The sequence below is a fragment of the Onychomys torridus genome, chromosome 5 (genome assembly GCF_903995425.1).
Source record: "Onychomys torridus chromosome 5, mOncTor1.1, whole genome shotgun sequence".
Lineage (NCBI taxonomy): Eukaryota > Metazoa > Chordata > Mammalia > Rodentia > Cricetidae > Onychomys > Onychomys torridus.
Window position 1 is genome coordinate 60,897,098 of NC_050447.1, and position 144,179 is coordinate 61,041,276.

At 43.2% G+C, this 144,179-nt stretch overlaps 2 protein-coding genes across 4 annotated transcripts; one reads left to right on the top strand and one right to left on the bottom strand.

The window, feature by feature from the left end:
* Positions 1-12,771: 12,771 nt before the first annotated feature.
* LOC118584716 (phosphofructokinase, platelet) lies at positions 12,772-77,632 on the top strand. Of its 2 annotated transcripts, none has more exons than XM_036188963.1 (22): positions 12,772-13,087; positions 25,911-25,984; positions 37,462-37,539; positions 40,587-40,776; positions 42,353-42,518; positions 43,838-43,882; positions 44,107-44,215; positions 48,637-48,732; positions 50,401-50,493; positions 51,060-51,185; positions 52,680-52,744; positions 52,988-53,057; positions 53,293-53,439; positions 54,756-54,826; positions 57,360-57,447; positions 63,126-63,278; positions 68,116-68,280; positions 69,738-69,799; positions 70,634-70,745; positions 72,982-73,081; positions 76,253-76,355; positions 77,169-77,632. In XM_036188963.1, exons 1-22 carry the CDS (start codon positions 12,973-12,975, stop codon positions 77,323-77,325), a joined length of 2,385 nt encoding a protein of 794 aa, XP_036044856.1. In that variant the 5' UTR covers positions 12,772-12,972; the 3' UTR covers positions 77,326-77,632. The 2 variants fall into 2 exon arrangements, with proteins under 2 accessions (XP_036044856.1, XP_036044855.1); XM_036188962.1 differs by lacking the exon at positions 63,126-63,278 and adding an exon at positions 58,175-58,327 and having other exon boundaries at positions 12,787-13,087.
* A 1,947-nt stretch (positions 77,633-79,579) lies between these two features.
* Positions 79,580-110,480, bottom strand: Pitrm1 (pitrilysin metallopeptidase 1). Of its 2 annotated transcripts, none has more exons than XM_036188299.1 (27): positions 110,388-110,480; positions 108,820-108,919; positions 105,897-106,003; positions 105,305-105,456; positions 104,235-104,349; positions 104,041-104,137; positions 102,835-102,995; positions 101,618-101,744; positions 101,298-101,386; positions 99,787-99,915; positions 99,057-99,170; positions 98,618-98,714; positions 97,154-97,288; positions 95,455-95,593; positions 93,900-94,016; positions 91,734-91,866; positions 90,025-90,145; positions 89,835-89,911; positions 89,445-89,610; positions 88,053-88,153; positions 85,776-85,896; positions 84,640-84,711; positions 83,904-84,016; positions 82,121-82,246; positions 81,029-81,174; positions 80,102-80,204; positions 79,580-79,969 (listed from the first exon to the last, which is right to left on the bottom strand). In XM_036188299.1, the coding sequence occupies exons 1-27, from the start codon at positions 110,441-110,443 to the stop codon at positions 79,876-79,878; spliced, it is 3,108 nt and encodes a 1,035-aa protein (XP_036044192.1). In that variant the 5' UTR covers positions 110,444-110,480; the 3' UTR covers positions 79,580-79,875. The 2 variants fall into 2 exon arrangements, with proteins under 2 accessions (XP_036044192.1, XP_036044191.1); XM_036188298.1 differs by having other exon boundaries at positions 108,820-108,922.
* Positions 110,481-144,179: the final 33,699 nt, after the last annotated feature.

Below are 144,179 nucleotides of genomic sequence, written 5' to 3' on the forward strand. Positions count from 1 at the left end.
ACTTCAAACTGTGTGGCGGGGAACGGGGGATGTTTACCTGACTCAGCAACAACAACAAAAACCAGAAACAAAATAGGCAGGTACAGTCATTGCATACTTGGGATTACAGCTCTGAGGAGACAAAGGGAATCCCTGGGGGCTTGCTGGCCATCCAGCCCAGCTGAATTGGAGAACTCTAACTTCAATGAGAGACCCTGCTCAAGAAAGAGGGTGGAGAGTGGTAGAAAAAGACAATGCCAACCTCTGGTCTTCACACTTATGTTGTGGATATTGCTCTATGTAAATAAAGTTCTGATTGGCCAATGGCCAGGCAGGAAGTATAGGCGGGACAAGAGAGAAGAGAATTCTGGGAAATAGAAGACTGGAGAGAGACACCATCAGCTGCCGCCATGAGAAGCAACATGTAAAGACACTGGTAAGCCACGAGCCATATGGCAAAGTATAGACTAACAGAAATGGGTTAATTTAAGATAGAAGAAGTAGATAACAAGAAGCCTGCCACAGCCATACAGTTTCTAAAAATGTAAGTTTCTGTATGCTTTCTTGGTTGGGTCTGAGCGACTGTGGGACTGGCGGGTAAGAGAGATTTGTCCTGACTGGGCCAGGCAGGAAAATTCTAACTACACACTTATGTGTGTACACACATGCTAACAAGTATGTATACATACATGGACACACAAAAACAATAAAGAGAAAAGGAAAGAGATACACAAGAGCAGTACCTGGAAGGCAAAACAGAATAAAGAAACATTAGGATTCTGCCCACTCCACACCTAGCGTCATCTTCATGCCTCCACCCACCCCCTGCAGGAAGCCAGGCCAACAGGCAGCTGCAAACCCCACCTCTGCAGAGCTGGCTTCTATTTCACAGTGCATCTGCCAAGAAGATGGTCGAATTCTGAGTCATGGGGAAGAGGAGCTGGCAGTGGCACGTTGTGGCTCAGATACTGGGTACGGGAGAGTACTGCACGAGGATACCATCCAGAAAATCCCCTTGACACAGGAGAAGACAGACATAGGGTTAATGGACTCTGTGTGGTCAGAAGACATATTCCACAGCAGAGACAAGGTTAGAATGAGAGAGTCCTGAGACACTGGAAGAGGATTTGTCCAAAACACATTTCCAAGTGTAGTTTGAATTAAAGAGAAGGGAGAACGCACCAGTAGACTCAGGAGTATCTTCACACTGTACAGGTCAGGGCACTACTGCCGAACACTTCCACGTGGGGCTCACCAGGCCTGTCGCTGTGAGGTCCTTTCACTAAGATGGCCCCATCATAAAAGCAGACTGACAGAGCTGGGGGGTGGGGGAATGGAGACAGCCAGAGGTGAGACACAAGGAATAGCAGTGGGAGAGAAAGTGAATTCAAACAAACCACAGTGAGATAAAAGTATAGGTCAGAGGTAGAAAGTTTGCCTTCATGTATGAGGTCCTAGATTTAAGGCCCAGCAAGCCCCCCAAATAAGCTTAATAATATATGTGTGTGTGTGTGTGTATGTATATATATACACATGTATATATGTGTGTGTGTATATATATACATCACACAACATATATGTCATTAAATATTTCATACACACACATATATATGAAAATGGCATAATGAAACCCACTACTGATAAGGCGGCGCTCGTAGCAGGTGGCCATGCCGACAGAGCAGAGTGCTGGATGGAAGAATCACGAGCCATGGTTACCTTTCTAGAGATTTATTTGGGGGTGGGCAGAGAGAGAGAGAGAGAGAGAGAGAGAGAGAGAGAGAGAGAGAGCTCACACAGAGGGGGAGTATGGAAGGAGAGAGAGTGCAGAAAAGGGGAGAGCACACAGAGGGTACACCCGCTTTTTAGGCTGGTATGCCATCAAAGGCTGGTGATGTAATTGAGGACAGAATCCTTACAACTACTTTATATGCCATAACTAAAAAAATATTAAAAAAAAAAAAAAACAAAAAAACAGGACTAAGGATGTAGCTCAGTTGGTAGAGTGTTTATCTGGTGTGCATGAAACCCTAGATTCAACCCTCCCCAGCACTACATAAACTAGCTGTGGCAGCACATGGCTATAATCCCTGCACCTGGGTCGGGGGAGACAGAAGGACCTGGCATTCAAGGTTATTTTCCACTGCTCAAAACTCTTGTCTCAAAGGAGGTGACAAGACCTGCCTGTACTGAATCCACCAGGTTTAAATGAATCCCCAGGGGTGCCTTGATCCTGGAGGACATGGGAATGGAGGGGAAGGGCTGGGGGTAGGTGGGAGTGGGGGCGGGAGAGGGGAGGACAGGGGAACCCATGGCTGATGTATAAAATTTAAAACACATAATAATAAAGAAAAAAATTAAAAAAAAAAAAAAAACTCGTCTCAAAAAAGCATGCCTCCTCTCTCTCGGTAGCCACATGGCAACAGGACCTTGCCTTATCTTCCGTATTACAACAAATGGTGGTGATGATGATTTTAGTGATGGTGAAGAACCAAAACAAAATTAATAAAACCCAAATTTTGTAGAAGAAAAGGCTCTGAAATAGCTTTGTTGTTGTTGTTGCTAAAAGCAGGTACTGGCCTATCAAACTGAAATTGCTGACAAAATCTAACACAAGATAATATTAGTAACTGGGAACTCTGGTGTTCTTGCATGTGACTTGATGTGGCGGGGCAGTATCAGGACTCAGGGAACCTTCCAATTCTGTTGCTTGCCTGCTAAAGAACCACCTATCAGTTAGTCCTTCATGTTGACCACGTGAAGTGCGATGGGTTTGCCAGAGTCTAGAAGGACACAGGGCCTTAAGCAGCAGCTTCAGCAGAGCTGTAATGACAACCGTGTTAGGGACAAATAAGAAGCAGGTGTCCGGGATTTGCAGAAGGGAGACACTACATCTCAGAAGCCTTTGGTTGCAGGGGGGAAAGTCTCATATGAGAATAGCTCAAGGTGCTTTCTGTTCAGATTCCTTTCTCCAGACACTCTTAGCAGCACACGTAAGTAAACAGTGGTGGCTTTCTGTTTTAACCTTCCATGAGCAATTCCAAATGACAACAAGGATCTTGTGTGGTGATAAATCTGTTTTCTGGGGAATCATGCAGAACGGAGTGGCTTATTAAGGCCTGGAAAAAAAAAAAAACAAAAAACAAAACCAAAACCAACATGTGCAAAACAGAAAAAAGAACAAGTGTTGAGGGTCTCACCCTACAGGACCAGGAGAAATCAAGATCAATTAGTTATAGTTATAGTTTTCCTTGTTAAGAATTTAGAAAAGAAACTCACTAGAGGTGTAAGTGTATAAATTTGAAAGACGTTATAAGACAGTTCCGTTAGTAATATAAGTTAGGATAGAAAGTGAATCAGGTACATTTTGGACTTACCAAAATAGGATAATGGAATTATTTTCTCTGAATTTGTCAAATGTAAATGGACTAGACATTGTTTAGGTATTTATTGCTTGTATATATGGTATATAATTATTGTACTTTTGTATATAGTTTTTCTTATATTAGTAATAACTCTGTGTTGTTGTGTTTTGTTTTGAGATGGGATCTCATGTAGCCCAGGCTAGCTTTGAACTTGTTATATAGCTAAGGATGACCCTAAGCTTTTGACCTTCTTGCCTTCGTCTTCTGCACCTTTGAGTGTTAGGCTGCAGGTGTGCACATTACTCCCACTTTTTATTCAGTGCTAGAGATCAAAGCCAGAACTTGCTGCATGCAGATCAAGCTTTCTGTCCCAACTAAGCTCCTCCCACAGCTCTCATTCTCCTGCAGCCAACCTCTTACCCATCGTGAGGCTGACCAGCTGCAACACTTCAGTGAGCATCCACATTCCGGAAGCTTTCCCAGGCCCCTTACTGAGCTTTGAGCTGAACTGGGTCTCCAGTGGGTAGGCCCTGGGAAAGAGCCTCCTTGGGACGCCCACTGAGCACTGAAATACAGAAGGCTGCTGCTACTGGCCCTGTGTGTGTTTCCCACATGGCTTTCCTTCCAGAAAGCTCTGAAAGGTGGAAAGTGGGAATTAGTAACCCAGAGTAATAAAAAAGTAATTTGAGAAGAGAGAGAGAGAGAGAGAGAGAGAGAGAGAGAGAGAGACAGAGAGAGAGACAGAGAGAGAGAGACAGAGAGAGACAGAGAGAGAGAGTTTTAACAGGAGTTTATTAAGAAAGCATCATACAATGCTGAAAATCTGAGAAAAGAGTGGAAGCAGGTAGACTGTTTCAGGCTTTTCCATTTTTAGTTGTTTAGCAAATCAACTGATAGCCTTTCAGTGAGACATTTCAGAGAAGTTGGAGTTGAAAAGGTGTGGTTTTTGGAGGTTTGAGAGAGACTATTTGGAAGGAAGAAGAATTAATGACTTCAAAATATTTCTATTGTTAGAAACACAAAAATAGAATGGGAACTTGAGTGGGGAAGCAAATTCTAGGAATTCTGTATATTTGCTTACTCTGTCTTTCTTCCTGTATTTTCCATTTTCCCCCTCTTTCTACTCCACCTTCCCTCCCTTTCTCCCTCTTCTCTCCAGCTACACTATGTACATTTCCTCTGATTTTCAAATAAGCCCAGAAACTGTCTTTCCCAGCAGCTCTTAGTGTGATAAATACACAGTGCTGTATGCGGTGCTCATCCATGGCCAGGGCAAAGGGGATAATTCACCTCCCAAACTGGCCAGGGTGGCCAGGCCATCTCATTGTGACCCTAGTCTGTGACAGAGAAATAGTTTCCAGAAAGGTTATAGGTTCTATGGCAGGTAGATGGAGGACCAATCAGAGAGGTCCCAGAATACATTAAGTGACAAAAATCATCTGCATTTGGTCCCTTGTAGCAGTAGCTCAGGATTTCAGGTGTATAGTGCTGAAGGAGTGGCTCACTGTGGTAGAAAGTTTGAGGTTGGGTGAGGGAGGGACGGATGTGTGTGTGTGTGTGTGTGTGTGTATCAAAATAATAATCTGTCCCCAAGGAGTGTTCAAATTACAACTGCTTAAGCTGAAGTGACCACTTGTCAACTAATACAACTCAAGGGAAAACACAGGGACGAATCAGAGCAAGCCTCTAGGTTTGCCCCCACACTCAGCACCAAGAACCCTGGGTTCTTATCCTGTTGGACAGGCTGCTTTGTCTTTGGGCCAAAAACTCACCACCCCTTGGCTCACTGTCCACCACCTCTGATGTTGCAAGGGCATCCTGGCCACTGAGAGAGAACTGAGACGTCCTCCTCTGACCCCTATTCTGCCCTCACCCATGGCTGCTGGGCTGTGACTCTGTCCAGTTCTAACTTCTCCTTTCTCATTTGACAACCTCTGCAATAGCAGTGGACAAGTGAATAGGAGCTTTTGGGTGGAGGGAGAGGTCTATGGCTTCTCAAAGAATCTCTGAAAGCTTAGACTCAAACATGTTAAAAACTCCAACTGGACTCAGGTATACTGGCATGGACCACTAACAGGAACATGGTTTAAGGTATATGCATTCCTGTAGATTGAAAAGGTCTTTTATGCCGGGCCGTGGCGGTGTACGCCTTTAATCCCAGCACTCAGGAGGCAGAGGCAGGTGGATCTCTATGAGTTCAAGGCCAGCTTGGGATACAGAGTGAGTTCCAGGAAAGGCACAAAGATACACAGAGAAACCCTGTCTTGAAAAACAAAGCAAAACAAAACAAAAACAAAAACAAAAAAGAAAAGGTCTTCTATTACAGTTTTGGTTTATATTAATTTTCCATGAACAATGCTAGTTTTATTAATGAAGTAAGGGATTTTTAACCTGTTTTTGAAATTGCTTTCCACAACAGAAGTTTTGTTAGAAATTTTGCTGGTGGATATGTACACAAAGTGCATTTGATACTAAAAGAAATTTAATGTGAGGTTTCACAGCTTCAGTTTTGAATGCCAATTCTTTGTTTTTTGTTTTTGTTTTGTTTTGTTTTTGTTTTTCAAGACAGGGTTTCTCTGTAGCTTTGGAGCATGTCCTGTGTAGCCCATGCTGGTCTCGAACTCACAGAGATCCATCTGCCTCTGCCTCCCGAGTGCTGGGATTACAGGCATGTGCCACCATGGCCCAGTGAATACCAATGCTTATAGTGTATGGGTTCCTTAAATTTTATGGACTTTGGGTCTAGTTAATTTTGATGTATGATGTATTTGTTTACTAATAAGTTTTTAATAATAAATATTATAAATAAAATAAAATAGCTACTTTTAAAAAAGAACTTGAAAAGGGAGAGAATCGACCAAAACAAACTATGTATGGAAATGTCATAAGGAAGCTAATTTAAAACATAGGAAGTCTTTTTACTGACAAATCAAGATGGCTTTTGTGATGTACTGAAGGTTTGCAGTGTAGACATTAAAAAATAACTGAATCAAGTGATGTGCATCTCGGTCATCTCCCTTGAGTACTACTCTGTGGTGAGAACAGTTAATACCTCTGCCAAGGATTTGCAGGCCTATGATACATGCACGGATTAGTTACCTTTCAGTTGCTGTGACAAAGGATCTGTCAGTTGCAACTTAAGTGGGACATGGTTTGTTTTGGTTCGGAGTTCCAGAGAGTTCAGTCCATCATGACAGGGAGGGTCTGTCTGTCTGTCTGCTAGAGCAGCTTCATGGTGGCAGGAGTGCAGGGTGCAACAGGATGCAGAGAACTAGACTGGAAGAAGGTTAAAGCCTTCCTTATCTTTAAAGGCCTCCCTCTAGGGATCTGCTTCTGCCAGCCAAACTCCATATCCTGAAAGCTCTACAACCTTCAAAATAGAAACCCAAGCTGGGGCCTAGACATTCAAAACACGAGCATACGGAGGCATTCCAGATTCAGCCATAACAATAATCACTGCATTCTACAAGCATTAGAGAAGTCTCTGAAATTTATTCCTGTGACTTAAATGAATCTCTTAAACCCTTCACCTGTCACTCTTCAGTCCCTTCCAGCTTCCAATAACATCATGCTATTCTCTGTTCCTGTTTGCTTGGAGTATGGGTGATTTTGTTATTGTTGCTGTTTGTTTGTTTGCACAAATGAGATCATCCAATGTTTGGTCTTGTACTGTCTTATTTCACGTAGCAGTTTCACTAAGTTGCGAAAATTGACAGAATTTTCTTCTATTTTTAGGGCTGATGAGCATTCCACTGTATGTATTTGTGTATAAGTGTGGGTATGTGTCATTTTTTTCTGCCATTTTCTTTATCCATTCATGTATTCAGGGACACCTAGGCTGCCCTTTGTTTTGGCTATTATGACTATTGCTGCAATGAACAAGAGGTGAAGATGTCTCTTTAACATATTGATCTCATTTCCTTCTGAAATGAACCCAGTAATGAGATTGCTGGGTCATATGGGAGCTGTTTTATTATTCAGGGAACTTCCAGACTGTTTTCCATAATGACTGTACTAATTTCCATTTCCATCAACACTGTACAACTGTTCATTGTACAAGGAAGTTGAAAGAGCTGGTAATTACAAGCTCACACTTGTAAGCAACAACAAATGCCACAGGTCTGTGTTTACGAATACAAAAACACATGAACTTGCAGCATTTCACAGCTGAGGAGGGGACATGTTTATTCTGACTGTAACCCTGACAAAATCACATCTATCTTTTCTCTTTTTTTTTTCTTCTTGGTTTTTTGAGACAGGGTTTCTCTGTAGCTTTGGAGCCTGTCCTGGACTATCTCTGTAGATCAGGTTGGCCTTGAACTCACAGAGCTCCACCTGCCTCTGCCTCCCTAGTGCTGGGCATGCGCCACCACTGCCCTGCTATCTTTTCTCTTTTTAAAGTATTTATTATATAAAATAATGGGTTTTGTTATGACGTTCTCATGCAACACATAGTGTACTTTGGTTTTATGAATGTACTTCCTTAAACTGTGTGTGTGTGTGTGTGTGTGTGTGTGTATACTCTCACACATATCAAGGTCAGAGCACAACTTTCAGGAGTTTATCCTCGAATTCCTCCTTAGTAAAGCAGGATTTCTCTTTTTTCTGCTACTGTGATGTGTACTCCAGGCTAGCTGACCCTCAAGCTTTAGGTGGCTTTTCCTGATTCTGTCTCTCTTCTTCCTGTATGAGTACCAGGATTACAGGTGCATGCCTCATCATCAGTTTTTTTTTATGTGGGTCCCAGGGGTCAAACTTAGCATGTCAAGTTTGAGCAGCTATCACTTTTACCCAGGAATCCACTTTCCCAACTCATTCAGTTTAACTCATCTCTAGACAGGTCTCATGAATGCCAAACTGGCCTCAACTTCAAAGTGCAGCTGATGATGACCTTGAACTTCTGATCCTCTCACCTTTACCTCCTGAGTTCTGGGGTTAAAAGAGTGCAACACCATTCCCTTCTTTTCAGGTAGGGGATGGAACCCAGGGCTTGATACATGCCAGACAATCACTCTGCTGTCTGAACTACATCTCTAGCCTCATGCAATACTCACCTTCTCCTGTCCCGTCTACCCACCTGCTACTGGTCCTCTTCATATTCCCAAATAGTTTCCTCTCTGTTTTCAAATCTTAAGTTAATTAAAGTCCAAAATGATCTCTTTTGCTACCAGGGAAATAAATGTAACTTACTTTTCAATAAATTACCATTCTCCACTTCCTAAGTAACACTACTAATTACCAAAATACCCAGTAGGTAGTCCTGAAAGAGCAACTACATTCTTTCCACTTGAAGACCATGCTTATTGTTGCTTTCTTGTTTCACTGGGTGCTGGAAGCAAAGGTGGTCTCTGTTAATTGACCTAAGTACTAAAGAAAAAAAAAAAAACAAAACTGTTCTTAAAAAGAGCCTTTAGTGCACACCACTGATTCAATGGCCTAGGGACATTAAAATGAATAATGATTTGATACTTTACAAAAGTAATGTGATATCTTGATTTCCTTTCATTCCAGTTTCCAGATATTGTTTCAGTGTATCATCGATCTGCTTCAAACTCTTGAGAAACATCCAAACACTTAGCTTAAAGTTTAACAACTACATAAGATACAGGGGTCTGGAAGGGAATGGGAAGGGAAGGTGTGGGTTGAAGGAAAACATTTCTAAACTAGCACATGGTTTTCTTTTTTCCTAAACTTCCCCATATATAAAGGAACAGGATAAGGACATGAGGAGGAGGGAAGGCATGATGCCAGGGAGGGTGCCTGTATGGCTTTGGCTAAGGAGTCAAAAGTCCACCAGATGGTTGGAAGAGGAGGAACCAGGCCAGCAGGGTGGAGGCACAGTCGGGTTCCTAGGAAGTCTGGACCACTGGTGATGGTGGGGTGGGGGCAGAGCTGGGAGCCAAGGGGGCTCTCCTTAGCAACCCTAGCCTTTGAAAATGCTCATGCTGTTTACCCATGTTTGGTTTCTCTGAACCGAGGCCCACAGGGCAAGTCAAGTGAGGAGGAGGAAGAACGGCGGCGAAGAGGAGGAGGCGGCTTTGGAGTTTTCCCATTCCTGCTCTTTACTTTATTCCACCCTACATCCATTCTAAACTAAAATGATCCCTAAGTAAGAGGATATGGTGGTGTGGAAACAGAAGTGGAAGATTCCAAGGCTGAAAAACATTGTAAAAAGAAAGCCACAAGTATTCCTAAATGTGGGAAGGATCTTTAATAATCCATAAAGGGCCACTGCCTGTGAAATGTGGTTGTCAGAGCCACATGCTGAGAGAATACATTGGTTTCTGCCAGGTGTGTGCCCATCTCTTTCCTCAGCCATGACCACTGTGACATTTATAGGCAGAGCACCATTTCTCCTACTTTCTGTGAGAGATAAATGTGCTCATTTGTTTATTTACTCATTCATTAATTCATTCATTCAGCATGTGCTCATGGATAGCCTGGACCCTGGTGGAAGGTCCAGGGCAGCAGTTATGGCTAACAAAGTCTCCTTTGTTCATAGCACTTGGAGCCCAGCGGAGGACACCTGCAAAAACCCAAGTTCAGTAAGTGCAGTGAACGTGAGGTATATGTGACTTGCTAACTGGTCCTTTGGAGGAAACAGAGAGACCTCTATGTTGAAGCCACCATTTCCAAAACGTCTATCCCAGAAGACCTCACAATGAAGGCGACCTTGATTAAGGCCCCAAGTTAAGGAGGCAAGGTGTGGGAGAGGAGAGCTTTGAGGTGGGAAAGAGCAGGTACAGAGGCTGGGAAGATGTTGTCTGCCTGGGCCTCAGGGAAGAGCAGGGACTGGCGGTCTTAGAAGATGAGTAACCAAGCCAGCCAAGGGAGCAGTGGATGGGGCAGCTGGATGCATTCCACATGGGAAGAAAAGTGTTCACTCTGAGTGACCAGGTGTTACTGGATCAGGGACAAGGCCCTGAACTTATATTAACAAACAAAATAAAACAAACTTTTGCATGTGTATGTGTATGTGTGTGCATTTTCATATATGTGTAGGTTTATGTGTGTGAAGGCTACCTCTACTGTGTCATTCCTTAGGATGTTCTCCACTTTGTTTTGAGACAGCCTCTCTGGCTCAAAGCTCACCCATGTGGCTAGGCTGGCTGGCCAGAAAGCCCCAGGGATCTATCTCTTTCAGGCTCCCAGAACTGGTATAACAAGCCTGTGCCATTATGCCCACCCTTTTACACGGTGCTGGGGCTAGAACTCAGGCCCTCATGTTTGCAAAGCAAGCACTTTACTGAGCTATCACTTTAACCTCTAAAGTACATTTCAATCAATGCATGTTGTTAATCTGTCTTGCAGATGCACAGCAGGATGGTAGAGGAAAGACAAAGTACAGGGACCCGAAAGGAAGCTGTTGCTTAGATTGGGGCACTAACACTTGTACAGCCCATGTGGTAGCAAGGTGTTGAGCACACCAGAACACTCCAGGAGGATGTCCTAAGAAGTCAGGAAGACCTTAGATGTCAGTACTTTACAATTATCCTCTAAGGCTTTGGCCTGTACACAGGAGATGAGGAAGCCTGAAGAGGGTATATACGCTGGGTATGACAAAACATAGGCTTAGGCATGGTCCTCACAGGTGTGAGGAGCCAATACCCAAAACGTGCAGGGAGGATGGTAACAAGAGAAAGAAGCTTTCTCCTGAGGTGTAGCCAGCAGTCATGGGAACCCTTTGGGGGTCAAACATCTCTTTCACAGGGGTCACATATCAAAGATCCTGCAGATCATATATTTACATTATGAATCATAACAGCAGCAAAATTACAGTTATGAAGTAGAAACAAAAGTAGTTTTATGGTTGGGGATCACCACAACCTGAGGAACTGTATTAAAGGGTCGCAGCTTTAGGAAGGTTGAGGACCACTGTGTTAGAGTGTTTGTTGTCTGCTCTAGAAAGGCATGTTTTAAAATTCCTGGAGCTTCACCTTGGGCCCTGAGCTGTTACAGAAACCTCTGTGGGCAGAGGTGCTCGGAGTCTGACATTCCCGGCCTCCAAAACACATCCGCTGCCTCTGGAAGGTCAAAGGTATCCCACTCCATTCGCAAGGCACCCAGTGGTATTCTCCTCTTCTCTTTTAGAATGATGCTCAGGAAAAATCCATTACCAAGCCATTAGATTTGTTGCTGGTGAATTTAGTGCTCATCAAAATAATCTAGAGAACCTGTTAAAATATATATTTCCCGGCTGCGTTCCCAGAAGTTGGAAGGTGGAGGGAGGGACCTGAAGATGGCCAAGTTCTTCTGTTGATCATGGGAGTTTAGGAATTGCTCAATCGATTCTGGAAGGCAGAGATCAGAGCTTATCTATCCATCCGCGTTTACAGCAGATTGTTTTTCCTCTAAATGTTTGATGCTTCGGGGGTGAGTTGGAAGATACAAATTTGTCTGGCTCCATCTTTTTTTTTTTTTTTTTTTAGGGTTGTCCTAAAAGTCAAAAGACTAAGTTATATTACTTGTATTGTTTTTGCTTAGTTTTGTTATTTTGTTTCTCATTTTTCTATGTATTCAACAAATATTTGCACGGGAAGGAGGCTCGGTGCTGCCACCCCTTCTGAGGGTCATCCAGTTTGGCTGCTTTATATATATAGTCTTCTTGGGGTGACTGCTGAAGGAACTTGCATGTCTTTGGAGATTAAGCTCCATGACAGCACAGGAATTAGCATGAAGTGGATCTCCAAAACAACTAGTAATCAACCACAGACTGGATATTCATATTTTAGCATTTGTAATTTCTAATAGAACCTTCAGGGTTCTGGCAAACAAAGCAAGAGCAGGGCTTCCATTGGATGGGAACTGTCTGTCTCCTCACACCTGCCAAATGTTTCTTGTTGCACCTTCTCAGATTTCTTTTGGATTTTCCAGAACCCAGGCCTGCCTCCTGAGGATGTGTCTAAGAATGGCCTTCGGACATTCTTCTACACCCAATTCCTTCTCTACAGTCAGTGACACAACTTAATCTACTGACACATTTTTTTTTTTTTTCCTTCCTAATTTTGGAATGAAGGTGAAACCTGGGGAATCCTGTGGATTCTGGACCCTGAACAAAAAGGCTGGAGCGCCCTACTCTTCCAATTATCAGGCCAGGAAAGAATCTGGCTGAAAGCAAGGCGCGTGAGTCTGCTTTTGCACAGAGCTCTGGGCTTCCTCAACCGCCACCCTAACAGCTAGAGCACGTTGGGTGATGGGCCCACCACGAGCCTCAGCGCCCACGTGGTGGGCCTGCCCGCTTGGCGCCCACTTGCAGAATCATCCCCACAGCTGCGCTGCCATCCACTTATAGCTCCATACCGGGCGATGATCCCTCCATCCCTCTTTAGAGATGGCACCACACATCCGACTCCACCTCTCAGGGCTGGCGGCGTCGCATCTCCAACACTACGCGGTTCCACCCTATCCTCCTCGCCGTCCCTGCAGCTTGTAGGAGTCCTAGACCCGACAGGCCCCGCCCTTGAGAGAGCCCCGCCCCCCGCCCCCGCCCATTGGTCCTCGGGCGGGGCGTGGGCGGCTCCTGCGGGCGCAGGCGGGGCAGCGGTTCCAAGGCTGGCGCGCGTGGGCCAGGTCTTCACTGTTTCCTGAGTACCGGAGCCGGAGCTGTCCGGCATTTCTCGACCTCCTGGCCATGAGCAAAGGAAATGAGCCCTCGAGCTCCAGCGCCTCCCTACCGAGGTACCTGGAGCACCTCTCTGGGGATGGCAAAGCCATCGGTGTCCTGACCAGCGGCGGGGATGCCCAAGGTGCGCTCCTACCGCCTCTCTAGCCTGCCTCTTGGTCCCGGGCTAGAGGGGAGGATAACCGGGGTGGGATGATAGGGAGGGAGAGCTTGGGAGAAACGTTGAGTGATGTGGATCTGGGAGAAATGATGAGAAAAAGAGTGAAAATGACGGATGAGCTGAGGCGAACCGGTGGCCCAGAGCAGGAAGAGCCAGCCCTAAACTAGAAAGGACTAGGGTGTGTGAAAAGCGACCTTAGAAAGTGGAGCCCCATTGCCGGGTGAGGTGTAGAGGATGAGGGATATGGTTGTGGGATCCTTCATTGGCAAAATGAATAATTTTTTTTCTCCTTTTAAGATGAATACTTTTTCCTTCCCCAGGTTTATTGATTGAGCTAGCCATGGGGTCGTCTAGTGTCTGAGTCATATGATAGAGCCAGGCGTTCTTTCCTGAAATTAGGTACAGGGCGACTACTCGGATGCCAAGGAACTCGCCCCACCCCAGTCCCTGGGCATCGTAGAAAAAACATCGGGGTCCCCGCAGCGCCTCCTGTCCAGTCCCGCCTCCCACGCAGCTCAGGCTACGTCCCCGCTGCTGCATTGCGGGAAGCGCGGCTGGGAGCGCGTAGGGGTCTCTCCGGGCGTGGCGTTGACGGTCAGGCAGCCCCTCGTGTTTTCACTAGGGGGATCTTTTAAAAGGTTTTCTGTTGCCTTCTTGCTCGTGACAAAACTGAAAACTAAAATGGGTCACTAGGCCCTCCCCGCCAGTCTCCCCAGGACAGGAAAGACCAGGAAGTCGGGACTCCTGGACGTCACGGCACTCACTCAAGCACCGGCTGCAGTCTTCCCTTTTCTACCAATGGCGAGGTTGATTTTAGATGTTTGGACTGGATAAACTAAGAGAATATTTAAACTGTAAAAGCGATGGGGGTGACCACATCACGCCCCTGGCCCCTCGCCCTGGGTACACGTGGGGGTACTGGGGTTCCCAGATAGTGGTGTTTCCAATGCTAATTCCTTGATTAGAATTAGAAGCTAGACCTACATTTCCATTAGCGTTCATGCTCTTCAAGCCTTGAGGTCTGCCGGCTGCAGACACTTCCCGGAGCTGGGTTTTGCTTTTGCTTTTCCGTTCTTCCCTCTGCCTTAGAGGAGTCCAAATGTCACGTTTTGTTTTCCTTCCTTCTAAGCCAGCACAAGAGGGGTGGCTTAGGGTTGGAGGCCGGTGTCCTAGCCTTCCGCCCACCCTACAGATGACCTTCACTTCGCCCTTGAGCGGGGCGGGGCCGTCTTCGTGCCGCAGGTTGGGGCTTAGGGCAACGCCCCGCCCGGCGTGGGAGCCTACGTGATGCTGGGCCCGTCGCCTCCGGTGTGCTTTAGGTCTCCCGTACCGGCTCGAATTAGTGTAGCATCCAAGGCGAGTCGGGCTCACAGACACCGGAAACAGCGTCTTCCCAGTGAGGGGTCCCCAGTGTTTTCCCTCCCATTATCTTAAAGGCGCCAATGGCAACATCAGACACCCTAGCACTGCAACAGGCCCTCCTTCCTCTCCTGAAAGCAGTACTAGTATTTTAGTAAGGGGATCCTCAGTACAAATGACTTCATGGAGACCTAGTTTCCCAGAGAGAGACTGCAGTGATACACCGGAGGCTGGAAAAACAGCAAAGTGGAATGTGAGATAACATCACCAGAGTTACCCAAATTTAAATGCCTGAAGATACCCAGCTATGGGGCAGTCAGGAGCCTGTACTAGGACACCAAAATGGGAGGACTTCTAAAGTCTTGCATCCTTACACAGAACCATGCTAAGGCAAAGTAGGAAGTATTTTAAGTATTAATAAGGGGCATCCATATTGTCATACCTGAGCTGTTCCTTGGGAAGAAAGTCAAAGCCAGTTGTATGGGCACTCTGCCTGGTTTTTCTTAGAACTTGTGTAAACAGTCATGTTTTGTTGTCATACTATATTGGACCTGTTTGAGGGGTGCATGTTGTTGTGTTTTGGTGTTTTTTTTTTCCCTGCAAAATTCTTTCGAGATGCTTACAGAACCTGGACTTAGCAGTGTTTCTCCTGGGACAGAAGAAAGTGGTTATTATACCCCATTCTTTCACTATTTTGTCTTGATTTCATCAATACCTGATTTTTCCTTGAGAGAGGGGTTTGTTCATAGCCAGAGGTTCATAGCCAAATCTTACACTGATGGAATAATAGTATAGTTTTATGCTGAAATGGCCATATTTAGTATAGTACATATTCTACACATCTTATGCCGAAGTCTTGCAATTATCATCTCTATGCCTAATGACATGACTTCAAGATACTGAGTTCTTCATTTTGGAGGTGGGGAAAAAGACTCACAAGAGATAAGTAACTTAGGCAAGGCCATGAGGCTTATACCTGGTGGTAACAGGATTTAAATGATGCTTTATGAAATCTCATCCCCAAATTCTCCTTACTGAACCTTGTCTTCATGGCATCTTTCTCCGTAAGACTGGTTGAGTTATTGCTCCAAAGTGAATGGAGCCCAGCTTTCTCAAAAGTATACGGATTCTCTTTGGACATCTTTGTTAGCAGAGGAGGTAAACGCCCTTTTTTTTTGTAGTAATAGTAACAGCAAGGTGACTTAAACTGTACAGCATAACACTCAATACAAAGGCAGCAGAAGGCTTTCTTTTTCCAAAGGAATTTATATTGTATCATTATAAAATAAAACTGAAAAGTCACCATTAATTTCACTGTAGCCTAAAATGAACTCCACATTGCTAGACAGGCAAGTTTACTATGACTAAGTACCTTGAGGCAGTATTGCATCCTGTACAAAAATGATTAATGATTTTAGATACACTGTGGTAGGTTGCTGAGATGCCTCAGTGGGTAAACATGCTTTTTACCAAGTCTGGTGAGTTCAATCCTTGATTCTCCCGTGGTGGAAGGAGAAAACGGACTCCTGCAAGTTGTCCTCTGACTTCCTTGTGTGCACCATGGCCCATCACACCCCTCCCCACATACACATATAAATAAATACATTAATATAATAATTTAAAAAATTAGATTGTGGCCTCTGTATATCTGGTGTATGGTGGCATTCAGATTAGTCAGAATCCATGGTACATATTTAGGATAGGCTCAGTTGTTTTATTGTCTATGGAGTCATCAACATTAATACAGTATTTACAAAACACTTACTTAGATTCTATATGACTCTCTCTAGGCTCTGTGGAAATAACTAGCCATTAAAGACTGCTTGTTATGTGGTAGGCTGAATTTACTCTGGATGTCAAGTTACCTCCATCTGATGCATAAGCCAATGAAGTTTAAGATGAACTGGTTTTCTGAAGTTCACAGAACTGAGTGTCAGAGCCAAGACTTATGGCTGTAGATGGATGCAGATGCAATGTGCTGTTGACAGAGTTCCCGTTGGAACTATGGCCACACCATCAGGATTGTCGAGCAGCAAGCATTGTGATATTTGTTGACTGTCTTCCACCTAGAATCACCAGTGAAAGTGACAGGGAGTAAATGTGACTTGTTTTGGGTGAATTAAACCCTCACTAATCAAAATTGCTCTTTCAGCCTTTGAGCAATAGGTACCAACTAATAATTATAAGAACTTTAAAATTACAATTAGAAGCTAGAGGTGCCCACAGACCTGACCCAAGTGCTGATTTGGTTCCTCTATTGTATACATTCACTCTGCCCTCTGTATTTGTGGATTTCACATTTGCAAATGCTGTCAAACATGGCTTCAACATAAAATGTAGCATGTACTAAAGTAATACCTGCGACTATGTTTCATTATCATTACCCCCTAATCAATATAGCATAATAACCATTTGCATTCTATTTGCATTGTACTAGCTGTGATACATTAATGCAGAGATCCTTTAAGGCATTGGGAGAATGTGCAAGGTTGTATAAAACTTTTGTCATTTTTATAGATGTACTTCTGAGTCCTTCAATTGATTTCTGAAAGGATCAATTCCCAGGGGGAAAAAAAAAGCAAGTCTACATTCATTGAACACCCAGATGAGCCCCTTCATTACTCATAGCTGTGTTTGTATGGAATGCCAGTATATGCAACAAAGACTTTGTGAACAATAGACTTGTGTGTGTGTGTGTGTGTGTACACACGTGTACGAGTGTGTGCATGAGCAAAGCACAAAAGCATATGTGCTTACTATCTTAAGAATACCTGTCTGTTCTTTGAGTGCATGTTTCTAGGTTAAAATAATTATTTGAGCAAAAATAAGGACAAGTCCATCACATACACAAAGTAGGGGCTTTGTATGACTGTGTAGTGTCTCTTTGTTTATTTTCTTGGTGCTGGGGATCAAACCAGAGCTTTGCATATGCCAGGTAAGTGGTCTACAATGAAGTTGCTTCCCAAGCCCCAGAGCATCATTTTTTGAGGCAGGTATTTTGTGTGATGTGTGTTCCTATGACTTTTGGAAGCTGTTTTGTTGCCTTTCCAGAGTAAGTAAGTCAAGAAGATGAAAACCTGAGGCATGTTTTCCTCTGCTTACAGTGAACTCAGAGCTTTTGGTTGTGAAGAAGGCTTTTATCCAGGAAACCTGAAGCTGTTTAAGATTTGATCTATTGATTTGCTGTCAAAAGCCATGAGAATTAGAAATACAAAGATAAGGTCACCACATGTTGCAGACAGATGTCAGAATACAAAACTGCATTCTTTTGCTATTACAGTCACCACACGATGTTGAGTGCTCAGGGATGAGGAGCAGGCGGCTGTACTCCGCAAAAAGCTGAGTCACCTTTTCAGTATACTCTTCAACAAGCTTTGGCTAGTCTTAGATTTTTATTTGTTGCCAAGTCCCTCTGTGGAGGCTGGATTCTTCCTCGCAACCGGGCTTTGCCACCTTGTATTTTGTTTGGAATTACAGTACTGTGCCTGTCTAGATGGATGAAACTTTACAACTTGGCAGGACGGTCTTCCTGGACTCAGACTTATCTGTGGGCCCTGTCTTCTCTACTAGAACAGCAACACGAGTGAAGGAGTCAGAATGTCCGATATCTCCACCCCCCCCCCCCCCCCCCCCCCCGTATCCCTGTCCCATTCCTCTTATCTCCTAACATAGTCAGGCAACGGGAGGACACAGAGCCAAAGAGGAAGGGGTGGACTTCTGGGCTTCTAACAGCACTGCCCCCAAAGGACCCATTCACTATCTTGTCCATCCTCACTGTGCTTACAGCCACCTGTAAGGTGTAAAGGTCATTTTATAGAATGGAGAGGCAGAGACCTGGAGTTTAGTGACTCAGAAGAAACAGGAGCAAGTCACACAGATGGAGGCTTGAGGAAGTGGAGCAGGTCATGTGACTGACTGGATGCTACTGTGGACACAGCCTAGGAAGAAACAGAAGGGCTTTTGAGCAGGTGGGGGCACAAGATAGACAAGAGCTCATCTGCCAAAACAATAAAGATGATAAATGAAAAAGGTAGGGGTAGGAAGGCTTGTGAGGATGTATTTTCAATGCTGCTTGTAACAGCAACTAATAAATAAACAAATAGGGAAAAAAAAATAAGTCCGTGAAAAATTATCCATAGGAAGTAGGTCCTATCAGCTCATGGTCTAGAACATTCATCAGTGTTTAATAAGGACCTAGTTATGCAGCAGGCTATGTATAGTATTTCACACATTAATGATTAGATTTTAAGAGCATCTCTGTCCATTAAGAATAAGGTTTGCATTGGCGGCTTGTATTTTACAGGTCATTATTGATATAGTAGCCACATGAATGCAAGTAACAGAAAGAGGTGAAATAATTATATGTGTAATCAGGATTCTGCAACATTATGATCATATTGGCTATACAAGACTTTCTTTTCTGAATTAAAACCGGAATCTGTATGTACTGCTATTATAACACTTAAATTTGGGCAAGACACATGTGACCAGAAGCTACCCTGATGAAGAGTATGGTCAGAGATCCATGATGGTGTGTCATTACCTTCATTTAAAAGAGTCTACCTAGAATTGGGGCACCTGTTCCTCAAGGAAAAGGAGAGACTGTGAAAAATGGAGATGGGAGGGTCATGATGTCATGACGTGGCTGTTGTGCGTGTGCCTGTGACACCAGTGGTGACCTGCACAAGACCTGCCCAGGAGTGGGCCCATCAGTATTCCATCCTCAATGGGAGTGTGACTCAGGAGACTCCCAACTCACAGAGGAGTTCTAGGCAATGAAAGTGTGCAGGGGGCGGGTAGGGGGAATCATATTCCTCAGTGATACAGCCACTTGACCTTACAACCAAGTACCCATCCATCCCTGTTCCTGCAGAGAGCTCTAATTCAGTTTATCACACAATACACAAAGACATGAAAAGTAGGGAAAGGCATTTGGGAAGAGAGGATTTGGTGAGAGAGGGAAGACAAGAGTATAATGGGTGAGGAACTTTGATTTAAGGAAAACATGCATACATGCGCACACACGTGAAATTGGAAAATAATTTATTTTTAAGGAGAACTCTACTTGTATGGAAGCTAGGAGTATAAGCAGGGATCAGATGACAGTGGTCTTGGTGTTTGCTGGGGACTCCTCACTCTCTGAACCCTCTGGTTTCAGGGCCTGCAGTATTTTCCAGCTGTCTGTCTGGCTAACTTTTTCCACTTCAGTTTCTTTGTCACACTGCTCTTCAGTAACCTTCTTGGTTAACCATATAGTGCTTACTGAATCCTCCACACTCCCAGTCTCCCATACTGCTCTGCTTGACTTTTTTTCTCCTTAGTGGTAGTTCGTGTGTGTGTGTGTGTGTGTGTGTGTGTGTGTGTGTGTGTCTTTCTCTGTGTAGGCATTCATGTGTGGGTACCCTTGCTTGCATGGAAACCTGTGGAGGACAAGGATGGACATCAGAGATCTTATCCAATCAGTTCTCCACTTTTTTTTTTTAAACGTTTTTCGAGATAGAGTTTCTCTGTGTAGCTTTGCGCCTTTCCTGGAACTCACTCTGTAGCCCAGGCTGGCCTCGCACTCACAGAGATCCGCCTGCCTCTGCCTCCTGAGTGTTGGGATTAAAGGTGTGCGCCGCCGCTGCCACCACCACCCGGCTCACTCTAAGACACTCTTGTTTCCTATGAACCTGGAGCTCACTGTTGCAGCTAGGCCGGCTAACCCACAAGTGCCCTCCAAGCCACCCCAGGCTCTGTCTGTTTTCATGGGCCACTCCTCCTGGCACTGGCTTTGCGTAGGCATCCATCCTTTATCACAGAGCCATCTTCTCGGCCCCTCATTCATTCCTTTACTCCTATGGCAGGCCAAATTCAGGGTCCCCAGATGGTCCTCCACTAGCTGAATTCCCAGATCCTATTGGTGGGCACCCTTGGTACTTACGTTACTGCTCTTTGCCTTCTTCTGGCTGCACTCAGCTCCAGAGGGCCATGGTCCCCCGCTGTTACATCAGCAAAGTCTCCCAACAGCCCCTGGCAGAGAGCAGACACTCAGTCCACAGATATGGGGTGTATGTGATGGCTAGGCAGATGAAGACATACTTAGAGATTTATCTGCACCCTTCTGATGTTGTTGACTCTTGGACCTGGGGCCAAGGTGGCTCCCAACTTGATAACTGAGGGAGCCAGGCTTTTCCTGGGTTCTGTCCTTTCATCCACACCCCTTCCCTATCAACATCATTTAGAGACAAAGCTTAATGACTAACTACAGTAGCAAGAATAATATAGAGCATGTTTCATCTTTTAAAAAGATCTTTTCTGTTTTCTTTCTGTATATGTGTTTGTCTACGTGAATGAATGCCACGTGTGTGTCCTGCAGAAGCGAGAAGAGGGTGTAGGATTCCCCGAGCTAGAATTACAGGTGGTTGTGAGGCACATTCCATGGGTACTGGGGACTAAACACAGATCTTCTGGAAGAGTGGATTGATGCTTGTTCTTCACCACTGTACCATCTCTCCAGCCACTCACATTCATTTCTTTGACAAACTAGTGGCCCCCTTGAGCCACTTGGCTTTCTTTTTCCCAGAGGAAGTTAGCTGTGGAAATTAATAAGAGAATGGTTGTATATACTGAGGAACAGAAATGTGCTGTCAAAGATTGAGCTAGGAGGTTGGTGCACTCTTCAGATCTCAAAAATGGTGGAAAGATGAACCCAAGTAGTAATAGGATTCTATTAGACAGATGTTTTTCTTATTCTTAATTAATTTTATTAGTTGGTATCTAATATTTGTACTATATGGTACATGAGCTTGTTGCTAGGTACCCATAGATCATGTGCAGCGGCCGAAAGAGGGTGATTAGCTCTTTCATCTAAGTATCTTTCCTATGACTCAAAGTTTAAGTGTTGCCCGAGTAGAATTTCAAAGCCAGCCTTTGCCATGGTGTCGTTTGCCTCACAGCAGCTGGAAAATAAAGATTTACCTAATGTTTCCTTACATGGCTTTTGAATGAAAGACTCTGGCCTCAAAGAAGTGAGCTGGCTGCCATTTCGCCTCCACTGTCCATTAGTGAGAAGCTGTCTGCGACATGGCCGTCCTTCCCATTGCATCTCGGTTCAATACACATTTCCCGTCTAACAGCACCATCGTTGTCTCCATTTTAAATTAGTTTCAGCTCTGTGAGAAGTTGTTCAGGTCAGTGCAGGGCTGACAAACCAGTCTCTACCACCAGTCCTCAATATGTCAATGAAACATGCAAAGTAATAGTGAAAAACAGAAAAAAGGGGATATATTCAGATTGATCACATCCAAGAAGAGAAATGAAGAAGTTCATAGACTGCCCAACCTCACCCCAAGTCTACCTTCCAAGTCCTGAAATCTCCCAGGTTTAGCTTGATTTGAAGACAAGAAGTTTGCATAAGTAGCGTGGTCATGCCCATGAGTGGCTTACCACTGTCTAGCCTACAGTCTGTCCGGCAAGGTGTTTATTTTATTTTACTTTATTTTATTTTTAAAGATTTTTTTTTTTTTTTTGAGACAGGGTTTCTCTGCTGTCCTGGAACTTGTTTTGTAGACCAGGATAGGCTTGAACTCAAACTCACAAAGATCCACCTGCCTGTGCTTCCCATTGCTGAGTCCAAGAACAAGGATGAGACTCTCTGTAGCAGTTGAGTGCCTTACCAAGTATTCTAAGGGGTGGGGTCTTACATGGTTGTTGCCTTACATGTAATTATGAGCTAAAATCAATGATACAAGATTGTTTAGCTACTGTACCAAAGGGGACTACTCATATTGAGTCTATAGCTTCCAAAATATTAAAGGCGTGTACCACTAAGCCCAGCTCCTTGCAAGGTGTTCTGACAATTTAGTAGAAGTATATGCACCTTCTTTTGAGAGAAAGCTCCACTATGGCTGGTGCCAAGTGCCAACCTTTTTTTTCTCCCAGCATGAGACTCCTGGGGAAATTCCAGTTCCTTGGGGTCCATTGTTTTAGTAGTCTGACAGACAATGAGAGGGACGCCAATGTCTCCTTAGATTACCTTTATTCCTGTTCCAAACCTTCAGGGAGGACTGGGCTGCGATTTAGATTTCTTTCCAAAACACTAAGATTATTGCTTAGTAGGAAGATGACATTTCCCCCATGGAAACACTCAAGAAGATTGTTTTGAGCCCCAGGTCAGACTATAAAACCTAAACAAACGAGTGAATGAACACTATGCTGTAACTGTTCTGGGAAAAACAGTAGGTTGAGTGTGAGTGGACACTCTTGAATCTACTCTTTGTCCCAAATGACCAGGTGGCCAAGGACAAGGACAGCTCTAAGCAAAATGATGAAACAGATGTTCACCCAGGAGACTATAAACCCTGAATTGCAAGGATACATGTCTACATATTGGCTTCTTTGTTTCCTCCTCGATCCCTGTTCACCTCTTCCAGAACCTTCCTGGGGTTCATCTCACTCCTTCAAAAGCATTTTGCATTCATTTCAAACGCAGAGCCTAAAACCTCTGTAGCAGTTAGATAGGAATCTGCCCCTGTAGGCAGTTTTAGGAACTTACCTTGCTTAAGTCGCAGTTTCTCATTTAAGTCTGTTACCTCTGCTGGTCAGTACCCTTCAGAGCCCCAGCTTTCTCCTGCCCCGCCGAGAGATATCCAGATTTCTGCAGGCTTTCCTAGGAGATTTCAGTCCTTGTCGGAGCACTTGTACTGTTTGGGGAGTAAAGTGCTGCCTTTAGGGGGTGGACCCCTAGGGTTTAACTGCTAAGGACTAATTTGCAAGTGGGTGTAAGCCTCCAGGACTTAGGGCGGTGCCTCTTAAAGCATTCTGAGCATGGGGGAAATGCGAACTCTGGTTACACCTGGAAGCTCGGGAGGCAGCCTACAGCCTATAGAATTCCCAGTCTTAGGAGCCCACCTTGGGCCTGGGGTCAACTGCTGGAGTGCAATCACGCCTCCTTCCTGGTGAGCTAGAGGTCATCAGTATAATCTCCACACTGGGAAGTGGTTTCACGTTTCTTTCTATTTATCCCTGGAGTATAGCTGACTCCTGTCACCCTCTCTACAGCTCTCTCCTTTGCTTATCACTCTCAGCTTTCGGCACCCCATTCCTTCTGCCTCTTTTTTTTTTTTAAACCTTTCTAGAGCTTTATTGGGAGAGAAAGAGGGAGAAAGAAAGGGAGAGAAACAGAGAGACCCTGACTCTTCTTCTACAAACACAAATTTGAACCCCCAAGGTTGTTCATGAGATGATGTTTCTGCCAAAAAACTTGTGGAAATGAGATCTTAAGACAGGAGAGGAGCAAAAGGGTCCAGGGCATCATCATTCCTTGGGGGGTTGCATCAACCCATTTCCCAGGGTTTGTACAGTTCAGGTACCTACCTAGTCGTTGATTAAGTGATTTCAGCTGGAGCACAGAGCCCAAAAGCACAGCCATTCTGCCGGAGCCACGGAGTGCTGCTTTTATCCACTTTATCCACACAGCTAAAATGTAAGGGCCAACACATAGCTCACCTTTCCCTTGGAGAGATGCCTGCGGCTATAGCACATAGCTGTGAGGTTGTAGCACATAACTGTGAGGCTGTAGCACATAGCTGTGAGGCTGTAGCACATAGCTGTGAGGCTGTAGCACATAGCTGTGAGGCTGTAGCACATAGCTGTGAATACAGAGGGGCAGGCAGCTCTGTCTGGCAGGGAGAGGGGGAGACTGGAGACCCAGAACTAGGAAGCTAAAGAAAGGCTGCTGGGGGCAGAGTATGGGTGGGGATGATGCCGAAGTTCTGGCAGATGTCACACTGTCACCAACCAGAAGGAGAGTCCTCAGGGTCAGTGTCCTCTCCTTCCCCAGGCTAGTTTTGTTTTCCTTCTCATAGGTCCTTTCAGAGGAGGAGCTTGGCATATGTATGTATGTCTGAGCAAAAAAAACAGTCCTTCTCTTGGCAGAAAGCTCTTCAAACATTGTTGAGTCCAAGAACAAGGGTGAGACTCTGTAGGACACAGCAGTTGAGTGCCTTACCAAGTATTCTAAGGGGTGGGGTCTTACATGGTTGTTGCCTTACATGTAATCATGAGCTAAAATCAATGATACGAGATTCTTTAGCTATTATGCCAAAGGGGACTACTCAAATAGAGTTTTTAGCTTCCAAAATATGTTTTCAGTGGAAAGTACAATTGAGACTATGGGTTTACGTGATAAAGGCATGTGTATACCTCTAAGAGATTTACAGAAATGAAAATGAGGAAAATGTGTGCATATTTGTGTGGGCATGCACCTATTTCTATGGAGGCCAGAGGTCAAGTGCCTTCCTTAATTGTTCTCCACCCTGTTTTTGAGACTTGGACAGGATAGCTAGCCCCCAAGTTACAGCAATCCTCCTGTCTGCCCCTCTTCAGGAATACAAGAACACGGCCGTGGTTGGCTTTTTAGGTGGATGGCAGGGATCAGAACTCAGGTCCCCATGCTTATGTAGCAAGCACTTTATGGATGGGCCTTTGCCCCAGCTCCCATTTTATTTTTGTACTTACTTATTTAAGGATGTCACTTGTCATCCAGCATGCCTACTTTTGATATTTGTTTCCCCAAATTTCAAGGTACAAGATGGGAGATTTGGAGAGAATGGCAGCCTGGGAGGAACTTGGCTGAAAGCCCAGTCGCTCTTCATTCTGAGGCTGAGGACCACATCCTCCCTGCCTTTCCTCCTTGTCCTCTCTCTTCTGCTGGGCCTTAGATCCTGAGCTAAGATGGTACAAGATTCTTCAACTGTTATGCCACTGGCAGGCTAAGAAAGCATGCTTTCAGCTTCCAGAAACTGCTGCTCTTACTAGAAGTGTGGAAAATGTCCCTGGTCTATCTTGAGGATGTATGGAGATTCCTACCAGGCTGGCTTGTTTTACCTTCTCTTCTAACAAAAATGCCATGATTTGTTTAAGACTATTGCCTATTTTTCTAATCATGCTAGGTAGGGATGAAATAACTATTCAACTTCTCCTCAAGCTACAGACCCATTGCCCCCTTCACTATTAATTTCTTTGAATTTGGCTATCAATACTTGCCCTCTGTTTTCTTGAGTGATGGTCTGGAGTTGCCTAAACTTTTGTATTGCAGAGCATGCATCTGCCATCCCAGCACTCCGGAGGCTAAGGAGTTGGAAGTTCTACTCAGCCTCAAGCTTGACTCATAAAAAGGAAAATCCACAGCAGGTTGAGCAGTGGTATTCTGAACTGAAAATAGCCTAGGCTCTTTCATAATGTCAACCCATCTTTAGATGAACCCTAGTGTGGTGGGTACCCTGACTCCCAATTGTTTTCTAGATTCACTGTACTCATCCTTGAGGTTTGTGCCATAGTCATGTCTCATGAGGAAACAGAAGCACAGGCAGTTATGCTGTTTACCCAGGTCTTGGTGGACGAGTGGCAAGCTCTCTATTGACAACTGCTCCTGTTCCTTCCACAGGTATGAACGCTGCTGTCCGTGCTGTGGTGCGCATGGGAATATACGTGGGGGCCAAAGTGTACTTTGTATATGAGGTCAGTGCTTGCTTCCCATTTGTGCTTTCTCTGACTCAGGAATTCGGGCTGCCCACTGGCTCGGAGCCCTGAGCTCACAGGTCTCTCTCCTGCTGACTACCCTGGCTGAGCACCAGAAGTGAGGGAGAAAATGAGATAAGACAGCACAAAAGTCATGCTGGTATCAACTTCCTGGTCTTGATTACTGGGTTAATGATCCTGGATGTGTTAACTCTGTGAACTGATGTCAAAGAATAGTGGGAGAAATGGAAAGAGAAGCCACTCTGAGCTTTCTGTCTTCAAGGGAAAGCTGAAGCCACTTCCTGGTGTCTGCTCATGCCTTAACTTCACAGTGAAGAAAATGAGGGTTAAGTGGAATTTTATTAGTGAGTGCACAGATAAAAATGATGTCATGAGTTTGCCTGGAGAGAGAGAGAACTAGAAAGGAGACTGACAGGAAGAAAACATCTAAAGGGGTAGAGGAGGGAGGGCAAAGAAGGCGATACAATGCCCCCCCCCCCCCCCCCCCCGACTTGAAGGCAGAGGGGAGATATTGGGAGGGGGATAGCAAGAGGGGGTAAGAGAATAGGAGGGAGAGGAGGGGAATGAATGAGGAGAAACGTGGATGAAAATGCCATAATGAAATCCACTATCTCCTGTACTAACTTATACTAAAACTAGGTAACACTAAGTAAACTAACTGAAACTGTTCTCCGTCTCGTGTGTTGAGGTCCTGGCAGCCTAGGAAATATGTATTATGTGAAGAAGCAACCAGTATATACTGAGCCACTTTATTTTCAGAAGTACAAGGAAAATCATTTTGTTTTTAAGTTCATAAAATGTAGCTAAAAATGGAAAAGAATTGTTTTTGAAATGATCACTTCAGGGCTGAGGAGATGGTTCTTGGGGTAAGAACTTTCTATGGAAGCATCAGGACCCAACTGAATCCACAGAAGCCTTGTAGAAGCCACTGTGGCCATATGCATCTGTAATTCCATTAGTCCTATGACACGGTTGGAGGCAGAGACGGGAATGGCCCTAGAATCTGGGGGTTAGGGGTGATGTCACATCAAGCTGATGTGTAAGATTCCTATGTCACTGGCCTATTCAGGTTATTCTCCATTTCTTAAACACTACTTCCAGGTCTACATTGCTATTTAAAGTTTTGTGTTTTGAGTCAGATAATGGCACCAATCAGTTAAAAGTCATGACCATTGTGATGGATACCTCTGCCTGAAGAAACATTTTCTGAAAGCCCTCGGACCCTAACTCTCAACCCCAACCACTACAGAGATGGCTACATCAGATCCCTGCAGACAGGTGTCTGAATGCTGCTAGATGGTTGTCTTAGGGTTTCTGTTGCTGTGAAGAGACACCATGATCAAGGCAACTTTTATAAAAGAAAAACATTTAATTAGGGTGGCTTACATTTTCAGGGGTTCATCCATTTTCATCAGCAGGAATGATGCTGGCTATGTCTTGATATGTAGGCAACAGGAAGTAGACTGTGACACTGGGCAGTATCTTGGGTGCTCAAAGCCCACCCCCACAATAACACACTCCCTTCAACAAGGCCAGCTCTACTTCTAGGCCACACCTCCTAATAGTGCTACTCCCTGTGAGATTATGAGGGCCATTTACGGTCAAACTACCATACTGGTACTTACTAAAACATTTTCCCTTTTGTGAAATGGTTGGCCCTGTATTCCCTTGCTCATGTGTTTATCATTTGCTTGGGAAAGGTTTTCCTGATTCTTGTGTTTTAATTTGCTTTTCAGAATCTGTGGTTGTGTGATATTTCCTTATTACATTTGGGCAGTTTGAAAACCATGGTTCTAACCCTTAGTTCGTTCAGAGCATTTTAACATTTACTGTTTGGAGCACATGAAGGTCAAATTCTCCTTGTGAATTTCCATGCCTGGGCTCTGAACCTGACTGCTGCCATCGCTGGCTCTGCTCTGTGAGGTGTAAACGCAGACTAGGATCCATTGCCACACAGAGCATGAACCCTCTTCCTCTTCTCCCTCCCTCCCTTAGAGTTTGCTTTGGTGTGTAAGGGTCTCTGGAAGGAGGCCATTGACTTACCCATTGGGCCACAGAGCTTCCAGTGTCACTGTAACATTTCACCTGGACTTTTGTGTTGTTCTTTTTGCTCTATTTCAGAGCTTGCATGTGAACACAGAGGTAGGTTCTCTCCCCTTCGCCTGACCTTTCTCTGCTGCTCTCTCCTGCCTCAAGCCTTGTGAGAGAACTGTGCATTCTGGCCTGAGAGCAGTTCCTAATTAGCAAATGTGGTGTTCATGAGCTCTTTGGGGTTGGAGCAGTGCCAGATGAGGTTTCCTGTTAAAATTAGCAGTGGTTTCAAATTTGCTAGCGACTTAGAGTCTACAGAATGTCCCCCCAGGAACCCATGTGATTTGCACACAGGCCACAGTGCTAGTGTCCTCTGCTCATGCTGCATGCAGCTGAGCACCTGAGAAAGTAGAAAGTTCCCCATGAGTCACTGCTTTGATCTTTCTGGTGGCTCTGGATGGTGTATGAGGTTAGGACGGAAGTTATGTCGTTATTTCCTAGTCAAACTGAATCCTCCCACAAACGGTTGTTCTCTGTGCCCTTTGCAAGGCCAGAGAGAGCTCAGCCCTGTGACCCCCAAGCCTAGTGGGGGTGACTTAGACCCAAAGACATTTGCCATTGTTTCAAGACATTTTTGATGATCTCATTGTTAAAGAGGGAGGATTGTTCTGGCATCCAGATGGTAACAGCAGGATCCTGCCTGACACCTTTTAAACCAGACAAGGCAGCTCTCAATCTTGAAGAATCAGTGGGCCCCACGTCAGGTCAAACAATGTTGAGAAACACACTATTCCATGGAGTGCCAACTCTGTTTTGAATGTTGTTAGTTGGGGAAGATGTGTTGCCTGTGTGAGGGTTTAACCTTTGCTAGAAACTGGTAAACTGTTCGTGCTTTCCAGATGCTCCGTGTATGCAGTTGCTGAGTCTGGTGTGTCTGTACTTTGTTCTTTTTCATCCTGTCTTGTGATTGCCTGTCTGGGTTCTGCTGATATTTAGCTATCTCCAAACCTGTGTCTACCAGACTCCGCACATTTAAAAATTAAAGAGCTGATAGGGAGAACATTTTAGGGGCCTACAATGAAAAACTTTTGATCTTTCATTTGAGGTTAACCAGATTTATTCTCCACACTGTTGTTTTTAGAGTTCTCTAGAGGAACAGAACCAACAATATGTAATTATTAGACAGGGTTGATTAGATTGGCTCATATACTCATAGGCTCCGTCTGGCTGGTGAGTTGGGGGAAATGAGTAGATGTTCATTCTAAGGAGCTGGAAGCCTCAGTATGAGAGAGAGACCAAAGCTGCTGTAGGACTAGGCACATGTGTAAGATTCTTTCTTCAGAAGCAGTAAGTTACCTGAGTTGAATCAATTGAAAATGTCATCATCTACTCTAGATGTAAAACTTCTGCTTCTGTAATTTTAAAATCCAAAAAGGACCAGGAAATCTGTAAGCTTTTACTTCCCTTGCTTGACAGCAAAGCCCTGATGGCCTGGAATGAGCCTGAGTATAATCCTGGCTCAGTCTACTAGGTGTGAGGGGCTGTACCTTTCTGTGCAGAAACTGATACCTACAGCGATGGCCTCCACTGAGCTCCAAATTACCTCATTTCACATTTACAGTCATATCCACACAGCCTTTGAAAATGCAAAGCTTTAGAATCGTAGCATATCTCTCCCTGTGGTTAGGTATGGGACTGTGGATCTTTAGCAAGTGGCCTGGTGCCTGGGAATGGATGAATAACCCCCTTTTTTTTTTCTTTTTTCTTTTTTTTGCTGGAGCTGAGGACAGAACCCAGGGCCTTGTGCTTGTTAGGCAAGCGCTCTACCACTGAGCTAAATCCCCAACCCCTGGATGAATAACCCTTTGACCTTGTGTCCTCATTTGACCCATGGGAGTAATATTTGTGCTGGGTATGATGGAGTCAGGAAAGCATCAGGAGTTCAGAGTCATCCTTGATTACCTAGTGAGTTCCAGGCCAGCCTGGGCTATACAAGATCATGCTCTAAAAGAAAAAGAATGCGGGGAGTGGGGGCTGGGAGGGGGAGGGGGATGTCAAGAGGAAAAAAATAGAGAGGGAAGGAAGAAAACAGAAATCTTCTGTCTCTCTCCCTCACTGGTGGAAAATGTGTGGAAGAGTTGTGAGTACTAACCGCAAAGGCACTGTTTGCTGGTTGGCTGCAGGATAAGAAGACATGCTCGCCTTTGACTCCATTGGTTTGTGGCCAGGCACAGAACTGAGGCATGTGACTGAACTGATGTACTCCCGGACTTTCTGGGAACCATGAGTTGTCTAATATTGAGCCTTCTTTATTAATCTCACTCAGCACTGCAGTGTTTGGAATAGGATATTAGGGGTGGGGAATGGGTGTCCTGTCCATTACAGAATTTTCAGAAGCATCCTGCCTCCTCCCCATAATCATGGCAGTCAAGACTGTCCCCAGGTGGCACTGTTCCCTGGTGGCACAGTCCCTCTCATTATTCTCAACCTTTTTGATTTAAATTTAAAAGGTGCCTGGCATTATGTTTTTAAGCGTCATTTAGTGATTCATCCTAACACGTTTGTTCTTGTATACTCCAGTTTCTCAGTTTGCCTAGAACTTTCAATGTTACCAGCAGATTAGAACAGTTAAATGGGGATGGTATGAATTAAGTAATGGGTTCTTCTTCCTCCTCCTTTACCATCTTCTCTTCTGTTCCTCCTCTCTTCTACTCCTCCATCTTCATCCTCATCTTCTTGTTCCTCTTTCCCCTTCCCCCCATTTCTTCTGAAAATATGTGAGAACGTATGAACCTGAAAACTCTTGTATTTCTGGCAAAAGTCTGGTGCCTGCTTGGGCTAAGCTGTTTTGTCTAGCTGCTACTTGCAAGCCTGCAGATCTGGGTCAGGCCTACGTGTGATGCATGTGGAGCCCTTGGGCTCCATCCCAGGGGAGATGGGAAGGGTTGGTGGGTTAACCCAGTTTTTTCCTGTGTAATGAGCTGATTGTTCATTACTTTCTTTCCCCCATTTGTTTTAATTGCTCTTAAGCTGGGTTCTTTCCTTAATGGCCCACAGAAGGCCAGAGCTCCTCAGTAGTGATAAGATAAGGCTAAAAAGTACTGTATAGGAAAGATCCTGTACAGAGCAGGCTGCCCTAGATTAAGTGGGTCCAACACAGGATAGGAAAAAATAAAATTAACCTGGGAGCATCATGCCTGAAGAAGACAGGCTTCTCATTGCTTTTAGTTTATTATGTAGGTTTAATATCTTATGGTTGAAGGTTTCCTGCAGATTTTTAAAGAATCATTCTTGGAGATCTTTACCAAAAAGGTAACCTAAATGTCTTTTGTCTTAAATGAAGGATTTAACAGTTTGATAATGTACATGGGAAGCCATTTATAAATGTCCAAGCTCATCTCTCAGTCCATACTGTGAACAATGGCCAGGAGAATTCTTACCTTTTGGGCAGCTAATCTTGGTATTCTAAATTTTTGTTCCAAATTCTAAATGTGTTAGATGTAAAGAAATAAGGTAGAGGAGAGCTGATACTGCCATATCCTCACAGATCTACCCAAATGGTGACCTTTGTCATCTTCCTGGTGGCTCCAGAGGCCTGAGGATCTCTGCTGTCCTTGTCACCTCCAGTTGATGTGTCTATTTATGGTTCACACCAGACTGGCTTCTCATCTTGAACTTGAGTGATTAGCCTGTCATTTTGGCTTCTCTTGTTTCCAGCATTGAGCTCTAGAGACTGATTTACTACCCCAGTGAAGGCAGGGTGGTTTGGGGTTGAGGAATGTGGCATAGGTGGCAGAGTGTGTGAAGCCTTGCCTTTGGTCACCAGCACAGCAAACTTGGAGGAAGAGTTCCTGTGATCCGGGCACTCAGGAGCTGGAGGCAGGAATAGCAGGAGCCTAAGGGCATCCTCTAAGTTCCAGGCCAGTCTAGGCTTCAGGAGACTGTCCCCTAAGGAAAAAGTAAAATAGATATAAGGCAAAGAAATGAAAGGAAAGATTTTATGCCAACTAGTGGATTGTCACCATTTTTTCCTTCCTGGTCCATATTCCTCCCCACTCTTCTTCCCTTTGCTAGAAGAATGTTGACTCTTACTGCCCGAAAGAATGCACTCCCAACTCCTGATGTTTAAAGTGAGAGATGCTAAGCAGTGACAGAAAACCCCATGAAACCCTGGTCTAGTCTCTGCTCTTCTTATTCTGATTGTGAGCCCTTGTCTCATGCTTTATCTGGGTAATATACTTTAAGCTCTTGCAATGCATGGACAACGCCAGCTGGTGAGATTCCTTGGACTTGACAATAGGTCATGGTACCAGCTCTGATGTTTTTCAACTTCTCTGGGTTGTTCATTGTCATTAAATGCCACTCCTCCTATTCTGATGCAGGCTTTCCCTTCCCCCATCAGTGGTTCAAAATTCAAGCAATGCTGTCCACATTTCATTCAAGCATGTCACTAGGATTTTTTATATATCCATTTGTATGCATTTGAACTTCCTTAATACCCAAACTAGTTAAGCACTAAATCTGCCTAAACCTAAGAGCAGTGGTATTTGAGGGTAGAGCTGTATGGCATCACTACATGCTGTCTCCTGTAGGCTGTTCACCAGCACACTCTGTCAGGCCCACCCAGCCCTTGTACTAACAAGCGTGACTCTTAAGTGTACAGGTTAACTTACACTGATTTCTAAAAGGCCAACTCATATGGTCAGTGCCTGCCCTTCTTACTGGAACTGGCTAGGATATGTCTTGGGTAATGAACATAACTGCAGGTGTGAGTACTGTTTTCTGTTCAATGCTAAAACTATGCTAGGTCTTACACTAAATTTATATGCCCCTTCTGACCTGATAATCCCTACAGCCGTCGTTGTCATGACACAGATTTGGACAGTCTAAACACACAACATTGTCAAATTACAACAGAGTGGACTCTGCCCACTGCTTTCATCTTCACTGTCACCATGGTAACCACAGTGAGGCTGAGTGAGTTCCCACTGCCTCCTTCCTGCTGTGGCTGTTAGGGTTACAGTGTTCCTGAAATTGTGCACTGTTAGCTTTGGCTTAAAGAAATCTAATAATGCCAGAGAACTAAATAAATCAAGTCAGTATATTAGCGGTTTGCTCATGCTCCAAGTACAGGACGATACAATGGCTTGCTATGTTCCAACCTACTTTCAAGCTGACCCAGCCTTACCAAGGACAAGTTCTATGACTTCTTCCTCCATAGGAATTTTCCGTGAAGTAACTAAGCCACTGAGAACATTTTTTATGTGATAACTGTGAAGTTCTTCGCTTTAGTTCAGAGCCTTGGAAGAGGGACTATCAGAACCCTCCAGGTCGGGGAAGGAAACACTCTACACTCTCAGGTTCTGCATGGGCCCTTTGTGTGGGCAAAATCAAGCCAAGGGCCTGAATTTGAAAAATCACTGGTGACGCTGGCATGGTGGTTCATGCCTGTAATTCTATTAATCAGGAAGCTGAAACAGGAGGATTCCCATGAATCTGAGGTCAGGAAGCTGAACAGGAGGATTCCCATGAATCCTAAGTCAGGAAGCTGAAACAGGATTCCAGTGAATCCGAGGTCAGGAAGCTCCCTTGAATCCAGGCTAACTTAGCCTCCAGACAAGTCTGCACTGCAGAGTGAGAACTTGTCTAGGGGAAAAAAGAAGGGTGGGGCTAGAGAGATGGCCCAGTACTTGCTTGTATGTATCTGATCTTAGGGCTGACCACATGGTATTAGATAACCAGTTTGGAGGCTCTTCCCTGGGGAAGACTTCTACTCTCAGAATTCCTTGGTTGCCTATAATTCTTTGTGTAGGGTTGAGGCCCTATTAGATTTCTCTCTTTTTTGTTAGCATGTCTATTGAAATCATAAACACACTAGTAGTGTAGAGGCTGAGCAGGTTATATTTATGTATTTAGGAACATATACATTCATAGACATGCACACACATGCACACATACAAATAGAGGGATGCATGGGAAGGGTTGGAGGAAGGAGAAGGAGGAAAATTATAAAATTAAAATTTAATATATATTTAAATAAAAATAACCCATACGGTGCTTGCTACTCTTACAGAGGGCTTCAGTTCAGTTCCTAGCACTTACTTCAGTAGGTTCACAACTGTTTTTAACTCCAGCTGCAGGGGATCTGATGCCCTCTTCTGCTTCTAAGAGTACCTATATACACAACACACACACACACACACACACACACACACAAATAAAAATAGAACAAAATCTTAAAAATAAAGAAAAATGCTGGGTGGTGGTGGCACACACCTTTAATCCCAGCACTTGGGAGGCAGAGGCAGATGGATCTCTGTGAGTTCGAGGCCAGTCTGGTTTACAGAGCTAGTTCTGTGACAGCCAAGACTACACAAAGAAACCCTGTCTTGAAAATCGAAAAGGAAAGAAGGAAGAAAGGCAGCGAAAACCATGGACATAGAGGACTTTTGTAGCCTCTTTTTTTGTGAGCAGCAGCTAGTTTTGATCAATGGTTTTTACTAATATAAATATATGAATATAAAACTAGATAGCCATTCAGAGCCTCTCAACATGCTTGCCCTTAGGCATTTTTTTTTTTTAGCAGAGAAATTTGGGAATTCACATTGAGACAGCACCCTGCAGATGGGTAGAAACTGCCCATAGATCCATCCAACAAGTCTAAGAAAGGAAAAGGCCCATTTTAATATGAGATGGTTATTTTTTCATATGGCCCTTTAATTTTGAAAAAAAAGAAAGAAAGAAGGAAAGAAAGAAAGAAAGAAAGAAAGAAAGAAAGAAAGAAAGAAAGAAAGAGATCACTTTGAAAACTACCTATGAGTGGAATGGATCTTACATTGTTTATAGTGGAGTCAACTAAACATAGTGGTCACCAGGTTGCCTAAATATAGCAGCAGTGCATTCCTTCAGAATCAGTTGATGACCAGTGTGGCGCTGTTCAGTGTAAATCAGAGCCTGTGACCTGTGTTTCCATGGGAGTGAATGCCTGAAAAGAGAAATTCTGGTGGAGGCTGGGTCTGATAGAGCCAGCCAGGGGTCTCTTAGGATTGTCCTCTGCAGGAGAGTTTCTTTGGTTAAGAACTTATTATGATTTTAAAAGGCTCAATGGTTTGCTTTTCTTGGGTGAGTCATAAAACTGGCTTTGAAGGCAGAGGACAAAATGGAATTTTAGGAAATTGTTTGGCTACATTAAAATAAGTTTCTGTTTCAATAGGGGGAAAAAAAGGATCTCACTTTCTACACAATAATAACGTAGAGGAAGCTTAGTTCTCCTAATTTGATAATTTCTTCTTTTTAGTAAAAGCAGCTTAAAGCTGCAGGTGCCAGTTAATTTTTCTGATAGGATGTGAGCACAGTGACTTTGCAAACTAAAGAATGAGTCATTTCCTAGCAAGTTACCACGTGTACAGTGGAGTGGAAGCTTTGAATGCGATAGTAGTTGAGTCATTCTTTTCTCATTTTTTAAAACTGCTTCCTTCATCATACATATCTAGACTATGCCAAATATTTAAATTATTATTGCCAAGTACCTTTAAATGTATTAAGATTTGTAGAGCGTTGTCCTTGTTTTCTAAGTAGCAAAATTCTTTGTAAAAAACAAACAAATTTTAAAGTAGCAACTCAGTATTTAGGGCTGGACTAGCACATAGGAAGCCCTGAATTCAGTCTCAAACTCCAAATAAAACTGGGTGTGTCAGTGCAGTGCATACTTGTAACCAACCCCAGTACTTGGGAGCTGGAGGCAGAAATCATCAGAAGTTCGAGGCCAGTCCCAACTGCTAATAAATTCAAGGCCAAAATCGGACATTTAAATTAAAAGAATAAGAGGAAAGAAAACGTTTCTGTTCACTGTGTGGCATAATTAAATAGTAAAACAGCCTGTAGTGGCTGAGTGGAGAGCAGTCTGTGAGTGTGGATGCTGCAGGAATACTGTGGACAGTGATACTATAAAAGGTTTACCTGAATCCAGCTCTGAGACAATCTCAGGACACTTTTTGTCCTCCACCTATTCCAGGAGAAGCATTACCAAATTCATTTTATGAGGTCACAATTACCCTGATACTCAGACCACACAAAGACTCAACAAAGAAAGAGAATTACAGACCAATTTCCTTATGAACATAGATGCAAAATTTCTTGCAAACCAAATCCAGGAGTGTATCAAAAAGATCATCCACCATGATCAAGAGGGCCTCATCCCATAGATGCAGGGATGGACCAACATGAAAATCAGTCAATGTAATCCACCTTTAAATGTAATCTACCTTATTTCAGTTGAAATAAACTGAAATAAACACACACACACACACACACACACACACACACACACAACACACAACACACACACACAACACACACACACACACACACACACACACACACACACACACACGATCATCGCACAAGATGCTGAAAAAGCCTTTGATAAATTCAACATCCCTTTATGATAAAACTCTTGGAGAGATCAGGGATACAAGGGACATACCTAAACATAATAAAGCCAATATACATCAAGCCTACAGCCAACATCAAATTAAATGGAGAAGCTGGGCTGTGGTGGTGCATGCCTTTAATCTCAGCACTCAGGAGGCAGAGCCAGGCCTATCTCTTGAGTTCAAGGCCAGCCTGGGCTACAGAGTGAGTTCCAGGAAAGGTACAAAGCTACACAGAAACCCTGTCTCGAAAACCACACACACAAACACACACACACACACACACACACACACACACACACACACACACATTAAATGGAGAGACTCAAAACAATTTCACTAAAATTGGGAACAAGACAAGGCTGTCCACTCAGGATGCTTTTTGACCTCCAGCTTGCCCTCTTCCTCAGTGTGCAAGCAATGACCACCTTCTCTCTGTGTACCTCTTATTTCACCCTACCATTGAATGCCAGACCTTATTGCAATGGGCCTTTGTGTGGGAGCTTGGCCCGTCCTTGTCCTCATGTTCCACTGTGTCAAAGTCCAGTGAGTGTGACTCCTTGTCCTTATCTTTTGAGAGTGCTCCTGAGTTGTGGCTGTCACTCTGGCTGCGCCTTTCACTGTTTGCTTTCTGGCTCAGAAGCTTGTGAATTTGGAGGAAGACACTGTCATTCTAGGTTGAATCCATTTCATCATAGTGGGGACTAGGATCTAATACATGGTCCACTCATATCCCCTCCCATGGCCACTGTTCTACTTGCTCATTTCCATCCCTTCCAGGCTTTGTAGAAATGGATTTAGGAAGAAGAGTTTTTCTTTGCTTTTTAATCATGGTTCACTACTCTTAGCCAACACTTGCATTGCACTATCTTTTAAGAGTCACTTGGAAAACTAGATTCATTGCCGTTTGTGTTTCTGGTTTGTATAAGTTGCAGCTCTATTAATGTAAAGTCCAGCACCTTTTTAAATAGGCGTTTATTTTTTCTCGTCCAGGGTTACCAAGGCATGGTGGATGGAGGCTCCAATATTGTGGAAGCCACGTGGGAGAGTGTCTCCAGCATTCTACAAGTGGTAGGTGCCACGTTGCTCTTTGTTTCTCTATATTCAAGTCATTATTTTAGTTTGAAACATTTTGTGCTCAAGCTTCAGAAAGTTCTAAAGTGAGTTTCCATCCCAGCTAGTTTATTGTTTTAAACTAATTATGAGAACAGAAAACACCCATTGCTTACTGTTTTTCTTGTCTCTGACAAATATCTGACTGACTAAAAGTGAGGGAGGATTGACTTGGTTCATGGTTCAGTGGATATAGTCCTCAATGTCAGGAGAGCAAGGTGGTTGAGAAGCCCAGCAGTTTAGTCTGTGGTGGCAGGAAGCTTGTGGCTGAGCTTGTAATTCTTCATGGCTTCTCACACTTTAGCAGCTCAAAAACAGAGAGCTGGGACCAGAAGCTGAGGTGCTTATCACCACTGAAGATCACGCCAACAACCCCCTCGACTTCAGCCCAGTCTCAAAGCAGCCACAATTCTTCCCAAACATCATTACTTGAGGACTAAGGGTTCAACCACAGCTGCCTGTGGGTGTACTTCACATTCAATCTGCAATCTGGGTCACTTACTATTTTTTTTATTTCATGTGTGTATGTGTGAGCCTGTGTGAGTAGATGTGCATATGTGTGCACCTGTGCACAGAAAAGCCAGAAAATGATGTTGGACCTCATGGAGTTGGAGTTTCAGCCATTTGTGGAAGACCCAGCCTGTTACGTGGGGGCTGGAATCTGAACTCTGGTCCTCATAATTACATAGCAAGTAGTCTTAAGCACTGAGTCATCCTCCAGGCCCTTTTATTAAGTCTTAAAAACATCAGCATGACCTTAACTCAAAAAGTAGCTTTCCAATACAGACTTGTATGCCTCAGCCTTAGCTACTGTTCATTGTGCTACTTCTGGCAATTTTTTTTAAGAGCAGAGGAATGTAGAGGTTACTTCAGTTTGCTATGTGCTTATTGGCAAATCTCTGTGCCCACTGAGTTTTTACTTATCCCTTGGCACTGAGCAAAACAAAGCTGGGGAAAGATTCTGCCTGGCAGCCCCTAGGGCTGTGGATTTAACAGGGACACTTCATCCCTGCTCTAGCTTGAAGCAGACACAGCTAATTTCTCTGTTGTGCACAAGGAAGAAGTAATTGCTACTTCAGGCAAAACAGTTGCCTGCTTTGAATTTAAAAGAAATCTGTCCAGAGAACTTACACCTCATCCATTCCTGGAACATTTTGGCTTAAGAAAGGGTCCAAATTAGTTGAGAAATGGAGATGATGTACAAAGAAAAGACTATAAAAAACTCTTTATTTGTGGCTTGAGCTTCTAAAATCTAAGGATTAATCTCTGACTCATCTTGAGTCCTTTGTTTTTGGTTATTTGGGTGCCAGCGTTTCTCTGTGTAGTCTTGACTGTCCTAGAACTTGCTCTGCAGACCAGGCGGTACTAAATCTCAAAAATCCTCCTGCCTCTGCCTCCTGAGTCCTGTGACTGAAGGCATGTGCCACCATTCCTGGCTTGAGTACTTTTTTTGTTTGTTTGTTTTTGAGACGTGGGACTCGCTTTGTAGACCAGGCTGGCCTTGAACTCACAGAGATCTGCCTGCCTCTGCCTTCTGAGTGTTGGGATTAAAGGTGTGTGCCACTACCACTTGGCTTTGAGTACTTTTTAAAATATACATAAACTTGGCAAATTCACTCTGAAGGTGCTAAGGGAGTGTGCATTTTAACAAAGATGCTAAAATTGCACTTGGAATTTTCTTGGCTTTGCTATGTACCTGGAAAGAGAGTGAAGGATATTTTGGCCCATCCATAATTAGGCAGAGTAATGCTTTCAAGAGTAGCTCATTACCAACACAGAACATTCTCACTCTGCTGTTGTGACAGAGACAGCAAAATAGGAAATGCACTTATTGTTGTGAATGGCAGGTTTGCTGAGAGGCACAGATTAACTCTCACTCTTTTTTTTTTTTCTTTCTTTTTTCTTTTTGGTTTTTCGAGACAGGGTTTCCTGCTGGGGATGCCTTTCTGTATGCTGTGAATGTGTTGCTCTGATTGAGTGATAAATAAAATGCTCATTGGCCAGTAGCCAGGCAGGAAGTATAGTATAGGCAGGATAAGCAGAGAGGAGAATTGTGGGAAGTGGAAGGCTGAGTCAGGAGGTGCTGCCAGCCACTGCTGCCGCCATGAGAAGCAAGATACCAGTAAGCCATGAGCCACATGGCAAGGTATAGATTTAAAGAAATGAGTTAATTTAATATGTAAGATCTAGCTAGCAATAAGCCTGACCCATTAGGCCATACAGTTTAGTTAATATAAGCCTCTGTGTGTTTACTTGGGTCCAAGCGGATGCAGGACTGGAAAGTGAGAGAGATTTGTCCTGACCACAGTTCAGGTGGGACACAGGAAAACTTCAGCTACAGTTTCTCTGTGTAGTTTTGGTGCCTGTCCTGGACCTCGCTCTGTAGACCAGGCTGGCCTCAAACTCACAGAGGTCTGCCTGGCCCTGCCTCCTGAGTGTTGGGATTAAAGGAACCACCACTGCCCGGCTCTAATTCTCACTCTTGAATATAGCCCTGACCCTCCAGGGGGACAGCCACTCCAGGACTATAACTTTAAGGGAAATGGTGGAAACCGCACACCTTTCATATTCCTTTGGTTTATTGATCTGACTTGTAGGAAAGCCAGGTCACCATCAGGAGGCAGGACAGGTTTGTTCTTTAGGTAATGACTGATGTCCAGTGGGTTGCTGACACACATCCTTTTTCCTTCTGTGTGTACCTGGTCCAGTTCATACAATGTAGGGACAGCTTTGACCCAAACAAGCTAGGAGACTGTGGTGACCCTGTAGACACTTGCGCTGTCCATTAGCTGAAGGCTGACATTTATTTGTCTATCATGGCCGTCAGGCTAGTGTGTTTCTTCATGGATTTCCAGAGAGGAACGGAAGTGAGAAACTCAGACTTTGACAGTAGACTGATCACAGAGATGAAAATGAGGGAAACACTTGGAACGTTATACACATGTAGTCAATCCATGCCTATGCTGATCCATCATAGCAGTGGACATGGTTTTTGTCCTCTCCAGGGTGGGACAATCATTGGCAGTGCCCGTTGCAAAGCCTTTCACAGCCGGGAAGGACGCCTGAAAGCTGCCTGTAACTTGGTGCGTTTGGGCATCACCAACCTGTGTGTGATCGGTGGGGACGGAAGTCTCACAGGAGCCAACATCTTCCAGAAGGAGTGGAACGGACTTTTGGAAGAGCTGGCTGAGAATGGTGTGTTTCTGTTTCTGTTTCCCCCTCCTATTACTGCTTTTCTCTGAGTTGCCTGCTTCACATTTCCCTGTCTGCTTTTCAGGAGCTTGCGAAGTCATACATTGTACCTTTTTTGAGGGGATGAAAAGGGAGCTATTTTATTTATAATTGGCATGAGCATACATACTTTTGAGCGAACTTTTAAATTTTCACTTAATTTTAGTTTTTGAAATCTTGAAATCTTAGTGACAGCTGCACATGGTACCTGCCTCCTAAGTGCTGGGAGTAAAAGTGTGCATCACCACACCCAGTCCCATTTCATTTTCAGCTAGAGCAAAACTGTCTGTGGTTTTATTTCAGGATTTGGTACACAGGATTTAAATCTGTACCTCAGACAGAAGCAGTAATAACAATAAGCCCCACTGTGTGCTAGGCCTATGGACTCTTTTGAACAGTAATCACATACACCCCCATTTTCTATGCCAAGCTACTATGACAATGGTCTGGGTACATACCGGCCCTTGGATGCCAATGTCTACACTTCCAGCCATCACACTGTATTCCTCCTGCCGTGCTGGAATGTTTCCAAACTTATGTTGTTACAAGAGTTTTATTAGCAGATGTTGATCTGCTTTTACTCATTTTTTTATTTTTAATTTTGAATTGCTTTTGCTGTTATTTAGGAATGGATGTCAGAGAACTCTATATGAATTGCTATCTCTGTCTCTTTAAAGTCTATATTATATAATTTCAATTCTATATCAAGTATAACTAACAAGAGTATGTTGCTCAAACACACGTGATGCAACTTGATGAAAATGGGAAGCTTGTGATAAAGTATATGTCCTCAACACCCCCACCCCCACCACCAAAAAAAAAAAAAAAAAAAAAAAAAAAAAAAAACCTTCAAAAATATGTCTCTGTGAGTCCGAGGCCAGCCTGGTCTACAGAGATAGTCCCAGAACAGCCAAAGCTATACAGAAAAACCCTGTCTCAAAAACAAACAAACTCTAATCAGGAAATAGAGCAGAGAGGCTTTTCTCTATCTTTACATTCACCAGCCCATTGGTGACCATGGGTAAAAGGCTAGAAACACCCTTACCTCACCCCTACACTATTCTAATTTCATCTGTGTACAACTACCTGACAGGTATGTTTATTTTGGTGAGCTAGCTGTATACCTACTAACTAGTTCCATGGGCATCTTTAAGAAATCTATATCAAGGTGACCATAAGTTTCTAAAGTATGATTATTATGTGTCTTTATTAACAGTCATTATTTTCCAAAGCCATTGCTAAGAAAAATTTTAAGTTTTTATCTTAAATTGAAAGCTTTGGATTTTTTTATTTTTTTATAATTCAGGGTTCTTGTTTAATGTCTAGTGCCAATTTATATTTGGTGAAGTTCCTTCTGTCTTCACCTGGTTTCTCTTTCTTTCCTTTAGTATGTTGATTCAGTATGTGTATAGTTCGGAGGAAATTGATAAAAAACAGAGCTTAGGGTATGCCATGGCCTTTGTCTTTCACATCTGGTGGGGCACAAGGAGATGTGGCAGCTCTTCCTGGATATGAAGTATGTTTCTTGTCTCCAATGCAGGTGAGATTGATAAAGATGCAGTGAAGAAGCACTCCTACCTCAATGTTGTGGGCATGGTGGGCTCCATTGACAATGACTTCTGTGGCACAGACATAACCATCGGTACAGATTCAGCTCTGCACCGAATTATTGAAGTTGTTGATGCCATCATGACCACTGCCCAGAGGTAAAAGGACTTACAGAAACTAGGTTTCCATGTTACCTAGTTTACCATGTTGTAGGTTACCATGTTAGTATTATTCTAAATGTGCTTATAGAAACTAGAAAACAGAAACAATAATTATCTAAAGCCCTCCTCTCCCAAGGCTCTTCTCATGGAATAATTTTTTTTAAAAAAGTGAATTTGGCACGCTTGTTAGTGTAGTGAGACATTATAGTGTCGATTTTTGGATTCTAAGGTCCAGAAGGACTGTGAGTAGATCATTAGCCATTCATCTACAGTGTTGTAGACCCACAAGGAGGCATCACCAACAACTTTCTAGAGTATCTCAGAGTTCTTGGAAGCATTTTTCATGAAAGTCATTTGACGTAGTAAATCAGACAAGTGCTTTCTATTTTGTAAGCAGGTTGCTTGAGGCTTGGGCGATTCGAACAAGCATTATTGAGAGAGGCTGGGACCTCATGGATTACTTTATGTGTCTGTGTGGTTCTCAGTTGCCCACTGTCTTCTGAACTCTTTGACACTGGAAAACCACTTCACCTTTTCAGGACAGGAGGGATGGCTCAGAACAATTGGGTTTTTCCATTGAAGGAAAGATGGTCATTATGTGTTAATGGAGCTGGTTTGTAACATTCATGCTCATGTGATATAGCCAGCGTATGACTTTACCAGGTTGGATTTAAACTCCCAACTTCATGGCCTCTCCAGTTCCGAGATTACAGATATGAACCTGGCCAACCCATGGCTTTAAGAAGTATCCAACTTAGTTAATGGTGATGCTTTTTAGAAAAAGGCACATGAGAGCACTTTAAAAGTATAGAGAAGTCTTAGGGAACAAGTGATGGATATAAAGTATGTGACTCGAAGCAGTCCTGAGGATGTGATGTGGTTCATGTAGTGCTTGCCTGGTATGCAGGAAGCCCTAGGTTTGATTTCCAGTACCACACAAGCTGGAGGTCGTGGTATATCCCTGAAGTCCTAGCATCTTGCATGTAGAGACAGAAGGATCAGAAGCTCAATGTTACCCACCCTTGTCTTCACAGAGAGTTCAAGGTCACTGTGAAGAGTGTGTTTCAAAAAACAACCCCTCAAATGCAGTTATAGCAGCCTCATTACTCCTTAGGTCTGAAACACTTGCAGTAGAGCTTGCTTTTTGTAGAAAATGAGTTAGCTTTTGGAAGCGTGGTGCCAGCCATAGTTGAGAATCTCTCTCTCTCTCTCTCTCTCTCTCTCTCTCTCTCTCTCTGTCTCTGTCTCTGTCTCTTAGCTGTAAGTATACTTTTCTTGCTGTGAGTGGTAACACGTACCCTTTACCTCTTTTCCAGCCACCAGAGGACCTTCGTCCTGGAGGTGATGGGGAGACATTGTGGGTAGGTATCTGCAGACACCATCCTGGTAGGTACAAACACTAGCGGCATCTTTGTGAGTGCTCCTCACCATGCATTGAAACAGAGGGCAGTCACAGAGGGAAAAACTCCTGCAGGATGTCAAGGGCTCGAGCTGCCCAAGGTTGTCTCCGAATGTGGGTGGCACACTAGCCTTGCAGCCAGACTTTTTTCCTCCCTGTGTATTAATTATTCTTTTCCCCACATAGTTACTTGGCCTTGGTGAGCGCCTTGGCTTGTGGTGCAGACTGGGTGTTCCTTCCGGAATCTCCACCCGAGGAAGGTTGGGAGGAAAACATGTGCTTCAAGCTCTCAGAGGTAATTGGGAGTCTGGATGTATTGCTTTGAGTAAGGCTCCACAAGGCCTTGTGGGGTAGCCAATTTGGATAACTTCTTTAACACTTGAAAACTTGCTCATAAAATGAGGTCAAGCCCATTGCCAAGGATCTGCTTGCGTAGGCTGTATCCTGTTCTCTTTCCGAAGTTGCCATGGAGAAACAACTGGAACCGTTGATTGTCTTTCATCCAAAGCAGTAGTGTTTCTAGGTGGCTCTCTCACCATGAGATGAAATCATAGTGGTTAAATGAAGTCAGAGTTAACAGAGAAAACTCTTGTTTGCTGTTCAAGATTTCCTCACTGCTGAACTCAGACATGTGTTGGACTCTCTAGTCCTGCCCTCCTCCTCTCCCCGCCCAATACGGGGTGATGTGTCCTGACTTTTCTTTCCTTGGTGTGTGGGGATTTTTAGGTTCTTCTGGTTCCTAACTATTTTGATCCATGTTCCTCTCTCCCCTGTCAAGAGTTTGTTGTACGTTGCCTTTCGAAGTACAGTTGCTTATTAGGAGAGGGCGGATATCCCTGTATGAAGGTCCAATATAAACAGTGTGGGAGGCCTCTTTATTGTCATGCATAACTTTCAGGGCAGAGATATTAACAAGTATGTAACTCTTGTCCCTTATTTTTGAAGCAATCTTATCACTGTTGTACAAGAAAAATTATGTAAGCATTATATCACAGACCAGTTTTATTTATAGTTCAGCAAGCACATAAGTAGTCTTTGGAAAACGCCGTGCATGTGTGGGCAATAAAATGTTGTTTTCGAGTAACAATCTCAAAGGAGGATAATAATTCAAGTCATGAACCAAATAGGTCTTGCTGAAATAAAAATAGTTTATGTGGAATGCTATTTAATAAAGTTATATCATAGTAAGAAAAATCAAGCATCCATAGCTTGAAATAAGCCACCTATAGTGGATGGCCAAAGTGCAGTCATTGCCACTGGGAGGGGATGTTCCTTTGCTTTGGTCGTGTCTGATCTGGGGGACATTAGCAGTATCCTTAGATGCCTAATTAAGACAGGTTATCCATACCTGTCCCTGTGAGCTGAGAGGTATGCCCACTTATTGGCACTTTTGTATGACTCAAAGACTGGATTGCCACCACACAGGACATCACCTCAGTGGTCTCTACCTCCTTAGAAGGCATATCTGGTCTCCTCATGTCTTCTTCCTGACTTGCCTGAAGCCTGATTGCACAGTGAATTGTCACAGGCCACAGATCCACAGGCAATGATTCAGATATAGGGAAGACTGTTGGGGCCTGGCTGACAGGAAGTATGCATTCATTCAGTCTATGTGGTCAGAGTGGTCATTCAGTTTCCAGATATTCACTTTAGATTTAAAGAAAATTTCTTCATGGAATCCTGTCTAAAAACCTGCTTGGATTCTAGACCTCAGACACTTTGCTTTCAAATATGATAAGACCAGGATACATCGCCTTCCATCCCCTAAGTTTTGGTTGAGTTAGGGCAGAAATATTTGATATCTTTGTATCTATCGTTTGTTTTTATGGGTCACCAATATAATACTTTATTTTAGAAGATTACTTAGCCTGAGAAACAATCTCCACAACATGTATTTAAGTGGAAAATATAAAAGAGGTTTTCAGGTTCAGAATCCCTTGGCCTGGCTATTGGCTGTACCATTAATAGGATGGCTTTGATCAAATAAATTCACCTTTCTTTGTCCAAAGGTGCTCCTCCCTTATGTGGAAAATTACATTCCTTAATTAATTCCTAGTGATTTTGTGAAAGTCAGCGGATCAATAAATTCAGTCTAGATACCTAACATAGAGGCACTCATTAAGTTGTAGTGGCATGATGCCTATTTTCCTTCTTGAATATACTGAGGATTCCATTGTTTGTATATGCATTCCTCACACATGTGTGTGCAGGTACACATGTGTATGAAGGTATTGTAGTTTGTTTCTCTATTGTGATAAAACACTGGACCAAAATGAACTTGGAGAAAGAAGGGTTTACTTTAGTTTACAGTCCATCATCTAGAGAAGTTAGGGCAGAAGCTCAAGACAGGAACCTGGAGGCAGGAACGGAAGCAGAGACTTAGAGGTCTCTGGCTTACTGGCTTGCTTCCTCTGGATCATATTCAGCTATGTTTCTTATGTAGGCCAGCCCCACCTGCTCAGGGATATAAGGGATGTCACGGCCCACAGTAGGCCTAGACCTCCTACCTCAAATAGGAATCAAGAAAATGTCTTTTGGGTCTTGTCTTCCTGTTTTCTTTTTAGAGACAATCTCTAATTGGCGAATCCCAGGGATCTACCTTCTGTCTGTACTTCCCCAGCTCTAGAGTTACAAGTTTGTCCCATTATTTCTCCAGCTTTTTGTTTTTTTTTTAACAAAACTAAAAAACATGCTCTGGGAATCAAATTTATGTCCTTGTGCTTTTAAGGGAAGTATTTTACCAAAAGAGCTATTTCTGCAGGCCACAGATTTCATTGTCTTTTAGCCACTTCAGAATATTGTGTTTTGTGGCTGAAGCACACCTATTTCGCCATCTCATATTTATGGGAATTATCCTTCCAATGCTCTTTCAGGCAATGCTAAGGTAATTACCCTGTACTCCTACCTTTATACTTTAAAGAAGGTGTTTCTTATCAGTATGTTGTTCAAAGAATGGCACATTTCATAGCAGTCATAACCAAGAATGAAATCTGTGATGCCACATCCCTCTGATTCACATAGGTGTATTAATTGATGCCCTACCTTTGGGCATGGCCAGAGCTCCACACATCACGACCAGGGCCCCACACATTATCACTGACCTGTTATAAGGAAGCATATTTTGTTTGGCACTTTATAGAAAGCAAACACATTTAGAATGAGCTAACCCACACCATGATATAGTTTCCCAGCACACTTAGGTTTATTTTAGTCTTAAGTAACCTTGTGAGCTAATGTAAGACAAGGTCCCAGAGTGTCAGTACATAAAACAGCATACCAGAGTGTAAGTACATAAGACAGAGTCCTAGAGTGTGAAGATATAAGACAGTGTACCAGAGTGTAAGTACATAAGACAGGGTCCAGAGTATATGAAATGGCAAATAAGGGTAACTGTTTTTCTCAGTATCTGTTAGATTTCTGTTACTGTGGTAAACATCTGAGCTAAAACAACTGTAAAGGGAAACGTTTATTTTGGCTCATGGTCTTGGAGGCATGGGCCCATGATTGGTTGATGCCACATCAACCATGTGATCATATCATGAATCATGACAGGGTTACAGGACAGAAGAGGTCTGTTTACATCATAGTGGCCAAAAGAAAAGAAAGAGGAAAAGGAGTAATACTATCTTAGTTAGGGGTCTATTGCTGTAAAGAGATACCATGACCAAGGCAACTCTTTTTTTGCCAGAGCTGAGAACTGAACCCAGGGGCAAGCACTCTACCACTGAGCTAAATCCCCAACTCCAAAGGCAACTTTTATAAAGGAAAACACTTAATTGGGGTAGCTTACAGTTCAGAGGTTCAGTCCGTTTTCATCATGGTAGGACATGCATCATGGAGGCAGACATGGTGCTGGAGAAGGAGCTGAGAATCCTATGTCTTGATCTGCAGGCAAAAGGAAGTGAACTGAACTAAATGTATCTTGAACATAGACCTCAAACCCCTGCCCCCACAGTGACACACTTCTTCCAATAAGGCTATGCTAACTTCAACAAGGCCACACCTAATAGTACTCCTCCTTATGAGCTTATGGGGTCTAATTACATTCAAACTACCACAAATGGGGATGGGGTCATAATCCACCCCCACATACACACACACACAAACATTCTCTACCAATTACCTGGCCTTCTTCCACTAGGCTCCATCTCTTATATTCTCATCTAATAGTTCCATGAGCAGGGGACAAGCGCTCAATGCACGGGCCTTGGGATATTCCAGTATCCTTTCCTGATTTCTTATCGGTGACCCACCTGTCAGCTCTCCATGCCTGTGTGCAGTATTATCTAACATGATGGAGGAGAATTGTTGGCTTCATAAGAGTAAGTTTAGGACGGTCCATGGGGAGATGGGGAAAGGCTCAAGCATAGAGGGGACAGGAAACATGATTTAGGACAGGGAAAACTGGGAGAGTCCAGCCTGTGTTTGTTGTGGGGATCACTATCAATCAACATGTCCATACATCCCACCTTAACCCAGGGCTAATTGGGGTCAAGTTCTCATGTGTACTTGTAATGTCACCTAGACTACTAACTCCTCCCTCAGCCCTCGCAAAGGAACCTTTCACCTACTCTGGGGGTTACTGAGGAATCCTCAAGTTAGGCAATAGTTTCTACCTGGAAAAAAGCCATTTCCATTTGAGACACATTTCTCTGGGTTTACTACCATGAAAAACAGATTATAAATTTTAGGAGTTCAAATTTTCTGTTTCCTTAGAACCGTGCTCGAAAAAAGAGGCTGAATATCATCATTGTGGCTGAAGGAGCAATTGATATCCAAAATAAACCAATCACCTCTGAGAAAATCAAGGAGGTAAGCTTGTGTGATGCCTCACTTTTGCGCTGCTGTCAGGCTGGACATAAGCATGTCAGCATGATTGATAGGACGTAGATTAAGAATATTAACTCAACTTTCGTAGCATGGGGAGCAGGAAGCTTAAGAGCTCTGGACAGCCAACATTTCTTGTCTCATGTCTCCAGTGCTCCTAATGGTTCCATAACTAACTTCTCTAACAGTAGAGGAGAGACAGTTGAGTGCATAAGCATGTTGGAAAGGATCAGCTGCTAAGCAGACGTTGTACTTACGGTAAGGAGCCTTGACTACTTGGCAGCCAGTACTGTCTGGGGGCTTCTGTATTTGGAACAATAGACAAGGTGCCCGATTTTCTCACCAATCCAACTGCCTAGTTGGCTATGAGTCACTGATTCCTCATGGCCCTGAGGAAGAGCAGGGTCCGGCTGGCTGTGGCTCTGCTACTTCTTCAGGCTGGTGCTCACTTATCTCTACAGGACTTTGACTCCTTCACTAGCCTCTCAGAGTCATGAGGAACCACAAGCTAGGCTATGTTATTCCAGCCTTGAATCAGGGTTCACAGGCATTACTAATCTGGTTTTACAAGTTTTGTTTTCTTTCTTTTTATTTTCTTTTTTAGAAATTCTTGCTAAGTAGCCATGCTAGAGTCAAACTGACCATCCTCCTGCATCTTCTTCCCAAATGTTAGAATTACAGGTGTGACCACCATATTATGACTCACTTGTAGTCTTTTGTGTCAGTGCTGAGAATGGGAACCCAGGAGCTCATGTGCCCAGCAAGTGCTTTACCATTGAGTCACACCCCTAGCCCTGCAAGTTGTTTTTTATCATTGTTAAGTTATGGTTATTCAATGAGCCAAGCCAAGCTCATTTCTCATTGACTCCAGTAACAGATCTGCACCTCAGTACTAAATCATCAACAGGTGCCAGGGAAAGATCTTCAATAGTATTTACTGATGGCTCTCTGTCAAATCAGGGCAGAGGGTCTGTTCCCACTGAAAAGAAATTAAGATGAACTGCAGCACTACTGGACCAAGAAGTGTGAATAGATGGATGTAGGTGGCCCTTCTATATACACAGGGCATAAATAGGTCACCAGCCAGTACTGCTGATGGCATGGGGCTGAACTGCCTGGGCTACTCTCTTCACAGTCGAGCTGTACACTGCCCAGGGAAACACTTGTAATATCAATAATGCTTTAAATACAGCTACTTGGAACAGCGTTTTTGTAGAGAAGTGGGTGTTACTTATTTTATCTGCTTGCTAGGAGATAAAGATTTTAATTTTGGTAGTCTGACTGTGGCGAGTCTTGTCTGTAACCCTCACACTCAGGATGCTGAGGCAGGAGGATTGTGAAGTTCAAGGCCAACCTGGCCCATGTACAGTTTCCAGTAACCCAAACCGAATCAAAACAAACAAACAAACATCAGCAACAACAAAAAGGTTTCCTTTACAGTGAAAGCATTATTTGGAAAAACGAAGTTTAGAATTGTGTATAGCTGTTCCTGCAAGGAGAAATAAAGTAATAAACAGTTTTAGCATTCCTATCTGAAGACCAAGTCGAGCACCCTTGCCTCGGTGCCAGCACCTGGTGATCACACTTAGCTTGATACAGTCCCAGTGAGGCCTGCTTTGCTCTCTGCTTTCTGATGGCCCTCCTGCTCCACAGCTCGTGGTGAAGCAGCTGGGCTTTGACACCCGAGTGACCATTCTTGGGCACGTGCAACGAGGAGGGACCCCTTCTGCATTTGACAGGATTTTGGTAAGTGGGGATGGAAAGTACTGGACATTTTCATGAGGCCTCCTTGAAAGAACTTTAGAAGTACTAGTTTATTAATGTGGAGGCTGACCGCAGCCTCATCCCTTGAGACGGTAGTGGCCCATGTTCTTATTTAAAGGTCCTTTGAGACTTACTGACGTAGGATAATTTCCTGGGCTGAGGTCACAGCTGACGTGGGAAGTCAGTATGCCTACTGAGGGAAGGCATGGGTGCCAGGAGAATAAAACCCACAATGTAGGAATTTGGTGTCCCAAGTGTAAGCTTCCAGAAACTAACCCAAGAAGACAGCAGGCAGCCTGAGTCCAAACCGTAAGTTCTTAGTATTGCCTTGTAGTTCTTGCTGGAATTATAATCTTATTGTTACAGAGATGAATAGAGATAAGCAAGACAGAAACAGGGTAAAGCCCTGACTGAGTCATTGTTTCACAGCATAATAAGCAAGCAGAAAGTGAACCCTGGGGTGGGCTCTGACTGTGCACGTGCACATAGTACCTCTTGAGCATAGGATGAAGGGCTCACTAACTTTAGTTTGTGATTATCATTTGCAGGCCAGCCGATTGGGGGTGGAGGCTGTCTTAGCCTTGCTGGAGGCCACTCCTGAGACCCCGGCCTGTGTGGTGTCACTGAGAGGAAACCATGCAGTGCGCCTGCCTCTGATGGAGTGTGTGCAAATGGTGAGCTCAGGTACTGGGTGGGCGTGGACATTGGATGGGCTACCTACAGGAATAGTGGGTGTTTCAAGCTGGTCTGTTCAGATTCAGTTGAGCACTGGGTCAAGTGGCCTTTGGAGGGCAGGATGATCTGCCCAGTGGATGATGGCAGCCGGCTTCCTCCGTCACTGTGGAGTGTGTAAAAGCTTCTTCATCTCTTGTTCCTTTTCTGTCGCCATGCATGAGGCACCCAGAACTGGTAAAGAGTTGGTGACTGTTGCCACCTGTAGTCACAGATGGTCCAAGTAGCTCCTGCACATGAGCAGTGGGCTGAATGTGGGGAAGTGCTCTTGCCAGGGGTCAGTGCTGTAGGTGTGACATGCCTAAGTTCCTCCAGGTTTGTTTTCTGTCCTTTTGTTCCTGAGGTCCTTCTGATCTGTGACATGACCTTGGGACAGATTCCAAGGAAGTTGAGATAGGGCGACTCTTTCAAGTGTGTCTCCTGATACATGAAAGGAAAAATGGATTGTGCTTTTCAAATCAGTTGTTGAGTAGATGCTATTACTTTTCATTTTTCCAAAATTTTTTCATGAAATGTTATAATATTTAGGCTTTTGAATGACTCTGACATATATGCCTTTTATGATACAGAAACACAGACATACATACATACACACACACACACACACACACACACACACACACACACACACAGAGAGAGAGAGAGAGAGAGAGAGAGAGAGAGAGAGAGAGAGAGAGAGATTGTTGAAACTAACTTTAACTTAACTCCCAGAAGCCAATAGGGATGAAGAAAAACAGTATACATACAAGTGAGTGGTGATGTGTGTCTCTGTGTGTATGTTTGCATATACAAAGATAGATGTGTGTGTGTGTGTGTGTGTGTGTGTGTGTGTGTGTGTTTTCCTATGGATCCTTGGGGATGGAAGGACAAAAGTTTCTGAAACTGAACCATGTGCATTACATTGTTAGATTTCTTTGGAGTTTATTGCTCACCCTGTGTCTGTATTCACTGCGGACAATGAGTTACTTGTAACTCTCCTGATATTCAAATAATCACATGGAAGTTTCATTAATAAACAGCCATAGAGAGCCAGCAGTTAACTGAGGCAGTCCGGATGCTCAGCCCTGAGCTCTCTGTCTCGAGGCTGCCTCTGTCCCTCTGTCCTCCTCAGCCACCTGGGAGCCATCCTGGAGATTTGCAGTCCTCAGTGAGGCCATGAGCTTGCAGTGTTTTTCTTTTCCCTTCACTGAGCTGAACTGAGGATTAATCAGGCCCTCTTTCCATGAACTTTGCCCGTGTGGAACTCAGTCTTTCTGACTCTGTGGCCATGTGTAGCAACAGTCACCTCCTTTTCTTTGGGGCTCTAACCTCATGGATGGGCATTGCCATGTCATCTGTCAATTTGGGGGCCATTAACAATCCAATGGGATTAGACTGTGAAGGTTCAGCCATAGAGTATCAAAAGCCTGATTAATTCTTTATTACCTGTTTTAAAGACCCAGGATGTACAAAAGGCAATGGATGAGAGGAGATTTAAAGAAGCCGTACAACTCCGTGGGAGGTGAGTTATCGTGAATAGAACTGTACTAGAAATTTAGGTCCTTGTTTGGTCATTGAGACTGTTCTTGTTTCAACATAAAATTTTTGAAAGAGTTTGGCCTGAAGAGATGGGTTAGCAGTTTAGGGAACAACCTAAGATCAGGTTTCCAGCTCCAGGGGAATCGGATGCACTCTTCTGATCTCCATGGGCATTCATGTACACAAACCCATATTCAATTAAAACTAAATTATCTTTTTTCTTTAGGAGTTTTGCAGGAAACCTGAAGATCTACAAGCGTCTTGCCATTAAGTTGCCTGATGACAAAATCACCAAGGTAGGTAGTCAGCTTCCAGCAATGACCCCAGTCTTCTGAGTGGCCTAGGAACATTTTTACCCCATAACCCACTTAATGTGGATCCCTGGAAACCTGTCTTCACCTCTCCATTGTGACCTTAATCATAACATGACCACCTCCTGCCAAATGTGGCACAGTATGACCCCTTATAAGTGTGCAGCAAATGGGAGCTTGCATTCATCTGGTAATGCAATATTTTCCTGTTGTTTCTCAGAGCAATTGCAATGTGGCTGTCATCAATGTAGGGGCGCCTGCAGCTGGGATGAACGCAGCAGTGCGCTCTGCTGTTCGAGTTGGGATTGCAGATGGCCACAGGATGTTTGCAATCTATGACGGCTTTGATGGTTTCGCCAAAGGCCATGTGAGTCTCCCAGGAGTCCCTGTGAAAATGAGAATATTATCACACGTGGGGAGCCCAGACTCCCGACAGCACCTACTACTTCAGGATTCTGTGGTGGTGTGACCCTACCAGTAACTGAGCTGAGGGTAAAGTTCTGCTTAGGAATCCTGCCCTAAGTTAGGTTGTAAGCCTTTACATAAAGCTCAGGGTGTCATGTGTTTTTAGAATTTCTCAAAACACACCAAGGCATGATGATACCATGATGCTCAGCTCGCAGGCTGTTAAGTTTGGATGGCATGGGCAAAGTGCATGGTTTATAGCACATACTAGAACTTCTGAGACAAAACCTTCATAAAAACACTTCTAGGCTGGGATGTAGCTGAGCAGCAGAACACTTGCCTAGTACCTATAAGGCTCTGGGTTCAATCCCCATCACGGGGAGAATAACAACCATTAGCTAACAAAGGTCTGGAGTGGCTACTGTTTTCCTCTTGTTGCATGTGATTTGCATATATTAATCCTTCTGACCTTACAATATGTCTAAGGTCTTTGCACCATTTTTCTTATGAGAGAAGCAAGGAATAGAAATATTGACAAACTTGTCTATTTCTCATGATGTAGGATTTGAAACAGGATGGTGAGGCATGGCTCTACTCTGAACCCAGAGCCGCTATAATTGGTACTGCTATATCAGTAGGTTAAAGAGCTGCTACAATTGGTACTATATCAGTAGTAGGTTGGAGATGCCAAGTTGGGAGATGTCTTTAACTTACCTAAAGACCACCAGAATACATGAATAGTAGGAGGTTCACCAAAAATCACATGACTGGAAGCTGGCAGACCTGGAGTACTGGCCCACTGTGTTCTGCTCTGTGACTAACTCATGCCTCACCTAACATGGGAATTGCCCCCAGTTGGTTAAACTTTATCTGCTTGGCCAAACTGTGTTTGTGTTTCTCTCTTTATTTTCTTCCTTGCCTTCAGTGCTAAATTATTTTAACCTTTACCAATTTAAAATCCATGGTATTCATTTTCTTTCAGTAACAGAGTCTGGTCACCTAAGGTGTCCACCTAGGATGCATGCTTAGGGTTGGGGTGTGGATGTCCCCCACCGGCATGGAAGGGATAGTTTCACTGAAGCTCCCGCATTTTGTTTAACCTCAGAAGGACACGTCGTGTCTTGGCTGAGTGAGCAATGCAGTGAGGAAACAGGCTTTACCTGTCTCTATGGGAACTCAGCCTACGAGAGAGTACAGAACCTTGAGCTGTCCTCAGAGCCTTCTATTCCTGCCTTTTCTTCCTCACTTGAGCTGTTTCACTCTGTGTTGGAAATTTAGGTAAAAGAGATCAGCTGGGGAGATGTCGGAGGTTGGACTGGACAAGGAGGGTCCATTCTTGGGACAAAACGGTAATTTCTAAATTTTAACTCTTGGACAAGTTCTGTTATTTTATTTTCATCTTATGTGTATGAGTGTTTTGCCTGTGTGTATGTCTGTGCACCAAGTGAGAGGACATTGGCTCACTTGGAACTGGAATTAAAGATGGTTGTGAGCTGCCATGTGGATTCTAGGAACCAAAACCCAGTCCTCTGCAAGAGCAGCAAGTGTTCTTAACCGTTGAGCCATCCAGTAATTCTTAACAAAGAAGGAAGAAGCACCTCCTAGAGAGAATGGCTAGATGTAGCATAGAGAGTATAGATGCCTCTTGTATTTTCCCTGTAATGAGTTTCCCTGTATTGAAGCAGGGATATCTGTCTGCTTTTGCCCTAGGAACTCAATCATGTTTAGGGAGCTCGGTGCTAGGAAAGGAAGGGCAGATTGGGATGGATATGTACCACACTGGTTAGAGTGGTGGTACTTACCATCCATGAGGCCTTACTCTGAAATGAGAAGTCAAGTACCTGGTAGACCTTTCCATTAATTCCATACTTCCATTTATTTGAAGAGCAAAACAATATGTGAAAAGCTTCTGTCCCACTCTGGTCAAGAGAGTAAGTGATGATTTCAAAGCTGTCATTAACTGTGCTATTATGTGAACAAGCATTTATTTCAGCATTGTGGGAGAAGTGGGGTGTGTCTGGGTATAACAAAGCTGAGCTACACAGTGACTACGGGCTAAGATGCACAACTGAAGAAATTACCTGAGTATTGCTAAAGTAAAATCATGTTTTTCTGACTTACAAAGTCCTTCAGTTATCTATACAGCTGGGATTAAGGTATTTTGGCAAAGTGTATTATGTTAGGTCCAACCCTGTTTTATCTTTGGTTATTTCCAGGATGCAAGTATTAATATCAGCCATTATTGTAACTTATTTTTATTTTGTATGGAAGGAGAGTAGTTTTTAGGTATTGGGCTCTATGTCGTTGTGGCTTACTATAATCTGAGAAGAATCAAGTCAACTTTTTTTTTTTTTTTTTTTTTTCTCTCTTTAAAATCAGGGCTTTTGGTGCCAGCTAGAAAAGTGGGGATTCCACAGGGTGGCTTCTCCAGCCATCTGGGTCCTTTCCTTGGTGCCATGGCATTGGTGCTTTGGCAATTTGTGCTAGACACAAGTAGACTCCCCAGGCCTCTGAGGAGAGGCTGATCCCCTGCAAGCCCAGGTGTGCTTTATGTAAAGCAACCTAGGCATCGCTCTTGAGCAGTGTGGGAGCGAGCTGACAGCCTGAGACATTTGCTGCAGATGCCGAATTTGCTCATTGGGCACACTCACTTGTTTGGTACAGTTTTCCATATTCCATTTCCAATATGTGTGTCCATATTCCAATAGTTTCATCTTAAGCTTACATATGTCTATCAACAGTAGAAATACTTCATTTTAGCCTCTAAGCATGAAAGAAAGATTAGGGGTGGTTGTTAGATAAAATATTAGAATGGGGCATAAATCAGTTTCCTTTGCTTAGTGGTGTCCCTGCTGACTGTGTCCTTTGAAGTAGGTGACAGTATAGAAGAGGAATGTGGTTGGGGATTTAGCTCAGTGGTAGAGCGCTCTAGCAAGCGCGGCTAGCAAGCGCAAGGCCCTGGGTTCGATCCTCAGCTCAAAAAGAAGAAAAAAGAAAAAAAGAAAAGAGGAATGTGGGTGGATGTAGTTTTGAAGGAAATTAAATTGATATAAATGGATATATTTCATATATATATATATATATATATATAAAGAAAATGTGAATGTGTCAGTCAGTTAACATATATAAATATACACATATATAAACATGTTATATTATCTTATTGTATTATTTACATACACATAAAAATACTAAAATATATTAAACAAACTACATACATACACACATCTGTACACATTTATGCACATGTATACAATTTTGAAAATGGAAATTTGTCTGTAAACAATTACTATTAATAATTGTAAGCTAATATATATTTTCTTTTTCCTCATGAGTCAGTGTAATTCCTTTTGGCTTTTTTGAGCCAGGGTCTTATGTAGCTCAGTCTGTTCTGGAATTCACTATGTCACATGCAGCCCAGGCTAGTCTTGAACTCGACAGTCCTCCTGCCTCCACCCTGAGTGTTGAGATTATAAGTGTGTACTGCCACAAGTTGCTGAGGCAGCACAGGTTTTCTGGGGTAGTATTGTTTCTACCTGTCTGTCTGCCTATTTATTTTTGGTGATACGGCTTGAACTTAGCTCTTTACACATGTTAGAAAAATACCACTGAGCTAAGGCTCCTCCTTTTACTCTTCTGGGACCTGAAACTGTGCCACTCCTGCCTTGAGTGATCATTCTCCAGTACTGCTGTCCCACGTGCCGTCATCTTGGGGGGGGGGGGCATCAGAAAGTAGCCCCACTGCCCACTGTATCTTTCATGCCACAGAGTTCAGACATAGGTGGAAGGTGGGAAAAGAGACCCCAATGAGTGGGTAGACAATTTCCAAGAAGTTTGCCAGCTTGTGGGTGTATTCTCACCTCTTGTTCTGTCTGTCTTCAGCACCTTACCTGGAAAGAACTTGGAGAAGATTGCCGAACAGATACGTTCCCACAATATCAACGCGCTTCTGATCATTGGAGGATTTGAGGTATGTTACTGTCTCTCTGTCTCCTCGCCTGTTGGTTTTGGAGGTGCGAATGGTACCTCCATGTTTGCTTCACATATATCTGGTCTTATTGGCTGTTCCTCAGGAACTAGGATTTTAATCTCCAACCCAGTTGCCCTGTAGTGCAGAATAGCAGGATAGTATGATGTAGCACAAGATTGGCCTGATTCTGTTAAAGTCAATTAACCAGGCCAGCACAAGTTTGACCATTCTGCTGGGACTCATATTGAAGTTTTCTGATTTGTTATCAATCTGTAGATAAAATTCCATACTTGGTGTTTGAAATACACTGATGATTAGAAAGGAAGGTGGTTATACGGTTAGTTTTTCTCTTCAGATTTCTAAGAAATATATTGGACTGTAGTCCTTAATTACATCCTATTAATTCAGTGGGGATGAGTCTCACAGAAATCTTGATTTACTTAAAGGAATGTAAGAACTTCACATAATCAAACTCAAATTTATAAGCGTTAGTCTTACTACTACATGCTAAGACCTCATCTCCCATTTGTGCCTGGGAAGCTGTCCTTGTCTGTGCTCTTAACTTGCCTGTGTTGATTTTCTAGTGATGCCTGGCCCCACTCTACCCTGTGCACTGTGGTGACAGTGGCTCCCTGAGACTCTCCTATGCTTGCTCACTCCTGGTCATACACTGCCCGAGTGCCCCTCTCCCTCCCTGGCCCCACAATCACACACACTTATCTGACAGGCCTACCTGGGACTCCTAGAGTTGGCAGCTGCCCGGGAGAAACATGAGGCATTCTGTGTCCCTATGATTATGGTTCCTGCTACTGTCTCCAACAACGTGCCGGGTTCCGATTTCAGCATCGGGGCAGACACAGCTCTGAACACTATCACAGACGTAAGTGCGAGTGTGCCAGCAAAGCAGGTGCAGCTGATGCTAACCCGAGGCCTGGACCCTTTTATCTACCATGTACTAGAAGTAGCCTTTTATCAGCCACCAACTGGATACCTAAGTATTTTTGTTGGTTTCAGGAAAGCACATTTTAGAAGTTCCTTGGATTCTAAAATTCCTTGATCTACTCCCAGCCCAATTTTTCCCAAGAGTCCTCCCCAGCAGCCGCCAGCTGATGCCACTCCATTACTAAGACCTGTGGAGTAACATCCCATCCTAGTGCTAGCTGTACTAGATCACTGTGTTTTTAGCGTTTGTAAGTTTGGGCTGAAGAGAATTTCCTTTCAGCCTGCAGCCTCTTGCTGCACTTCAGTCCTGTGTCCAACGTCCTCTACTTGTTGTTCAAGGGTAGAAATTGAACTAAAGATTTCATAATGCTATTTTCTGAACCAACTGTTGGCACTTCACTGGATTTTTTTGGCTATGGTGGTTATTGTTCTTTTCCCCCCTTTTATAAATTGGCAATCTTAAGTCAAAGATATTGATGCCTTATTTTTCTTTTTGCAAAAAATAAGTAACAAAATGTACACGTACATTATAGTGTTACATTTGTAAATTATACTTGTTAATTCCCGTGGGAGTTTAAGATCGCTAAGTCAGATTTTCAAAATTCTTCGTTAACTCAAGCTATTTTTCCCGGGAGACCTAATTCTGATACATATTTTTGTAGGGGTTTTAATTTTTCTTAAGCTCCCAACACCAAATTCACTTCTAGTACCGGTAAATAAAAGCTCCAAGGCTTTTACAATAAATTGCAGAGTGTTAAGTAACGCTTTGCGCTGATTTCCTGCTTTTCTCAGTGTCAGAAACATTTCCTTCAGTCTGCTTACTGAAGCCACGTGCTTGGTGTCTCCTAGAAGCAATGTCTGATCTATTCAGTTTCGATCACTAACTTCTCCCTTCTCTGTTGCTTGTGCTGTCTGGGGACTGTTGCTATGGCTTTTGCTGTTGCTGTTGATAGATTCGGGCTCTTGATGGATCTTCCTTTGTGAATGGAAAGAAGGATGTCTGTCACAAAATGGATTGGGACCCAGGGCTTTGTGCACCCCAGACTCTGAATTACAGTCTACAGTTTACACAGGAGGAATTTGCAGGGGAAGCTTTTAAAGTTTCTTTTTCCACAAGCTCCTTGTCATCTAATTAAAAGCCCACTTGCAGGTGCATCTGACCAGTAGCCTGTGACTAGCGTGCACCCTAGACCAGCTGTGAGTGTGACCTAGCCTAAAAGGATCTGAAATCAATGAGAATTATTTTTGCCAATTATTTTTTGGAAATTATATCTTGAGTGTGAACTTTGTTGATGGCAATATCCTGTAAAAACGTTGAAGGTTGGACACTCCTGCACACTGTCCTTTGCAGTTAGTGGGAGCCTCTGCAGATGCCAGCCAAGGTGGGTATTATCTCCTTGTGGATATTCAGTGTGCAGCATGAGGCATGAAGGAAAGAGTCTCTCTTTTTATTATAATGTCCCCACAATTATAATTTATGATTCTTAGTCTCCATGCTAGTAATTGTTTTGTCCCAGACTTGAATATATAATATCTACATATTGTTGAACATTTGAAACTCGAAATAGGAGGGAAAAAAGTTACCTATTCCCTCTTCCTTTTACTTCCCTTAAAGGGATTTTGTGATGGTTGTTCTTTAATTTCTTTTCTTATTCATTTGAGTTTCTCAAAGCCAGTGGTAGTTTGTGAGAACAAAATGGAATGGTAAGTAGGTAGCCATTCCTGAGGGCTTCAGGCTTGGTAACGTGTGGTAAGTAGGTGTGTATGTGTGGTCTTTCTCTGTTGCTCATTGCTTCTGAGGTTCCAGGGAGCTGGGTCATCTTGGTTCTGTGATCTCAAGGTGGCTGGCTGAAGCTGGGCCAGTAAAGGTATAGTGAATGCCGCCATTGCTCTGGAGCTGATAGCTGAGTGGGGATGAGAAAACAGCCCAGAGTCCCTTTGTGTATCCTGCAGGTTAAAGGACTAGAATGTGAAAAGGCGTGAAGGAAAAACGAAAGTTAATTCTAGCAGTTGAAAGGTGGAACTGAATTAGGTGAGGCTGGTCGCAAACATGAAAGGAGGTTGACCCTGTGTCTCGGAAAGGAGGACATGAGGAGACTCTACACAGTGCTTCCATTGCCTCCTGTTGCTGCATCTAGGAAACCCCTGTGTAAAGCTGGCAGGGAGTTGAGAGAGTTGCCTAACCTTAAACACTCATCTGTTTCTAGAGGATAATAGCCTCTTACTGGCCCTGGATAATATCTAAGCTTACCATCCAGACTGTCTCCCGGAACCAAGTCTTTCTTTAGGTTTGGAGAGTCAGGCAGTTCTCAGCTTTGGGTGATTATGCATCTAGTGGACAGCTGCAGTGATACAGGAAGGGCATTTCACATCATCAGAGAGAGGAGAGAGGAATCCCTAACATGCAGTCAGTTGGTGGAGGTCATGAATGCTGTTCACTGCTTTACAGTATAGGGGACAGTCCCCACCACGGGGAAATATAAGTGTCAGAATGTCTACTGTCTTGAGGTGCGAAAACCCAAGCTTCTCCAATTTGATTAGAGAAAATCATTGCCTTTATATGGATCATTGTCTTCACTAATCGTTCCCTCCTTGCCAGCATTGATTCTCAGGTGTAAGTGCATCCCTTAAGTGGGCTTCAGTGTCTGCCAGGTAATGGAGAAGTTCTCTGGGCAGCATCTCAAAGCAGGTGCTTCAGAAGTCTGGTGTTGGAGTATTGAGGCTTTTTACTGGGACTTGTTTTTGTTCCTTACCATTGGTACCAAGCTTTGCTCTAGTCAAAAGACACAACCAAGGCAAGCTAAGTGTGAGCTGCCACCAAGTACCATGAAGGTGGCATGATACAGCCCTGAGGATAGGCTCCCTAATTGTGAACACTAAGCTATAGAAAATTGACCTTAGGGCCTTATAACTGTGTCCCATCTCTTTCTGCACTGTGTACAGTCAAAATGTCTAATGTGGCTTTATTGGTGTTTTAAAAATTGCTGTTGCCCCCTGCAGGATCTAGAAGCAAGACTTTTGGAATGGTTTCTTCAGTTTGCTTTTCCTGGGTAGGGCCCACCTGGCGTTTCCCTTTCAGTTCATGGGAGAGGAACAGAACCAAAAGAGGAATGTTGGGAAGAAAGCTCTTGCAGCCATATAATCATCACAGTGAATGTCAGAATGGAGTTAAGGCACTAACCCTCTCCATTGGCACCTGCCCTCCTCATACACCCCTGACCCTACCCCACCCACAGGGAAGACTCTGGTCTGCCAGGCACATTGCCTACATCCCATTCTAGTGGGAGCCTTCTCAATGACTCAGCTTCCTTCTGTATAGTTTGTTCCTAATACATACCTAGCTAATATGATCCTCAGCAAATGAAAGCTCTTCCTTAGAAAGTTCCGAGGAGCCTAGCAAACGTGTGGGGTATTGACCAGTGGGTGTACCCAGATGGCTTTGACATAAGGTGCCATTTTGAGTGCAATCAACCTTAGCAAGAAACAGCTGAGCACCTGGAGAGCAATGAAAAGACTCAGCCACCTGGGGGTGGAGGTGGAGGGTTGGTTGTGTTGCAAATGAGGGAAACCCTGTCACTGGCCAGTGCTGGTGACCCTGTCTGACCTTTAGACTGATCACTCTAAGGACTAATTTACCACAGGTCCATGACCCACTGTCCAAAAATCCTTGGAGTGTACAGCTTTTAAATCTCAGGATGATTTGGTTGCAGAAAGATGGTATAGAACATGCAACATTTATTACAGCTGCCTTATGGGGAGGCGGAGTCCCATGCTGCATTCTAGCAATAATTCTGCAGCAACTTGTATCTATAATTATATACCAAGAAAGACAAATAAGATTTATGGGTCAGACTTGCCACCCACAATGGTCCAAAAATATCCTGCCTTACTCTGGGAGCAGCCTGGATTTAGGAACTGTGGGTGAGTAGACCTGTATGCTACAGCTAACCTGGCTTTAATACCTGAGATAGGCATTTATTTGAAACGGCTGTACCAAAGAGTTATCCTTCTGAAGCAGTGACTGAGGTTCTAAGTGATTTATTATGCTTCATGTCAGCACTGCCAAAGGCCCAGAAAGGCTGCTCCCTCCAGGAGGGAGACAGATTTTTCTAATGGGGAGCAGAGGGACACACAGAAGCTGCTGTGGGTTCTGGTATGGATCTGCAGGTAATGTAAAGTGCATGCCTCTTTTCCTGTCAGCATTTGGCGGTGGTGCAGGGACCCCAGTCTGCATTGGTGATGCCAGTCATTTGATGTTAACCTTGCAGCCATATGCCCCTCCCCACACTCCACCCCTACCTAGAGAAGGGATGGGATTGGCTTTGTGCTTCAACACCCCAACTTCATTTTCCTTCCCCACCTCCGCTGTAATGCTGAGAAAGGAGCAGCTGTTCCATCTAATGACTAACCCACGATGCACCTCTGTCCCCTCGGCCTGGTGCCTGCTTTGCTGCCTGCTTTGCACCGCTTTGACTCTGCTGCTTGTGGCTTCCCACGGGACAAGAAGGACAAGGCTGAGCGATGCACCTAGCAGCCTGTGAATGGTTGCTGCATGCGCTGTGCCTGCTCAGATGTCAATCCAGGCCTCTGATGGCTCTGCTGACCCATGTGGACCAACTTCCTGCTGGTTACTTGGTTCCCTCCCTATCATATCCCTGGAGTTTACTCCCTGTGCTCAGTGACTTGGCAAGTGATGTACTGGCACCTCTCTAACTGCTATGGCCTTGCTGCTTCAGGCTTTCCATGCTGCAGTCATGATGGGTGAGGCTCGAAACAGCCATGAGGAGTTTTGCATCCCAGTATGTGTTTTGCCTGCCAATATTAGTAATGGTGTCCCTGGCACAGAGCTATCTGTCGGTTCTGATACTAGCTTGAATGTGATTGTCCAGGTAAGAGATCTGCTTCTACTCCCATTTTGCTTGCTTTGCCTTAATGATGTTTTTCTTCACTCCTAAACCTGCCTGTCAGCTTCAACTCGCAACTTGTGGGCTTTAACCTATGCCTGTCTGACCTTAATTAGAAATTGAAAAAGAAACCCTTTCAAGGTTTGTTTGTTTGTTTGTTTGTTTTTTTCAGAATGAATAAGTCAAAATATTTGTTAACTTTTTGGCCACACTTTTGATAATAGGATAGTGTTTCCTCATTTCTCATGGTGAGTGCCTTTTCTTTATGAACTCAAGATAAAATGCTCTATGCAGGCCTCTCCACAGGGTTTCTGTACCATCTGAACAGGAAAGCTGTGGACATCACTTCCGGTAAGGTCATTTGCTTGTAGCTGGAGAGTTTCTCTCCAGCTTGCACCAAGCCCTGGGAGGCCTGCAGCCCACTTATAAAATAAACACACAGACGCTTATATTACTTAAACTGTTTGGCCTAATGGCTCAGACTTCTTGCTATCTAGTTCTCATATCTTAACTTAACCCATTTCTATAAATCTATACCTTGCCATGTGGCTCGTGGCTTACCAGTACTTTATATCCTGCTTCTCATGGTGGCGGCTGACAGTGTCTCCCTGCCTCAGCCTTCCACCTCCCAGAAGTTTTCTCCTCCTTGTCCCATCTACCCTATCCATCTGGCTACTGGCCAATCAGTGATTTATTTATCAATCAATCATAGCAACATATTTTTACAGCATACAGGATATCCCACAGCAGTTACTTCTGTCCAAAGTCCCATTGTCAGAGTTGTGATGTCACGGAGGGTTAGAGAATAAGTCTCAGGAGTGAGCACAAAGGATTGGATCTAGATGCCCTGTTAGTAAGTATAAGAGCTCTCAGATTAAGCATCCTCAATCTAACTGCTCAATCCAAGGAAGCCCCAGGCCATTGCTTGGAAAGAGTTCCCAGTAAGATAAGAGGCAATCCAGGAGACAAAGTCACTCTGAGAGGAAAGTGACTCTACCTACCACACTCTGTGTGGGGAGATGGATCAGTAGGCGCTAGTTGTGTTGCGGGTGTCAACATTATAACACTGGTAATGAACTGAACTCACTAGGTGCTTCTGAGACAGGAGGATGTCTTCTAGCTCCAACGTTCTTTGCTGCAGGGAGTGCAGGTTACAACAATAGAAAGGACGATGGTCAAGCATGTGGTGTTAACTCTCACCATGCTCAGCCCCTCCTACCACGACCCAAAGGCAGCAAGCTGACCTTTTACTTAAGATGTTCACATCCAAGTTGGCTCTAGAGTAGTGGTTCTCAACCTGTGGATTGTGGCCCCCACAGGAGTCATATATCATAGATCCTGCAGATCAGATATTTACATTAAGATTCATAATAGTAGCAAAATTACAGTTAATAAAGTAGCAATGGGATAATTTTATGGTTGGGGGTCACAGGATCACAGCATTAGGAAGGTTGGGAGCCAGTGTTCTAGACTTGGCAGTGAGTTTTAACTGTTGGAGAGATTTTTTAGATCCCAAGTGTTCTTCTAAGTTAAATTACATTGCAGGAAAAGGAGAAGGTGCCCAGTTGGGTTAAGCATCTGAATTCTCCACTAAGATCTTAGCCTGGGATTCAAACAGATAGACATACCCTAGGGATCTCCCTCTTAACTTGTCTGTTGGTGTAGCTTATGAGCAATGTGGAAGCTTGCCTGGCCCATACTCAGCCTCCCTGGAGTATAATTTTTATGTGTGTGTTAAATAGAATCACAAACAAGCCTGTAAATTGAACCCTGGTCACTGAATGCCTTAGGGCCCAAGCACAGTCCTAAGCTTTCCTTTCTAAACACCACTCTGGACAGGTGATAATCACAGGCAGAAGCCCTAGATGATCCGGCATGCATTAGCCTTCTGCCCTGGACACTGGATTCACAGACAGGAAAATGAGGATCAGTCATTTCTCTGCCAGCAAATAGTAGGACAGGATTCCCCCCGCCCATTGTCTAGCTCCTTCCCTCTCTGGCTACCTGAGTTCTTCAGTGAATATTCTGAAGAAATACCAGTTATTGCGGTCAGGGGCAAGGTGGGGAGGAAACCTCTTAATATGTAAGACATGATTGCTCCCACATTAAATCCTATAAAGTCTATTGATTAAAAAAATTAGCTCTGTGATGAACTAGGCCTTATTGTCTTACCGTTCATTTCCATTTTGAAAAGACAGTATGTGTAACAGAGTGCCCATGATGAACTATAGCTTGACATTCTTCCTCCAGCAGGATCCCTCCCAGAAGCCTCCTGTAGAGGAATCACCACTCTTGTCTTTGGCGCTCCATGAACTTGGCTAGGAGGCATTTGTTCTAGTGTAAGAAGCAAGAACCCTAAGTGGTTCCTGCTCTCAGCCAGAAGTGAGGGAGGCCCCTCAGCACATGGCAGATGGCATTGGTAGGCTGGTCCTTTCCGTGTCAGTACTACTTTGAGTAATTGAGTGAGACATTGCTGGGATGGGTTACTATTTTTAGAAGAAGCCAACTAAAGTCTTCAGATGCAATCTGGGTAATGAGAGTATTTAGAATGAGTATATGTAAGCTCCAGGCAGAGGCCGACCATTCCAAACCTTTGCCCTTGCTTTTCCAGCCAGTGGCACACAGAAAGCCTGGGCTTTCCCTCCATTTGGATCAGATCTTAGATAGCTATATGAATGGGCCTTGTGTCCAAAGGCTTCTTTCTTAGTAATATTTTTGTATGATCAGGTGACTACAGCAGAGTTCTTTGGATTAGTGGGCAATAGTATGAGCATATGGGGAAAGATTCAATTAGAAAAATAGCCCATGTGGTTTTGCTCCCCTCAGGGGACTGGCCACCTGCCTCAGCACAGCCATGCAGATCTGCAGCTTCACTTCACCTTGAAGGATGGCTCTGTAAAAAAGACCACACAGTGACCCTTTCAGTATTTGAATATCCTAGAAAGAGGTTCCTTTCTTCCTTTGCTTCCCACCCACCAAAGTATATATTGAATACTTTTGGGCAGGGGGATCTGCAAGAGAAATTGTAGATCAGAATGCTTCTCATCAAACCTGTGTTTGTTCTTAAGCATCATCTGTTAAATACAACTCAAAGTGATCATGTAAAAATGTCCGAATAGTTATTGGACTTTGGTGCAAAGACTCATTTTCTGCTCCCCCTAAAGATCTGTGACTGTTACATTCCCTGAGTCCCTTCTCCCATCATGATGGCACTGTCCTCTTAGGTTTAGACTGTTGATGAGTAGGGCAAGTAGCTCATATTCAGTATTAAGCATCTACTGTGTTACAGGCACAGCTGGCTGTGGAGGGTAGTGGAGTGGCGTTAGCCCAGGCCAGCGTTCCTGTCCAGAGAGGAGGAAATACCCAAATCTAATAAGCACAAATTGCAGGAAGACATACTGGGTGAAGAGAGGACACAGAGTCATGAGACTCCCCACTAGAGGGACTATCCAGTCCTAGAGTTCACACAGTGTCTTCCTGAGAAAATGACTTTTTAAGTGGGTCACAGGTCGTAGATAAGACAGCAGAAAAGAGCCAGAGTGAGTTTCCTATAGTTGTTGTAATAAATGGCTGCACACTTGTGTTAATATAATACCCATTTGCTCACAGCTGTCAGGGGCAGAAGTCAGAGAACTAAACTAAAGTCAAGGGTCAAGCTCCAGGAGAGAGAGGCAATCCCCGTGTCTTCTACTTTTCTGACCTGCATCCCTGTCAGGCCATGACCCCTGCCCTCTCTTGCATCCTCTCAGCCAGCATGAAGTTTCTCTCTCCTTTGTATAGTAGCCTGATTCTGTGTCCTGGCTCCCTTTGCCCCCTTTACAATGACACACAGTGGCATTCAAGGTTCTCTTAGATAATCCAGAATAATCCCATCTCAGGATCTTTTACTTATTTGTCTAGGAAAATACACCATTCCAGGGAGTTCAAACAGAATATCTTTGGGGGCTTCTATGTACAGTTCTCCACTGTGCATGGAGTCCACTGTGTGTGAAGGCCCATGAAGGCTTAAAGATAAGCATTATCTCTGAGCTAGGACAGCAGCTAGAGATGGGAGCTAGACAGGGTGGTGGGGATTGGCTGGGCTGTGTGTTCCACAGGAAGTCTTTGATGCATACTTAAAAGTTAAGTGCTGTAGGGTTTTGAAGAGAAGACAGTCCGGTTGGATTGCATCTATGGAGCTCAGTTTCTTGGGGACAGAACAGATGTTGAAAATGAAGTGCAAGGCTTTCACTGGTTTTTGAGAAAATGAATGGCATCTACACAGGTGGGTAGTTTTTCAGTGTGAGACCTGGTGCCGGTGCCCAGAAGATGTCTCTGGATGCTCTTGTCCAAGAAGCTATTCTCTGTGGACAGAGATACCCTGATGAAACACCTAAGGACATACCTAAGATAAACTAACCCTGTATTATCACAAAGAGCTTTTCACAACAAAACATCGGAGAAGTAAAGATAGCATCTAAGAAGCCAGTTAATAAACATTCCTGTGGGAATATAAATTTATACCAGCTAAATACTGGCGTGCAGAAATCCTTTCAGTGAGGCCATATTCAGACAGCAAACCAAGTGAGCTGACTTGGAGGAGTGCTCTCCAGGGTAATGGCCCAGCCAGGCCCCCACCGCAAGTGATCACAGATGCTGACTCACAGGCTGCTTCTCAGCACTTGTGTCTACTGCCCCTCTCTGTACCCAGTGCTTGCTGCTGCATGCTCAGGTTTGGTGGAGGGACATGCAGCTTGTGGGGAGAGCAGGCCCTGGGTTAGTGCACTTGTGGCACTAGCCAAGGTCCTGGATTCAAATGACAGATCTCCTTGTCTCTGACCAGACCTGTGACCGAATCAAACAGTCGGCCAGTGGGACCAAGCGCCGGGTGTTCATCATTGAAACCATGGGCGGATACTGTGGCTATCTGGCCAACATGGGGGGACTTGCAGCTGGAGCCGATGCTGCCTACATCTTTGAAGAGCCATTTGATATCAGAGACTTACAGGTATGTCAATGCATGCATGACTCCGAGAGCACTTCATTTGACCGTGATGAGTAAAGAAACCTTATTTACTAACTGCCCATTGGTTTTTCGCAGGCTGGAAGGTGGTGGTGTAAAACACTGCAAGTTGTTTGCTTTTCAGTTGTCAGCTCCAAATCCAGATGCTTGCACTTGAGTCTTAGGAGGTCTTTGGATGGGTAACCGTGACTAGGGAGGGTTGAGGCTTCTTCTTGTGTGCAAAGATATTGTATACATAAGAGTATTTTGCCAGTATGTGTGTATGTGCACACCTCATGGGCCAGAAGAGGGTGCTAGATCCCTTGGAACTGGAGTTAAGGATGGTTGTGAGCCACCATATGGGTGCTGAGAACAGCAGCTGGGTCTTCTGCAAAACCAAAAATGCTCATAAGGGGGAAAAGACCCCCTTTCTCTCTCTGTTTATGAATGTATATGTATTTTTAAATGATCATTCTTTTGGGAAATATGAGATGCTTTCCCAATGTTTGGTATAAGTCACTTAAAAATACTTCCCTCAGACCCTTTGAAACATTGTCATGGTTTTAGTTTTGTTTCCCATTGATATGACACAATACTCAGGCAAAAGCAACTTAGGGGAGAAAGAGTTTATTTTGCTCATAGTTCCAGGGTATGGTCTATTGTTTTGTTTTGTTTTTAAAGATTTATTTATTATGTGTACATTTTTCTGCCTGCATGTGTCCCTACAGGCCAGAAGAGGGCACCAGATCTCATTACAGGTGCCCATATGGGTGCTGGGAATTGAACTCAGTACCTCTGGAAGAGAAGTCAGTGATCTTAACTGCTGAGCCATCTCTCCTGCTCCTATTGTTACAGGGAAGTCAAAGCGGCTGGAACTTGAAGCTGCTAGTCACGTGCACAGTCAAAAGCCCAGAGAGCAAATGCATGCGTGCTAGCCATCCAGCTTGCTTTCTCTTATATATAGTTCAGAATCCCCTTTCTAGGGAATGGTGCCACCCACAATGAGTGTGAGTCTTCCCTCCTCAATTAACATAAGCAAGATAATCCGTCATAGACCTGCCTTTTGACCCAGCCTGATAGAAAGTACAGAGACTCTTAGGTGGCTGTGGATTGTGACGGGTTGACAGTGAAAATTAACCATCACGTTCATGAACATTTCAAAAAATGTATGTGTTAGGCAAATGTATAAAGTAAGTCCTCATTTACTAATAAACATATTCAGTAGCATAGTGCCACCTCCTTAAACTTTCCATGTTTATCTGATTTACTATCAATACCATCCATCATGTTTCCCATTACCCACTATATTCCTATGTACTGTAATAACTCCCCTCCCCAAAAAATAGTTAAGCTATAAAAGCTGCTGACTATGTTTATACATGGTATTGCATTGTAGCATAAGTGTTACAGTAGGTGCCCAATAAGTGTACTGCCTAATTGGTTAATAAAACACTCTTTTCTAGTCCAATGTAGAGCATTTGACAGAGAAAATGAAGACCACTATCCAGAGGGGCCTTATACTCAGGTAATGGAAAGCGTTTGCATTCTTCCATTAAAAGATGTGGGTTCTTGGGCAGAAGCTGCCATGTGATCTAAACCCCAGAAGTATCTTTCCTTTCCCACTGATTCTATGAATGCTGAAGAAATACAGATACAGACCTGAGTTGTTAAAAAAAAAAAAACAAACAGGTTTTCCTTTAAATAAAAGCAATCTTTTATAGTTTATTTTTGCTCTATAGTCTATAGATTATTTTCAAGACATCTGCCACTCATTTACTTAAGCCCTCCTGGCTTTTAGGAAGAAAGGGAAATATACACAGATTCAGGGTGTTGTGGGATGTTCTCTATACTGTAAATGTATTGCTATGATTGATTGATAAATAAAACACTGATTGGCCAGTAGCCATACAAAAAGTATAAACAAGACTAACAGAAAAGAAAGTTGGGAAAAAAGGCAGAATGGAGGAGATGCTGCCTGCTGCCACAATGAGGTTGTAAAGTACCGGTAAGCCACAAGCCACATGGCAAGGTATAGATTAATAAAAATGGGTTAATTTAAGATATAAAAACAGTTAACAAGAAGCCTGCCACGGCCATACAGTTTATAAGTAATATGAGTCGCTGTGTGTTTACTTGGTTGGGTCTGAGTGGCTGTGGGACTGGCAGGTGAGAGAGATTTGTCCTGACTGTGGGCCAGGCAGGACCAAAAAAACTCCAGCTACATTAGGGTAGGGGCAGAGGTGAAGGAGGCTGATGTGGCAAGTGACTGGGCACCCTGAGCCTTGAGCAGTCTGGCTAGAAAGCCCTCAGCCCCTCTCTATAGCCCTGAGTAAACTTGATTCCTTGCCATTCATTTCAGAAATGAAAGCTGCAGCGTAAATTACACCACTGACTTCATTTACCAGCTCTACTCAGAGGAAGGCAAAGGAGTGTTTGACTGCAGGAAAAATGTGCTGGGCCACATGCAGCAGGTAGGCTGAGGTCTTCTGTGACCTCTGAGCCTCCATGGCTCCCCTTTATAATGGTGCCCTTCTGTGGGAAGTGAGCATAAATAAATCCTGAAATTATTAGAAGTATCCAGAATTATTAAGTCATAGCAAACACCATCATCTTTAGGGTTCCCTGTCTTCTGTAATGTCTGGGGTTTATGGGAAATGCTTAATTGCTTTGCTCATAGCTGTGATCGAATAGCTGGCAAAAAGCACCTTTGTGGAGGAAGGATTTATCCTGGCCGATAATTTAATGGGATAAAGCCATCGTGGTGGGAATAGAGCCAATCATAGTGGGAATAGCATGGGGACGGGCGTGCGAGGCAGCTGGTCACTTTGAATCTGCAGTCTGGAGGCAGAGGGCAGTCAGGAAGTGGGGATGGGCTAAGGGACATCAGCTCTTCCTCAGTGATCTACTTCCTCCACTTAGGCTGTCTCAAGCTCCACCCCCAGTAGGAGACCAAATGTTCTAAGGCATGAATCTATGGGGAGATTCCACACTCAAACCACAGCAGGATTTTTACAGGAAACACTACCAGCTTCCATGTAGACAAGAACACTAGTCACTGGAAATACTCTGATTACTTCTTTGTTGAATTAAATACTAGCATTTAGAAAGATTTAAGGTGGAGTATGAGACCAGTAGTATTTACTTGATACTTTCACCAAATCAAGTTCATTTGGAAATACAGAAGTACTTCTCCACCTCCAGAATAATGGAAGTTTCTTTTCATTTTTTTTTAATACTCTTCATTTATGACAAATGAATGCACGTAGGTGACAAGGCTAGATAGAGGTCAGCATGGGAGTCAGTGGCCCCATTGTTCCTTATTTGCTGACCTGTGTACATTGCTGGCAACTGGACTTCATTCATGTGTGTGTGTGTGTGTGTGTGTGTGTGTGTGTGTGTGTGTGTGTGTGTTGGTCATGTATGTATATGCACTGCACTGATTTGAATAGATATGTCCCCCGTAGACTCATGTGTTTGAATGCTTGGCCTATAGAGAGAATGGCACTATTAGTACGTGAGGCCTTGTTGGAGGACATGTGTCACTGTAGAGGTGGGCTTTGAGGTCTCATAAATGTTCAAGCTATACCCAGAGAGACACTTCACTTCCTGTTGCCTATGGATTTAAGATATAGAACTCTCAGCTCCTTCTCCAGCTCTATGTCTGCCTGCATGCTCCTCTCCATGATAATGGACTAAGCCTCTGAACTGTAAGCTAGCCCCCAATTAAATGTTTTTGTTTATAAGAGTTGCTGTGGTCATGGTTTCTCTTGACAGCAGTAGAACACTGAGGACGACATGCACCCTTTTCCTTCCTTTGGTGTGTATGTACATGTGTGTCCATTGTATGTGGAGGCCTGAGGTTGACAGCAGGAATTAGACATGATTGCTCTCCCACATTATTCACAGAAGAGTCTCATTCAAATTCAGAGATCACTGATGTTGCTATTTGGCTGGTCCATGAAGATGCCCACTTGAGGGAACTTGTAAACTAGGAGCCACGAACTTATTTCAAAAGAGTTCATGAATTCCTGAAGTTAGGATGAGTAGGAATATGTATGCTGCCATTTTTGTGAGTCCACAGATGTTTATCAATAAAGGAAGCTGTGATTCTTCCCGGATATTAGAAATGGCCTGGGAAGGTGGCGGAACGATTGGTAGCCCTTGCTCTGTAAGAATGAGCACCAGGATTTGGATCTCCAGCACCTGTATAATAAGCCAGGCACAGCTCCACATGCCTGTAGCCCCAACATTGGGATGAGAGATAGAGAAAACTAGCTGGCCAAGCAGCCTTGCCTAAATGGGGAGCTTCCACTTGTATGAGAGACCCTGTCTCAAGGCAACTGTTGGAAAGCTACAGAGGTAGACACCTGATCTCTCGCTCTGCCCACTGCATGTGCACATATAGGTGAGCACATCTGCATTCTCACATGCCTGCACCACACAGAGACGGGAAGAATGATAGCTTACTTGTTAAGTTGAGAGTACTACAAGGTTGTGTAGCAGGCTGAGGTGGGGCTCCAAGACATGCAGGCCTGCTTCCTTCTTGTCCTGTATATGCAAAACCAAACCGTGTTTGCCGATTTGCAGTTGTAAACACCACACAGATCTTGTTAAGTTATGGTATTTTTTTATTGGTTTCTTTTTATTTAAAATCTGGAGAAATTGCTGGGTGACTTACTTACATGTCATATAACTTGCCCACCACAGGGGGGAGCACCTTCTCCATTCGATAGGAACTTTGGAACAAAAATCTCTGCCAGAGCTATGGAGTGGATCACCGACAAACTGAAGGGGTCCCAGGGCACAGGTAGGAGTCAGTGGGGAGAATGGACACACAGTGTGAGATGCCCCAGCCCCCTCACTGGAACCGTGTGTTATAAAGCTATGATGTTTTTCCTTGTCCTTTAAATCTGCCATTGAGATGCCTGGCATACCGTCTTATTGCCTGTGAGTACTGAATATCATTTATGACTTCCTAAGGTTATAATTAAACATATTAATAAAAATAAATGTTTTATTTCTGCTGTTAGCAATGGGTGACAAGTAGTTTGGTAGCCAGAAGATTGCCAGGCACACATTGCTTGCCATTAGCAAGACTGTAAAATGTAGCTTTTATTTATTTCTGTGGTGTCATGAAACACATTCAAGATCCTTTTATTTAGGCTATCTAACCGTTGTTCATTGATTTGATTCACAGGCAACTTTAACATAGGGTGGGAAATATGCACAACTGACTAGGAGTTCTCTGTCTTATTTTCTGTTTTCCTTCTTCAAACCCTAAATAGTGTTTTTGTTTGTTTCTTTTTTTTTTTTTTTTAAATTCTCTCATACAGTACTTCCTGATGACAGTTTCCCTGCCCTTCACTCCTCCCTTCCTCCTCTTCCATCTCCCCCAGATCCATTCCTCTTCCATTTCCCTTCAGAAAAGGGCAGGCCTCTCAGGGATATCAACTGAACATGGCACAACAAGGTACAGTAAACTAGGCATAAACCCTCATATCGAGGCTTGGGTGAGGCAACCCAGTGAGAGGAAGAGTCCAAAGAGCAGGCAAAAGAGTCAGAGACACCCCCACTTCCACTGTTAGGAGTCCCACAAAAACACCAAGCTAACAACCGTAACATATATGCAGACCCATGCAGGCTGCTTCAGTCTCTGTGAGCCCATAGGAGCCCTGCATAGTTGATTCTGTGGGCCAGGTTCTGGTGTCCTCAATCCCTCTGGCTCCTGCAATTCTTCCTTCCCCTCTTCTGCAGGATTCCCCAAGTTCTAAGGGAAGGGACCCGATGGAGATTTCCATTTGGGCTCTCTCCACCTAATGTTTGGCTGTGAGTCTTAAATACTGTCTTTCTTCAATATTTTATTGTCTCCTCCACAGGTAACCTTGGGATTCTATGATAACCAATGAAGTGAATACATCTTCAAGGTGTAATTTAGCTCAGTGTTCTAGCTTGTATGAATTAATTGGTTTCTCTGGTCCTGCAAGGCCCCCTGCAGTCCCATGGCCTACTTAATAAAATAATCACTCAGAAGCTTATATTAATTATAACTGCTCGGCCATTAGCTCAGGCTTATTACTGATTAGCTCTTACACTTAAATTAACCTATAATTCTTATCTATGTTTAGCTATGTGGCTTCATACCTTTTCTCAGTTCTGCCTTGTCATCTTGCTTCCTTTGTATCTGGCTGGTGACCCCTGACTCAGCCCTTCCTCTTCCCAGAATTCTCATCTGCTCGCCTGTCTATACTTCCTGCCTGACTATTGGCCAATCAACATTTTATTAAACCAGTGTACAAAAGGATTATTCCACAGCATATGAAGGAAGAGTTTGCTTCTGTACTTTTCTGATAGTCTTGTTCACACATTGATGAAGTTACACAGTGGAACTGCTAACTGCTAAGGCCAATTAACCCTTCAGGTGTCTCTAAGTTTCTTGACTCAATATGCTGTAGTGTCTGGGCTCTCTCCCTCCACCACACTGACCCAGATGTATGCTCAGCACAGGCTCTAAGCCAGACTCAGCAGTCCTTTGTTCACTCACAGGCACACTGGTTTCCTTTGTGTCCACCTGGCCCATGACTGACACCCAGACTTCTTAGATGTTGCAATTCTTTGGGGTAGAACGCTTGTTTTGGTGATGGAAAAGATCTGCCAGCTGTTTCCCCACTGTTGTTTCCATAGGGTCAAGTCTGAAAATGAAGGGTGGAGGGGCTTTCCTCCATAGTCTGTGTAACATGGGAGTTTAGCTTTCAGGATGTTTGGTAGGTCCTTCCTGTGAAACCATCTGTCAAAACCTCCAGTTTCCTTTGTGGAAAGATTTGAGTGCTAAATGGATTTCATTTATGCTTAATGAAACTGCACTTATTTTTTTTTTCTTGGATAACTTTTCTAACATGTTTTCTAGTATAGTTTAAAATCATTTACATTATCAAACATTTGCATGAGGCTTTTCATACTGTTCCCTCTGGAGGCCTGCAGTTCCAGATCCCATTCTCTTTTCATAGTGAGTATTTATACCAGGGTTTCTGGCTCCCTCTCCCCACCTCAGGCTTCTTTATTAGTCCTACTAGGTATGTTTTCATCAGAAGACATCTATACAATGACCAACATGTGCTTATGAACGTGATGGCTCTACAAAAACAGACAGAAAGAGTTCCAACTAACTTCTAGTATTTTCAAAGTCCTGACTCTGGGTTTTTCTTCTCTTCAACATCACTTCATACTCTTGAATTCTATCTGCCTAGATTTCCTTTTCCAGCTTGTCCTTGAGCACTTATTTATTAAAGTGAAATCTTCTTGCAATTTGAGCAGACACTCTTTTTTTTAAAGATTTATTTATTATTATGTATACAGAAGAGGGCACCAGATCCCATTATAGATGGTTGTGAGCCACCATGTGGTTGCTGGGAATTGAACTCAGGACCTCTGGAAGAGCAGCCAATGCTCTTAACCTCTGAGCCATCTCTCCAGCCTCATGCAGACATTCTTATTACACTATTGAGTGAAACACTTGACCAGCACTGTATAAAGGGCTCCCTTCCAGGAACCTGTCCCATGGGTGGCCACTATATAATAAGTATACTTCATGTGGGAGGCAGGTAAAGGGCTCCTCTTTGGGTGTGTGACATAAAGAAGGCCCCAGCAGAATCTAGGCCTCTTTGTATCCATCCTGGAGGAACCTTGAAGATACCTAAGGAGACAGAGCCATGTCAGCACTCTGGGAAAGACCCTGGTCACAGAGATCTCCTCAAGAGACTGCACAGCTGTTGCTCAGGAGTACTCCACACCCCCATTGGGCTTTGCACTGAGCTGACACTCTCTTCAGAAGGCCTCCAAAGAGGGGCAGTTCTTTACTCCATACACAGATATGCTCTCTGCTGGTTTCTCTCCCTTCACTGTCTTATTTTTTACTGTGCTGGTAAATGTGCTCACTCAATATGCTGAGTAATTCTTAGATTTCTTATTCTAACTTTTACAGGGAAAAAATTTGTTAGCGATGATTCCATTTGTGTCCTGGGAATAAGCAAAAGAAACCTCCTGTTTCAACCAGTGACAGAACTGAGGGAAAAAACGGATTTTGAGTAAGTGAATGAAATGAAATGATCCTTACCTGAATCTTATCATGAGATTGTCTGAGAATAGGAACTGTGAGGACAGATCACCAGTCATCAGTGCTACCCTGGCTACTGTATGAGACTCACTTACTGAACTATTTTAGGTAATATATAAGCTTTTCTGAAGCTAGTTGTGTGCGTACGTGCGTACGTGTGTGTGTGTGTGTGTGTGTGTGTGTGTGTGTGTGTATAACTAGGGCAGATGTTTTAGAAAGAAACAGAAGGAATGATTTTAGCTGACTTGTGGAAATTGTTCTGTATAGTGGGGTGTGGTGGAATAGGCCTGTAATCCCAGCAAGGAAGCTGATTTAGGGGAGTCTTGAATTCAAGGTCAGATTCGACAACACGGTGAGACCTTGCTCTAAAACTCTAAATATATAAAGGGCTGAGGACATAGCTTGGTAGTAGAGCACTTACCTAGCTGTATGGGGTAATCTCCAGTGAAATATACATATACACATACACACACACACACACACACACACACACACACACACACACACACACACAGAGGGCATTGTGGTGATACTTGTCATCCTAGCATTCATTTGATAAGCTGAAGGATTGCAAGTTCAAGGCCACTCTGGGCTACATAGTAAGACCTAGTCTTGAAATTAAAAAACAGTTGCGGTGTCTCCCCAGTGCCATATCAGGTGTCTGCACCACAAAGCCCATCTTTTCTGGGAAGGCTATTCAAACAGCCCTCAACAGCCTGTAGCAGTCAGAAGTTGTTTTCGAGGACAAATGTAATACTTGATGGCTGACTTGTCTTCCTGCCAGGCACCGGATCCCCAAGGAGCAGTGGTGGCTGAAATTGCGGCCTCTCATGAAGATCTTGGCCAAGTATGAGGCGAGCTATGACGTATCCGATGCAGGCAAGCTGGAGCCCTTGCGGCACCAGCAGGGCACCTCCCCTGGAGAACCGGCAGCCATCTGATCAAGCATGCTATCTATCGCCTGACCTACACACTTGTCTAGGGAAGCCTATAACGTTCCCCAGGGACCATGCTTTTTGTAACATAGTTATTTATCCGCACTTTATGCAAGTATTGTTGACCAAGCATTGTCAGTAGTAATAATTAGAGAGCGCCACTTGCCATGACCACTGACCCATCCATCAGACCCTGAGAAATGAAACCCAGTCTCGTGTGCTTGATCCGTTGTCAGTTTTCTACTCTATGGGGTACTGTCTTGTGCTTTACCATGTCTGCATCTTGTGGAAGTAAACATTTGGTTACAACTCCCATGGTCGTCAGTTCATTGTTTTAAGTAGGATGCTCTTTACTTGCCACCAAGGGTTTCCTCAGCAGTTTTATGGATGGAGGTTAGCAAAGTCTCCTTAGATACTGCAGGGGCAGGTATAGATGGGGACTGTGCAAATAAAGACTCATGAAAGGAGGGGAAAGAAGGCGCTATGATAAACACCAGCTGTATGCCATTAAGTGAACATGGCACTCTCCTGTGCCCATACTGAAAGGGATGGGTCAGAGGACCTGAGTTTGATCCCCACAAAAGCTGTGGAGCCCCCAACGGGATCAGGCCCTCTGGATAAATGAGACAATTGAATAGTATGAACTGTTTGGGAGGCATCCAGGCAGTGGGACCGGGACCTGTCCTTAGTGCATGAGCTGGCTGTTTGGAACCTTGGGCTTATACAGGGACACTTTGCTCAGCCTGGAAGGAGGGAACTGGACCTGCCTATACTGAATCCACCAGGTTGAATTGAATCCCCAGGGGAGTCTTGGCCCTGGAGGACATGGGAATGGAGGGGAGGGACTGGGGGGAAGGTGGGGGCGGGAGCGGGGGAGGACAGGGGAACCCATGGCTGATGTGTAAAATTAAAACCCAAATATAATAAATAAAAAAAGGAGAGAAAAAAAAAAAGACACTAGATGTAGTGGCATGCACTAGCACAGACAGGCAGAACTCTCTGGTGTGCTGGCCAGTTCCAGCCTGCTTAAAGAGCTCCAGGCCAGGGAGAGACTTTGTGTCAAAATACAGAACACAACAAATCAAAACCTGGTAGATTGATGCTTGATGAAGGACACCACAGGAAGTCTTCTGACCTCCAGCTGCATATAATGCAGATAATCTGTCATAAGCTCTCTCTCTCTCTCACCCTCCCACACCCCCCCACCTCCCCACCCCCACCCCTGCCACACACAGTGCTGGTCTGGGACCTGAGCTTATCTGGCTTTGACACTGATGATCGTATAGGTGGAGAACATTATTAATTCCAGGTTTATGATTTAGCTATTTAGAGGTACATCACTACTCTTAGCTAGATCTTTGAAAATGAGATCAGGTATAGAATTTTTAAATGACAAGTACTGAACCTGTGGTTAAGAATAAGATCTCTCTTATTCTCAATTTCAGCCCTAATTGTACACTAAAGCCACCAAGAGGGTTTGTAGAACAATCTATCAGCGTCTTCAAAAGCAGTGGTGCTGAGTGGAGCTCAGGTTTTCACCCTCTGAAGGATCCTAACTCACTGTTAAGGGTTAATGATGGGGTCCTAGGCAATAGACTCTCCACCCCACGCCATCGTAAATTGATGAGTCCTCTGCAGGGCAAAGCACCCTTGCCTCTTGTCACTATCTAGATGTTCTCACTTCTAAAGCCATCCTCTAGATCTCCACAGCAGTAATGAGGAAAACTACAGAGGAAAGGGGTGATTAAAAGTCAATTGTTTTTGAGGATAAAATATAAAAGACACAGACCCTCAGTTTTCTAATGAGAGAGGGCAAAAGCTTGAGTTAACATGAACACAATTAGTTCTTAAGTGGATGCTCACTGGACAGCCCTGTGGGACTCAAATCAGCACTTCCCTTCAGGCCTATCCATGTAGATCTCTACATTTGTTCTGGTAGGCTTCTGAAAAAAATGAGTTATTCTATGTATAAATAATTGCCTGCATGTATGTCTGCACCAAATGCTTGCAGTGCCCTTAGCATCCAGAAGAGGAAATCAGATCCCCAGAAACAAGTTACAGATGGTTGGGAGATGCTATATGGGTTCTGGGAACCTATCTCTGGTCTACTGCAAGTGCTCATAGCTGCTGAACTATTTCTCCAAATGAATATTCATTCCTTAAACAAACAAAAAACAAAACAAAAAACCCCCAAAAACTGAAGGTCCAAACACTAATTTTAAAGTAGTAAAATATTGTTTAAAATAATGACTAAACCCAGGTAGGTCAGAGATGACTTTTATTTTTAAAATAATTGTTCTAGGCTTAGTAATGCTTCAGAATTTTAATTTGTCCACCTCTATCATTTAATGCATGATAACTTTATGTCTTCGAGTTTTTGCCCAACTTGCGAGTCAATAAACATCTTTGGTCAGATTTTTAATATAACTATGATTTTTTGGAACATCAACAAAACAGCAACACTTGTGATCATTCAAATTAAATTTAGCTCAGGGGCTTAGTTTTTAAGAGCCTCTGATTTCTTACATATACTCAGAATCTCAGAGAGATTCATTATCATCTTATGATCCATGATGGGTCTTTGGCAATTTTTGAGTTCTCTGGTCCGAGTATAGCCAGGCCGTGTGTGCTCTTCCCGATGCCAAGGTACCTGCAAGGTAGATGGCACATTGGAGCATTTTCAATTTAAAGTGTTTTCAGTGGTCAACAGTGGTCAAAGCCTTCACCTTTCTGAGTTTCCCTTCCCACAGCTAACACAGGAAGCCACGGGGCAGATACTCACTTATGGCTCACAGAGGTCAGTTTGTCATGGCTGACAGCAAAGAGCTGTTCCCGGTATGCCTGCTTCATTTCATCAGAGAGGCCATACAAGAAGTGGTCCATTCCTAAAAGTGAAACCACAGATATGGCTGAGGAGATAGATGGCTTGCACAGGGGCCTCTGTGCTCCAAGTATAGTGGGAACACTCATGTCACTTTATGGTATGCTCTTCAATCAAAAAGGTTACACAGGCAAGAGAGATCAAACTTGACATCCACCTCTACAAAATGGTAAGAATCCCATTATAGACTTCCTTTTCAGAGTATGGCTGAAGAGTCAGTATAGGCCACATGGGTAGCAATACTGCAAATAAAAGCAGCATTCAGTAATGATGTGGCCAGTCTCATGCTATGTCAAAATGTCTTCCTTCACCCAAACTAGCTATCAGATCCCCCGGGAGCTAAGTTCCAAATAAGTGTGAACTGCCAGAGTCAGATGCTAAGGCCCAAACCCAGATCCTCACTCTTAGTTGCTGAACCATCTGTCTAGCCCCACCCTCCTTGCTTTTTGAGACAGGGCTTCCCTCACCAGCCTGGAGCTTACCAAGTAGGGTATGCTGACTGGTGAGCCTCAAAGATCTGCCTGTCCTCAACTTCCCAGTGTTGGGATTAAGAAGCACCTACCACCATGCCTGGCTTTTTACATGGATTCAACTCAGGTCTGAATTCTTGCTTAACAAGCACTTTACTGATGAAGTTGTTTTTAAGGTCAATGTTCAGGTGGTCAAGTGTGAAAATCTTAACACACAGGTCAGAGAGATGGAGAAACTGCAAAAACATAGTTGCTACTGTGTTTTCATTCAGGTGAGTCAGGAGACACAGGCCTATGAAAACTGGCTGGAATTCTGGCCCCTGAAACCATGTACCCAGGTTACCAAGACTTAAAATACCTTTATCCGAAGGAGCAACAGGAGAATCCACAGCAGAGAAAACAGAAAGCTTGGCTTCATCAATGTCCTGCTGTGTGAACTTTCCGGATTTAGCCCAGTCTACAGCCTTCCCAAAAGACTGGAGTGTTTCTATGGAGTTTGGATCCCTGGGAACCCAAAAGAGCCAAAACTGAAGCATTATATCAGAGGGGGTAAAATGGATGATAATCATGTGGATTTAACAGCTTTAATTTTTTTTTTTTTTCTTTTTTTCCTGATAGTCTACATTCTACACAGCCCACTGACAGAGCAATGTCCCTGGAGAAATTTCCATCTGACCCAGGAAAGCTCACAACACACTCCCTCTATAATTTAATAGCACAGTTCACCTGCGACTTCATCTAGAGAGGAAGTCACATGGATGGTGGGATGTCAGGAATAGCAAGACATGATAGAAGAGCCAGAGAAGAGACACATTAAATAAGCCCTTACCTCCCCAAGACAGACCTAGAATAATCCAGAAATGAGCTAGAGCTGGGGGGGATTTCTGGAATACTTTCTTGTGTCTAAAGCTTCTCTTAGCTCTTTAGGCTTGCCATCAAGGACCTGTAGCTTTGTCAGTGGGACTCTCCCTGTGTAAAGTGCAGTTCTATGATACCATCAGAACTCGGAGAATGACATCAGTGGCAAGGCCTTGTTCTTAGCAGGTTGGCATACAAGACTTGAGGGAATAGTGCCTGAGAGACTAAACATTCACAGGAAATGGCAATAGTCTCACACCTGTGAAAACCCAACAGAACCATATCTTGCTTAGGTTCCCACAACAGAAGTTCAGAAACCACTCTGATTGCATTCTACAGAAACATGCTGCTTATGAAGCCAGAATTTTGTCTAAGGTAAGCAATTCAACACAACCCTTATACTACTGTGTCTGTTCCTTGGCATAAGAAAGATACAGTCTGGTGGTTAGTTGCTCAAGACAGGGACCAAATAAACAGATGTAACCTTCATTGCACTAATGTTCACATAGAATGGCGACCTTCTGAGTGAATGCAGCCAGTGGATGAAATGTGGGTGCTCTCACATGGGAAACATGACAACTCAGAAACTCACCTGTAAGAGTAAAGCGTGAAAATCCCACTGTGGCTGAGTTTAGCACCTCCACCGTAAGCACCTCCCTTTTCTCGAATTTCTGTATGCAAGAATTTAGCCGTCATTAGACGGGCAAGGATCTTAAGACTGAAATAGAGGGAGCAAAAAACAAGATGGAGTGTGACTCATAGAAAGCATGACATAAAAACCAATGTCAAGAAATGGCGTGGATGAGAAAAGAGTAGGTTGTTAAGGTCAAAGACAGTGGGCCCACTTCCAAGGCACTCTGACTTTCCTATCAGCAAGGGCCTTTCTAAGCTTCGGAGGTAGGGCAGAGCCTGGAGTCTAACCATTCCTCAGAGGAATCTGCAACTGTCCCTCATTCCAGACCTTGCTTTCGGAGATGCATCAGTCTCGGTTGCTGCCACTTCAAGGTTTCAGGGCAGTCTGTCTTTCTCCTTGTGTGGATCTGTCCCTCTGCAGGACAGGTGGGTACTCTATCCATGTACCTTTATCTGCCACTTTCAAAATTTCCCTGCAACTCTCACATGCTGCACACCCTGCTATCTAGATGGCTAATATCGACTGTCAGCTTGAGGGGACACATATGTGAAGGAGTTTCTAGACTGAGTTTACTGAAGTGGGAAGACTGAACCCAAATGTGAGTAGCACCGTCCCATGGGCTGGGGTCCCAGACTGTATAAAAAGGAGAGTGGGAACTGAGCACCAGCATCCACTGCTCTCTGCTTCCTGGCTATGGACACAAGATGAGCTGCTTCAGGGTCCCGCTGCCATGACTTTCTCATGCTGATAAAATGTAGCTTCTAACCATGAACCATAATAAACTCCCTTCTGTAGTAACTAATGCACTTGTTTTTCTTCCTGGTGGCTTTACGCCCTTGTTAACATCCTTGCTGACAGTCTTCAGGGTGATTAGTGGATGTGGATGTGTGTGTGTGTGTGTGTGTGTGTGTGTGTGTGTGTGTGTGTGTAGGTCAGAAGTCAGTGGTGAGAATCTTCCTCGCTCAGTCTCTGTGTTATAAGTCACATCAGTTAACTGTCTTGTCCTACTTGTGTTTGTTGAGAGCTTACTCTGGGGACAGGGTAGGTTCCCTTGTCTCAGACTCGAGAGTGTTTATCTCAAGTGTCCTCTAAGACCAAGTGTCCCGGGGTAGGCTGGTCACCCTGGCCCTGTGACAAAGAGAAAAGAGAACAGTCCAAAGGGCATTAAAAACATTGTGCCCTGAGAACAGCTGGAAGGCAAAGCATTTCCAGAAGCTAAAAGCCGCCCAAAGGGAAAACACTGGCAAGATGTTGAATCTGTACGCTAGCTGACAGCTTTGGCAACACTTATCCAGTCACTTCCGGATATTGTAAGTACAGGGTTTGATATTCTACTGTCAACTGCTTGCTATTTGTTCTTTTACTTCTAATTGCTATATGCTACTTAGTACACTAATTCATTTGTAACTGAAAGTTCAGCTACCATGGCCATTCTTCCAATGGCATGCTCTTTGTTATTGGAGGCAGGATTTCTCACTGAGCCTGGAGTACACTGACTTGGCTAGACTGATTCAATGAGCTCCAGAAGTCTGCCTGTCTCTGCCGTTGTGGCCCGGGGGTTATAGATGCCACCACATCTGGCTTCTCTGTGGGTACTGGGAATCTCAACAGAGGTTTTCACACTCTACCAACAAAGCCATCTCTCCAGCTGGTCCCCTTTCTACCTTCTGTCAGGCTGGACAAACAATTTTATTGAAGTCCAGATGTGAGAGAGGGGATGCACCTCTACCCCTCCTCCTACCTGGCATGATCTGGATCAGCATAGGGGACAGTTCTGACACACTCGCCAACGTAATTCACAGGGAAAGGCAGCACAAAATGTGTCTTCATCTGGCAGGGTTTGAAGGTGGGGTCCTGACGGGCAGAAAGGCCTATGGGTCAGACTAGGCTGCACAACAAAATGTGGTCCACAGTAAACCCAGTGAGCACCTCCCCAGCATCTCCTTCTCCATGGGAGTCACTAGCAAGGCTCTGCTAAAGCCGGCACAATAGAAATGCACATAATAGTACACTTATGAACTAACAAGAAACACTCCACATTTGATAAGGTGCATTAAAATGCAATTACTATTAAATTAAAAGCATTCCAGAGTGAGGCTGATTTTCCAGGAACACATTAAACTGCCATATTCTACAAAGAAGCAGACCAAGAAGTATCATTGTGGAAATCAATGAATACAAGGGCATTGATGCCACTGCCTGACAGGAGGCGGCGGCTGTGATTTAAGCACCATAAGCTACATTAAAATGAGGGTAACTTGAGAAGTGATGAGTGGAGCATTTGGCAGAATAAGTAGAGGCTTCTTAAGAACTATGATTCCCATTCTGGGCTGCCTCAAAAGAAAAGGCACGAGACAGTGAATCTCCAAGTCTGAGGTTGCACAGTGCGGTCCTGGAAAGGGCCCACCAGAAGAATGCTGGTAGGCAGAGCTTGCCCAAGCACACAGCAAGAAGCCCGACAGTCTGTGGTCACTCACTGTTATCAGCTTTCTGACGATCTGGGAGCCGTGAACCTGTGCACCACCACCAGGGCCACTGTGTGTCGGTTTCTGAAAATGAAGAGTGTCCAAGAGTGAAGAGAAACTTATTTGAAATAGTTAAGGAGGTATGGGTGCTATAAAGTTCACAGAGTTCCTTACATGGATTAGCTAAGGCAGACAGGCTTCATGTTCTCAAACAGTGAAATTTTAAGCACATTTTTCAAATAGTCAATGAAGAAAGCTATTTCTAGTCATAAAACTGTCTTTCAGAGCCAGTGAGGTGACTCAACAGATCTGGAAGTGCAAGGTGGAAAGAGACAACCGACTCCTACAAGTTGTCTACAACCTTCCCATGCACACTATGGCACACCCATACACACACACACACACACACACACACACACACACACACACAGAGAGAGAGAGAGAGAGAAATAAAAGTAAAAGCAGCAACAACAAAAACAATGACCAAAGTATCTCTGTGTCTTCCACAGCATGAGGTTAGGGTGAACAGGCGACAGAGGTCCAAAGGAGCAGTGGGTTAGCTCCGTGTGGTTTCCCTTCTCAGGGGGATGAAGAGGACAAAGAGACAGGGACACCAAATGACACAAAAGGAAGAAGGGACATGTAACCACAGCAGAGAAGACACTGAAATAATTCCTGCAAGATCTACTAAGTGTCAACCTTCTGCAGTGACAAGTAAGGCTTCTAGGAATTCAGGCTCAAAAGCAAAACAAACTTTGCAAATCAATTGCACTGATAAGATTATTATTGACAAGTACAGTACCCAAGGATAAAATCCGTGCAGTAATGAGTCACACTGAAAAAGCTTTTACCAACTTGTGTCTGATTCCAAGCCTAACAAAATACAGGGAGCAATTTAAATGGATCAAGGTTTTTGTCTCTTTTTGTATTACTACAACCCAGGACAAAGTCTGCTCTTTATCACCTCAAAGCATGAAAAAAACTACCTGATGTAGGGTTGAAGACCAAATCAAGGGTCTGAATTCACTTAGCTAGGTTGACTAAGCCATTTAATTAATTCTCCCATACACCTATATCTCCAAATATAACCATAAGGAATTAATTTCTATATATCTCATGCACCGAGACTAGGTGACATGGTTTGTTACCTCGACGATATGTGGACGGACGGGTTTCCGTTCCTTTTTGCTGCGGCCAATATTTCTAAGAAAGTTTTCCACCTCTTTCTCTGCCTGAGGCATCTGCTGAGATGTGGCATTGACTGAGCATCTGCAGAAAAGAATTGTGTACATGTAAAACCATCTAACCAAAAAAACCTATTATTTTACTAACATCATATTTTGTATAAATGACACAGAAATGTAAAGTGATTAACATTGTTTTTGTTATAAAATACTAAAACAAAGAAAATCTTTAAAAGAAACAGTATCCAGATGTAGAAATCATGCAGCTGTCTCATTCTCTAGTTTAGCTTTTAACATCAGTTTGGTCCATGTGACATCCATGTCACTCCCTCACAGCTGTTAAAACAAAGGTTTTCTGAAGAGTATAATCAAGAGCATGAATGCTAACAGCTCCCATCAATGCCTCAGATTTATAACAAAAAGAAGAAAACTTAAAATCATGACTATCCACAAAAGAATTCAACAATCTGAAACTATAAACTTGTTGCTAAAACAGAGAATTATAAATAGAAATCATGTACGCATCTTACATGTACTATGTATAGGCACATGTGTGCAGGTGCCCACGGAGGCCAGAAGACATTGGATTTTCTGGAACTCGAGTTACAGGCAGTTATGAACTGCTCAATGTGGGTGCTGGGAACTGGATTCCAGTCCTCTGTAAGACCAGCAAATGCTCTGAACTGCTGAGTGTAGTTGGAGTTAGCCCTCTCTCTGGTTCCATAAACCAGTAATTAAAGGTGCCAAAAACATTTTAAAACATCCTTTTACAAAATTCCTCCCCAACTTGAGAGAATCACGAAGATTATGCATGTTTCCCCCTTTTGGAGTTAACTAACAGCAGACACTATTTAATTAATATTGTGTATGGGCTCTATACTCACTGTGTGTATAGATTACTGATTTTATTGCATGTAATAAGCTTGCAAAGACAGTTTCATGGGGAAAGAAGTAGACAATCTAAGTTCCCCAGGCTGGTCTTGGGTGTTATGGTAAAGACAGGAAGAAGCCATTCTAGGGTATAGGTGAGTGCTAGGGTGTAAAATGAATCCTGGGGAAAGTTAGCCTGGGATGTAAGAGTAATAGTTGGGCCAAGCTGGCCTGGGGCACCATGGTGAATGCTGGACTAAATAAAGCCTGGGGTGTAAGGATAAGCGCTGAATTCAGCAGGCCTAGGGTGAAAAGGAAGAAAGTGTAAACCAGGCCCACAAGATACCAAAGGCTGGAGCACTGATGATGACTAGGCCCCACTCTTGCAGCTAGTCTGCCCTGTGGCATCTGTTAAAGGTTCTCAAGAACTGACTGGAGGAAGGGACCAGGAGTCTATGCAAAACTGTAGCTTTAATTATGCATTTTCTCGTTAATCATCAGTGAATACTACATCAGTATTAGTGGTAGCAAGACACTGCATGTAAACTACTGATACTTCATTTTTATTCATGCTCAAGCCTAAATGCATAAAGCTAATTTAATGTGTGCAAACTGCTACAAGACACTGGTTGTCCGGGCTAGTTTTATGTCAACTTGACACAAGCTAGCATCAACTGAAACGAGAAAACCTCAGTTGAGAAAACGCCTCCATTTTCTTCATTAGTGATTGATGGGGAAGGGCTCAGTCCATTGTGGATGGGGCCACCCATGGGATGGTGGTCCTGGGTTTTATGAGGCTGAGCAAGTCATGAGGAGCAAGCCAGTAAGCAGCACCCCTCCATGGACTTATCGTCCTTCCCTCCAGGTTCCTGCCCTGCTGGAGTTCCTGTCTTGACTTCCTTCAGTGGCCTGTGATGCTGGATATGTAAGCCAAATAAAGCCGTTCCTCCCCAGTTGCTTCTGGTTGTGGTGTTTCATCACAGCAACAGAAACCCTAATAGGATCCCGGTCTTGAGCAAGATAACCTCCACTAGGTCTCACGGATTCCTTGTTTATGACATATTTACTTTAAGAAGCAAATAACTTTTTAGTTGGTACCATAAGCCTACTTTGCAGTTAGAGACTTAAATTAGTCACTTTCTTCTCTACTACACCCAACTGTTATTAAATTAAAATGCTATTCTTTTCATTTCCACAAAACATTATTTTGAAGTCTGGAAGCAATCCTGTAACTTAACACCTACACCAATACACTTTCTGCTTTGAAGATAAATTCAGGTAATTACATCTTCAAAAAAGAATATTGAAAAATGACATTTCATGAAATGGTGTGAATCATAAGATCTGTTTGGAAGGAATCTGGGCACCCACCTCATGTTATCACAGTTTAGTAGGTATTTCTTGATCCGGGGGAGTTTTCTCAGGATGGGCTTGATGTCTGTCATTTCTGCAATTCTTTTCATCAACCTCACCTGGACCATAGGAGACAGACACTGAGTCAGACCACACTGAGAGTCAATACACTGCACGATTCGAACCAATTTTAGGTGACAGCCATGGTGGTTGGGATAAGGAAAGTCCTCTGTAGACTCATGTATCTGAATATGTGGTCCACTGATGGCGATGCTGTTTGGGGAGAGGGTTTGTTGGTGGGGGTGGGCTTTGAGGGTTTATAGCCTCACCCACTTCCTGTTTTCTCTGCTTCCCGAGGAAAATGTGGCCTCTGCTTCTACCTCCTATTGCCACGCCTTTCCCATCATCATGGACTCTATCCCTCTGGAACCACAAGCTAACAGAGATCTCCTCTTCCTTCAATTGCCTTTGGTTATAGTATTTTATCACAGTGGCAGGAAAATAATACAAGAGTATTTGTGATACTCTAGAATTAGGCAGTTATAGAAAATATGTTTGCAGAGCACAGCATTTTTTTTTTTTTTTTTTTTTTTTTTTTTTGGGCACCTTGCAATTTCTATGTTAGTAGCAATTTTTCAGTTTCAAGTTCTTTATTTCTTCTCTGGACAGGTCTAGAATGCAAACATCCCTGATACAGGTCCTGACTGACCACTGGATGTGTCCTGGTTTGGGGTGCACATGCATGTTTATTGCCAGCATCACTTGGGTGCTGCTGAGGGAGTGTACGGCACAAAGAGAAAGTGAGTTCAAACCAACACTTTGCTCCATCAAGTCTGGGAATTAGAAATCAGAATGAAGCTAGGCAGTGGTGGCAGATGTCTTTACTCCCAGTACTCAGGAGGCAGAGGCTGGTAAATCTCTGAGTTCGAGGCTATTTTGGTCTACAGAAGTGAGTTCCAGGACAGCCAGGGATACACAGAGAAACCCTTTCTGTGTATCCCAAACCAGAAACTAAAACAAAAAAAATCAGAATTAAGTTAGAAAGTTAGCCTTCTGGTTTTAGTCTCTGTGTGTGCTTGTGTATGTATTTTCACGGCCATGTGTACAAACATGTATATGTGGAGGCCAGAGAACAACTTCAACTCATTCCTCAGGATCCACCCACCTTTTTTATGAGACACTGTCTCTTCCTGGCCTGGGACTCCTTAAGTAGGCTAGGCTGGCTGGCCAGCAATCCTCAGGGATCTATCTGCCTTGACTTCTTAGCACTGGTATTATAAGCATAAGCCACCATATCCAGCTTTTAGAAGGTTAGCTTTCTGAGATAAAATCATTTATTACCAGAGAACATTACCAATTTCAGGAAGCCTTGCTCATCTTGAGCAAGCACCTGTCTTTGCCAGTGCCCACCTGATCCATCCCACCGAAGGTCTCCTGCAAGTCTCCTGAAGGTGTGAGTGTCTTGCTTGCTCTGAGGGATGCATAGAGATGCCCCAAGTCTGGAATGCCGTTGGAGAGCTCCTGAGCAGACATCTTCACCAACACTTTGAAGTGCTCTTCTTCTTCAAAGCATGGGCTACAAAAACACAGTGAAGTCTTGGAGACCGACCCAGCTCCATTTTGATACAGCAGCAAAGTTATTACAGAGTAATCCGGTATCTTTCAAAATTTTCTATGTCCTTAGGAATTACAAGTAAAATCAGACTAGAATCTGACAAGTGAAAAATATCCTTGGGAAAGCATTTCAGAATTAGATATGTTAAACTCCCACTTATTAATATACAGTGCAAGTAAAGTTACTTGTTAAATATTTCACTCCACAGATGCATCATGTCTGGCAGGTTCCGTTCCAGGCAGAGGGATGAAAACAGCACACCCTACATCACCAAGGAAAAATACAAAAGATGAAGTTAATTATGGTACCATTAAAACTAAGGACACTGTAGAGACAAGCCTTTGACTATAGCTGTGATGGAGAGGGAAAGGCTACCTGCTCATAGGTATCCAGCTGTGAGTCATCAGGGAGCACATGGGGTGAAACGGTCATGCCTCCTGTCTTTAGCTCAATCTGTTGGGCTTGCTCTCTGTAGTCAAGGATGCCACAACCCAGCCTGATGAGCCAAAAAGTACCTGAGTTATCAGAGTTGCCTGTGCCTATCATTTTCAAAAACTGCACAGGGTGTGTATGCTAATTCATAACCGCAATTCTCATATCTCCTGTACACGTCACGGTTCCTGAACGCATGCTGGCATAAACGTCTACACAGCTCAATGTGCTTAGTACAAATCCACTTCTCCATTTGGAACTCATGTCCAGCATCCAGGACGCTAGACACTTTAGCAGTTAGTGTCCACTACTAAAGATAACAGGATGCATGTGCTTTTACAGTCTTCAGCTTCTACAGAGGTCATGAGTGCTCTCTTCCTCCTAAATATTTTTTTTTTTTCAGAGCTGAGGACCAAACCCAGGGCTGTGCACATGCTAGGCAAGTGCTCTACCACTGAGCTAAATTCCCAACCTCCCCCCACTCCCCAAATATTTTCACACATACTTTATTTGCTCAAATATCTGGTGACGGAGTGGGAGGGATCTGAGAAATATGTGCAGAAACTATCTGTGTACTGATGTATCTAGAAGAAATATTATCCATCTGAGCCCAGAGCACTACTGTGAGGTGCTCCTGAACACTGGGTTAAAAGGACAGACACCGGGAGCTATTAGAATGGTTGAGAATTGGGACAAAACTTCCTAAAAGTCAAAGATGCATTTTCCATGCAATCCAATCCTCAGCCAGCACATAGGCTCCAGAGCCAGGTAGCATTTGGAACACGCAAGCAACTTTAACTCCATGAAATGCATATCAGACTGAGGGACAGCACCCAGCCACTGTGCATGGTGGTTTAGGTTTCCTCGACTTTTTCTTTTATTCTATTATTTCATATATTTAACTATTTGTCTGCATGGATGTCTGTGTATCACGTGTGTCCTGGTGCCTGTAGAGACTAGAAGAAAACATCAGAATCCCTGGAACTGGATTTACAGTCAGTTATGAGCGTGTTGGGAACAGAACCCGAGGCCTCTGAAGAGCAGCAAGTGCTGCTGGGCCATCTCTCCAGTCTCAGTTTCCCTTTACTGTCCTATAGCAGGAGAGGAAGTGTGCAGCTGTCAAGACAAACTCACGTACAATTTCTAATCTAACCACATGCTAGCCTGTGGAGGAAAACAGCCACTGCCGAGTTAGTTCAGGAGAAAAGCAGAGACAGGAGAAGGCTGTCCACCTGGACAGACAGCCCTCAAGCTACAGATGTTCCTTACACTGAATTATTCTTATTTCTTGACTAAGCGTATTCCCCTTTCTTCAAGATCTTCGGTGATCCATCTGGACAGATGTCTTCATAAGCATTATCCACGTCTCTAGATTCATATTTTAATGTAACTTATTTAAAATGAGAAAATATTCCCATAAGAAAGCAAATACCATTGTACAGGCAGTGACAACACTTAGTTTTAAAAACCAAATAACCCCCTGGGAGGTTCTAAAAACAAAATAATTGCCTGGGGGGGTGACACCCATCAGGGCATGAAAATAACACAAATACTCAAAAGACACACACACACACACACATACACACACTAATAAACATCATAAAAATATGCTGAACAGCATGGATTTTCATCTATTATGCTCTACAACTCACTTGGTCAGCACATTGCAGAAGAGAGGCACATAGGGTCTCAACTCCTCTGGAAGGGTGTTTAAGCTAGAAAAGGCTCGGAAATACACCACACCGTTGGTGGGCTGGAGGCAGTACTGCACAGGGATGTCTCCAGCTGGAAAACAAAAGCAATCCTTTTGGTTTAATTAATAAAATTTGAATTGGTTTGTTGTTTTTGAAGCAGGGTCTCATGTAGATAAGGCTATCTTCAAACTAGATGTTTATGGAAGGATGGCCCTGAGCTCCTCATTTCTCCTGCGGGGATTACAGGAAGGGGACCTCGCACCTGGTTTAAGTGATGCTCTGCATGCTGGGCAAGCTTTTTATTAACTGAGCTACATCTCCATCCCCTAATCATTCTTTAAGAAATCATGCTACTGCTTTTCAAGGATGAAGGTTTAGAACTTGTAAGAGCATTAGAAACATACTGATCATTTCCCATGGCTGATACATGTTTCCTTACTGCACTTTCCTTACAGTATGAAGTGGAAACGCTGCAGTGTAAGGCAGTCCCTGCTTGCCTGAGAACTGGGATGGAACAATCGTCATGTTTTTCTGGTTGCACAGCTAATTTCAGCAGCATCTCAGTGTCAGTTTCAACTGTATCTGAGCCCTATACTGAGAGCTTCCCTTCATCAATATGGCTAAGTCCATGTTGATGGTCATTCCCACAACATCTGATTCCATTGTTCCATCTCTATATGCTGCTGGTCTCCTCCAGTGAGTCCTCCCACCCTTCAGGACCACTGGATAGTGAATGGGGTGATTGATTATTCAGTAGTCAAAGTGCCTGCCTCACAAGCATGAGGACCAGAGTTTGGATCTCCAGACATCCATCTAAAACATCACACAGGCATAGCAGCCCACTTTTAATTTTAGCCTTGAAAGTTGGAGATGGGATTCCTTGGAAAAATCTGTCTAGCAAGACTAGCCATACTGGTCAACTCTGGGTTTGATTGAGAGACTCTGCCTCAATAAATAAGTTACAAAATCAGAGGAGAATGATTCCCAATATCAACCTCCACATGCACATGCTCCCCACATGTTCACTCAACCACATACAGGTGCATCTGGAGTCACACACACCCACATCACACATGAACATGATTTCTGGGAGTTTTCATTCCCTCCCTGCGGCCCCTCTCAGCTAAATACACAAACCTATACAAATAAATCAGACATGGCAAGTGAGATAATCACTGTTAAAATATGCAAGGCCGGGTAGAGATGCTTCACAGGAAACTGTTTCTACCCTGGGGTTGTCTACCCTTGCTTAGCAAAAAGGAGGCTCTCGGTTCCAAAATCAAATCCATCCATCATCCACAGTGCACATTAAAGCTCAACCTCTGGCTGGATCAATAGAAAACTACCCATGGCCACTCACAAGTTCATGTGGCAAGGCAACATCGTCCAGGGAAATGCTCTTCCAGAGACAACTGTCTCTCATGCCACCAACCACAAGCAAAGGGAAAGCAAGCAACTCCAAGATCTCACAGCAGTGATACAGGAGGCCCACAGCATCCCCAGGCCCTGTCCTTTCTCTGGAACTCCTCAGGACCTAACTTTGCCAGTGTTTATTTATCCCCTCACTTCCTCTCCTAGGATGATAGTCAAGCGAAAGAGCTAGAGTTCTCGAGAAAAGCACTCAGAGGATTCCTACAGTCTTCTAAAGCCATCCTGAATTCAACCACAGGGAAACACCTATCCTTGCCTGATTCCAGCAGCAGTCTATCGTCACTGAAGTCAAAATAATTTGCAAGGACTGTGAAAAAGCTCAGTTGGTGAAATCAGGGGCCTGAGTTTGATCCTCACAATCCACAAAAAAAAAAAAAAAAGAAAGAATGGACTGCAAAGCCCCAAGTCCCAGTGAGTGATACTATGGTGACAGTGTCTGAAAAACAGGTAGATCACACCTGAGCAGACAGACAGATTGGCCTTTGGCCTACACACGCACGCACGCTCACAGACATATATATGCACATATAAACCAATAATTTGCAAGGCATATAAACAGCAGAGCTATATAAACAGGTTGCTCACTGAGATGTTTTCTGAAAAAACATCTAAAACATGACTCTGCCTGTTTGTAAACTGCTTCTTAATGCAGTCAAAGCACCCAGGTACCCATTAGAAGGACTTGATGGTGACCTGCGAGAGCGATGTCAAACTTGGTGAAAGGCATGGTGGGCTCAATGTCAGAGACTTTTAGTGCTGGGAGACAGGAGGCATCTTGAGGTTTACTTTGTTGAGTTCGTAATTCTAAACCTAAAGTGGAAAAAAAGGTGAAAATGAAAACCAAACAGCCCTAACTGAAAGTTTCCGGGTTTTATTCTCTTGGTCTGCTAGTCTTCATTATACAAGATCCAAGGTGAGCCACTGAGGCCACAGGTAGAGGGGATACAATCATCAAAGTGTGTAAGTGCTTGCCATGCCATGTCTAGGCAAACCTGATGTCACTGCATCATTCTGCAACTACCCCAGTACCCCAATTGCCCCTTGAGTGTATACATTCCTAGTCAACATTTAAAACACTGAGCTATTTTTCTTTTTTCTTTCCTCTAATCAAAAGGTCCCTCATGCTAAGGGCTTCAGTCTTCCGTGGCAGTCAGACACCAAAAACACTGATGTAAACTTAATAAACTTTTTCCCATTGCCAGGCATCTTCTGACTGGCCTTTAATCCGAGGTTCCAAGCACTGTGCCTACTTTAAGTGAGCTCTGCATAGTATCTGCACAGGAAAAAACACCTTCTGTAGCATGAGCACTGTCATTAACGTCTTGTGTGACTGCTCTAATTCAACTTTCATCTTGACACAATCTAGAATCACCTGGAAAGAGTCTCAATGAGGAATGATCTAGACAGGGTGGATTTGGGTATGTCTGTGGGTATGGTCTTAAAGAGTTAACTGAGGTAGCAAGACCCGCCCTGAATGTAGGTGGTACCACTTCAAGAGCTGGGCTCTGAATTACCTAAGAATAAAGAAAGCTAGTTGCACACAAGTAGGCGAGTGGGCATGAACATATTCTCCGCACTCTAACCTCACTCTGGATGTGTTGTGATAGCCTGTTTCACCTTCCTGACATCTGAACTTCCCTATGATGGCTGGCCCATAACCTGGACCTGTGAGCCAGCAGAAATAAGCAAACTACAGTGTGAATTTTCTGAAATGGTCAAATGTCATGGGTGGAACCCATCATGGCATACATGAAGTCTGTAGGTGTCCAAAAAATATCTTGCCTCTAACTATGAGAGGTAAAAGCTCACTAGGCTTTACCGGAGGGTTGAGAGCGTGCAAGCATTAAGACAGATGCATGGCCTCTAAAACAAGCAAAACTTTTCTACTACCAAGTGTTGGATTCTTTGGGGGAGGGGAGGGGCAGGGCATGGAGGGGAAGACAGGAACAATGGCCTTCAGTTGAGAACTACTGATGTAATTAACTGTGTTTCCAGGCCTGGAGGCACAAGCCTGTAATCCCAGCTAAAGGCAAAGGGAAAGTTCAAGGTCAATGTTGAGCCCTTATCTCAAAATAAACAGTGAAGAGGCTAGAGACAGAGCTTAGTGGGAGTGCACTTGCCTAGCTCTGACAGCACTTGCCCAGCTCTGACAGCACCCTGTGTTCATGCTGGAGGAACATCAGGCCAATCATACGATCAGATGCATCACATCAAATCAAGTAAGCCACCTCACCCAAGTCCCTCTGACCTTTCTGATAGATCTGCTGCTTGTCCGCCTGGGAGAGAGAATTCACCTTTTGCTCTAGCTTTTCAGTCTCCATTTGTGTTTGTTTCTCATAATATTTGTCATCTGGCTTCATGGATAAAGTCAGCCTGTGCTGGTTGTTCTGTCGAAACAATGGCAATAAGAACCCCCGATTAAAACACGATTAGGTGAAATTAAATCCAACGAATTAAAACATGAGAGCAGTGCGCACTTGGGCTTACAAGTTCTGTTTACCCAACTCTCATATAATGAGAACTTCATTAGGGCTGTTTGGCAGCTTTGAGCACACAGGCCATATGACACACTCGTGACCATACCGGCTATATGGTCAATACATGAGCCATAGGTGCTCTTACTTCATTCAGGCCAACTGTAAACACTGTCTTTCCAAAAATGTACATTTTGGCTGTAAAGAAAACCTATACTTTCTACTATTATGAATTATTTTAAAGATAAGAGAACTCAAAATTAATTCTTATATAGTACTATGAATTTCTGAAAGACTAGAACTATAATTTTTTTGTTTTGTTTTGTTTTTTGTTTTTCAAGACATGGTTTCTCTGTGTAGTTTTGGTGCCTGCCCTGGATCTCGCTCTGTAGACTATGTTGGCCTCGAACTCACAGATATCCGCCTGGCTCTGCCTCCTGAGTGCTGGGATTAAAGGTGTGTGCCACAACAACCCGCTAGAACTGTAATTTTTTGTTTGTTTGTTTTGAGACAGGGTCTCAGGTAGCCCATGCTGGCCTCAAACTTAGATGTAGCCAGGGATGACCCTGGACTCGTGACCCTCCTGCCTCTGCTTCACCAGTGCTGGGATGACAGGCATGTGCCACCATGTCCACCTCTGGAACAATACTTACAATTTATCAGTTTATAATTTACGTGTACAAGACAGATGTTGACCAAATATATAAGAAAAACGGCATGTATTCTTAGCCTGCTTCTGTTATTTACTTCAACAATTAAGCATGTGCACACAATGTTCAACAAAGAGTGGCATATGGATTTTTGATTACAATAAGAACTTCCCAACAGCTGGATGTGGTGGGGGTGGCCTGTTATCCAAACACTCAGGAGGCAGAGGCAGGAAGGCTGAGAAGCAAGCTTGGTGTATGCCAGGATTCAAATAAATCAAAGTATGTATGGGGACACATATATAGAATATAGGACACAGAGAAATCATAGGTCAAAATCACATTCCTTGTCCCAAACAATGCCAATTCTTATGAGAAAGCTATCCTTTAAAACAGGTAACAGTGTGACCCTCAGTAATTAAGTAAAGTACAACAGAAAATACGTAGCCAAGTACAGCTTGCTAGAAAGTAGGGGAAACAGAAATCAATAATTCATTCTATATACACATATTACTGTAATAAACTAAGTACTGAACTTGCACTATAATCTCAAAAACAGGGGCTGGAGAGATGGCTCAGAGGTTAAGAACACTGGCTGTTCTTCCAGAGGTCCTGAGTTCAATTCCCAGCACCCACCATCTATAATGAGATCTGGCTCCCTCTCCTGGCCTGCGAGGATACATGAAAACAGAACCTTGTATACATAATAAATAAATCTTAAAAAGACTTATATAGATTGTGATCTTAACTTTACAATTTTCAAAAACTTGACATTTTTCAAATCTAACTACCAAGTTATAGACTAAAGATTCTCCAATTTTCTTACCTTAAAATACTGCTCTACTTTTTCTTGTAAAAATTTTGGATTTTCCTTAAGGCACTGTCTAAATTTAGTCAACTGGTTTCCCATTTGCAGGAGTTCCACAGGGTCCCCATCATGATTCCAGCAGGAGGCTATATACTACAACAAAGAAATGTAAATACAAAGTGCAGTGTTATAACCTCAGAAAAATGAGGCTACCCCAGTAAACATCAAAGGCATGACAGTCTATTATGATACCAGGGTCTACTTAAAAACACCATGGATGAGGGGTGGGGATATAGTTCAGTTTGTACAGCACTTGTCTAGTATGTCCAAAGCCCTGTGTTCAATCCCTAATATCCTCCATCCCCAAGACATAACTGTTTATAACAAAGTTTAAGTCATTATTTGATTAGATAAATTATTATTATTTTAACTTTATTAACTATTAACTTTATTTTGCTTATGATATATAATATATTAGCTATATAAATAAATCCATTTCATATAAAAATGTAATATTCTCAAGCAGTCAATTAAGAGGCTGGGGAGACAGCTTAGTTGGTAAAATACTTGCTTTGCAAGCACATGTGGTTGATCTCCAGAACCCCCTTTAATAAGAAAGAAGCCAAGCATGGTGATACATGATGGATAGGCAGAGAAAGGTGGGTCCCTGTTGCTCCCTGTCTAGCCAGCCTCACCTACTTCGTGAGAGGCCAGTGAGAGTCCCTGTCTTAAAGAAATGGTGGACAGTAGTTGAGGAACAACATCTGATATTGCCCCCCTGGTTTGCACATAGACATCCAGATACACACACACCTTCTTACATACATAGACTTGCATACTTAATAATAATCACAGGTAAATAAAAGAGAACAAAACTAACAGCCAATTAAACAAGCTAATAAAAAAACTAATAAAAAGATCTGGCAAGATGGCTCGGTGGTAAAAAGAGCTACTACTCTTGCACAGGACCCATGTTCAGTTTCCAGGGGATCCAATACTGTCTTCTGGTCTCCAATGGCTCCTACATACACACAGCGCACATACATTTTCATAGGCATTCACTCATACACATACATTTAAAAAAAACCTTTAAGAAAAAGAAAAACTAAGTCATAAGTATGTATATTTATAAATGATTTGAAATTAAATCATATTTGTATTTGACTCAATATAGTAGAAGTTTCTCAGCTCAAATGAAAATCAATTGTCAGTGTTAATCAATAAATTCATTGCTGTCAAGAACCACAGTTCTGGTGAGCATCATGGTGCATGCCTATAACCCTGGCATTCAGGATGCTAAGAGAACTGGGCTCGGGGCTGCATGGCAGGACCTTGTTTCAAATACAAATAAAAATTATAAAAACAAGTTTAAAAAAAAAAGAATAAAAGAGCATACCAATAAAAAAATAAACTCAGAGAGAATTACTAGTCATAAAACCAAAATCAAAACAAGGGAAAGCAGCTGTAGCAGTGATGACATACCGACGTCAGGGTCAGGCCAAAGCTCGTAGACTGATGCTTCATCTGGATTTCGATTTTGTGAAGCAAAGCTTCAATCCGATCATCTTCAAATCCTTTCCTAAAAACAACAAGTGAGATGCTGTGAAAAAAGAGATGTCACATGGAGGCAGAGGGAATAAGGAAATAATTAAATAAGTGACATAGAAGGAGGGACTATATGGGGGAAGAAGGAGCAAGGGGTAGGACATAAAGATGGGAAAGACAAATAAGAACAAATCACACACAAACACACACACACACACACACACACACAGATGAAAATGTTATACCACCCATTAGTTTGTATGCTAAAAAAATCCAGACTAAAAATCAAATACATAAACAACTACATTGAACCAACACATGTCACACATTACACGGAGAGGAGCTTGAAGCAGGTCATCATGACCCTCGCACGTACTCAATAACTTCTTCAATTGTCCTGTCTACGAGCTCTCGAACTGTCTTGACATCATTCTCTCCAATCCCTTGGAGGCCAACACTGAAGTAAGCCTCCCTCGTGTAGCCATTATATCTAAAACACAAAAGCAAACTATGCATCAGCAGCCAAGCACTTTCCTTTGTGATGTACTTTACTTACATATCAGGACTAAAGACTAACTCATGATCCCACCAAAGAACACATTAAAGCAATGCACTAAAGTAATGGTCTCAGATACTTGCTTCTAGTGGCTAGTCAAATGTACAATGATAACCTTTTAAATATTTCTAAAAGTCAGTATGACTTAAGCTTCTGCGTTATGGTAAAACAATCCTAGAAACAGTGAACTGCTGAGTTTTACAACACCTTAGTGTTTTAAGGAATACTTAACGATAGGAATTTTAAAAGCACAAAGTAAGTGGTATCGATGTAGAACACCAATAAATCCAGACCTTGGAACACAGACAGGTCTGGAGTGCCAGCTACCCCAGAGGCTGAGGCAGGAGGACTGAAAATGCAAGGCTACCTAGGCAAATCAGTCAATCAATCAAATAGGCCAATCAATCAAATCAACTAAATCAGTCACATCAATTCCATCAAACCAATCAATTCAGCCACCTGCCAACTATATCAAACCCTATCCATATCAATAGGTCAAACCAATGAACCAATCAAGTCAATCAAATCCAACCAAAGAAATACAACTTACCCAACATCAGGAGAAAAGTCTGTGCCGAGTCCAGATTCAATCAGCGCTTTGTAAAAGGGGGAATTGGGCCCAGCAATCAGGAGAGAAGACAGAAGGTTCAGCGTGAAGGCTTCGAAAGTGTCAGTGATACTTCATGGGAGAAGGGAGAGTAAGTGAGGGTCAGTGAGAAGAGAACACAAAGGAACATTGCTGGTGGTTATACACATATTCTGTTTTAAAATGTATGTATAAACATGTTTATACGTGTTTGTAGTTGCACACATACACAGCACAGTCAACTTCATTCATCAGTCCTTGGGTGCCGTCCAGCTTGCTTTTGGAGATGGCCTCTCTTATTTTACTAGAAGTTCCTGATTCTGCTAGGCTGGCTGGACAGGGAGCTCTGAGGATCTATCTTCACTCACTGCCAAAAGTACTGAGATTACAAGTTTGTGTCACCATGCCCAGCTTTAAAGTTCTGGGATTGAACTCAGGTCCTCATGGCTACATAATAACCACTTTCCTGGCATTCAAAACCACTCTGAAATTAGCACCTGCATCTCCAATCAAGCCTAATTTCGACTAGAAATTCTTGAATTTTTACTTTATTTTAATAATTATATGGGATGGAGGGGGCTCAGAACCAGAAAATTAAGTTAGTTATACATCAAATGCTACCAAAAGATGGTCTACCCTGTCTTTTGACATACTGTAGATTCAGCAACAGGACCATGTCAGTACCATAAGAAACTGTGAAGGAATGAGCAGCAGCCAGAGTTTGAGTGGGGTAGAAGAGCCCTGTCCTTCCTTTCTGAAATGCTCTTCAGGGCATGAATTTGATGCTGCTCTTCAGGAAATCTCTAGAGTTACAAGTTTTGTTTATGACATATTTTCCTGAGGACAACATTAACAGGATACTTATACCTGGAGTGGACCAGGAACCCCCTAAAAGCTAAACCATTAAAAGCAGTCCCTTTTTTGGGAAGCGTAGAATATTAATGAATCAATTAACATTAATATATACTAAGTAGGGAAGGGAATGTGGGTCAATTGGTAGAGTACTTTCCTAGCATGCATGAAACCCTGGGTTCATGTCCCAGCATTGCATTAAACACCAGGGGTGGTGGCACATACTTATTATCACAACATTTGAGGTGGAAACAGGAAAAGCTGAAGTTCAAGGTCATTCTTGGCTATATAGCCAATACCAAGCCAGACTGAATGCAGAGATCCTATGTGAATATGTGTGTGTGTGTGTGTGTGTGTGTGTGTGTGTGTGTGTGTGTGACACACACACACACACACACACAGAGAAAATTATTTTTCCCTGATTGGATGGCAGTATTGATTTTCCCAACCCCACATCTGCTATTATTAAAAACTTGACATTTGTTCTCTAGTTTTAAAACTTGCTGGCTTCCTGAACCCTCCGACATGTCCATTAAATGACTCTTTATTGGTGACTTATCTGCCTTTCTTATCTGCCTGTTTTTTTACTGTCTGCCAGCATCAATTTTACAGCACATACTTACTCTGGTAAGAGGAAGCTAACGCTGACAGTAGTTTGTTTAGAGGCATCCGTAGCTAATGAGTCTGGGCCACATGTTATATGGAATTCTCTCTGCAAAAGGATGCGATAATTTAGGCAGGCACTGAGCATGAACCAACCAGAGATTATCTAGACATGTCAAATCCTTAGCAGTAACCATTCTCTCAGTCTTGAAAAGCTCGGAAACACTGCACACCCCAGGACAATGTCTCAAAATATTGGTATTACACTGTCCAAGTCTGTGTTTCAATACCTTTAACAGGTAGGATAAAAACGCTAACAATAACTGGATAGGGCACTCACAGGCTTGTCCCAATGCTGCTGGGCTGGCACCGCTGTACTCTGCTCCATTTTCTGAAATTTACTCAGGGCTTCTTCTTGAATTTGTTTCAGGTGCTGTTCCAGCTGAAAACTGCCATAAGTGAAGAACCTAAGAATTCCAGGAAACATAGCAGCTTATTTGCTTGAAATGGGAAGGAATCAACACAGAAGGATTTTGCATGAGACGGAGGGTACAAGGTAGAGACCAGCTAATCTCCCCATGATCGTTAACTGCATTTAAGGATATTTTTTGTTTTGAGGCAGTCTAACTACACATAGCAGACAAGAGGACTTGGTTAAATGCAACAAAAATTATTTACTTTTATTTTGAACCTGCTATAAAGACACTGCAAAAAGCAAATGAGTTCCAATGACATACAATGTGTACCAGAATGTATCTAAGATTGGCAGCCCCAAATAAGAAACTTAAAAAATTGAACTTTAGGCTACAATGACCAGACTGCATGTTTTTAATATAATGTTATGTAATCATCAGAGGAAAAGGCTACAAATGCCAGAGGCAATCTTTCTTTTCCATTAAAAGCTATCATTTAAAGTTCAATTATTAGCCTGGTACATGCCTTTAATCCCAGCAGAAGCATGTGGATCTCTGTGAGTTTGAGGCCACCTGATCTACATAGTAAATTTCAGGCCGGCCAAAGCTACACAGTGAGACCCTGTTTCAAAAAACAAAACAAATCAACCAAACAAACATTATACACAAAAGTACACACAACAACTAACCAAGACAAAAAATAAAAATAAAACAAAAACAAACTAACAGCAATAAAAAATAAAGTTCAATTATTACCGTTCATTATTTATTCACCATTTACAGAACACTTCAGTCTGCCATGGTGAACATTAGTCCTAGAGTGAACATCACCATTCACAAAGTATATGTAATAAGGCTGTAACACAGACCAGGATGGGGGATTGGGACACCAGCAGGGGTGACTCTAATGATTGTTTGTAACCACTTAATACTGCTAACTGTGTGTTATGGCTATAGATATTTACAGTGATGCCCCAGTAAGATCCAGAGGTGAACTAAAGTAACATGATCTTACCCACAGCTATGAATCTGTTCAGTAAACACTTCCTGCTTCATTGAGAAGCCACATCACTTAATGTAAGAACTGTAAGAATGTAAGCAAGTCAACTATTGGTCCATCATCAAATCTCTACACCAACACTACCTGGCATTGCTTGGGTGATAGTGAGTAGCATGGAACTGTTTCAGCTGCTCCCATGTGAGCTCTGGGATGCACAGTGGGTCCCCACCAGAGACCACAGAGTATGTGTGGTCAGGAAGAAGCTTGTTCTGGAGGTGCTGGGAGAATATCCTCTCATTGTCTGTCTTGAAATCGAAAAGAAGTAAGTTAACAAAAATACTTATCAATCAAATGCCACCCAAGAGCCACAGGGGTTCGGTTTAGCTTGGCGTTCAAGTTATTCATGATGTGTGAACCCTGGGACTGGCTCTCTTAGAAGCACAGTTTGAAGCCAGAGAGAAGGGCATGGTGAGGTAAGGAAGAAGGAAAGAACTGTTTGGTGCACCAACTACATAGACACAAGGATGTTACTACCATAGAGTGAGCGTCAGGAGCAAAATGACACCAACTGGAGTATAAAAGATAACGAATTTGCTATTAAAAGAGGCCACAGAATCAGAGACTGTCCTGGTATATAAAACTAACCTGTGTGTTTCTGGATGAGTAGGCCAGGCCAGGGCAGGCCTTCACATTCTAGGTCCTATATAATGAAAGCTGCCCTCTCCCCATCGAAGGGTTCTGCTCTCACTACTGACAATTTAAGGAGTTAGGTGAGAATATAAAATAACCACAGGTCTCCTACATTCCATGTTCATACACATTTCAAAATCTTACAAAGGTGGCTGCGTGGAGGGGGAGAGGTGGTGGCTCAGTGGCTAACAAACTTGGTGCGCCTGGTTGGTGGTGGCGCATACCTTTAACGCCAGCACTGGGGAGGCAGAGGCAGATGATCTCAGCCTGGGCTACAGAGTGAGATCCAGGAAAGGTGCAAAGCTACACAGAGAAACCCTGTCTGGTGCAAATGTATGATGACACAAGTTCAAATCCCCGGGACACACATAAAGCTGGACACATTAGCAACCCTATGTAAACACAGCACTCCTACAGCAAGATGGGAGATGGACAAAGGACAATGTGCAGAAGTTCATGAGCCAGACTGCCTGTGTGAAAAACAAGAGAACCCTCCTCAAACATAGTAGAAGGCAAGTACCAACACCTTATGCTGTCCTCTGCCCTCCACAGGCACAGTGGCATGCCAGAGCCTGCACTCACAGATGAACATGCTCCATTTAGACACATACATCTTTTTACAACGATAATTTTAATACAAAAGTGAGGAAGAACACTTACAAACGCCCCTTTCATCTCATTAAAGACGACTCCTTTAAAGATCAAAGGGGTCTGAGGGTCACTTGGGTTCTCATGTTCTAGTCGCCATCCTTCCTGCCTAAATAAACCGTAAATGGATAAATAAAAGATGGTAGTGAGCAGACTACTAACCCCCCCTACCCCCACCCCACATCAAATAACTGATCATTACACACCAGAAATCCAGTTCCCTCAAGCATGGGAAGAAAGTTGCATCCAAATACACTGAGAGGAGGTTCTGAAAATCTTTGGGATTTTGTGTGGAGAACGGATACATCGTATAATCACTGGCTGGGGAGGAAAGAAGAGTGAGATGTAAAAATATACGGAATGCTTTGAGAAACTCATGACATTGAAGTCTCACTTCTTGACATCCTTCAGTATTTAACTCCCATAGAAACAGAAGGGGTAGCCCTGCACTTGGCATTTCCGCTCAGCTCATCACTCTGAGCCTTAACCTTTCCAAACCCCAATGTCTTCTCTGAACAGACGCTCATACCAGCTCTCCCGTGACCTTCCCTGTGCTCTGATTTGACTGACTGCTTGACTTGGTTGCTCCACTGGCTTAATTGATAAGACTGATTGGCTGATTTAATTCAAGCAATACAGACATTAATCAAACATTGTACATGCTATAGGGATATCTCCAAATTTGTTCTGAACTTTATCAGAAAAACTCCCATACCATTGTCCTAAAACTCGTTTTCACTTACTTGCTAATTGTGTGTGTTCATACATGTGTGTGTATATGTTTGTGTGCTTAGGTGCATGTACACATGCGCTTGTGTGACCGTGGAGGCCAGAGGTCGATGTTGATACTTCTATCAATCACCCTCCGCCTTATATTTTGACACAAGGTCTTACCTTGAACCCAGAGCTCACCAATTCAGCTAGATTGACTGGATAAAAAGACAGAAGATCCTCCTGCCTCCACTCTCCTGCATTAAGATTGTGGGTACACACCACTATGCCTGGCAATAGGTGCTAGAGTCCTGAACTTGGGTCCTTGTCCTCATGCTTTGTGGCAAGCACTCTCCCCAGCCCCCAGTACTCCCATTTTTAATTATCAAACCAAGATGTAGCTTTCTGAAAATAATTGAGTTTCTCACATCTTTCACCTAGTCCAGGGATTGATAAAAATTACTCTACTACATTTAGTCCTCTTTTGCTCTTGGAAAATAACTTAAATTCACTCACTTATATCTGAGACACCAAACATGGTTTTGATTCAGGATGTCAGTCTTACCTGTGAAAGCATTCATAAACGTGGACAGTGACCTGTTGAGCATTTTGAAGAAAGGATCTCTGCATGGGTACTTCTGAGAACCGCAGAGGACGGTATGCTCAAGAACATGGGGGACTCCAGTGCTGTCCATTGGGGTTGTGCGGAACTGTACACTGGGGGAAAGGACAGATGACAAACAGGTGACAAGGGTTAGCTGTGGCCACCCTGCATCATTAAAAACAATCACTCTCATATCTCAGTCTTTCGATAATATGCTTTCTGACTATGCCTGAATCACTGACTCATGCTGTAAAATTTCAATGCACATAGACGATAACATCTTTAGAGGAATTCATATAATCTTCCTTTATGGAAGGAGGGGGAGAGGTGGAATAGATTCTCACTCGATAGCCCAGTCTGGCCTGGAACTCACTATGGAGCCTAGCCCCACCTAGAACTTAACAGCAATCCTCCTGTTTCTGCCTCCCTAGTACTAGGTTTACTGGGGAGCCACTATGCCCAGGAAGGCACACTTTCTCCTCTCATTTCAGGATGTATGGTAGATGTGTTGGACAGAGACATTCAAGGACATGCTCTCCAAAGGACCCCACACCTGAATAAGTTATTTTTGTCTTCCCTCGCGAGGTGCAGGTATCTGGCTCCCGTGTTGTCATGGCTGAGCTTCACTGCTGTCAGGAACAGTTCAGGGACAGGAGTGACCTGGGAAGAGAAGGACAGTGTGAGTACACTCATAAAGTATGGCTGTCTTCATCACACCAGGAGAACCAGCATCTTTTCATGTGTGTGTGTGTGTGTGTGTGTGTGTGTGTGTGTATGCACGAGTGTGTGGAGGTCAGAAGACAACCTCTGGTGGTGTTCCTTAAGAGCAGTCCGTCCTGTTTTTTGATACAAATTCTCACTGGTCTGGAACTTGCTGAGTAAGCTAGACTGCCTGGCCAGTGAGCATCAGGCATCCACCTGTCTCTACCTCTTCTGTTAGGGGACTACAGGTGCATGGCACCATCCCTGGTTTTCTGTTTTAACATGGATTCTAAGGATTCAGTTTAGGTTCTCTTGTAAGTATTTCACCAACTAAGTTATTTCCCCTGGCCAAGACTTAAACTAGAGGCTAGGAAGCTAGCATTTCAGACCTGGTGTAGACAGACCATCTTATCCCAATCCCTGACCTTACAATCAAGGAAATTAAGACTCAATTAAAGGCCCATGAGAAGGCATGCTGCTTCTGGTCCTAATTACTTATTCTTTACCAATGATTTTCCAAGCATGTTACATACAAACTGCACATTGCCATCCATCCCCTCATTTGCTCATTTATAGAAAAACACAGCTGAGGCTCAGAGTTAATGACCACTGAGCCAAGGTCCACCTGCTGTCCATGTCCTTTCTACTGAACTATGTCATGAATGCCTGTCATACAAATAAATGACTCCCCAATCCTCAGGGAAGTAGCAGCAACAGAGAGATGGAGGAATGACCTCTTCCATGAGTGTGTCTCTAGAGTCCTTGATATAAACTACAGGATTCCGGGAGCTGGAGAGACAGGTAAGTCAATAAAGTGCTTGCTGAGAGAACATGTGGACCTAAGTTCGATCCCCAGCATCCACAAAAAGCCAGATGCAAGCAGTACCCAGTACCAAGCAGGCAGAGACAGGAAGATTCCCGAAGTCCACCAGCCAGCCAGTCAGTCTAACACAATCAGCAAACTCCATGTTCAGTGAGAGAGTCTGTCTCAAGGCTGTGATGGAATGCAGTTGGCAGAGGATCTGCCATGGATGAAGCCCTGAGTTCCATCCCCAGCACCCTAGGAAACAGAGCATGGGAGCATACACATGCAATCCCAGCTCTTGGGAGATAGAGGCAGGAGGATAAGAGAAGCTGAAGGGCTGTCCTTGGCTACATTGCACATTTGAGGCCAGCCAGGATGACGTGAAAATCTGCCTTAAAAAAATAAAGTATGATTGAGGAAGATACCCCTGAGGAAGATCTCTGGCACCCATAGGGACATATTATGTGCGTGTGTGCGTGTGCGTGTGCGTGTGTCATATGCATGCATACACACACATGCACATGGCCCCTCACATACACATACAAAGTGTCATGTCACACATTCATATCAGCTGGTTCTCTTCCTTTCAATCACAAGCCATATATACTATGATAACTATAACATTATCATTCTCTTTTCTCTGACGATAACCTGTCCACTTCTCTACAGGAAGTTGCCGGCAGAACCACAATTAGAACCAAGTCTCCTGAGTCTAACGTAGGGGCCCAGATATACAAATGACATGGATAAAGCAGGCTTCAGATACTTGTGTAATTGTAGCTAGTTTTCGTGTTTCTGAATTCACTCAGAGAGATGATCAAGGTACTTAAAACCCAGAGATAATGTTTTATCTGCTTAACAACAGCTTTCAGGAAGTTGTTTTCAAATAAGAATTACCATTTCCTCCACACTTCTCTTTGAACGCATTATTCTGAACAAGGTCTTCATTGCCAGCAACTTGTAAACTCCTCTGCATGGCCTTTCAGGGAGCTCACAATGCTCTCATCCCATTTTTGTGACTCATCACTCCAAGACCTATTCTGGAACTAATGCTCCAGTTTCACTGGCCTTGCTTATTTCTACCGCTTATCAAATTTTGCCCTTTGTTTTAGCCGCATGAGGCTTTCTAGCTTACAGGTTCTACCTTGTATTTGTTAAATACAAGCACAGTACAAAGCCTGTGACCAAAAACTTGACCTGTGAGATTTTCTTTCATATATGTATTTAATATATACAGAGTATTCCAGGCTGTCATGAACTTGCCAAATACCCAAAAATGACCCCGAACTCCTGACCCTCCTGTCTCCACCTTTCATTTATAGGCATATACCACCAGACAAGGTTTCATATGGTGCTAAGGATCAAACTTAGGACTTCCTGGATCCTAGACAGGGATTCTACCAACTGAGCTACATCTCTAGCTCAAATGTCTCAATAATTACATTAAATAAAAAGTAATGTGAAGGTTTTAACCTAAAAGTAATAGAAAAACAACCAACAAAACCTATTTTTAATGTAAATCAAGTAAATACTGGTGTACTATCTCTTCTTTGTAATTCCAAGACAAAGTAGCTAAAAAGGGTTCTGTGTAAATCTGGAGGTAACTATACTTGAAGACAGAATGTGAATGAAGGGACATAGGAAACAGCAAACCTCATCTGTAGTGATCACAGTGATCGATCAGGCTTGGGTACAGAAATTTTGACTACAAAAGCCCTACTTGTGTGTGTGTGGGGGGGGGTTCATTTTCCAATGATTGAGACTTTGAAGGGTACAATTAAGGCCTGGCCATCATTTTATGTGTAAGCCATCTAGAGCACCTGCTAGGAGTCAGGAAGCTTGCCACGTCCTGAAAAGGTAAGGATAGAAACTGCAGTTTCTACTCTCAAGAGATCTCATCTGCCAGCAGAAGCTGAATGTGTACCACCCTTGATGCATAAAAAACATGGCAAGACAAATGGGTGAGTACCTGGTTTACGGTGAATCCATGGATCTTTTCGCCCACTTTATACCGAAGAGCTCGCTGGCAGGCTTGATCACTCTTCTCCCTCCATACTCTGTGATGGACCCTGCTGAGTTCAAAAACAATTCTCAGAGTTAGTGAATTTTCTGGAAAGTTGTTTGGTTAAATACCCTAGTGGCATCTGTAAATAACCCCATAGGATAAAGTAAACTAATTAAAGAGAACTTGTATCCTGCATCTTCCAAGCTCTTGAACATTTCAAAAGACTAGTTTCTAGTTGTGCTCTTTCTGTTTTGACCTGGAATAGAAACAAAAGCACAAAGACTTTTAAAAAGAGTACACGGGTATCATGTGAGCAGGTAAACTGATTAGAGAATGTATATAGATAATAAAAAGAAAAAAAGCAAATAAACTCTTCAGTCTGGAGGGCATAATTCCCAAAACAGATAAAGAGTTACAATCTAGTTGGGAATCTTGCCAAGTAATGATGATATCATTTAGAACAGTTATTTTCTCAAACTGTATGTTTATAAAGTTTTCTGTAGTAAGATCTCAGAAGTATCCCTTATAAAGGTTATATGGACAGAAGGAAAAGAAAACAACACAAACAATCCCCAAGCCCCACCAATTCAGTCATTGGCAGTACGAGAAAGATATGTTAAATTCAACTGGTTTTCCTCTCCCACAGAAAGTTCTAAATTATGAGTAGAAATTTTAAGAAACTGTTGATCATCAGAACAGGGTCTGCATGAAAACATTGACAGACAAAAGGCTAGGATGTTTTACTCAGTTTCTGTTCTGGTAGCTGCATACACTAATTAAATTGCTGCTATCAAGTTCAAACACACACCCACAGAAACCCACACCCCCAAGTTTCCTCACCTAGACTGAGAGGAGTTGGGCAGTACTATAAAGTAAGGGTTGGGATTAGCATGAAAGTCAAACACTTTTTAAAAGCATCTTTACTTTTCCATAAATCGAATCGCTACAAAATGTTCGATTCCAGGAGGCACAACTTTACGAAAACAGTAGCTTGTCATGGAGCCCTAAAGGACTCTGCCTCGTAACAAAAAATGAGATGGGGGCAAATCTATTAATGAGAGCCATAAACTGCCTCTTTTATTACACAGTTAAAATCCACATCAAAGACCATCTTTACTTCAAACAGCCTTGGTAACCCACACTCAGGACCACCCACTCGCTCTGGGAACACAAAAAGTCCAAGAAGGGAAAGTGGGTCAGGACAGTGACCTGGACCTGGCTCCCCTTTGGAGCACCGGTGTCACCCCAACTCTGGTAGCTGGGGCAGCAGCTTCTTGGGGAGAGCGTTCTGTGCCACGCGCCGGAGATAAAAAGGACTACTTTACAGGCTCTGGTGGAAGTAGAAAGTAAGAATACTTGGTTTGGGGAGCCCAGGAGAGGGTTTGGGGGTACTTGAGGTATCCGCAAGAAATTTTGGGAAGCAAGAGCCCCACAGAGGGCTGTCACCCGTGCCCAGGGATGGCAGAGACCCCGAAGTTTCTCGTACCGGTCCCGCCCCTGCCCGTCCACTGTTGCCACCCGCGGTGTCTCACCCGCAGCTCAGTCGCTGTACAGTGCACAGTCCAGGACGACCGCTGAAGCGCCACATGGCAAGTGACCAACTTGGGGCCAGGGTGGGGACTGCCTTTAACCTGACGCACGGCGCGAGGCGGGGAGCGACCTCGAGACTCTCATTGGACAGGCGGAATGAAGACGTCGTCTACAATAGGCTGGAGGGGAGGAAGGCGGTTCCATGGGGCGGAGTCAGGTGCGGGGCGGGTGATGGATGGCTGATAAGTGATGGTCAGGCCTCAGAGTAGGACCGGTGGGAGGAGGACAAGAAGGAAGCGGAGCTGGGGACGTACGTAGAGTGTGCAAGTGATAGGGGGTTTGCTGCAAGGGACCAGCCTGGAGCAGTAAGAAGCGGGACATTTGCTAATGAAGGGCGTGATGTGGGTAGGGAACACAGCGTAGGCAAGAGAGGAGGAGAGGAGCACGCTGGCGAGGGGTATTTGGGCAAGTGAGCGCCTGGCTAATGAGGTGTTGGAGAGGGAGGGGCTACTTGTACAGATGAGGGGATGGAGCTTTGCTAAATGAGGAAACGGTCCCAGGCAGATAAGGGGCGAGTCAGATGCAGGTGCAAATGAAGGGCCTAGCTTTTGCAGTTTATGAACCAAGTGGGGTGGGGCATATGCTGGTGAGCAGTCCGGACAAAACGCTGCCCTTTAGCACATGAGGGGGCGGAATGTGGTGCCTGACTGTCTGGAGGGAGGTGGTGTGAACCCTGAAATGAAACTGTGATCCTTGCTTCGCCCACCACCGGTAGTACTAGAGTGACAGGTGAAGAAGGTCCAGATGGGTACCGATCCGGTGTCTGAACCACCTCTTGGGGTGGTGGCTTCAAAGATGCTACACTGGATGGTAGCCAGGTCCCTAACACTACGATGTTACCATTAGGAGTGGTCTCCTCACAGATGGCACACCCTGGACAGCTCAGAGCTCCAGCAGGGGCACGTGGGCCACTGTGTCTGCTCTTCTCTTTCTTCGGCTCATTTTGAGTTTAGAAAGAAGAAGTGGTGTGTCTTAGGGTTTGCAAAGTCACAACAGGCCCTTCTCAGAACCAGGAGACCTAAAGAAATCAGTGGGCTAGGTCCACTCCTGTGAATTGGAAGGGACATTTGGGATTCCCTACACCTTGGAAGTGTTTGGATGGGACAAGGAAAGTGTCAGGACATTTCAGACCTTAGGTTCTTAAGCCTTGCTTCTTGCTTTCACTCCTTGCCCATTGGCCCATACATGCAAAGCTTTCCTTAAGCTACTCTTGTAAAGACTAATGCTAGTAGATAGGTAGACCCTGTTTAAACATGTAGAGGCTCCAGCTTAAACATGGAAGGTGATACACTATGTTCAAAAGCCACAGGCCACCTGCTCGAACTTCCCATAGTGCAGCCCAGACTGCAGCCAAAGAACCTTCTTGTTGATGAACCCAAATGAACTTGACAAAGGTGAGAATGGGAAGCTGCAGGTGCCTACAAACACACTATATTCCTTTCTTCTAAGGAGGATTGGAGTGATGCATCTTAATGAGGCTTCACATCGACTCTATGATCTTGAGGGAGACAGCTGGGTATTATTAACCCTGTTGTGAATGCTCAGGAATCAGAGGCTCTGGGGTATTACAGTGTTTTCCCCTCTCTAAGGAATAGATACTATATAAATCCAGTAATTACCACTTACTAGTATGTTCCCACAGGACACAACCTCATCGAGGATAACCTAGATACACTCGCAGTCAGAATTTATAAATAAATACTTATCCCAAGTAGCATTTGACCTAATATTAGGACTTGAGTGTAAGCTAGACTATTATTAATAAAACAATTGCAGTGTAGAAATGAAAACCATGAACTACCATTTTCTATATTATAAAATGCAGGTTCCACATCATAGTGAAAATCATTTTAGCAAGGTTACAAGTAAGTTATTTTTAGCAATATAGGTTGTAACCTAGGGGGATCATCAAATGAGTATTGGAGGTTCTAGAGGTTTGTTTGTCATGCCCCCAGAAGGTATGGGAGTCCTGACCACAAATTCATTACTGGGAGAAAAGGCTTTTGACAGATATTCAATCCCCAAAAGAAGAAATTAGGAGAAGGTTCTACTCTATTGTGTGTCTGTGTGTTATTCACACACACACACACACACACACACACACACACATAAGCACACACACACATACACACTCATAAGAAAACAATGTGAAGATAAAGATAACAATTAGAGTGATGCTTCCAGCAAACCACCAGAAACTAGGACAGACACAAGGATTCTGGCATAGCCTCAGAAGTAACCCACTGCAGACACTTTGGCTTGAGATGCACCCTTTGTAGGGCATTTGGTGGTTAGAAATCACCATCTGGGGTAGCCATAGCCTCTCTGATCAAGAGGATGGGTGGCTTACTGGAGATGTAGGGCCATTGTAGAGGGTTCTCATTACACCTTGGGTCTGGCCTGAACTTGAAGAGGAAATGCCAAAATATTGACTATCCTTTTTGCTCGCTCATCTCTTTTGGATTTGTGTTGTAAGCTTTTTTTGGTGAGCACAGGGAGGTTTTACCAGTTTACAGAAGGAATAATGGATTTTTAGTTTACCTTTTGGGGGTAACATTTAAGTAGAGTTTAAATAAAAGCCAACAGAATTCTGATTTTTTTTTTTTTTTTTGAGATGGAGTTTTTCTGTATAGTCTTGACTGCTCTGGAACTTCTTCAACCAGGCTGGCTTCAAACTCAGAGAGACCTGCCTCTGCCTCCTGAGGGCTGGGATTAAAGGTAAAGGCCTGTGCCACTGCCACCTGGCTGAGACTTTTAAGTAGATAACAAATCTAGAAGAAAACATAATACTTACCTTGAAAAAGTATCTGAAATCCTTGTTCATTGGGTCTGTTCTTGTAAATATTACCATGAGCAGATAAATACCTTCAGCAAACTTTATTGTTTTCCACAAAAGGCAGATTTTAGTTTTATGTCAGTGACCTGGATTTTGACCTGAGGAATTTTAATAATGTTTACTCCCAACACATGGAACACTTTGAGTTTTATCTTTTGCAAACCTTCTGTGACCTTTTGTAATGTGCTTAAGCTTTCTGGTTTTGCACTCCTCTTTTTCATTTTGAAAAGAATCCAGCAATTTCATCTCAGGGCAAAACTTATTTTATTATATAAAATTGTTTCTTACCTGAAATGTGCTTTATTTCCTTTTAAACCTTCCTTACCAAAACTGCGTCCTCATAATTACATATTTTTGACACACACCCTATGCTCACTGGTTTCCTTTGATTTTGTAATATCGTGAGACTGAACAACATAACAAAGAAACTTGCAGTGTTGGTGACAACACTGACTTCACCTTCCAGTTTTGTTTTCTGTCCACTGAATATTGTCCACGAAGAAATCTAAATTAGGAGCAGCACAGCATGGCAGCACACACCTTTTGTCTCCGAACTTGAGAGGTGGAGGCAGGAAGATCAGGATTTAAGGACAGCCTCAACTGTATGGTGAGTTTGAGGCCATCCTGGGCTACAGGACACATTGTCGCTAAACCTGCTCCAAATAAAGATAATTTGAGCTAGGACCAGTAATACATACATACCGATGTAAGCCCAGCACTCAAAAGGTAGAATATTTTGAGTCTGAAGTCATCCTGAGACACTTAATGAGACCATCTAAATAAAGGGAAGAAAATGAAAATAAATTCAGATTAGTTTGCTTGATTAGATTTTATTCCTGCTTCTAAATACGTTCATGATATCTACTCTTTATGTATAGTGTATGTGTATGCATATTGGTGTGTGTGTATGTGTGTGTGTGTGTGTGTGTGTGTGTGTGTGTGTGTGTGTGTGTGTGTGTATGTGTACGCATGTGCATGTTCATTTGTGTACTTTGTGGAGGCAAGAAGTTAATGCTGTCTTCCTCGCTTGTTACCTAATTTATTTTTTGAGACAGAGTCTCTCACTGAGCCTGGAGCTCACTGATTTGGCTAGACTAGAAGACTAGCAATCCCTAGGCATCTTCCTGGCTCTGCCTCCTCATTCTGTTTAAGGACCCAACACATCAAGGCTTATTTCAAGAAACTCAGACCATCAGCTTTAATTCTATCTAAATCATCCCCATCCTCTCCCTTCCCACTTCCTGTCCTCCTCTTCCTCCTCCTTTCCCTTCTCCTCCTACTCTTCATCCTCCTCCTCCTCCTCCTCCTCCTCCTCCTCCTCTCTCCAGTACTATAAATGAAACTCAGGAGCTAGACATGCTAAACAAGTACTATGCCACTGAACTGTATTTCTAACCCCACCATTATTACAATGTAGTTTGCCCTTGATATATAATCATAGGTTCTTGGGATTAAGATGCAGACATATTTGGGTACTATTCTGTCCACTACCGTGATTCAAGGCTAAAATAAAATCTCTTTCTTATGAAATACAAGAAGATGCTTTAATAAAAAAAAAAATATTAGATCTAGGCATGGTGTAGCATGCTTGTAATTGTAGCTTTCAGGAGGTGAAGGCTAGAGGTTTGTTGGTGCAACAAAAGTAATGTCTTGTTGATCTGTTGCTTTTAAAAATGAAATAGTCAGGTTAATAGTCCAAAAAAAAAAAAGGTAGTTAGGGAGACTTTTGGAGTTAGGGAGATAGCTCAGATGTGTTTGATCCCCATGACATAAAAAGCCCATAAGATGGTGATCATCTGTAATCCCATAACTCTTATGCTGAGGTGGTAAATGAAAACAAGAGACTACCCAAGAATCTGGATAGTCAGCTATTCTGGAGTATGCAGCGTGGCAGAAACAAGAGAGACCCTGCCTCAACAAGGTAGAAGGAGAAAATCCCAAAAGAGTTGTCCTGTGACCTCCACTATCACACCATGGAACATACATGTCCCCAACATCACACACACACACACACACACACACACACACACACACACACACACTCACATTTTTAAAAAGGTAGTTCTTTGTTACCAATTGATCTTTTTTTGCAGATTTCCCTCCAAACTTCTTTGTCCAGTTTAATTTAATGTATAGGCCAAATGTGCAAGTTGTTGGTATTTTCAGAAAAAAAAAACTGTAGTATTCTAGCTTATTCATATAAAGGAGAAATTTTGATGTGCTAGATGTGAAGAGAAAAACGAATATGATATGATAATTTAATTCTTAGACACTAAATTTTGGAGCTTTGAAACCCCAAATCTGTCTGTAATAAAGAGAAAAATTGTGTGCATGCAAGAGGGTAGAGTAAGAAAAGGAATATCTCTGATGGCATTTATGCATCATTTTATGCATTGTTGTTTGGGGGGTGAGACAGAAAGTAATTAGTGCAGAGTCCTTTTAGTGCAAAGAAGCCCCAGGCAACATCATCCTTACAGAACATGAAGCCCGATGGGAGAAAAGATGTTTTTGTTACTTCTCAGAAGAGTCTTTTATTGACTCAGAAAACACATCATTGAAATAGATTCATACCAACACAAAGACTGTTTTTGTTTAAAAATCAGTGCTTTCTTGATAATGTTGAAATACCTGTTGAGGAAACATAAGAATATTTTGAGTTTGAGCCCCATAATTTTGTGTCAAAGAATAAGGCCAAGGACACAAACTTCTTATCCCTCTACATCTAGTGTGAAGTAATAAGAGAAGGAAGAATCCTATGTTAGAACCAAGGTCTTCAAGATGTGAGTGTAGTGATGGCTGATTTGGAAGTGAGAAGGCCTAAAGTCAAATATGAAATCCTGAGTTCAAAGAGGAGAGAGAAACAAGTCAAGCACTAACTTGGAAGTACCTCCTACAAATCACTTTTGTGTATTCATTTATCAACCCCCCTACCATCTTAAAAGCAAGCATGTGGTACCCAGGAAGAGAACTAGATTTTTAAACAGATGCCTGGAGGTCGGGATATTTTGACTCATGAATGAACCTCTAAATTTTCAAATGTATTTTTAGAGAAATGAATACTTATCCTTATTTTTGTTTGTTTGTTTTTGTTTTTTGAGACAGGGTTTCTCTGTGTAGCTTTGCGCCTTTCCTGGAACTCACGCTGTAGCCCAGCTCAAACTCACAGAGATCAGCCTGGCTCTGCCTCCTAAGTGCTGGGATTAAAGGTGTGTATCACCACTGTCTGGCTAAGACAGAAACCTGGGAGACACAGGAAGTGGGGGGGGGGACAAGACCCCCTTTTCTCCCCTCTCTCTCTTCCCCGTGGCTTAACCTTGTTTTGAGGGGTACTTTTAGTGCTGAGTTCTTAGGAAGTTGTAAGGAGGTACATTTAGAGGAAATAAATATGTCATGAGTGAATCTGGATGTATTTTCTTGGTTATAATTGTAATTCATTAGGATCAATGAATTGGTGATCTAATTAATTGCTTCGTAAGGGCAATGTTCTTCTAAATTCATTCCAACAGATTCATTTACTGTATGGTAGACATTGAGCTGCTCAATAGGTATGCACTGGGCTTAGAAATAAATGCACTTAATTTGAACACCAAATATAATTGCTTGTTAATAATCCATCATTCTGTGAGATGAAACTGGATTTCAAAATTTTTGATTGCTTTTCTTTCAATAGACCTGGCTTCTAATGATATGCAGTATAAATATGCAAACATCATGAAAGGAGCACTCCGATCTATCCAGAAAGCCTTGAATGGATGAGACGATATTTGTGTCACTGTGCAGAGGGGAGGTGGCCTGGATCTGTGCTATGTGAGATCTACAGTAAAGAAATCTGAAGAAGAAATTAGAGTGCTGAAAGTAAGACTGTATAAATTGAAGACTGAGTAAACTGTGCACAGAAGTAAAATCTGCAAAATATAAAAACATTGCATTTTAACAAAACCCCATTTTCTTTTCCTTTCCTTCTTTTTGATGTGTGTGAGTGTTTGCCTGCACGTATGCATGTGTGCCATGTGCATGTAGTGTCCACAGAGGCCAGAAGAGGGTGTCATAATACCTGGAACTAGAGTTACAGACAATTGTGGGCTGCCATGTAGGTGCTGGGAACTGAACCTGGGTCCTCTGCAAGAACAACAAGTGTTCTTAATCATTGAACCATCTCTCAGGCTTCTATCATTTCCCTTAAATCTGAAATAAAAATGAAGGTTTTTTTGTTTTGTTTTTTTTTGATTTTACATACCAACCACAGTTCTCTTTCCCTCCCCTCCTTCCACTCACTCCCCAACTCCCCCCTACCACATCCCCTATCCATTCCTCAGAGAAGGTAAGGCCTCCCATAGGAAGTCAACAAACTCTGGCATATCAAGTTGAGGCAGGACCAAATCCCTCTCCCCTGTATCCCTCAGAATGAATGGGCTCCAAAAAGCCAGTTCATGCATTGGGATAAATCTTGGTTCCACCACCAGTGGCCCCACAAACTGCCCAAGCCACACAACTGTCACCCACTTTCGGGGGTCCTAGTTAGGTCCCATGCAGGTTACCCAACTGTCAGTCCAGAGTCAGTGAGCTCAAACTATCTCAGGTCAACTGTCTCTGTGGGGTTCCCCATCATGATCTTGACCCCTTTGCTTATATAATCCCTTAGCTCTTCAACTAGACTCTGGGAGCTCAGCCACGTGCTTAGCTTTGGATCTCTGCATCTGCTTCCATTAGTTACTGGATGAAGGTTCTATGATGACAATTAGGGTAGTCATTGATCTGATCACAGGGGGATGTCAGTTCAGGCACCCTTTGCACTCTTAATTAGATTCTTAGCTAGGGTCATCCTTGTGGATTTCTGGGAGTTTCCCTGGCACCAGGTTTCTCCTTAACTCTATAATGGCTCCCTCTATCAAGATATTTTTTTCTTGCTCTCCCTCTCTGTCCTTCACCCAACTCTATCATCCTGGTCCATCAGGTTCTCTTGCTACCTCTCCATACCTCCCCCCTCCATGCTCCCAATTTACTCAGGTGATCTTAGCTATTTCCCCTCCCTAGGGGGACCCATGCATGTCTCTCTTAGGGTCCTCTTTGTTACCTAGCCTCTCTAGGGTTGGTTTTGGATTATAGCCTAGTTATCCTTTGCTTTTCATCTAATATCCACTTATGAGTGATTGCATACCTTGTTTGTCTTTCAGGGTCTAAAAGTTAAGGTTTTTATACTGGAAATTATTTTTCCTTTATTTTATAAGGTTGAATTTATTTTATTTTCCTAGTAAATATGATATTTTAAAAAAGCAACATCCCACTAGGATTAGAAATTAAAACAAGCAAAGAGCAAAACTACTTTGGCATATTCATTCACCAGCTCTCCATCCACTTCCCAAAGCAGGCATGTGTGTCTCAGGTAGAGGACTGGATTTCATACCCAAGTCTGAAACAGATGCCTGAGTTCAGAGCATTTTGACTCATAGCTACACATTGTGTACTTTCTAATGTATTTCTAGAGAAATGAAATACTATTAGGTATGTTTTCAATGTCAAACAGAGATATAGTTTAGATAGACAGGTCATCTTCAAACATTTTCAGAAATCTATAAAATATGACATTTAAGATCTTTTAATAACATAGTTTTTTTTTTTAATTACAATGAGACATGTCTGCCCCTGGCAGCACCAATCTACTTCAGAGAAGATGATAAGCATTGAAGAAAACCCCATATTGAGCTTACTTTCTTTGTGGCAAAAGTTAGCCACTGGGCAAGAAAGTGCCCTTGCTTCAACTGCTGACAGTGACAAGCAGGACACAAAAGAAAGGACTGCTGAACCTTACCAAGACAAGGTAGGGAGGCCCTTTAAAAACTTCTGCTTCACAGAAAAGTCTGTTAGGTATGCTAAGCATGTAGGTGGAAGATTGACGCCCCAACATTGCAGAGGAACCTTGGGTGAATTCAGGCAGGCAGATGTTTCTGTCATTTCTCACATTTTTGGAAGTTGCTTGCCTGCACTTCCTGTTTACTTAGGTAATATTATTTCCTTCTCTGGTCTCTGAGAGAGTTGAAGACTAGATAGTTATAGTTAGTTTTCCTTGTTAACAAATTCAGAAAAGAAATTCACTAAAGAGCTATAAAGTGTATAAGTTTGAAAGACATAAAAAAGATAGTTTTGTATTGGTAATACAAGTTAGGATAGAAAGTGAACTAGGTACAACATTTTTGGATTCACCAAAATATGATAAATAATGAAGTATTTTCTCTGAATTCATCAATTGTTAATGGGCTGGACATTATTAATGTAATTCTTGACTATATATATATATATATCTTATTGTATATAGCTTTTCTTATATTAGTTATAACTTTCTTTTATTATTTTAGGCAAAAAGGGGAAATATGGTGATTATATTTATAATCTAATAAATAAAGCTTGCCTGAAGATCAGAGGACAGAGCAGCCACAGAGTTAGCCACAGAGGTCAGGCAGTGGTGGCACACACCTTTAATCCTAGCACTCGGGAGGCAGAGGGAGAGATCCATCTGAATTTCTGTGAATATAAGGCCACACTGGGCTACATGAGATTTATGCAGTCTAAAAGATAAACAGAGCCAGGCAGTGGTGGCACACACCTTTAATTCCAGCACTTGGGATTATATGCCTTTAATCACAGCTCTAAGAAGGTTGAAACAGGAAGTGATATGGCTGGGCAGAGAAAGGAATATAAGGTGTTAGGAGACAGGAGTTCATTCTCTTGCAGAGGCTCTGTCACGTCTGTCAGGCTGAGGAGTTAGTGAGGTAAGAAGTGGTGGCTGTGGCTTGCTTTGTTTCTCTGATCTTTCAGCTTTTACTCTAATATCTGGCTTTGGGTTTTTATTATAAGACCATTTAGGATTTGTGCAACCAAATACTTATCCTGGTTTTGAGCAGGTGTTTTAAATACTTGAGTAGTGAGGAAATGCTCACAGATATATTTAAAGTGTGCATTTATAAACAGACTTCCTGTGCACCAAGAGATACTTTTTCAAGTGGTTTCTCAGCCATTAGAAAGGGATTCTTACTCAGTGAGTTCTCTTGGTTCTACTGAAAGACAAGGACTATAAATTTTTCCACAAAGTGTGAGCTGAGAGGTGTAACAGGGATGATAAAAATACAGAGATTTGAGTAGGTGCCAAAATGGATCCTAGACTAGGTGGCCATTTGAGCTTAATGCTCACATTTCAGACAAAACTCAGCAAACATATATGGAAATAGAATTCTTAAGTATGAGTACAGAGTGGTTGAATGTTTGGTGGTTGGCTCTGGGATAGAAATTAGAAGCCCTGAAATGCAGCATTTACAGTTTGATGTAAGAGGTCCCACTGTGAATGACATCCATGGCCAATTCAAAGTTAGAGAAGGCAGTTAATATTAAATTGCTTTCAAGCCAGCAACAGCACAGCTCCAATAGTCATAACACACACACACACACACACACACACACACACACACACACACACACACACACACGGCAACATCACAAAGCAGTGATGACTTCCATACAGAGTCACGTATGGAAGTACTTACAAGGAAGTTGATGGGAGTAGGGAGAATGCACTCTCAGCCTTTCCCCAAAGGCTGCTAAAATGTTCACTACTTCCTCAATGATATAAACTAGAAGTTAATTCCAGAAATGTGCTTTGATAGCTTTTTGAATACACAAAACCAAGTTGTTTAGCTAATGCTTAAAATTATTCCTAGGATTGTGGTGATATATTGTGTATCGAATAAAATTTGCCTGAAGATCAGCCATTAGATTAAACAGAGATGCCAGGGAGTGGTGGCACACACCTTTAATCCTAACTCTGGATCTCTGTGAGTTCAAAGCAACCCTGGATTACATGAGATTGACTCAGTCTAAGAAAGAGAGTCAGGAAATGGTGGCACACACCTTTAATCCCAACACTAAGAAGGAAGTGATACGGCTGGGCAGAGAAAGGTATATAAGGCGTGAGGAGACAGGAGCTGAAGCTTTTCAGGATGAGGAGTCCTAGAGGTAAAAAGTGGCTGTGGCTTGTTCCTTTGTCTCTCTAATCTTTCAGCATTTACCCCAATATCAAGCTTCTGGGATTTTTTTTTTTTAAATTACAAGACCATTTAGGAATTCATGCAACACAGGATAATTTTCAAAGGATAAAATGTTCAACAAGGTGACAACACTTGTTTGAGTTTGCAAATCCCTAAGGGCACCTCATGTTTGATAATTCACTGGAAGGCCTCCCAGAAGTCACTGAAAATGACTGTTGCTTAGTGACACATTATTTCAGATGAAGGGTAGATATTAAACCAGCCATAGGAAGAGACAGAGAGAAGAGGGTGGAAAATGCCATAGACAGAGCTTTCGATTAGCCTCTCTCATTAGAGTCAAGGACAACCTCAACTTTTCCTAGAGATGATGAATGATAATATGCATGGAGTCTTGCCAGACAGAAATGCTTCTAGATCATTGTGTCCAGTGATTTTTATATAGGAATCTGGTTATATATATATATGACTACCTACTTGGCTGTCCTTCATTCCCCAGATGTCTAAGTCCATTTGTGTTAAAGAAGGCTATAAATTGATTTCTTATTAAGACTTTGATGTGATCAAGGCATCAGCAGGTTCAGCATCAGAGAGAGCTGGTTTCTCCTTCCATGATAGCACTTTGTGGATCCATTTATTGGAGGGGAGAATGTTGCTTCCTCATAAGATAGAAGGGATGGAAGAGTAAGAACCAGATCCCTTCAACTTCAGATCCATTTGTGAGGGTTGTAATCTCCTCCCCAAAACAACACCTTTTTATCCTATTGCCTAAAGGGCTATAATTCAACGAGTTTAGTAGAAGACCATCACCTGTCTGACACAAAGCCCTATGACATGTTATAAAACTAGACTATGCTATCCAAGACACTCATGCCCCATAGGACTTTCAAAGATCTGGAAGAAGCTCTTCCAGCCTCCAAGAGCAGAAGCAAGACTTCTCTTAGGCAAGGTGAATTATTTACCTAACATACTTTAAAGTTTTATTATAGTTTTTTTTTTTAATTTTGAAATTATTTTTTATTTTATTACTTTGTGTGTATGGGGATTTTGCTTGATTGTATGTCTGTACCCCATGTATATGCTGGGTGCCTGCAGAGGTTTGAAGAAGGCATTGGATCACATGGAACTAGAGTTCTAGAGTTGTGAGACACACTGTGTAGGTGCTGGGAATTATATACAGGTCCTCTGAAAGAGCAGCCAGTGCTCTTAACCACTAAGCCACCCCTTCATCCCATTATACAACTATTTTTAAATGTCAAAGACATTTTGATTGAATAATACAATTGCTCTACATTTGTTCAGAGTGAAAGAACAAATAAATAACACTCTTGTGGTTAATTAATGTTAATTGTCAACCTGCAATCTGGAACTATTATGGAAATAGACTTCTAGTCATGTGTGTGATTATGTTAATTGAGGTAAGAAAACCCACCCACTATGGGTGGCACCATTCGTGGACAGTGTTGTATAAGCTGAGCACTAGAAATGCGTGCATCCATTGCTTTCTTCTTCTGACTGTGGACATAACGTGGCCAGCTGCTTCTCGCTCCTGCTGCCCTGACACCCATGCCATGATAGATGGTACCTCGAAGTGTGAGCTAAAATAAATGCTTCCTTTCTTAAGTGGTTTTTGTCAGTGTATTTTTCTATTTAACAAAATTTAATTTTGCATTTCTATTTTATAACGTGTTTCAAAATGTATTTCTTTAAACTATTGCACATGTCAGACAATCAATCACCGACTCTGTTGTATACACAGCCCCTCTCCAGAATATTGCCACCATTCATTCAGTCTCTGCTGGGGATGCCAGACTCAGTCAACAACCATGTGTGAAACCCTGGGCCACTTTAGAGTCTGTTCCTAGGCTTGAATCTGTGAGTTGACCTGATGCCATTGGCTCTGGACAAGTACTTCAAATAAAGTTATTGGCTGAGCCAATCATAAGCCCATTCCAATCATTTACAGTAGAAATCAAAGAAAGAACAACTAAATGAAATGAACAAGTGTGTGTCACACTGCAGAGTGGGCTTAATAGCGAGGCTGCAGGGTCTCTCTTTATGGCCCCTTACAGCTGTCTTGGATACCGAATACAGCTGAGGTCCATAAAAGCACATCCTCCTATGATTTTTAATGTTCTGAGGTTCATTGCCTCACATACATGCTCACGATGACCCCTTCCCTCTTGACCTTGCCGAGTGATGAGTGACCCTCTACTCTGGAGACTGAACCAACCCTCAGGGTCAGTCCTGAATCATGGCAGACACACAGGACTTACATCATCCTCATTCTGAATAAAAAGCGTTGAAGATTTTCCAAATAAAAATACTTAATTCATCATTCCCTCTCTGAAACCTTGGCAATTTAAAAATAACAAAATAGTTAGCGTTTTAAAGATATAAATGGTAGGTCTACCTTAATATTAATCACGTGGTATGTGATCCTTATGCTTGACGTGATTGTTTTATTTCCTAATGATCCTAAATATAATAGGCTATTTTACCTCTTTTTGAAGAGACTTTTCTCATAGCTCAATAATGAATATTTATGCTTATTAAGATGTTGACAATTAGCAGATTACATACAAATCAAGTACAGGAGACTAGCATTAATAAAAATGGATACTACTAAAATATTAATAAAGAACAACAAAGAAAGGCTGGCTCATAAATAATATCCATCTCCTTTCTTGTTTCACAAATAAACTGTTCTTACTCAGATTTTTGGCAGGTATTTTTGCTGCTGTCACCTGAACATCTATAAAGTGTTGTCATACAAGGCCATGAACAAAATTGCAACTCTAAATTATAGTTAGAAGGTAGCAGCAGAGTGTACTCCAGCAAGCACAGGTGAGGAGGTCAACTCCATGCTCTTCTACTGCTGAGCAAGGTACCGTGGCAAAGTTATAGAACTTCCCTGGGCTTCAGTTCACTTTTGTGTAAAGTAAAAGAGGCCCAAAGAGCTCTCTAAAGTCTCCTTCCTTCCTAAGTTGTTATTCCATGAGTTAATTCTACTGTAATGGATGGCTAATATTGTCAACTTGGCAGGACCTAGAATCACCTAGTAGGCAAACCTCTGGGCACATCAGTGAGCTGTGGGTTGTAGACAGGATTAATGGAGATGGGAAAGTATACTTTAAATATGGATGGCATCATCCCATGGGCTGGAGTTCTAGACTGAATGAAAGGGAGAAAATGAGCTGAATGCCAGCACGCCTCTCTCACTGCTCCTTAGATGCAGATGCAATGTGACCAGCTTCCTCACTTCCTTTACCGTGTTCTTCCTCTATGATTGACAGTGCCCTCAAACTGATTCAAAACAAGCCCTTCCTTCTGTAAGCTGCTCTTTTCAGGCTTTCTGTCAAAGCAAGAAGAGTAATTAATACAAATACAAGCTCACCAACAAGCATTTCTTCTTTAAAACCTGTGCATATCAGCACAGAATAAGTCCTGTGTCCCATCCCTCGTGTCCCGGCTGGGAGTTTCTCATGTTATGCCATAAATCTAGTTAACATACTGAGAAACGGACTTCACAGAACATGGGGGTGTATTTTATATATTTATGTTTGTAAATCTGAGAATGACAATTTTGCTCCTGTGAACCACAGTCTTCCCCTCTTTGATCTGAGATCTTTTCCCCTCTTTCTACTACTCCTGTGGCTTCACATACACTAAGCAAGAATTCTGCCACTAGGCTATACCCCCACTTCTCTCTTTTTCAATAAAAAAACTAAAATTTCAAAAACCGAGACAGGGTCTTACTATATTGCCTGGGCTAGCCTTCAACCCATTCTGTAGCCCAGGCTATCCCTAACTTGGTGACTCTCCTGTCTTTTTTTGTTTGTTTGTTTGTTTGTTTTTTTTTTTCAGAGCTGAGGACTGAACCCAGGGCCTTGCACTTGCTAGGCAAGTGCTCTATCACTGAGCTAAATCCCCAACCCTGACTCTCCTGTCTTAATCTTCCAAATACCTGGGATTATTGGTCTGTGCCTCAACATCAGGTAATAATTCTTCTCTTCTTTACTATTTTATTTGTGATTTTTATGTGTACATATAATGTTAAAACATACATATTTTGCCTATGAAGAGGGCCTAGATCAGTCCCATAGAAGCTCCACGGCTGTTAGTCTAAAGTTCGTAAGTTCCCACTAGCTTGGTTCAATTATTTCTGTAGGTTTCCCCATTAAGATCTTGATGCCCCTTGTTCATGGAATCCCTCTTCCTTCTCTTCAACTGGACTCCTAGAGCTCAGCTTGGTGCTTGGCTGTGGATCTTTGCATCTGTTTCCATCAGTTCCTGGATGAAGGCTCTATGGTGACGGTTAGGGTATTGACCAATCTGATTATAGGTGTAAACCAGTTTAGGCACCCTCTCCACTATTGCTACTAGTCTAAGCTGGGATCATCCTGTGGATTCCTGGGAACTTCCCTAGCACTAAGTGTCTCCCTATCTCCATGATGTTTCCCATTTCATGACATCTCTTTCAATGCTCTCCCACTTAAGGGCCCCCTGGCAGTAGGCTCAGGATCTATCCCTGATGCATGAGCTAGCTTTTTGGAGCCCATTTCCTATGGTGGGACACTTTGCACAGTCTTGACACAGTGGGGGAGGGACTTGGACCTGCCTCAGCTGAATGTACCAGGCTTTACTGACTCCCCATGGGAGGCCTTACTTTTTTGGAGAAGGGAATGGGGGTTAGTGGGGAAGGGCTAGGGGAAAGCAGGAGGAGGGAAGAGAAGGGAATCTGTGAATAAAATTTCTTAATAAAGAAAAAACATACATAATTCTTATTTTACTTGATTTTAACCTTATAAAATAATATTATTTGTGAGATAAATTTGGGGAACCTGCTTCTCTAATTAATATTACACAATTTTATCTCTGTTCACATGGCTGGATGTTAAATTCTTTTTTTTTTTTTTCTTTGTTTTTTTTTTTTTTTTTTTTTTTTTTTTTTTGGTTTTTCGAGACAGGGTTTCTCTGTGTAGCTTTGCACCTGTCCTGGAACTCTCTCTGTGACCAGGCTGGCCTTGAACTCACAGAGATCCACCTGGCTCTGCCTCCCGAGTGCTGGGATTAAAGGTGTGCGCCACCACCGCCCAGCAAATTCTTAATAGTATTATAATAAATTCATATAATGTGTGAATAGTATTATAATAAATTCATATAATTCACATATATGAATGTGAATTAAACATTTAAATTTTGCAAACTGTGAAAAACAGTGACAGAAGTTTGACTAATCCCACTAACAATAGTCCATGGTACTAAGACAGGAGCCAGGTTTAGTGTGACTCCGAAATAACAGGAAAACGAGAGGAGTTTTTGTGTGATTATTTCTTTGATGAACTTGTAGACAGACTTTGACTTTTATTATAAAAGCAAACCATATATATTCTTGGGAGGGGAGCAGGTAGGGAGACACAGTTGCATGTAGCCAAAGCTAGCAGCAAACTCACTGTGTAGCCAGGGATAGCCACAGACTCACCCTCCTGCCTCCAGCCTCTTGAATGCTGGGATTACATGCATGTACTATCATGCCAAGCTTAATTTGTAGTCATTTTATTTCTTCTTGGCTGATAAAATAATCTCCCCTAAATCATTGTTTCCCAGTCCTTCATGTTTTCACATTGATAGGAAACGATGTAGCCACTAGATGGCCATCTTCTCCTTCTTACTGTTTCCTTGGCAGTGATTCTGCTTTTGAGTAAATACATCCTTTACAGGGCTTATTTATTTTTACTAAAATTGCTTTCATGACAGGGATTCAAACTTACAACCACTTTATACAGCTGGGTTGGCATTTTAAGAGGCATAAGCGAAGCAAAGCAAATGTCACTGTAAATAAATGGGAAGTGAAGGGGAGTTTTTAAACAATGAGTTCCTGCCATGTGGCATTACTTGATTTTGTGCATTATGTAAATAAACGCACAGTGCTCATGTCTCTGGCAGGAAAGTCCTGGACGAGGAGTCTGGAGTGGACATGAGTCAGTTTGGCCTGACGACATTCATTAGGGCCTCTCACTGTTCACACTGGGCCATCTCCTTATTTTCCTCTGCCATCCACACTCTCTAGTCATGCCATTTATCTGGAGTCACATTTTATTCCCTTAGCTACAATCATTGGTTAAATAAACAAACAAATCTCTCAAGCCACACCAGTGGAGACTCATTTCTAGAACGTTTTTGGAGAGGAATCTATAGTAATTGCAATTCCTCATTTTTCCCCCCACTACTCAGAGACAATTCCTGGCCAATCTGTTTATACTTCCACATTTTTCTTTAGGTTTTCCAATATTATATTTATTTTTTTATGGGACGGGGTGCACTTTATGTTGCATGTGTGTGAAGGTCACCAGATAATGTGCAGAAATTGATTCTCTCTTTCCATCATGTGCATTCCGGGGTTCAAAACTCAGGCCATCAGGCCTAGAGGTGATTGCACTTACCTGCTGAGCCATCTGGCTGGCCCCTTCCACATTTTTTCTGTGTGAATGTATATAAAGATATAGCAAAACATTTTGATCCCACATGCACTTTCCTCACATTATATTCTGCTAGGATTCCTATTGTATATATTTTCCATATCATTGTTTTGTTTTATTGTGAGACAGGGTCTCATGTACCCCTGGCTGGCCTTAAACTCACTATGAAGGTGAGGATGATGTTGAGCACATGGTCCTCCTGCTTCTGGGATGAGCACATGGTCCTCTTGCCTCTGGGATGACAGACGAGCCCCACCCTCGTTTGTGTGTTACTGGGAATTGAACCCAGGTCCTCTTGCACCCCAGGCAGGTATTCTACAAACTGCGCTACAACTCCAGCCTGAACATACGTGTGTGTGCTTTGAAAATTCAATTTGTTCTTTGAATTTATGGACAGTGCATTCGGATTGCTTCCACCCTCTCTTCCCTTCTTCCATCCTTATCAACTTCCATTCTTCTGCAAGCCTGTGACCCACTAGGCTTAACCTGGGCCATCTGTTTGACCATTAGTTTGGAAGTAGTCTTTGGAGTCTGGGTTTCACCTGTGATTCTGCTTCTCCCAGACTTTATCATTAGCCAATAGTTCAGCTGGAAGGGGGAGTGGCTCCCTAGGCGCCACCCCCACTGGTGACTGACTGCTGATGGATGCATTCTTGTGCAGATCCAGTACAGGCAACCACACCAGCTGTGAGATGAAGGTGGCATTTCAAAGCCTTTCTGCCTGTGCTCCAGGCCTTGCATTCCTTCCACCCTCTTTGTTCCTTTATCTCTCCAAGCTTTTGAGGGGTTGGTATGGTCTTGTTTAGGACTGAACACTTAGTCCACTTATAAACAAATTTCATCCTGGTTTCATTTCTGTCTTGACTACATCCAATACCCTCATAGCAACTGATCTCTTAGAAGCCTTCACCCAGAGAGTCTCAATGTTAACTTTAATATTCAAAATTGCTCTATTTTTTTCTAGTCAATCTACTAACTCAAAGTTTTAACTTGTAATTTCTTAATCTTCTCTGTATTTTCTAATCATTACCCTTTGAGAAGAAACTTCTCAAAGTGCAGTTCATTTTGGAATAAGATCTTCAACTGGTCAACTCAGAGTTTGAGCTCTTTTGATGAACAAAGTGCTCTGTATGCAGAGGAGGTAGCCACATCTCCCCCCTGCTGGCTATTTCTTGTCACTGCCGGAGGCTCATGGAGTCTGGCTGGGAAAGCCAATGACCTAATTAATAGGCCAAGCTTCAGGCAAGTCAGGAAGGCAACATTCTTCTCTGACCATTGTTCCATTTGTGCTTGGTAATCCAGCTCAAACACCTGAGCGAATATGAGTTTAAATGTTATGCTGGGTATTTGGGAGAGTTGTGAACTCTCCAACAAAATAAAAATTAGAAAACCTATAATGATGAATTGGTTCATCATTAAGGATTCATACACACACACACACACACACACACATACACACACACACACACACACACACACACACACACACACACACACACACAAGTCTGGGGGCTGGAGAGATGGCTCAGAGGTCAAGAGCAGACTGGTTGCTCTTCCAGAGGTCCTGAGTTCGACTCCCAGCAACTACATGGTGACTCATAGCCATCTAGAATGAGATCTGGTGCTCTTTTCTGGTCTGCAGGCAGGCTTGCATGCATAACACTGTGCACATAATAAATAAAGAAATCTTGAAAAAAAAAAAGAAAGAAGTTTGATAATTTTTATTTCCTGGTTTTTATCCCTATTGAAATGGAAAGTGGAATCTGTAACAACACACTCAAATTTTCATCATTCCATTATTACTATTTTCTCATTTTCACTTAACTGTATTTCTTTATTTTTAAATGTAGAAATCAATCCTTTTAGTACAAGACTGCCTACACTGGTTTGAATGAGAACCATTTCTCACAGGCTCACATTTTGAACTCTTGGTCCCCCGGGTGATGGCACTGTTTGGGGAAGGTTATAGGAGAGCCTTTTTGGAGGAAGTACATTCTGGCTTTGATTGTATAGAGCCTCACTCCATTTCCAGTTTGCTCTTCCTCCTGGTTTGTAGCTAAAGATGTGATCTCTCAGCTTCCTGCTGCTGCAGCTTGCTGCCATGCCTTCTCACCATGGAGAGACACTTCTCCCTCTGGAACTGTGGGTCAAAATAAACTCTTTGTTCCATAATCTGTCTAAGTCATGGTATTTCATCACTGTAATAGAAGAGTAACTAAAACACCACTCATTCTACTAAAATCCACACAGACACCCTCACTAGGATAACATTCCCCTTTCTAAACTAATATTCTTTCCACCCCTCTTCTGAGATGTTCTCTGAGCTTTACGGTGGTGTGCATTCAAGCCCGTGTGTGTGTGTGTGTGTGTGTGTGTGTGTGTGTGTGTGTGTGTGTGTATGATATAGATGTCTCATTTAGGGCTGAACACTCAATAGACTGTTATTTTCTTTGACTGGTTATGAGTCTCTGCATTAACTGCTGACCACTGTAAAGGGAAGCTTCTTTGGTTAAGGTTGTGATCTACATTAATCCATTGGTATAACCATACATATTTAGAAAGGAGCTTGACATCATGCCAGTTAGCAAAACACCTATAGTAGTTTCCCCCTGAGAATCTGACCTCCCAACTCATAGACTTTTGAACAGTTTTACAATCCCAGGCCTTGAGTTCCTTCATGTGAATCAGGCCTCAAATCCAACCTCAAAGAAGTTAGCTTTCCTTATTACCTTCAAGCCTCTGTTGTACAAGTGCCAGCCTCAAGATTTAAATAGAGGCTGACATACATCTATAAAATATCATCTTACAACCACAGAAATGCAAATTAAGACAGAGGCCGTGACAACAGGCTTCCAAAGTAGTCCAGGCATCCCAATACAGCGTGGGCCTCTAGGTTTACAACACCTCATCTCTGCTTAAGCTCAACCCACTCTTAATCACTGAGAATTAAATAGTCAGTAAGCTCAAACTCAGCCTCTTTGCAGGAACTTCAGTGTGTGGTTGGAATCCAGTTGCATCACTGGCATTGTAAGGTTGGTATTAAGTCTCTTTACTCTTGTGACTTAGATTCCACCCTACCAAACCAGAATGAATGGTGATAAGAGTTCCTAACTCAAGGGTCTTCCTGAAGACTCATAAATAGATGCCTATGAAATGCTCAGCACAGAATATGGATGACATATTCATAAATGATGGCTACTATGAATGTCATCCAACTTTGGATGATTCCCCGAGAGGCTTCTCTTCTCCTCTGTCTGGATCAAGTAACCAGCAGCTGGCCAGGATTGCTTTGGCTCCTCTGGACAGTGCCCTGTTCTTATTCCTGCCAGCTCTTTGCTCACTGTGAACGGTTGCGCAATGTCTGCAATATTCATTTCCACTGCTCCCCGCAGTTGTCACATTGAACTACTCATTTGAGTTGCCACTGAGAAATGAGCACTGCTTACCTGGGCACCACATCAGCTACCTATCTGGAAGCCAACTACTAAAAATCAGCTCAATGAATGGCCACTTTGTAAAATATCCAGTCTGCCAAGAATCTGTTCATTAAATTTACACATTTATTGTGTCTTTGACACTACATTACCCCCAAAGCATTGCCCCGCCCCTTGCTGACACAGGGTCTGTCTCTCTTTTCCTCACTGTGCTGTGTACTCAAGCTAGCTGGCCTGAGTTTCTGAGTGATTTTCCTGTCTCTGCTATCTTGTTATAGGAGTGATGGGATTATATCACTGGGGGCTGGAGAGATGGCTCAGAGGTCAATTTCTTCACAGGTTGCTCCCTGACCCCTGGGGGAAAAAAAATCAGGCCAAACTGAGAATCAATTTCCAGGTGCATCTTTCACAAACAAAGTGTTGATGCTGTTTCCCCCCCCCCCCCCCCATTTCAATGTCACTTCCTCTTGTTTTCTCGGTATGTATGTATGGCATCCAGCGTCATACAGTTTCTAAGCCCACATACTAGAGGCAGCTGTGCCCCACTCAGCTCGGTCTGCTGGGCGCTCTGCAGTGCCTGCTTGCTCCCTCTTTGGCTTTCTCACCTCTTTCGCTTTTTTTTCCAGACAGGGTTTCTCTGTGTAGCTCCGGTTGTCCTGGAACTCACTCTGTTGACCCGGGCTAGCCTCAAATTCAGAGATCCGCTAGCCTCCGCCTCCGAGTGCTGGGATTACAGGTGTGTGCCACTACCACCCAGCTAGGTTTTCTCACCGTTGAAATACTTCACTCACTCATTCTACCCTTGGGAACACAAGAACCAAGACTGCTGCTGCAGTTACAACCAGAGCGAATGCAGAAGAGGTATCTTCTCTCATCCATAGCACTGGGTATGTAGGCTACTGGAGCAGCTACCACAGCTTGGTTTTGAAGGAAAGGCAGAGGAGAGCCCAGCCCTGGCCTGCCTGCCATTAACTTCCTTTCTTTTTAGAGAAGTGTCTTCAATTTCTTCACAGGTTGCCCCCTGTCCCCTGGGGGGGAAAAATCAGGCCAAACTGAGAATCAATTTCCAGGTGTGTCTTTCACAAAGAAAGTGTTGATGCTGCCCCCCCCCCCCCCATTTCAATGTCACTTCCTCTTGTTTTCTCAGTTCAGTGAAATAGGAGCAGGTGATTCCCATCTCAGCAAAGCTTCCTAGCTAGTCTTCTCTTTCAGGTGGTCATTCAAAACCATCCCTGTAAACTTCAGGGCTCTTTTGTTCAGTTATACCAACAGAGAATACTAGGAACTCTATTAAATTGTTTCTCTGTCACTGTGACAAAACACCATGACCAGGGCAATTTATGGAAGAAAATATTTATTCTGGCTGATGGTTACAAGGGTAGGAGCGTCCATCAAGGCGTGGAAGTGGTCAGCATGGTGGCTACAGTAGCAAGCTGGGACTCACTTTTGGAACTGTAAGCACAAATCAGAGAGAGAAGCGCCTCCAGTGAGGCATGGCCTCCTACAAGGCCACACCTCCTAAGCCTCCCCAGACAGGGTCACCAACTGGGACTAAGCATTCAAATGCCAGAGACTCTGACTATGGGGGTACATTCTCACTGAAACCTGCACAGGGACATTAGAACACTCTGACGCTTGAAGTGCCTGGGGAGTTCAATATACCGGTTGTATTATCTTGTTAGAAGTTGATACATAGGTGCCCATGGGAGGTAAAGAGTTACAACACTGAAAACCAGGGCCAGTGCTCAGGCTTCCTGCTCATTTTCTCTGGGTTTTACCCAAGAGAACAAATGTTGAGGGAGGAAGGCCAGATCAAGAGCACAGTGGTCTAATCCCAAGGCTGTCTGTCTACTGGCATCTCCCTAGCAGCTAAGTGTCAAACAATTGTTGCTATCTGTGGCCTCCAGCCTCTGGCCTCTCTGAAACCTGGCTCCCAGTGGGACACTGGGTGGCAGCAGAGACCCAGCTCCTTCTGCCCAGGGTGACTTCAGAGAAACCCTGGAACTTCTCAGGTGTCTGCTCCTCTAACCCAGGTGTAATAGGTAAGTGGGAACTGGCTCCTCCTCTCAGGAAAAGGGTTAGACACTATTCCCCTCACTGCATCGTGTCAGAGCAACACAGGCATGCATCATGTCCCTTTTGTAAGTGGAACACTCTCCTTCTTATAATTCCTCTTCAGCTTTGACATGACAAGCTTTGAGTCCAATCTATGGAAGAAATAGCTGAGATGCAAGGACCTTACATGTTAATTTGGAAAATATTTGCCATGAGATCTGGAAAGCCGTAATGCTTTACTCATTAGAGGATCCAGTTAAATAGCTGGAGTGATTCACTGCAGACTTGAGACAATTTCATGACCCCCAAGTGGACACAGAAGAATGCAAACATGCCCAACCCCCAATGAGGAGCATCTCAAAGCTTCAGTGAACCCCAAGACCAGTCAAACAATGCTTCCATGAGAAACTGTGCCTGCTTCTCTTAGGCATTTTTTTTTCCACCTTGAATTTCTATCATTAGAATAGACACTACTTTCCAGAACAGCCAGTCAAAAGTTTGCAAAACATAAAGATAAAAGAAATACAACACTTATATTTGTTCTTTTCTTAGAAATCTTTGTTTTTTTACTTTGAGTTAGGGACAATTATGAGAATGTTTCTTCTGAGTCATAACAGCTCGGCAGCAGGAAACCTTTGATCAGGAGAAGATGAAGCAACAGGAATGGTCAAAGTCATCAATGTCATCACTGAGTGATGAACAAGAGCAAGCACCGTCATCACTGAGTGATGAACAAGAGCAAGCACCAACTTAGGTGTGATGCAAGGGAAGAAGGGTCTATTTTGGCTCATGGTTCCAGTGGGATTTCAATGAGGATAAAATGGAGGCAGGAGTGGTTCCATCCTTGACAGTGGGAGTGGCTGGCAGAGCTTCTCACATCATGGAGATCATAGAGGCTGATAGGAAGCAGGTGGTAGCCTGGAGCAAGGCTGCACCACACCTTCAAAGGATGGCTACTAGTGACTTCCACCTGATGGCAAGGATTTACCTCCCCAGGGTTCCCAAATGGATTCACCAGATGTGGATTGCGAGGTTCAAATACATGAGCCTGTGGGGGGACATTTCACCTTCAAGCCATCAGAAACACCTTCCCCAAGAAGACAGACAAAGCCCTCAGGAAGGCCAATGATTAGCCCTCTAATTTTATCTCTGCTAACAGGATTTTCCCTGTTCTATCCTGCCCCATAAGAAGAACATGAATACACCAAATGTAGCAAATGATAGCCTAGGAAGACTTTTGAGATAGATCTATTTCAGTCAATTTTTATTAAAAATAAATTTTGTTAATAGAAGCTACAATCTTTCAAAGCATACCAACTCATAAATTCCACTGTGATTAAGGAAAGTACATTGTACCATTGTTAGGTCAGATTAAATTTCTGAAACACTATTTTGAGTTAATGACTCAAATTCTGTATCTGTCTCCCAAATCTTTTTCTTTCCAACCTTAATATAGCATAAGGCTATGACTAGAAGGCCTTAAATGCTATGGGCATGAAGATCAGATTCAGCCAAAAGGAAACAGAAGGCTTCCTTCCTCAGGACAGCAACATGTTTAATCCATAATAGGTACTCTAAGTATAGGAGGCTAAGGGAGGAGGGAGGACTCTGAATTCCAGGTCAGCCTGGGCTACAGAGAAAGATCCAGTTTCAACTAGAAACAAACAAACAAACAAACAAACAAACAAACAAACAAAAATACCCCCCCCCCAAAAAAAACCCAACAAACATTCAAAGTCAAAACAAAATTCTGTGATTAGATGTAGTATACCCCAGCAAGTGCAGTCAAAACTTTAATAATTGTTCATTGCTCACAGATGTACTTCTAAAGGACAAAAATCACTCTCTATGTACCAGTGAGGGAGATTTGCTAGGTAGTGGCCAGCTTACTGTCCTGTACTGCTAGTTCACTCAAATCACACAAAGTTTTTCATAACTTTGTTGTAGAGTTGAGCTTGGCTTACGAAAATTGTTTCACGATGGAAATATCAAGAAACGTTCAAATGTAAATGGACTGGGAACCTCCTAAAATTAGCTATGCACATTCATATTTTTCTGAGAAGAGGGTCAAATAGATTTAATCACATTGTCTGCTGTAAAAACCCAACCAACCAAGCAAGCAAGCAAGCAAACAAACAAACAAACAACTCAGGGGATTCTGGTGGGAGTTCTAGACATCGAAAGAGACCTGGCTTTCTGACGAAATGGCTCTCGCCCGTCTTCCCAGCCTACAGAGTAAGGAAAATGTGAAACTTACCTGCTGGTGGCCAGAGAACAAGAAGGCATGAAAGATGTTTGTTTAAAACATTTCACTCTGTTGGGAACCTTGATTTTTTTAATGGAAAAAGGAGGGGCTGGAGAGATGGCTCAGAAGTTAAGAGCACTGGCTGCTCTTCCAGAGGTCCTGAGTTCAATTCCCACCAACCACATGTTGGCTCACAGCCATCTATAATGAGATCTGGTGCCCTCTTCTGGCCTGCAGGCATACATGGAGACAGAACATTGTATATATAATAAATACATACATCTAAAAAAAAAAAAAAGGAAGTAGCAGTGAATTCACCCAGGGACAGAGCACTCTTGCATAGAACTGTAGGCATGCATTCTTCCAGTAGGCCCCTGCTCTGAAAATCTTGCCACAAAAAAGTTCAGTCATCCCACTTTAGGACAGACGTTAACTTGGTTCTTTACTATTGTCAAATTTGGGCTGGCGATCTATCAAAAATATTATGAAAATGGAAAATGAAATACTAGAACGCCTTTGGGGAAAAACTGGGGATGTATAAACCAAGATGACTGAGGTTATTGAGGAAGGCTTACAAAGAAGGAAAAATATTTTGGAAAAAGTATTTAATAAATCTCATCTCAATCCTAAATCTGCATTTCTGATTGCCTCATGCATTAGGTAGGGTTTAGAAGCTGCCTCTTTATATGCTATTGTGAGTGTGACTCTTTGACCACAGTTCTTGTGACATTAGATACAATGTGGCATGTGACTTGTGGGAGACCATTTTCAGGTTTCCTAGTGGCTTTACCCAGCAAGTCTGAATAGAGAGGATGATTGGACCAAGGGCCTGAGTGCAGATGTCTGAGATGGTCTGCACTTGGCTGTGCTGGGGATAGGTCTTTTGCTTCACTCCTTGGCATTCCTTTAAATACCCTAGGGCAGAGATAGTTGGGGCCTGCCTGATGAATTAGGATCTAGGCCCTCCCAAGTCTATCCTATATTTTCTATCTTTTTCTCTCCCCTCTTCATTTCTAACTAAGTCTCTTATTCCTCATTCCTCAAGAGTTCCTAGGGTAAATAAATGTGGGGGCTGTCCCTCACAGTGACTTTTCTTTGAGAGGCATGAACAACCGTCTGATTACCTCAGAGAAGGCACTGACCACAGACCAATCCCATCCAAGGCTATAGTGGTGAACCAATAAATTTATTGGGGTTAGTTGCAGGAGTATGGGTGAAGGTTTTCTTACATAATCATACATAACTCAAAGGCAGGTGAATCACTGAAAAGTCCACACAGCATGACTGATGACTGATGACTCAGGAAAGTTGTGTTCCTTGAGCTAATTGCATGACTGTCAAGAAGCTTGGCCAGTGGAGCCGTCTTCTCTCCTTAGCAACAGTGACTGCTTTCCTAATTTTGGGAAAAAGCATTGTGACTCTTAAGTTTCAGTAGACTTCTGAGATTTGTGAGTTTAGTTTATATCTCAAGTTTTTGTTTTTGTTTTATTGTTTTGGTTTTGTTTTTCAAGACAGGGTTTCTCTGTGTAGTTTTGGAGCCTGTCCTGGATCTCACTCTGTAGACCAGGCTGGCCTTGGCTACATCTCAAGTTTTATGAGAAAGAATGAATGGTGTAATTTGGAGGAACCATACAACAGATGCACTCTGAGAATGCTAAGTTTGGGGTCTGTTTAACCACACCTTCTTGTGGTTTTAAATACAGTGCTTCAGTTAAAGCTTCCTGTGTTCTGCTATGAACCCAGTCCGGCATGTGTCATTATAAACCATTACCCATCCTAAATATCACCATTGTAATCTTCTGTGGATGTTGCAGGATATTTGATCACACTGTGAACCCTGAGATTCCGTTATTTACTGGAAAATCCTGTTTCTAGTTGTGGTGTGGCTCTGCCCTAGCACACACCTTTAATCTAAGAGTTTTCTGCTTGAATACTGTAAACAGGATCAAATAAAGTCAACCATAGGTTAGGAGGTGGAGCAAGCAACTGGTTGACGGAAAAAAACCATAGAGACTAAGTAAGAGGGAGTCAGGAGAAAGGATAGAGAGATGCACAGGAAGTAGAAGGAAGGGACATTCAATGTGAGGAGTTTTGTTTGAGGTGGTGAAGGAGAGACTCTGTTTCTAGGAAATCAGCAGAGGAGAAAGTCAGCCAGATGTGTTTTCTGCCTCTCTGAGCAAGCAGGTTTAATTTTATTAGTATGTACATGTTTGTGTTCTTTGTGTCTGCAATCAGTATGTAAGGAATGTCTCTAACTTGCTTCTTCTGAAATAAGAGTGTATTGAGCCCCAACAATTCAGATGCAAGTCACAGAAATGGGAGATTATACGTCATCTTTCTGAAGCTATTTCCTCCAACGATGCAGTTGGCTGCATGACAGTTATGAATACAGGCACAAGATGCTGAGATTGTGGTATGTTCCCTGATTCTCTATGTCTGAGCTATTTCCCACAGATAGAAGAAATCAATTTCTTCCCTTAAATGAGTTCTCATTGAGTATGAAAAATAATATGTGGAGAGTTTGACCAAGAAATGCAAGGTGATGGGATATTGATCATAAGACCAGGGAAACAGAAGAGGACTAAAGAATGACAGATTCAGGATGTGGATAGCATGCTTCTTTGCTCCAGGTTCTGGGCTTGGATTGTGGCTTTCAAATTTCACGCAAATTTTAAAGTTGCTTCAGTTAGAGAAAACATTCTTTGGGCTATCTGTACCACAGATATAAAGATTTAAGGTGACATTGGTGCAGTATACATTCAACTCACTCTGTAGCCCAGGCAGGCCTTGAACTTGAAATTCTGTTTGAGATAAAGGCTGTGCCACTGTGCTTAACTGACAACTGGTTTTTTGGTTATTGATGCAATAATTTCTTTTCCTTCTTTCTTATTTTCTTTGGTATTTTAATTTAGATGTTTTAGTGCTCAGAAAGGATCATCAAACAACCCAGGGATCAAAGGATGAAGAACCATCTTTACAGTAATAGAGGAAAGATAAAAGATAACTTCAGAACTGTCATCAAAGACAGGAGATGAAAACCCTGATCTGAACACAACCAGGGCTCTGCGCCTGCTACATGGTGAGCACTTAGTTTGCTGAGTGATAGTGAATGTATGAGTGCTGATAATGCAAGCTGAATCTCTATTGTCTCGTACGATGTACACTGGCCAGTGGCCTAAGGTCCAGCTTCTGTGCTGGTTCGTCTTTGTCATCTTGATACAAATCAGAGTCACCTAGGGAAGAGGAAACTACCTTCATAAAAATAGCCAGTGGGCTTGTCTATGTGGGCCCTTTCTTGACTCCTGATGGATGTGGAAGGGCTCAGCCTATTATAACTGGTGTCACCCCTGGGCACGTAGGCCTGGGATGTATAAGAAAGTGGGCTGAGAAACTATAGGAACAAGCCGGTTAACAGCATTCCTTCATGATCTCTGCCGGAGTTCATGCCCTGATTTCCCTCAATGATGAACTGTAGTGTGGAAGTGTAATCCGAATAAACCCTTTCCTTCCCCAGTCTGAGTTTGGTCATGGCATTTTATCATAATGGCAGATGGCAAATGGGACAGCTTCCAAAGACAGAAGCCACTGCTCCCTGTGTCTCGCATGCATTGCACATCTTGTGTGTCATGGTTGCCCTTCCTCTGGACAGGCTTGCAGGATCTGAGTGCAGGGAGCTGCTGTAGGAGGTAGAGATTGCTTAGCCTTTGGAGAAGATCAAGTGTGGTAGCAAGGGCTGTACCATCTTGTAGGGCTCCTTCATTTTGGTTGAACTGTGATCATTCCCATCATTCCCATAACTACGGTAGTTTGGTTTATATAACTAAGGTAGCTTGTCTCCCTAGTAAATGGTCACCAGGAAAAATGTTTATGACCACCTAACAACCTTTTCTCCCCGCAACAGCAGCCCACTGTGGCCAAAAAAGAGGAAACTTCTCAATAACCCCCTTCCTCTGAAACTTGTAAGGAGGGATCTTCACATTGCCACATGGACCTGCACTCTCCTCAGATTCCCTATTATGCTGCTGTCTATGCTGCTAACTTTTTCAATAAATCTCTTACCTAAAAAGTCAATCCATCTCAGATGGATTCAATCCATAACCCAACCATTTAATATATAGAAGCTTGAAAATAGATAGCTAAGTCCAAAAGGCAGGTGTGCCTCCTGCTCTCTATGAAAACCTAGGTTCTCAAGCTCATGGAGACTGTTTCTGTCCTATAACAACTTGCAGCAGTGCATTTGCTGGGTCCCTGAACCTCCACATGGAATCTGAGAAACTGTCCCCGAGGTGGTTTGAAAGGAAATGGCCCCCAAAGGGGGTGCACTATTAGGAGGCGTGGCCTTATTGGAGGAAGTGTGTGACTGTGGAGGCAGGCTTTGAGCTCAAATATGCTCAAGCCACACCTAGTGAGACAGTTCATTTCTTGTTGTCTTTGGCTATAGCAGGATTCTTAACAGGTCTTATTAATAAAATCAAACCTGGAGCCTGTTATTGGGGTGACTGCTGGAAGATCAGAGAAGCAGAACAAGCCACAGCTACCTCACCTCTGCAGTTCCTCAGCTGATCCTGTTTCCTAAGACTGGAAGCCTCTGAATTCTCATCCAAATGAATCTCAGCTGAACTGTTGCTCAAAATCCTAAAAGCTTAACCAGGCTAAATGCTTCTAGTTTCTGGTCTTCACGCCTTATACATCTTTCTACTTTTTGCAATCACTCCCTGAGATTAAAGGCTCACTTCTTAAGATTAAAGGCCTGCGTCACCATGCCTGGCTGTTTCCATTGTGGCCTTGAACTCACAGAGATCCAGAGGAATTTCTGCCTCTGGAATGCTAGGATTAAAGGCATGAGTGCCACCATTTTCTAGCCTCTGTATCTAGTGGCTGTCTGTTCTCTGACCCCAGATAAATTTATTAGGGTGCACAATATTTGGGGGAACATAATACCACCACATTTGGATCAATATGTGGAATCCTCAGTTGTTTCTCTAGTAACATGTCAGCCTGCATGCAACCATAATTCTAGCTGCCATGCTCCCTACCATAATGATAATGGACTAAACTTGCGAAACTGTAAGCCTCCCCCTTAATTGAATGTTCTCCCCAATAAGAGTTATCATGGTCATGGTGTCTTTTCACAGCAATAGAACTAAGAACATTCTGGCTAGGGACTGAAGAGATGGCTCAGTGGTTAAGAGCACTGACTGCTCTTCTAGAGGGTGGGGGTTCAAATCCCAGCACCCATGTGGCAGCTAACCACTGTCTGTAACTCCAAGATTTGACACCTTCACATAGACATACATGTAGGTAAAAACATCAATGTACATAAAATAAGAATAAATAAATTGTTAAAAAAAACAACACTCTGGCAATTGCTTTTTCTGAAAAAACAAACAAACAAACAAATAAACAAACAAAAACCCTCAGACCCAGGCATTGTGTCTTCTGACTGCATTTATGAGACTGGCAGGCTCCTGAGTTGGGTCACAGGAGAGTGACCTCTCAAGCCCTCCCAGGGCAACCTGTGGGACTCTGGTACCCTCTAGAGAGGGTGTAAATTATGTATGGAAGGAACAAAAACCATGTTTCTAGGAAACTTACTCAGAAACTGTCTGGTTCAGAGCTTTCTAGGTCCCTGTTGGCTTTCTCCATATAAAGTGTGTGGTATACACTCTGAGCCACAACGTTTCTTTAGGCTTTGGACTGTTTCCTTCCCCTATTTATTCATGTCAGATGCCAGGAACAGTTTCAAGCTCTGGGATGCACGCATGAGACACTGGTCCCACTTAGGCTGAAGCAATTAAAGCTTTCACTGAGAAATACAAATTTGCCACTTTCTCTTTTTTTTTTGTTGTTGGATAATCATAAAGTCTCTGTATGTCTCAGCCTTGGGTGGCAGACCACATTCTTTCCTTCCCATGGTGTCTGAGAACAGTGTGCCTTTGAAAACTGTCTAAGAGTGGTTCAGAGGTGTTCGCATGAACAATGGGCCTTTGTTTTTCTCACATGCATGATTTCAGATAAGCCTGTTGACCTCTGATGGGTGGAAGCTGGTCACACTCCACTCTGGGACACTGCATGCCTATCTATTGTCATGAAATATCTTACTTCACAATATTGTAGAGATCACCTTTCCCTTGCTGTGACAAAATACCTGAGGAAAATAAACTTAAAAGATAAAAACTTTATCTTGCCTCCTAGGACATTTTATCCTGTGGTCTCTTGGTCCCACTGCTTTGGTGTCTGAGGTAGAAGATCATGGTGGGAACATGAGACAGAGGAAGATGTTCCCTTCATGATGGCCAAGGAGTATAGAGACAGGGAAGAAGGACACACCCCCAGTGACCTAGTTTCCTGCCCAAAGGCACCACTTCCTAATAGTCCCACCATTCCAATAGCACCAATTGCTAAGGACTAAGCCTGTGACACATGAGCCTTGGAGTGATTTCCTTCCTTCTTTTCTTCTTTTCTTCTTTCCTTCTTTCCTTCTTTCCTTCTTTCCTTCCTTCCTTCCTTCCTTCCTTCCTTCCTTCCTTCCTTTCTTTCTCTTTCTCCTTCCTTCCTTCCTTCCTCCCTCCCTCCCTCCTTCTCTCTCTCTCTCTCTTTCTCTCCCTCTCTCTCTGTTTCTTTCTTTCTTCATTTATTCTCTGTGTATGTGTCATGTGTGTATGCCTGTGCATGCCATCTTTGAATGTCTCCCTCTGTTATTTCCCATCTTAGCTTTTGAAACAGGGTCTCTCACTGAACCTAGAAGTCACTAATTGGCTACATGAGCTGGCCACTAAGCCCTGTGATCTGCCTGTCTCCACTGCTTCAGGGCTGGCATTGCAAGTACATACACGGCACCCAGCTTTTTTACACAGGTTCTTGAGGCTCAAAATCATATCCCAATGCTTACCCAGCAAGCAATTTACTCATCTAGCCACCTCCCAGACACCTTGGGAAATTTATAAGATACAAACCATCAAAGGAGTCTTTCCTGTGATGACCTCAGTTTTCTCAGATCCACCAGTTTTATTTGATGGGTACTGATTTACTTCATAGATTCAGATGCAGTTGAAAGCATAGTTAGTGATATAAACAAGTCACCCATGTTGCAGGGGAGACTTCCAGAAGGTTGGAAATTTCACAGAGGAGGATATCTAAATCTCTCCTTTACTATTGCCTTTCAGGACTGACTCTGATCTCATCAGCCCAAGTAGAGCTTCAGCTGGAGCTGAGCTCCTGTATGAATTTATCTGATACAAATGGGTCTGGCCTGAGAGCAAACACACTTGTCAGGGTTGAGTCACAAGTCTATGTTGCCTTTTCCTGTGATGCCCGTGACAGCTACAGGGTATCCAGAATACAGCATGCTGGAAGCTGGGCTCAAATCCCCCTGTGTATACAAAGGAGGGCTGTACTTAGCATGTCAGCACTGACAACTCAGGGCCTGTATCCTGGTCAGTGATCCTCTGGTTCTGAAAGCTCCTCCTTCTGTGAGAGGAACTTAAGGTGATGGAGATTTGGCAGCTTGGAGGTGACAGTTGGTCAGAAGACTGGAAAATATTTTCATGTGGAGCCCAGGAGCTCCAGGATGTTACTTTGCCAGTTTCTGACCTCATTCATCTGAGGCAGAGCAGCAGAATCTGTGTTAAGGAGGTCTGAGAAGTTCCTTACTAATGAGGCCTTTTATCTGGAAGAAAGCATTGTACAAGCAAGCTGGACTATGATGTGCTGCATCCCCACTGCAGAGCTGGAGATGTTTCAGAATGAAGAACTCCTCAAAGTACAGGAATTACTGAAATTCCCTTGTCCAGTTGTGGAGGTGCACACACCCACAAGCACACACACTAACATGTTCACAGACATATACACAAAATGACAAAGACCAAGAGAAACACAGAAGCACATGGAAACACATACACAGACATGCACAGAAACACACACACACACACACACACACACACACACACACACACACACACAGAGAGAGAGAGAGAGAGAGAGAGAGAGAGAGAGAGAGAGAGAGAGAGAGAGACAGAGAGAGACAGAGAGAGAGAGAGAGAGAGAGAGAGAGAGAGAGAGAGAGAGAGAGAGACAGAGAGGCTCAGAGAAACAGACATGTATATACATTACATACATACAAAGACATATATAACCACATAACTAAACACACACATACGTAAGCCAGAGAAACACCAAAGAACATTTTCATACATGCACAGACACACAACACCATGCATGTATCATCAATTGCTCTGTTCCTGTCCCCTCCCCTTACATGATCCGTTCTCCTGGTTATTTCCTTGAAAACAAATCATGCTCCCAAGAGCTCCAGGGCCCAGCCAAGCTGGTGTGGAACTGTGCAGTTATCTTCATACTTCCTGCTGAAATGAGTGCTCTGCCTTGGGTACAGAGCACTTCCTGTCTGCACAGCAATAGCTTCCACTCTCATTGGCATCCATACTCCTTGTGCTACAGGGCACAGGAGACTTTGAATCCTGTGCTGGGGGAGATAGATGTGGCATCATCACCTGTAAAAGCAAGGAGAGGAACTGGCTGCAGTCTCTGAGGTCTAGAAAGCACAGGCTAGGGAGAGGACGTGATATAGTGCAGAGCCCAGGTAAAGACCCGGGAGGATTGAGAATGGTATTGTCCTGTGTATGTTCAGCT

Bases quoted from the DNA above. Each gene is read 5' to 3' on its own strand.
- Pitrm1 (XM_036188298.1), bottom strand. From the start codon at position 110,443: ATGTGGCGCTTCAGCGGTCGTCCTGGACTGTGCACTGTACAGCGACTG. The intron at 84,017-84,639 runs GTGAGTGACCAC...TCTGCCCGTCAG, and splicing joins TCGTCAGAAAGCTGATAACA to GACCCCACCTTCAAACCCTG. The intron at 80,205-81,028 runs GTATTTTAAGTC...TTTCACTTTTAG, and splicing joins TGTTGCTCCTTCGGATAAAG to GAATGGACCACTTCTTGTAT.
- LOC118584716 (XM_036188963.1), top strand. From the start codon at position 12,973: ATGAGCAAAGGAAATGAGCCCTCGAGCTCCAGCGCCTCCCTACCGAGG. The intron at 42,519-43,837 runs GTAAAAGGACTT...CCTCTTTTCCAG, and splicing joins ATCATGACCACTGCCCAGAG to CCACCAGAGGACCTTCGTCC. The intron at 53,440-54,755 runs GTGAGTCTCCCA...TTGGAAATTTAG, and splicing joins ATGGTTTCGCCAAAGGCCAT to GTAAAAGAGATCAGCTGGGG.